Source organism: Canis lupus, chromosome 18, assembly GCF_003254725.2.
Source record: "Canis lupus dingo isolate Sandy chromosome 18, ASM325472v2, whole genome shotgun sequence".
Classification (NCBI taxonomy): Eukaryota; Metazoa; Chordata; class Mammalia; order Carnivora; family Canidae; genus Canis; species Canis lupus.
This window is the reverse complement of record NC_064260.1, coordinates 54382757-54508621: the sequence shown is the minus strand read 5'-3', so window position 1 is coordinate 54508621 and position 125865 is coordinate 54382757. Positions and strand designations below refer to the sequence as shown.

Below are 125865 nucleotides of genomic sequence, written 5' to 3'. Positions count from 1 at the left end.
CCAGGGGGCTTCCTCAGGGTCCTCTGAGCAAGTCGCTAGTCAGCTGCCAATTCACAGAGGGACCGCGCACTGCCCGCGGCCACCACCAGCGGCAGCATGAGCGTGGCCTGCCCACAGCGGTGCAGATACTCTGGAGGCCCCGAGGTGGCGACGCAGGCTCAGCGTTGTTCCCTACGGTGGGGGCCCCGCCACCCCCAAGTACCGGGCGCTAACATTTCCCATAAGCGCCTGTGCATCGGAGCCGCTGCGGGACAGGCACGGATGGCACAGGGTGGGGGGAATGCCATCCAGAACCCACATGGCACCCAGGTTCGGCAGGGTTCCCAGAGGTGGCCACAGGAAAGAGGCCTCCCTGCAGAGTGAACAGCAGGTGAGGGACCCCGAATGTGAGATCCGCTCTGGACACAGGGAGTTTGCTTTCAAGGTAGAAGGACCTTCCAAAGAGCAAACAGGGTCAGAGACCGCCACGGGCTTGTCCCAGGTCAGAGCAGGTGGGGCTCCAGGGAGTTGGACTGTGCATGATTTTTTTTGAATTTGAGCCCTACTGGCAAGCCCTATGCAAAGACTCTTCCACACAGCATCCCCTTTACCTTCCATCATCCCAGGAGGTCAAACTGCCGCTCAGAGAAGTTGAACTTCCCACAAGGTCACACAGCCAGAGTCCTGGCAGCGGTGGGACCCTCACCCCCATTTCCCTAACCAGAGAAGAGCAGATAGAAGCTGCATGGAGGGGGCCAGAGTGGGGCCCGGCGGTCCCAGGAAAGGACTGAGTAAGGCCTCTGGGACTTGTGCTCCTTCCAGATTCTGAAGAGAACCCAGCCCAGGAAACCCCTGACAAAGTGAGGGGCAGTCGGGCGGCTGATGGGGAGACTCCAGTTCCTTCTCTAGAGAGGCCTTCAGAGGAATCCTATAGCTCTGTGTTTCATTTTCTTTAAGCTGCTGAAACCACGCAAGCACCTGGTCCCAGCAGGTGTAGGAGAAACCCGGTGTCACCTCTTGTGGGCTGCTAAGCACAGTCCAGCTGCACCCCCACCAGCATGATGCTGGCAGGTGACCCTAGCAGGCCCCTCATCACAAAGCTGCGGAAGGAGGCCAGTGTAGGCCTGGGACAGACTGGCTTCCCCTCCTGTGCTCAGGGGACCTACGGACGTGACCCTCCACCTGGAGCCCTGGTCTGCTGGACCAGCAGCCCCTATACGGCTGTGCAGAGGAATAAAGTGAGGTGAGTCCAACATGACTGCCCAAGGGTGCTGGTGAGCGGGTAAAGAACAGGAAGGGAGGAACCAGGCCCACAGAGAGATCTGAGCCTAGGGCAGCTGCCAACTCCCCAACCCAGGGCACAGAGGGACCTCTGAAAGCCACCACTCACCCCCCACCCCATCTCCCAGCACCCTGATGGCCCACAGGCCTGAACTCCTCTCAGGAAGTCTGGGGCAGACTCCAGCTCCAAGGTTCTTGCAGATTCAGTACCCTACTCCATAATATATTTAGGTTTTTATATAAAAATAACAGTTTTCCCTAAATTTTTGCTCTAGGAAAACATGCCATGCTGTGTGGCTTTATGTACCATCCCCCTAGCCCTGTTCCTGTTTGGCCAAAAGCTATGGCCTTAGGGCTGCCAAGCAGACAGGTGAGGGTGAAGACAGCAGATCCAGAAGGGTGGGCAGGGCCCCTAGGCAAAGGAGAGGGGGGAGAGGGAGAGCAGAGGTGTCAAGCCTGCCTGGGCCAGCTTGGTGGCTGCTGAGGCCCTGGGTGCTGCCCTCACTGGTGGAGATAGGCTTCCAGCCAGACATCGCCAGACTTCTTCAGGGACCTAGGAGGCAGAAATGGGGTGGGTGTCTTGACTGCAAAATAGTAACCCCCTCCCCCAAGACAGTGAGTGTAGTGGACTTTCCCCATTCCTCTAGGTGTCCTTTCCCTCTGGGGCAGCAGCTGGGGTGGGAGTGGTGGGCAGAAGGGTAACCGGGAGGAGGGACACTCTCGTTATTAACTGGAATAGAGTTTAGACTTTGCATGGGGGCAGTCAGGGACACCAAGGCCAAGTCCTGACAGCAGTCAGCATGCACCTGTCCCTCTGTCACCGAGCTCTCTCCTCTGTCTTCTTCTGCTGGGCCCTGTGACCCTAGGACCCATTTGTAAGGCCTGGAGCCAGCCCACAAAGAGCCAGGTGACAGGCTGAGGATCCAGAAGCGTCAACAGCTCACAAGAACTCTGTGCCGAGTGTTCCAACAGGGGCTCAGAGCATGGGGCTGGGAAGGGCCATGCAGGAGAAGCAGCAGGGCTTCTAACACCAGTACGGGAAGGGCCTCCCCGTAAAGGGAACAGCATGTGGCAAAGCGCAGAGGTAGCAGAGAGAATCTGACCTCAGTTCCCCATGGCCAAGGTGAACTCTAGGGCCCCGGCCACCCCCACCATCCCTCACCTGCACAGCGGCAGGAACCCCTGCTCTGCTTCTTTCTGCTTCAAATTGAGCCCCGTCGGTGCATTCTCACTTAGGACATCTTTCCCAAATCCAATTAAGTCCTGCATGTCCCTCCTCCACTCACATCGGCACACGCTTGCCCCATGGCCTTTGCACTGCTGCTCCCCTGCCCCAGACAGTCTCTCCCCTCCCCCCCACCATGTCTCTCCATCACCAGTCCTCTCCCCTCCTCCGCTCACATGGCACCTTCTCAATACCACCTACCCTGCCACCCTATTAAAAATCACAAGTCCTGCCTAGCACTCCCATCCCTTTGCCTGCTCCCACATCTTCTCTTCCCACATTTTTTTGTAATTTGCTTATTTTAACTGCTTTCTGTTTCTCCTCCTAGGATGTTGGCTCCAGGAAGACAGGGACCTCAACCTGCTTTGCTCTTGGGCACAGCTGCATCTATAGCTCCCAGGCCAGGGCCCAGGCCCAGGAAGAGCACTGGGAAGGGAGGGAGTGAAGGAATGGGCTGAGGGCAGAAAGGTTGATTAAAAAGGCCTTGAATGCCAGCTCTTGGACAGGGACCCATGTGGGCTCAAAGAGCCAGGTGCCCAGGATGGGAGCTCTCATGAGCAGAGGGTCCTTACCCGATGATGTCCACCAAGGCAGTGAGGAAGGGCTTCACTTCGTAGTTGAGGCCATGCTTGGCGCACAGCGCCTTGACCAGCGGAGCCACCCTGCGGTAGTTGTGCCTTGGCATCGTGGGGAAGAGGCTGGTGGGGAGAGCGTGTGCTGGCACCTGAGGGGAGGGGGTGTTGGGGGAGCCCCCGCCCTCCCATCACCTCCCCGGCCTCCAGGGCCCACACTCACTGGTGCTCGATCTGGAAGTTGAGGTGCCCGCTGAACCAGTCAATGAAGAGTGAGGGCTCCACGTTGCAGGTGGCTGCCAGCTGCCGGGAATGGGTGGGGCACGGGTGAGAGAGGCGGCCAGGAGGCCCTGACCCCATGGCATCCCCTGAGCCTGCTAGCCCTACAGGGCCCCCAACCCCTCTAGCTGGGAGCCTGCCCAGCTGCACCCCTGCTGCTCACCTGCGAGCTGGCCCAGTCCCGGTGCTTCTCATGGCCGATCTCCTTGGGGATGTGGTTCATCTGTGTGATCCACACGAACCAGTGGCTCTCCAGGACCCTGTGAGGAGAGGTTCAGTCCCTGCCATGTCCAGCTCACCACCTGGACCAGACCTGGGCCTCAGCTTCCTCGTCCGTACCGTGGGAATGTGGTAACCTCTCCCCGACTGGTGTTTAAAGAAGCTGAGCAAAGCAGGGCCCATTGCCCAGCTGAGCCGAGAGCAGCCCTGCTCGGGAGGCTGGCTGCCCATGGGGCTGCCTGTACACCAAGCCACTTCCTCCAGACCCACTGTCCCTGGGATCCTGCCGCTAGTGTTCCTCAACAACCCAGGGAGGCAGCCCTGCCATCCCCATACCGCACATGGGAACACGGAGGCCCTGAGGATGGAGGGTCCTGGTCGGGGGCCCCCTGCTGCCTGTGTGTGACCCCTCCAACTCCCCACCATTCTGAATCTGGCCATACCTGACAGCAACAAACAGGAGCAGTGCCCCAGGAACACCGTAGAAGGGGACATAGCACAAGAAGAAGCGGGAATAGAAGCTGGTGGCCCACAGCAAGTCCTGCAGAGGACGGTAGAGGACAGAGGCCCCGAGGAGCCCGGAGGTGGAGCAGGGTCATTCACCCCTTCTGCCTGCTGCACCTCTCTGGGCCTCAGTTTTCTCCACTAGGTAAAGGGATGGGGTCCTTGCCCTGCCGGCCTCACGGGGCTGACTCTGGAGTGAAGGTGTCCTGGAGGAGTGTGCAAAGCGGGAGCCCCTCCCTGGGAGACAAATGCCTGGCAGATTTGGCCCAGAGGATCCCCACTCCCAGAGAGATCCCCCCAGCACACCCTGTGCACACTCACACATGTGCACCTGTTTGCATTCGTGGGCAGGGCCGTCCCCTTGGGCCCCACCATTGCCAGCATGGCGGTATTCCCTGGGAGACATGTGCAGGGCCCCCACTCACCGTCCACCGCATGCACACCAGCATGTATGCCAGATTTTCCACTTCAAAGTTCACCAGGGTGAGCAGTGGTGGGCCGACTGCAAGGGGGCACCAGAGAGCTCAGAAGCAGGGCTGGGGTGCCGAGCAGGAGAGGCCCAGGAAATTGGGGAGCCAGGCGCAGGTGTCCCAGGAATGCCTGTGGGACCCGGTGCCGGTCCCATCCAGTTGGGTGACCCCACATTACCCACAAGGCCTGGTCCGCAATCTTCCCTTAGTGTCTGAGCCTCCCCAGGCTGGCCCTCACCTGACCATCCCTGTGTTCCTTCTGCAGGCCGGAGCCAGCCTCACACGTCTCCACCCTTAAATCCTCACCTGAGCCATCCCAATGACTACCCCGGGTGCTCCAGGCCTTGGGACTGCTCTGATGGGAGTATAGGAAGGAATTCTGAAGACCCCCCCCCCGCCCACCCCGGCAGGGCTGAGGCTGTCTCTGGCCGTGGGAGAGTCAGCCCAGTCTGCCGAGTGGGGTGACCAGGGCAGGGGCTGGGAGAGGCACATAGGGACGCCATACTGAGGGAGGTAGGACAAGTTTGCCCCTACCCGGTGCTAGAAGTTGTCTAGGGTGGGCAGGCAGTACAGGCTCAGGCACGGTCTGGGGTCCAGCTGTGCCCCCACCTCCAGGAGGACAAACAGACACTCACTCAGGAAGAAGTACAGGTGCTGGTGGTTATAGGGTAAATATCTGCGCTTCTTCTTGCCGTACTGTGGAGACAGCCGGGGCTGAGGAGAGCAGCCCTCCGGGCCCTCTTCCTCCCAGCTAGGGTCAGGGGACTGGCTGGGGCCAAGGAGCCAAGGGGCAAAGGCAACCCCAAGTTCTGGCAATTGGGCCCATCATCTCCAGCAGGCTGGCAAGTGTGGAAGGGGCGCGCGCCCCTTGGGCAGGGACTCAGCCTGGAGTTAGAGTAGGGGGCGTTGTCAGGGCCCAGGCCTGGGCCACAGTGAGGGACTCAGTGGCCATGGTCCCCCTGGAGCTGTGGCCCAGCCAGGTAGGTCCCCCTGGAGCTTCAGGCCCAGCTGGGTAGAGTCCATGTTCTCCCCACACACCTCAACGGATGATTCCCCCAGGAGGAAGACGGGCGCCACGGTCACATCTGGGTCTTTGTGGAAGATGTTAGGCTTGGCGTGGTGCTGAAAATGGCGGAAGTTCCACCAGTGGGCAGAGAAGCCCTGTAGGGGATGCGAGGGGCTCTCAGGACAGGGACCAGGTGGGGTCAACGACTCCGCATCTGGACACTTGGGCAGACCCAACGAGACACCCCCAACTCAGCCCCTGGCTCCCCACTGCCCACACCACCCTCACCTTCAGCTGCCCCATCACAAACTGCTGGGCCACATGGTTCCACTGGGACTTCCTGAAGACCGAGGTATGGCCTAGGTCGTGCTGCAGACACCAACACTGGGCCTGTGGACAGAAGCAGGGACAGGAGCTGGCAGGAGGGAACCATGGGGGCCCCAGCCCTGGAGCCCCAGGGTGTCCTCTCAGCGCACGGGGCTCACCCACAGCTAATGCTGCATTTGAGGACCTTAACAGATAAGGAAACTGCGCCTTGGGAGGCCTAGGGGCTTGCAAGTGTGTCATGGAGCTCATTTAAAATGCAGCTGGACCAGGAGACCTGGGTGGTTCAGTCGGTTAAGCGACCTATTCTTGGTTTCAGCTCAGGTCATGATCTCAGGGTCCTGGGATCAAGCCCCGAGTCAGGCTCCCTGCTCAGCCAGGAACCTGCTTCTCCCTCTCCCTCTGCTCCTCCCCTGTTTTGCACTCATACTCTCTCTCTCACTCTTCCTCAAATAAATAAATAAAATCTTTTAAAAAATAAAATAAGGGACATCTGGGTGGCTCAGGGGTTGAGTGTCTGCCTCCAGCTCAGGGCGTGATCCTGGGGTCCTGGGATCAAAGTCCCACATCAGGTTCCCCACAGGAAACCTGCTTCTCCCTCTGCCTATATCTCTGCCTCTCTCTGTATCTCATGAATGAATAAAACCTTTAAAAAAATACAACATAATACAATACAATACAATGCAATACAATGCAACTTGACCTAGAGTTACATGCCTTATGGGGCCTTTGCTACTCATTCATTCATTCATTTATTCATTCATTCAGCAAATATGTCCAGAGTGTCCTCATTTGCCAGGCCCCGTGTCTACTGGACAGTTTAGGTGGTGGCAAAACAGTGCTGGAGTCACCTGCGAGGTGGCCAGGACAAGGGCAGCAAGGGTGCTGGGCACCCAGCCCGGGCCGAAGAGGTAGATGATAAGCCAGGCGAGCACCTCCATGGCCAGGATATGGCCCAGCAGGAGAGCGAAGAAGGCTGGCTTGGCCTCAAACAGCTCCATGTCCTCAGCTGCCTGGCGCAGGGCTCGGAAGTCCTTGACAAGCTGTGCCTGCCACGGTGGAACGGCTGGTCGGCTACAGGATCGAGGCCCCAGTGATCCCCCAGGAGCCCCTGACAGTGACCCATGCCTCAGCCAGTCCCTGTGCCAGGCCCCAGGGGTACGGTCAGAGGATGGAGGGGTGAGAATACCAGACATGGGTCTGAGCTGGGGAGCTGGCTGGTGGCAAAGGTTCATCCCGCAAAAGGTGTCGTGGTACATGAGAAGCAGAAAAGCCAGAGCGGGGACAACCCTTAGAGCCTCGTGTGTCAAAACCCTCCGCGTGGATGGGGAGACTGGGCCCAGCATTTGCCACAGCAAATGCTGGCCCAGCCAGCCCCGGGGGCCCTGGGCTCCCGCAGGTCTCCCTCCCTCCAGCTCTGCTTTGCCTACCCAGGAAGGGATGGCAAAGGGATGACCCAGCCCCGGGTCCCCTGGGGGTAATGGGGACAGAGTTGCTGCTGCCAATGTCCCCTCACCCCATCAGCCCTCCACTGGAGGCTTGGCCTCCACCCTGGAACCCCACTCACGTCCTGGGGTCCATCCTGGCTGGGCTCCTCTGGGGCCAGCTCTCCAATCAGCAGGGGCTGCAGGAACTTGCGTACAAAATTGAGGTCTTGATGGAAGGCGCGGAAGGCATCCTGAGGGAGAGCCAACGGTCAGGTGGGCAGGCGGGCGGCAGTAGCAGCACCCAGAGGCGGCACAGACGAGGCGGGAGGAGGCTCACGGAAGGGCAGGGCGCACGTGGGCGGAGACGCAGCTGCCTATTCAGGGATCACATCCGTCGGCCCCCGACGGGTCAGCCTTGCCCACTGGCCCAGCTGGGTCCTCCCTCGGCCTCGGGTGCCCTGCCTGGAGCCGCCTTGCCTGCCGGGCTCCAGCTGCCGTCCCCAGCACCGAAGGCCCCTTCTCCCAAAATCAGTCAAGGGCCACAGAAACTTGAGTTCTTGGGTTTGAGAGGACACTCACAAACAGTCAAACTCGTTTAATTTTAAAGGCAGAAGTGGAAAATATCACTTTTTTTAAAGCAAATTAAATATCGAACGTTCTCAGGATTCTCTGTAACAGCTGGGGGTGGGGGTGGGGTGCTAGGCCACAGGGGTTAGAGGGCCACAGACAAAGCGCCAGGGACGGGGACCAGTTGGGAAACTGCCCCGCAGCTTGGAAACGTGAACAAGCTTGACCTGTGCCCCCGGGTTCCCTCGGGCGTGCTGATCTCATCCTAGGGACACTGGCTTGTACTGTTCCCAGCTCTTCCCTGGGTCTTTATCCCTGAACTTCCAGAGGCTCTCTCTGAAGGGACGAGCCCTACCTAGCCACCCAGCTGCCTGAAGTACAGAAAGAAGCAGTGACTGGCGTGGGTGATGCTGTGCCCCGGGCCCGGGGAAGGGGCTGCCGGCTGCCAAAGGAAACAGCTTTGAAGAAGGCTGTGAGAGCAGGGGGGCTCCTATCACTCTCTTGCTAACGAGCCTTCCAGCTTCTGGTGGGCGTTCAGACAGCTGGGCCCCTACACCCGCTACTGGACATCCCGTGTGGTCCTGTGGGGAGGAAGCACTGCGAGCCCCTCTGGCCCCCAGAGTACCTTAGGCTCTGGAGAAGGAGACTTGGGGCCTTCCCTGAGCTCCTAAGAGGGGAGAGCACTGATCAGATCTCCCCTTCTCTGGGCGGACCCTGACTTGGGAGAGGAGGTGGAGGGAGGGCTGGCCCCATGGGGGGCAGGGAGCTGCCTGGCCCTGTCCTGGGGAGCTAGCAGGGCCGTGTGCTCTGGGGTGGCTGCCCCTACTCACTGTGACCTTGAGCAAGCCCGTCCTCCTGCTGGGACCAGGCAGCAGAGGGCAAGCCTCCAGCGCCTTGCTGGCTCTCCATGGACTCAGAGCATTAACTTTTTTTTCTTCTTAGTTTACCCTTTTAACCATTTTCAAGCAGACAGTTAAGTAGCACTAAGTGTACTGACACTTCTGGGCGACCACCACCACCATCCACCTCCACAACGTTTTCATCTCCGCCCCCGTGAAACACTTCCTCCCCCCAACTCCCTCGCAGCCCCCACTTTGCTGCCTCTATGCATTCAACTACTCTAGGGACCTCTAATAAAAGGAATCAAACATATTCATCCTTTGGTGACTAACTTGTCACTCGGCATCATGTCCTCAAGCTTCATCCGTGTGGTAGCAGGTGGCAAAATTTCCTTCCTTTCGAAGGCTGATGAGCACCGACTCTGATTCCATTTGGCTTCCTCTGAAATTCCCCTGGCAGCACATGAGGCCCCTGACGTGCGTACACGATTGCGACACCAGGATTTCCTCCCCCATCTTCCAGTCCTTCTTCTCCCCCATCCTCTGTGTGTTCTGGGGCCACCCTGGCACCCAGCAGACCCCCCAGATGCTCCAAGGCCATGCCCTTGAGCTGAGGAGCTGCAGGAGCAGCAGGAGCAGGCCAGCCGCCCGGACTCTTTCCCTGGGTCCTGATGCACCCAGGTCAGGCCTGGAGATGCACTGAGGGAGGGGGCCACTGAGGGACCTCCAGCCAGGTCTATCCCCTGGTGTGACAAGGGGAAGGGGGAGTCCCAGAAGGGCCCGTGAGACAATCCCAAAGCTCGAAGACAAGGCTCCTCTGGCTGATGGGAGGAGATGGGCAGGGCTGTGGCAGGGCCTTGGAAAGCAGGTGGGCACTGCTGGGTCTGTTCTTCTTAAGATTGTATTTATTTATTTGAGACCGAGAGAGAGAGAGAGAGAGAGAGAGAGAGCGAGCACAAGCTGGGAAGGGCAGAGGAGGAGGGAGAGAGAATGTGAAGCATCCTCCACACTGAGTGTGGAGCCCGACCCGGGGGTCAATGCCATGACCATAAGAGCATGACCTGAGCCCAAACCAAGAGTCAGATGCCCGACTGACTGAGCCATGCAGATGCCCCCAGCCTGTTCTTCTTATGCTCTCAGGACCAACAAGGTGGGTTGCTGGCCTCACACCCAAACCTAATGTACCAGGAGACAGCCTTTGCTGGAACACTTGCTGGGGCCATGTGACCAGATCCTCTCTGGGCCACTGTTTAAGAAGATCCAGAGAGGTTAAGCCACATTATAAAGGTCACACAGCTCCATTTGATGGAGATCGGATCAGAATCTAGTCTGACTGTAAAACTGCGCAGTGGGTGTCCCAGGCAGGGGGCAGGAGTGGGTGTGCAGGGTGGCCCTTGCCACGAAGCTGACCACCATCCCACACAGCCAAGGACCTGGCTGCTTGGAGACTGGACTGTGAGGAACAGGAAGGTGGTCCTGGCATTTCTTGGGCTGCTAGGGTTTCAGGGCCCTGCAGGAGACCCCACCCTTACCTACACCTGGCACACCTGGAAACATCCTATGATCCTCCCCCACCTAATATATCAAGGGTGGCACTCCAGGTCCCTCCTGAGGTCTTGGAACAGAGCTGGGGGAGACTGCTGGTATCCCTAAACATACGCTGTTGGTGGCAGCGACAGGCTGTGTCCACAGGGCTGTCCCGAATCTGGCAGAGCAGGGGCTGGACAGCAGGTGTGTATAAGTGGAAAAGAGCCAACCCTCCACAGCCCACAAGGAAGGGCTAAAAACCATTTTACTGGAACAAAGCCTCAGGGTGGTAGAGATACTGGCCCAAGTCGGAGTCTGTCATGGCAGAGCTGGGATTTAAACCCAAGTAAATCTGTGATGTCTATGTCCTTCCAGCCCTGCTTCGACCCCCAGAGTGGCTCCTGGCCTGCTCCACAGCCCCTCGTGAGCCCTGAGTAGCAGCCGGTTAAGGGGCAGGATTGGGGCGCTCTGCAGCCAGCTGGCTGGGGATGGAATCTGAGCCAAGCGGAGCCCCTCCATTCTGGATTTCCTCATCAGTATAGCAGAAATCACCGCTGCCCATCTCCTGGGGCTGCGGGGAGGACTGAGTCAGTGCGGGTAAAAGTGCACGTAGAAGGGGCTGGCATCCAGCTCTGGCAGAGCCCCCGCTGGCCTGACTCACCCTTCTCCTGAGTTCACTCACATACAGTGGCCTTGAAGGGTGGGGGGGCGGGGTGCAGGCTGCGGGTGTGAGGCAGGAGAGTGACCGGTCAAGCCCTGGCCAGCCTGAGGCTGGGGAACTGAGACACAGTGGGGAATGGGGACAACTTCTGGCCACTCCCCAAAGAACTGGGAGTGTTCCAGATCAGGAAGGGAATGGAGCAGGGTTGTTGGGGGCTCAGGCGGTCTGGGTCTGTCCGTGCTGCATAAGACTCTGTTGAGGAGGCAGCAGTGGGCTGTGACGACAGGAGGCAGAGAGGTAAGCTTCAGGAGCCACCCCAGGAATCCCTCCATCCCCACTTCTCCCAGGCCCTCATGCCCAGCACTCCTGCTCCTTCCCATCCCTTGCCTGCATTCCTCATCAGAGCCAGTGGGGAAGTGCTAGGCATGTCCCCATTTTATAGATGGGGACACGAGGACACAAAGGTCAAAGGACACACAGCTCTGCCCACAGCACATCCAAGTCCTGTGCAGACCAGCCGAGCCAGCACAAGGACAGACCCTGCTGGAAAGCTGCTCCTGGTGAACCTGAGGATGGGCTGGCAGCCACATTAGGGCTCCACTCAGGGCCCTTAGCTTCACAAATGTCAGTCCCCCCCAAGCAGCCAGGTGCTCTGACGCTGGGTCCTTTCTCTACTATCACTCTCCGGCTCACCCCACGAGCTCTGGCTCTTCCCTGCTGTTCCATGTGAAACCACAAGGCTTGGGCGCCCTCAGGAAGAAAAGCAGAGGGTTGCCAGGTGCCAGGTGCCGGGGTGATAGCATCCCTCCTCTGCACTGTGTTCCTGCCCAGCACTCTCCCAGGGCCGGAGCCTGCACAGCAACTACCCCGGGAAGGGGCCTGAGTGGGTGGGGAACCACCTATAGAGCCCAGGGAGGTCACACTCATGGGAAGTGCCACTAGGCAGCAGAGCTTTCCAGGCAGCCAGTGGTGGGTGGAAGCAGCGTGGGCTCCAGAGCCCTGCGGCCTGCGTTCCTGGCTGGGCCCTGTCTGAGGCCTCACCCTCCCTCCAGGGCCTCCGATCTGCCCCGCCTTCCCCCAACTCCTACCCAAACACAAACCCCACCCTCCAAGCCCAAGGGTGAAGGCCCTGCCTGCCCTCTGAAGGCCCCAAGAAGGTTCTTTCACATGACCCACATTCAGCCTGTCTCCTCATCTGCAAATGGGCTAGCACTCATACCTGCCTTCAATGGGTTATTGTGCCAAAGCTATCTCCTAATGCTCCTGCCTTCTGCCCTGGCTCTTCAGAGTGACCTCCCCTGGGAGACGGTGGGTCCCCACCATCTCTTCCCTTGGCCTCCTGCCTTCTCCTGGAGGGCTCTGCATTCCCCCCTATATTAGGGGTCCCTTTAAATGTATATCAGATTCCCCCGGCTTCCTTCCCAGCTCTGCCCTCCAAGATCCCCTTAGAATAAAACCAAAGTCCTGCTTCCAGGGACCCCTGGAAGGGACACAGAAGGGACACAGAAGCCCAGCAGGAGCCAGCTCCTGTCACCTCTGGACCTCACTGCTTGCCCCCTCCCCACTGTGTGCTCCAGCCATACTGACAGCCTTGCTGTCTCTTGAGTACCTTCCCACCTTGGAGCCTCTGTTCCAGCTCATCCCCCTCTCTGCCAAGGAATTTCATCCTTGCCATGTTTTGTTCACAGCTATGTCTTCAGAGGTTAGAACAGAGTTTGGTGGATAGGATATGCTCACTGAATACCTGCTGATGGGTTTAATGGTTCAGTAACTGAAGGATGGATGAATGGGGAAAAAAAAAAAAACAGTTAAGTCACAGGGCAGCGTGTGCTTAAGAGGATGGCCTATGGATTCAAATCTCTGGACCGGCCACTTAATTTCAAGTCACTTACCTCTTTGAGCCTCAGTTTTCCCATCTGTAAAGTGGGAAAATCACTTAATAGCACCTGCCTCATAGGAGTAACCTGAGGATTAAGAGAGCGTCCATAAATTCTTTGCTGCATTTGGAGCGTGGCACATAGTAGGCTCTCAGGGCCTAGTGCCCGTATGCTTTTGATCGGCAGCAGCCAGGCCTTGCCCCTCCCTGGCTGCCTTAGCTAGTCTCAAGCTGCCTCTGACTCTTAGGCAAACTTGGATCAGTGCCCAGAGCACTCTCCCCAGGGTACCCAGCATTGTATCCCAGGATCGCCACAGGCTGACTTCATGGCACAGGAACTCTGGGAATTTCCTGGCAGGAAGGCTTCTGTTGCCTGGACATGAGAACAGCTGATGGGTGGCTGGGGCTAGTGAGAGGTGGCCCGGGGAACACAGCCCTGGCATGACAGCTGCCCCACCCTACCTGCACTCCAGGGCATGGAATGGGGTACCTGGGGCCTAGACTCAACCACACACACAGCCCTGGGCTGGTCTGATCTGTCATCTGTGCTGTGGGCCCATCAGAGACAAAGGTTGGGGTCCCTCACCCCCCAACCACCTCATAGCCCATTTAGCCTGAACGGAACAGGTATTTCTGGCAACTCCACCCAGCCCAGTGTTTGGAGCCCTGAGGAAGCTAACATGGCCGTAATGCACGCAACTCCTGCCCATTACAGACATGGATAGACAAGGCCATCCAGCCAAGGGGGTGGCTACACCATGGCTGTTCCACTACACTGTGTGGTTTGCAGGGTGCACTCACGCTTCCCAACCAGCAACAGACACCAGCCAGGAACGAATACATGGCAGCCCTGGGGCCACAGAGCTGCGAAGGCACGGTCCTGCCTGTAGCCGGCCCGGCTGTCTGCACTTTGCAGATGAAGAAACTGAGGCGCAGGGGAGGAACACCTGTTCAAGGTCACTCAGAGTCTCAGGTGGCAGAGCCAGGACCCAGCCAGGGAGCAGACAGATTGCTTTCTGGAGATGGGCGAAAGACCTCACTGGCGACGAACCAGTGAGAAAACTGTCAGATGGAGGTGTCAGGGTCAAGAGCTAACTGTACGATGGGGTTCCCACGTCGGAGGCCCCCCCAGCAGTGGCCTGGGCACCGAGAAAGAACCACTGATTGAGAAATGCCTTGCGTCATCCTTCCTCTCTCCTGCATCCATCCCACCCTTCAGCCCCAAGGTTCAAGTTCAGTGAGGCTGGAGCACACACCCACAGGATCCTCGAGGAGTGGCCAGGGCCGTGGGATCTCATACCACCGCCACCCCCCCATGCCCCGGCAGAAACGCACACGCGGACGACCATGCACGCAAATGCGTACAGCGCTCACACACATATGGGCCCGTGCGTGGCCACGCAATTGGTGACCCACAGTCATCTTCAGCTCCGTGGCTCCTCTCAGGAGGCTTCTGAGTAAACTCTCAGCTTCTTAGGATGCAAGTGGGGAAGGGAAACCTTTCCCCTCAAAGAGTCCATGGAGCTTGCCCAACCCGGCAGCCCTGGTAAACAGGGACACTGGGCGTCATGGGGCAGGACACACTCTTCTTTCTGCTCCTTCAAGTTCTGCCAATTAGGGATTCGGCTCCTGGAGCCTTTAAGATTCCTAGTACCCAGCATGGCCAACCTAGAATTTTAGATCAGAGCATCACAGCCTCAACTCCTGGTCTCAGGACAGGGCACCGCTGGACTATGGTGAGAAAGGAGTCTCCCCCACCACAGCCCGCTCTAGCGCTGGACCACGGCCAGACAGTCCCAGCGGAGCAGGCCGTATCCCTTCTTGGCAAGACCTGCCTAGACATGGGCTGGGAAGGGGAAGCCAGGGTCCCCAAGGGCCAGCCTATTCCTGGGGTGGCTGTGCTTCCCGAGGAGGCCCACCCAGCCGGGCTCACAAAGTTCTCCCACGTGCGGCCGCCGGCTGCCAGCCCAGGAGAGGTGAGTCACGGCCCTCGGGGCGGTCGACGGCAGCTCTTGGGAAAGCCACGGCCCTCTGGGCCCTGCCCCAGCTCTGCTGCGCAGCCCACGGCCTCTGGTGGCACATCCTGGCCAGCCCCCAGGGGGACCCCGCCCGACCGCGGACGCTGGGCCGAAGGAACCTGGGGTGGGGGGCCCAGAACCGGAGGAGGGGCTCCAGGCCGCCCGGGCACGCCCACCTCGCCAGCCCCTCGCTCCGGCCCAGGCCGGCGCCCGCCCAGCCCCGCTGCAGGCCTGGTGCGCAGGTTCCCGGGCAGGGACGGGGCCTCCTCGCCCAGCGCCGGCCTGGCGCGTGCATCCCGGTCTGGGTCCTGCACCAGGAGGTCCGGGTCGGCGGAGGGCCGCGAGGATGCGCGGCCGGGAAGGGCTGCGGGTCTCCGCGCCCGGCCCGCCCGGCCCCGGCCCCGGCCCCGCCCGGCCCGGCGGCTCCTTACCGTGGCGTCCTCGGCGCCGTGGTGGCCAATGAGGCGGCTGCCCCCCGGGTGCCGCTGAGCCCAGCGGCTGATGTCGTAGACGCGCCGCTCGATGACCAGCCACTTGTCGCCCGGCAGGTTGTGCCGGCGGATCTGCTCCCAGCGCAGCGCGGGCAGCGGCGCCCCGGGCCGTGCGGGCCCCTCGCGGGGCTCCCCGACGCCGCCCATGGCGAGTGCGCGAGGCCCCGCGGAGACCCGGAGCGAGGCGCGGCCCCGCCCTGCCGCTGCAGCCGCCGAACAGCGCCCGCCCGAGCCGGCGCAGGGACTGGCCCCCGCCCGCGCCCGCGCCCCGCCCCGCCCGCGCCCGCGCCCCGCGCCCCGCCCGCCCGCGCGCGCCAATCCCCGCGCCGCGCCTCCGCCTCCATTGGCTGCGCCGCGCTCCGGGCCCGCGAGGGCGGCGTCCACGCGGACCCGCCCCGCCCCGCCCCGCCCCGCAGCGCGACGCGGCCGGCCCCGGGCTCCCCGCGGGCGCGGGCGGGGCGGGGCGGGGCGGGGGGACCTGCCTCGGGGCTCGGGGGCTTCCAGGCCAGCCCTGACCCCGCCAGTCCGCGCGCACGGAGACGCCTGCGCCTCCCCTGAACCGCTCCCCAGCAGTCGGCCCCCCGCGTCTACGCAGCGAGGCCTGCTGGGGGCGGGGGCCGGGGCGGCCGCTGGGGCGCAAGGGGCGCGGGGGCCCCGGAACTGGGAGCCGAGCGCGCTCCTTCGCTGGCTGCGCTGCGGGACCAGTACCTCCCCCAGTTTCCCTTAAATGAATTCAAGTCCTTTCGAGAGCGTAAGGTGCTCCCCAAACTACTTTTTGTGTGTTTTTGAGACGAAGACACCTGTTCCCGACAAGCGAAGCGTTGGCACTCAACATGGAATGAAATCAGGCCGAGGTTCGGCCGCCGCAGGGCAGCAGGTACCAAGCCTGAGCACTGCGGAATCACCTGGAAGCCTGTTCAGGCAGGACCCACCGTCGCGCTCACCCCCCCCCCCACCTCCCTCCAGGGTGGGATCCAGGAGAGCGGGTTTGGGGGCAGAGAATTAATTGCATTTGGAACAAGTTGGCAGAGCGGTGATGCTGATGTGCTGTTTCAGGGAATGCACTTTGAAAACACTAAGTTTATTTCTCAGATATGCTGACCTTTTATCTGGGTTTAGCAATTTATAGGAAATCGTTACGTCTGGGGCAGCAGGGCCAGGCCGCCAAGAAACGCTGAAGGGGCCTCTGGGTTCTCCTTGGTACCAGGAGACCTCTATTCAGTTGCCAAGACAACAATAAGGCCTTGCTGTCACCATGGCCCTGGGCTGCCTGAGCACTGTGTCCTTGAACCCCCTCCCTGAGTGTGTTGGGAGGCGGGGCTGGAGGTGGGCAGTGGTGGCAGGCAGAGGTGTGTGGCTGGTGGCTGAGGGTGGGAGGTGACTGCGGATACCCGGGCCACCACCATGTTCGCCTCTGAGAGCACAGAGATAAGAGGGGGCAGGCTCTTACAGGAACTGAACCTCCTACTGATCTGCCCCGTACACAAGGGGGGCAGCCCTCACTTCCGCGGCCCCGATATCCAGATGCTGACCTCTCACACCCTCCCTGGACCCTGACCTGGTCTCAGCCCCGTGCAAGGCAGCTGGGTGACTGGAATAGGTTAGAACCTCCACTTGCCCCAGCTGCTCCTGACAGATGAGGCAGATGAAAGCCTGCACAGGGTCCCCCAGGAGGTAAAGCAAGGGCAGGGCCTGGGGAGGTGCCACCCCTCCAGTCACTTGATCCCAGCAAGGAGGGAGAGGTGGTGAGCTCTCCTGGCCTGGCCGCCTGTAGTTGTGTTCCTCTAAGGCCTGAACTCCCTCCTTCTCAGAGCTGAACCAGCAGCTTCCCACAGGGTTTCTTTGCAGGCCTAGGGGCTTTCCATAGGGGACTTTACCACTCCACGCTTCAACCCAGTGGACCGTGCAACTCTCCTAAAATCAGGGGGTCTGGGAGAAGTTGAGACTCTGTTATCCCCATCCCTGCACCCTCCCTGTCAGGGCATCAGGCCTCTCAGACCACTTGAAAGGGAGAGGCTCCACTTGACATTCCTGAGCTGCCATTGGGCCAGCCAGGCATCGGGTTGAGGCAGGGGGAGGGGAGAACTAACCAGAAGGCAAGGGAGGGCAGGGCATCATGTGCTGGAGGTTTAAGGGGAGCCCCTCAAACCAGTGGCTGGCCCCTGGCCCAGCCCCTGCAGAGCTTCTCCTGGCCATGAGCTGGCTGGCACACAGGCCTCCTGTTGGACACGCTCAAGTCTCCACCCCCCCACCCCACCCCCACGGAACCACTAGCCACTGCCAAGGAGCCAAACAATACTTGTGCAGGCCAGCAGGGCTCAGACAAGAGGTGCAGCAGGAGGCCCGGGGTGTGTCTGGGGGGTGGGGTGGGGGGGACACGGGGAGCTCTATAGCCAACCAGAAAGAACAGTCACAGAATCTAGGCATGTGTTCCGCGGCAGCCAAAAAGTGGGCTGAAGTCAGAGCTGTGCAACTTGATTTTGACTTCAAGCTCACCACACACTGTGGGCTTGGTTATTAGGCCCTGGACATGACTTTTCTGTAAAGGGTGCCGTCTGAGGGGTCCTGGAGCCACAGAATTACAAGCAGCCACGCAAGTCTCTCCCTGAAGGCATCACTGTGGTACACAGGGCTCCTCCCGGTGCCCCCTAGTGAGAACCAGCTGCTTGGAAGTGGCCAATGAGCATTTGAAAAGATGCTCAATGCCACCAATTATGAGAGAAATGCACACTGAAACCACAATGAGGTATCACCTCACAGCCATTAGGATGGAAACTTTTTGTTTGGCTTTTAAACATTTTTTATTTAATTTCCAAGTAGTTAACATAGGGTTATATTAGTTTCAGGCATCCAATATGGTATTTCGTAGGATGGAAATTATTTAAAAACTGCCAACATAACAAGCTTTGGTGAGGATGTGGAGAAACCGGAACCCCTGTACCCTGTTGGTGGGATCATAAAATGGTGCCACTTCTATGGAAGACGGTGTGGAGGTTCCTCAGAAAATTGAAGATGGAACGACCACAGATCCTCTGGCGTTCCCACCTCTCGGTTAATACCCAAGGGACCTGAAAGCAAGGCCCCAAACAAATGACCGCACCCCTGTGTTCATCGCAGCATTGTTCACAGTAGCAGGTAGGTGGAAGCAACCCAAATGCCCAGCAAGGGATGGATGGACGGAGAAGGCAAATCGTATGTTCTTTTTACCACAATAAGTGAAGAAGGGGTGGGGAGCTGCTGCAGGGTCATGTGGTCGTCCTCCCAACTCACAGAGGAGCAAACTGAAGCCCAGAGAGGAGCCCGTGGCCCAGGTCCACAGTCCGGGCGGCATCAAATCAGGGCAGCTGTGGAAGGCTGGGAAACGTGACCCAGAAGGAGAACATGGAAGGCCGCTGTGCAGCTAGGCTCAGGCTCAATGGCCATTGTTGGAGCTAGCGTGTAAGATGTGGCCACATGTGCCAGGCGCACTTGAGAGGCCTGAGTTCTCTAGAAAATGCACTTACGGGAAAAACTCCTGTCTGGCTGATGGCTGACCCTCCTCTCCAAGAGCCATAGCCCTGAGCCTCTCCCTCCAGAAAGCCTCACCCCCAACCCCAGCAGCCTGAAGAGCGGGGGGTGGGGGCAGCTGAAACCAGATAAAAATGGGGGAAACAAACCTAATGAAGATCCCATTCTGCTACTGCCTGAGACTCTGAAAAACGGAGGGGACTCCTCTAGCACCGGGCACAGACAGGTGTTTAGTAAAAGGAGTCCTGGATGCTGGCTCTGGAGCTGGGCCCACACATTCCTATCCTGGGGGCACCCTTGTCTGTGTGACTTCTTGCAGCCTCAGGGGATTCCTCTGCAAAGTGGGATAATAGTAGCACCTCCCGGGATGGCTCTGGGGGTTACGTGCACTGGGTCCCTTAAAGGACATGGAGCCAGCCCTGGGGCCGATATTAGTGCTCAGATATTAGCCACTGCTGGGAGGTCCTGAGGCCAGACTGTGTGGCCCTGGGTCCCTCACAAGCACCCCACCCCAGTATCTCACTTATTTTCCCACCACGGCCCACTCGTCCTGACAGGAAATCCCCACCCCCTACCCCCAGGGGCAGGCACAGTGAGTCCGGGGTGTGGGACTCTCTACCAGGGCTCTGAACCCCGGCCTGGTTCTCTGAGGCCCTGGTGTGGCTTGTCCAGGGCCACAGGAGCTGGGGGCAGGGCTGGGCAGCTCCAGGCCCAGACCCTCATTGTCTTTCTCCCCCAGCAGACCCAGGACAGACTGAGAGTAAGAAAGAGGCAGGTAAGCAGACAAGGATGCCAGGATCACCCCAGGAAACACAGCTGCACCTGTCCTTCCCTGACACCCCTCATGCGCTTCCGGGCCCCACCCAAAGATGGCTGGGAGACACAACCTGCCACGTAGTGTCCCCCTCCCCCCCCACCCCCCCCCACCCCACCCCCCGCTTAGTTGCCCAGCTCCTGCACAAGCATCAGGGGCAGAGGAGCTGCCCCAAGGGGATGAGGGGATGTCTGTAACAGGGGACCTGCCCCGTGGGTATCTGAGGGGCCAGGAGGGGGAGGGGATTCAAGTCACAGATGAAGAGGGAGGAGGGGGAGAGGCAGTGTTGGGGAGGGAAAGACGGGGAATCTGCAAGGCAGGAGACCATGGGCTGAAAGGCTGGAGAGGGCAAGAGGGCTGGGCCGGGTGGCCTTGATGGACTCCCAGCTGGGTGGCCCTTAGGCCTCAGGCCAGTGGGGACCTCCTCGCCAGTCCCAGCACAGGCTGACCTAGAAGCTGCTATGCTCCCCTTCTCCCGGGACACCCCTGGGCCCGGACCCATACCCCTATGGGTGGAGGGGGGACCTGGAACCACAAGCTACCTCCCCAGGTCCACCTGGTGATTATTGGCTCTTGCTAGGAATCCATCTAGGAGCAGGCCTGGGAAAGCCAGAGTCCCCACATCCCTGCCCCTGCTGCCAGCAGACATCCCCAACCCATCCTGCCACTGTCCTGCACTCGCCAAGCAGCCTCAAGAATTTGCCTCTGAATTCCAACTCTTTGTTAAAGACAAGGGGACCAGAGGGGAGATGTGCTCAAGGTTTTCCCGAGACAGCGTGAGAGCCAGCCTCAGCACCAATGCTTTCCCCACAGCAGGCCACCCCGTGGCGGAGAGGAAGCCGGGCTCAGCCTTGATAACCCACAGCCCCACAGACGGCTGGGGACGACTCAAGTGGTACTCCCTCCAGCAATCCCTTCAGGATTTGGGCCTAATCCCAAGCACGAGGTCAGGCTAGGGAAGGATTTGGTTTCATTCCCTCAGATGCCCAAGCCTTGGCCCGAGCCCCGGGGTGCAGGAGTGAAGGCGCGTGGCTGCCCAGCCTCTACTAACAAAGCCTTCCTTTATTAAATAGAGATCGTGTTACATTCCATTCAAAGGAAATCAGCTGTGGTGAGGGATGTGTCCAGGTTGGACCTGAGTCCTAAATGGGCTGTGCGGGGTGAGGAGCGGGCCTGGGGCGTGCCCACCCTACCCCAGTCCTGTGTGCAGGGCAAGGCAGCCTCAACCCCCATTGTCTGAATGGCCACTCACAGCTGAACATAGACATGGGTGTCCTGAGGCCCTGAGTTTTACTTTGGGGGAAACCCATCCTAATCTTTCCAACGGTGGTGGGGGCAGAGCCTCCTGGGGCATGGGCTCAGGTGGGGGATGGGGTCAAGTGCAAGGATCAGTGCCTGATCCATCTGAAGAACAGTTTGGGGACGGTCCTCAAGCAGGTATAGGTTGGTGTGAGAGTCCCTGACAGCCCCATTTCCGACGGACACTGGACACAGCTGGGGGGGGGGGGCATTGAGGCAGTCCAACAGGGAGGCCACGGGGAATGGATGAGGGATGGCCACCAGGGGGTGCTGGTGCCCCAGGGCTCGGGAACTGAGGTGGGGGCGATACCCTGGAGGTCAGGCCACCCAGCGCGGTCCTCAGTGGTCCCCTTCTGAGGATGAGGCAGCAACAAAGCACCTGTGAGCAGCAGCTCCCAGGCCTGCAAAGGGGGTGCAGATACACATTTCCCTTCCCGAGGGCTGAGCCCGAGTACGGGCCCAAGCTCCTTGGTCTTCAGTGCTTCCCTGAAGGTCTCCCAGTGGCTGCAGGGCCACTGGTGAAGAGAGAAGGGTCAGTTCATGAGCTCCTGTCGTCTGTCCTGGGTTGAAGGTTTGGTACCAGCTCAGCAAGGCTTCTGTGGCCTGGCCATTTGTCCATCTGCTCAGCTTCTGGCTCAGGGCTGGCTCTGGGACCCTGTCTTCCTGTCTGTCTGTGCTTGGGGCAGGTGTTGGCTACGGATCAGAGCTCCCCTCCAGGCCTGGGCCATGCCCTACGCCTCCTGGGGGAAGAAGCCGAGCTTGGCCAGTGACATCTCCTTCCGCAGCCTCGTGATCTCCCAAAACATCGGCTCCACTGCAGGCAGACAGAAGGTGGATAGCTTAGTAATGGTGGACTCAGGCCGATGGCCTGGCGCCTCTCCCCTGGCTTCGGACAGGGCAGTTGGCAGGCACCCGGGGCTTCCCAGTCCCCCAGGACAGGTGACCTTGTGAATGGCTGGACCTCTCTGAGGCTCCACACCGAGGCCTTGCAAAACTGTGGAGTGCTGAGCACACTATGCACCCCCACACTGGTGGCCGAGGTGGCATCGCCCTACAGCCTAATACCAACATGCACAAGCACGTTGACACCCATCTGGCAGGCTACAAACGCCTTCCAACCCTGTCTCCCTGGGGTCTCAGAGACCCTAAGCCGTCAGCAGAGCCATGGGATGCGTCCAAGTTCCTCTCTGGGGCCTTGATCCCCCCAAGCCAGGAAAGAGAGGCTCTGACTCCAAAACTGAATCGGGAGAAGACTCAGCAGGAAACCAAGTTTGGGAAAGGAGTGGGATGCTGAGCCTTGCACAACAGGGGTAGAGGGGACAACAAGTAGATGGAGGGCCTGCTGGTCAAGGGTGAAGTGGGAGGTGGCAGCATGAAGAGCCCGCCCCCAGTGGGGAGATCCACAAGGGACACCGCATCGTGCAGGCTTCCAAGGCCAGGCCACTCATAGGGAGCAATCCCCACGGGCCCTGGGGTCTTGGAGACGTTTCTGGGTGGAGAAGGCAGTGGGACTGAGTCCTAGCAGAGTCCTCCCCAGCCCGCCCCAAGTTGACCCCACCGCCACGCCCTCCCGCTCCCTCCCAGGGGCCACCAGGGGGCGCTCACCTTCCTGCCGCACCAGGCCCTGCTGGATGTAGCGGATGTAAGTGAAGAAGTTGCACACTGCGGTGATCTGTGAGCAGAAGCCGGAGGCTGTGACCCGCGGCTCTCACGCTCAGGGTCCCCCCCAAGAGCCGGGGCAGATGGGAGACCAGAGTGGGAGACCTCACGTCGCATCAGAGCTAGATAATGCTCCCTGAGTTGAACGGGGCTGGGCTTTAAAATTTGATTATTGGGCGCCTGGCTGGTTCAGGTCATGATGCCAGGGTCCCAGGACAGAGCCTGCCTTGGGCTCCCTGCTCAGTGGGGGGGTCTGCTTCTCCTCCTGCTTGTGCCCCTCCCCCTGCTTGTGCTCTCTCTTTCTCTCTCCCTCAAATGAATAAAAAATCTTAAGAAAACAAAACAAAAAAAAGCTTTAAAATAATTTGATTAGTAAAAAAATAATAATAAAAATAATAATAATAATTTGATTACTGACAGTGCTGTTATTACCCCTCCCAATAAAAACAGTAGCAGCAACTAACATTTGATCCAGCACATGCACCCAGGGAGGCAGACACGCGTATCATTCCCATTTCACACATGAGGAAAACAGACTCCAGAAACAGAACTACCAGATGACGATTACCGGGGCCACAGAGATAGTTAAGTGGCTGAGCTGGAAAATGAAACCAGGCAGCCTGCCCTAGAGTCCCCGCTCATCCTGAGGGCCCTGCCTGCTCTGGGTGCCCAAGGCCCTGGCCTCCCTGGAACGCCAGGACAGGCAGGGGGATCAGAAGCTGCTCCCTGGGGCTGCCCTGGATCCCCAGGCCTGAAGCCCTCAACCTGGCCGGAGGCCCGCTCCATGCCAGGCCCTGTGCTGGGCACCATGGACCCCACATTGGCTCAGACGTGGGCCCTTCCATGAAGACTCTCCTATTGCAAAAAGGGTGCTGCTGGTACCTTGCCCAGGCCTCTTCCCACTGCTGAAGCCTGCCGGCCACTGGCGGCTCATCAGTATCCCTCTGTACCGCGTATTGGCGGGCACGCAGCATGTAAGAGGCCAGCTACCTTGTCTCAGCGTGGAACCCACCCTGGGCTCCAGAGCCCCCATGGAGCGGGTTGCAGCCAGACTCCAGCTGAGGCCACAGCCTCCTTTACCCACCCGACCCCCTATTCTGTTTCCCTCCCTCTTCCTAAGAATGGCATGAGATCTTCGTCTTCGGCTCAGCTTCTAGGGAACCCCATGTAAGACAGGGCAGAAGGCAGCTGGCAGCTGTGCCCACGACAGCACTGACTGAACATCAGCACTCTGGGGAGAGACTTCAAGTGTGTGGGAGCCCACGGGGTCCAGAGTTACAGCGAGGGGGCAACAGTCCTGGAGGCCCTCAACACATAGGAATCCTTGCCAGGAGAATGAAGTGGGTGCAGGGGCATTGGTGGCCCTGGCAAAAGCAGGGAAGCATGCGGGGGAGGTGCCCAAGTCAAGGGACTAACCCAGTGTGGCTCAGGAGGGGCTGCAGCGGGCTGGGGTGGGGGGCACAGGGTGGGGCAGGAGAAGCTTGTGTGCCAGGCTGTGGTGTTTCCCAAGGGCCCATGGGCCCCCATGAGAGGAAGCTGGTGAGCAAGCAGTGGCAGCGAGCAGTGGAGTTCTTTCCCCAGGGCTGTACTGTTCCCCGTGGGAAGCCTGCTTCTCCCTCTGCCTGTGTCTCTGCCCCTCTGTGTCTCTCATGAATAAATAAATAAAAATCTTAAAAAAAAAAAAGATTAGGTACGCCTGGGTGGCTCAGTGGTTGAGCATCTGCCTTTGGCCCAGGGAGTGATCCTGGAGTCCTGGGATGGAGTCCCATGTCGGGCTCCCTGCAAGGAGCCTGCTTCTCCCTCTGCCTGTGTCTCTGCCTCTCTCTCTGTCTCTCATGAATAAATAAAATCATGAAAAATAAAATATTTGAAAAAAATATTAAAAAGAAACCTCTTCTCCCTAAGGATGCCACGTTCCTTAGTCTCTTTAGGGTGGAGACTACATCCTAAAACTTCACACCATCCTCATCTCCCATCCCAGCTCTGCCCGGCAGAGACAAGCAGGCTTGGAAGAAACACAGTTCTAGATATAATTTTGCCAGGGACCGAATGGCGCGGTTCCTTCTGTTGAGCCCTGGTAGGGATCAGAGAGAGACCACTGGAAAGGGCTCGGGGCACAGAAGTGCGGGGCAGAGGCTGCAAGGGAAGGCAGACTGAGTTCAGAATGGGGACGCCCCAGGTCTAGGCCATACACACCCTCCTTTCTTTTTTTTTTTTTTTAAGATTTTATTTATTTATTCATGAGAGACATGGAGAGAGAGAGAGAGGCAGAGGGAGAAGCAGGTTCCATGTAGGGAGCCTGATGTGGGACTCGATCCTGGGACTCCGGGATCACAACCTGAGCTGAAGGCAGATGCCCAACCGCTGAGCCACCCAAGCATCCCTCACACCCTCCTTTCTAAGGCACAGACTCCCCACCTGCAAACAGGAGCTTGGCTCACTGCTGTGGGATGTGTCAGGACAACATTCCAGACGCCCTGCAGAAGCTGTCAGGACCATACAAGCTGCCCAACAATGGGGCCATCTGTCCCTTCAATGAGCACTCTCTAGTAGGTCAAGGATGGGAGATGGTTCCTCAAACAGGGCCCCATGCAGTGTCACCTTTGAACCAAGCTTCAGAATCTTCTAACACATTCTCTTTGGTTCTTCACAATCCTGTTCACAGTTTGTCAGGGGACAGAGGAACGGAGACCACCCCACCTTATCACCCCTCACCCCCCAGCTCAGTGAGGTCCACTGACCCCGCCTGTGCCACTTGGCAGGTGAGGGCGGACTCTGGGATTCCTGGAAGCCTTGTGGCACCCACCACTGGCTGTCAGGTTCGAGTAACACACATGCCCCAGAACCTTCCCAAAAGCCTGGGGCCAGAGCCTGAGCTGGGAGTCAGGAGCCTGGAACTTTAACCTGAATTATTATTTTTTTAAGATTTATTTATTTATTCATGAGAGACAGAGAGGGGGAAAGAAAGAGAGAGAGAGAGAGGCAGAGACACAGGCAGAGGGAGAAGCAGGCTCCATGCAGGGAGCCCGACGTGGGACTAGATCCCAGGTCTCCAGGATCACGCCCTGGGCTGAAGGCGGCGCTAAACCGCTGAGCCACCCGGGCTGCCCTAACCTGAATTCTAATGTCACTCCCACGATTAGGTTTCGGCAGGCCAACAGGGACTGAATCCTGCCAACAGCCGTGTGAGCTCAGAAGAGGACCACCGTCTCCCAAGGAAGGACGCGGCCAACCTGCTCCTTGACCGCAAGCCCATGAGGCCCTGAGCAGAAGAACCCACGAAACTAGGCTGACTTCTGCCCTGGGGAGACCACAGTTATAAATGGGGGTTGTTCTAAGCCACTCAGTTTATGGTAACTGGTTATGCACCAACTAACTAATTCACCAGGCTTGGCTACGTGGTCTGAGCCAGTCTCCAGATCTCTCTGAGCCCAGGCCCTACTCTGCAGATCAAGGTTGCGCTCTCAGGCCTAGGGCCCAGCGTCCCAGCCCCAGTTGCCCCTAAGAAGCCAGGTTAGGGTACGGGTACATCCAGTCTCCTTCTGGATGACTCACCCTGGCCCGGGAGGACGGCGAGATGTAGTAGTGGCTCTCAGAGTCCCCAAGCCGGATTCGGTGGCGACAGGCACGAGCCAGTCCGCTCAGGGCACAGGTGCTAGAAGAAAGCAGAGGGGGCCATGGAGGCTGGGGGCGGGGGGGCTTGCCTGCCCGGCTCATGCACCAAGCATGCACAGAGGGAGGGAGAGGCCAGCAGACTGAGGTGTGCAGTCGGGCATCCTCTCCCTCGACCCCAGCTTCCCCAGGACCCCAGGGCCAGGCCAAGGAGGGCCCTGGGACAGGCCTCTGACCTAAGCTAGATCCCACCCCTCAACCCCCTACCCTGCCCCTGGAGGGCAGGAGAGCTCCATCAACCCCATGCCAGGTATACCAAAGCTCCACTCTCTGCAGGCCCTCCAAACACACCCCCTACTTTACTGGGGCCCTTGGACTTCGTCACTCCTTCCCAACTGAACGAGTCCACTCTCTCCTCCACTTGGCTAGCAAGTCCTCAGGCAAGGTCATGCTAGCAGGGGCTTTTGCTTGAATCCCTTCGGATCCTCCAACCAGCTCTTTGCCTTGCCTCTCCCCTTCTCTGCACTACAGCCAGGGGCTCCTTCAAAAGCTCCCATCTAGCCCATCATCTTTCCCTGCCATTTTCCTACTGCCCAGGAAACCATTATGGAGACTCTGGAGCAGAGGAAGGTTAAGGAGGCTCCTGGCTGCAGGACTTATCAGTGCCTTGCTGTCTCCAGGTTCACTGGGACTCTGATTGGATTCAGCAGCCCTCTTTTCAGGAAACATCTATTGATGATTTTGTGAAATGCTGGCCTAATGGGTCAAACCCCAAACCCCATTCAAGGCCCTTGACACTCTGGCCCCAAACAGCCTCTGCAGCCTCAGCCCTATCTCCCCACCCACCCTACTGCTCTGCCCACAAATCCAGTGATGTTTCCATTAATACCCCGGCTTTTCAAACCTTCATTCATTTTTTTCCCTCTGCCTGAAAGGCCCTTGCCTACTTGGCAAACTCCGATCCATCCTTCAAAACCCAGCTCAAATGTTCCCCTCTGTGACAAGTCTCCCCAGTGGGGCATCCCTGGCAGGTCAAATCCTGGGCTGCCGAAGGAAAGTGCTCCCCATCTCTGCCCTTGCTCCACCCTGGCTATTTTGTTCTGCTGTGAGTCCTGCTCGATGGCAGCTGAATGGCAGGAAGGACAAGATGCCAGGGCTGTTTGGTTATTTATTAGCACAAGGGGAGCTGGCAGCTGACATCACTTACACATCAGTCAGAGCCCAGAACCCACTGTGGGAGAGAGATGCCTGTCAGGCCAGCCAAGAAGAGGGAGGCTCCAGTTCCCGGGCTCCCCGGAAGGCCTGAGGATCTATGACTAGAGGCAGGAATTTCTGCCAGAGATGCCTCCCCACCCTGCATGCCTCTGCAATCCTCCCCAGCCAGGCCTGTGCGCCCCCTCACCCACGGGGGACCCACACCAGGAAGCTCAGTCCTCAGCCACACTCCCTGCAAGATCAGGACCCCAGGAGGCAGGCCTGAGGTTCAGTCACCAGCCACACCCCCTGCAGGACCCACACCAGGACCCTAGGAGGCAGGCCTGAGGCTCAGTCCCCAGCTGGCAGAGCACCAGGCTAGGTGTGGCGGGCAGGAAAGGAGGAAGGACGCCAAGCTCACTTGGTGCTGCCACACTCGACTGCAGCCACCTTCACTGCAGGCAGTGTCTGCGAGGCCACGGGCTCGATGGTGAGCGTGTTGTCCTCCACGGCGGCCCGTACCAGTGCTGAGAGCTGCGGCAGAGCAGGGCAGCAGGTGGGTCAGTGAGGGGCTGGCCTCCGTGAGAGGCTGGGCCTGGGGCCAGCTGCCCTCTGCCTCACCTCCTGCATCGTGAAGTCCAGGCAGGGGCCCACGTCCTCCCGGTACACCCTCTCAAGGAAGGGGCAGGTCTTGTCCAGGGTGGGTGACTCCCTCCAGGCCTGGAACTCTGCGAATAGGGTTGTGTCCACCTGTGGGGGAGGGTGAGCCTGATGGGGCAGTCAGACGCCGGGTCGGGGGGCAGGGGGGCAGCATGGCAGGGATAGGCAGAACTGAACGAGGTGAGGGGCCAGGAGGGTTGCAGGGCAGGCCCCAGCCTGCCAGCGGGTCTGTCCCCAGTGGCTAAGCAGGGGGGCAGAGTTCCCAAGAAGAACTACTTCCTTCCCTCTGCACTGAAGGCCTCAGAACTCAAGCTTTCATATCTAGGTGTGCTTTTAGCTTCTCGGCTCTATGAGATTACAGACTTTGGTCCAGGGCCTCGTCCCTAACAACCTCTCTGCCTCCTGGAGGAGGAAAAGCTGAAGACCGGCCCTGCAGGTACCCCCCACACGCAGGTACCATGGCACACACAGGCCCACGCACATAGAAGGAACACACACGGGCTGCCTCCCTGGGGACAGATGACTAGCTGGTTGCCCTGGGGCATGTGCAGCGAGAATGAGGCTGGGCAGGGGCAGAGGGGCGGCCCCTCTCCAGAGCCATTACCTGTTGGGAAAAGGAGAGAGAGGTAGCAGAGGAGGGGGCCGTAGGTGGCTCCCCAGGCAGGAGCTGCCAGGCCGGCTCATAGGTGAGTTGAACAGCTTTGCTGGGGACCACGCAGAGGAGCAGGGAGAGGAAGGGGGGCAGCCCAGGCTGGGGGGAGGGGCAGACAAAGAGAGACAGACGGACAGATGCACAGAGACAGAACAGACAGTAGGGAGGAGATGTTAGTGTCCAGTTAGAAGCTGAGGACTCAGAAGTGGGGGAGAGGCCTAGCCCGCGCTTTCTCCCTGGAAGCCCCAGAGACACGGGGCAGCATGGAGATGGGGGCCGCCTTGCTTCACAGGAGCCTGGGTCCCCCTGCAGCCCTGGTGGGGTTCACTGGGTGCAGCCCTGAGCTGAGCAACCAGCACCCCGGTCTTGTGGGTCTGCATGGCCCCAGGAGGCGCTACTTATGTGAGGAAGCTGAGGCTCTGGCAGGTGCCTTTACTTGCCCAAAGACCTACGGCCAAGGACATCAGAGCCCACTGCCCGCCTGGACCAAGTACCCCATGTACCCAGCTCAGAGGCAGGGAGGGAGACAGCCCCAAAAGTCTGTGCTTGTCCAGGTACCACAGCCAGAGGCACTGAGGACCTTCAAATCCAGGGATGTCACAAGCTGGTCCTGGACCTCAGGGCTATGGGCATGCAGGGCCCAAGGAGCTTGTCCCCAGAGGCCCAGCAGTGGCCTCTTTAGCCTCAGAGAATATGTCTTCCTGAAGAACTCTCCCCATCCCCCTCACCTAGGCCAGGCCCCCAGGTCCCAGGCCAGTCTCGGGTGCACAGAGTACCACCTACTACTGGAGGGTTGTGGAGGGGTTACCAGGCCCTCATGGCACACAGGAGGGGTACACACGGTACATTCATAGGCTGAGGGCCAAACCTCCTATCACAAGAAACCTGCGCAGCCCTCCCAGACAGGGGACACAGAGACCCAGAGATGGCAGGCCAGGCTCCAGGTCACACAGCGAGGGGTCAGGACTCCCCACTGGGCCCCCCTGCCTGGCTGACACTGAGACCGTGTCTCCCTTTCCTGCCACCCCTCACCTCTTTGCCCTCCTTGTCCGGGGTGAGGGGATGTCCGGCAGTGGGGCACATGGCGGGGCAAAGGGCGCTGCTGGTGCTCTTATGTCGCAAGTGGCCCTTGCGGGGTCCAGCCTTGGTGGGGCTCAGCAGCTGTGGGTGCAGCTCGCGATTGGGAGAGGCTGGTGTGGATGTGAGGACCAGGGTCTTCAAGGCGGTCACCTCCGCCTGCAGCATGTCGATCTGGCCGGGATGAGATGGCTGTCAAGGCCTAATGCGGGCCTGGCTGCCAACCTCCAGCCACCCCAGCTCAGGATAACCTGTCCCAGCAGTGACTGGCATGTAACCCGGCCTGTCATCCTTGGAACAGCATGAGACCTCCGCTTTAGAGAGGGCAAGGGAGGCTCGGAGAGCGACTGTGGCCTGCCCGAGGTCACACAGTATGCCAGGGCTCTGTTGGAGGCACCTGTCCAGGAGGTGGCTGGGCCTCCCACCGAGGGGCCCAGGAGCCAGGAACTACCCAGCCCTCACATTTGACAGACGTGCAAACAGACTCCGAAAAGAGGAAGAACTTCCCTGCCCCGGCTCACGTGGCCAGACAAGGTTTTTGCTTTGTAAGGAGAGTAAGGCAGGCAGGAAAGAGACTGTAAGGACTACAGGATCCGCCCCGCCCTTGTAAGCCCCAGAAAGGTCTCTGTGCGCTGGAAATACTGCCCGAGTGCTGGGGAGTTGGATTTCAGCTGTAGCATCTCAGACCCCCGCTTCACTTTCCTAGGCCGCAGGGTCTGCCCATCCCCACTGCCCCACAACCCTGGGACACGCGGGGGTGCGAGGGTCCGATCAGGTAGCCAAAGCTGACTCGAGGGGGGCTCTGGCTGGGCCTGAGTGGTGGGGACCTCACCTTGCCCCGCGCCTCCTTCAGCTGCTTTTCTGACGCTGCCTGCTTCATGTTGGCTTCCCGCACCATTCTGTGGGCTTCCTGGGAAGCAGGGAGGCTCTGCGTGAGTGATGAGGGGCCAGCGCACCCCACAGACCTGCTCCCCAACCTGTCCCCCAGCCAGCAGGCCTGTACCTCAAACAGGCTGGCCGTCAGCTCCTCCAGCTCCTGTTCCAGCTGCTCCCGCACCTTGGACAGCCGCTCACACTCCTCGTCCTTCAGCTGCAGCTCCTGGGGGTTCGGGGAGAGTGGCTGTCAGCCCCCTGGGGCTCTAGGCCCCCTGACCAGGCTCCACCACGGGGTCCTCTTCCTTGGCCCTGGGCCCCAACCCCCTTCCTCTGTCGCCCTGCAGTTGACGACGCAGTTCCCACTTAGCTTGCGGCGTGATGTTGCAACCCCAGCTGCCTAGAAGGGGCTTTCGGAGAAGTCAAGACTCCTAAAAAATCCTCCAGAGTCACAAGCACTGGTTTCTCCTCTGTGCTCCCTCAGGCCCAGCCCCAGCGTCTGTGCAGGCAGGTGGCCCTGACGGGAGCCTCCAGGTAGGCCCCGAGCCCTACCACCCCCAGAGCCCCACCTTCTGGGCTTTGTGCAGCTCCTCCTTCAGGAACTCTGAGCCCTTCTCACGGATCTCCATGGAAGAGCTTCGCAGGCGCAACACGTCCAGCTGCGCAGCCGTGGGGCTGTCCTCACCTTGGGCCTCCTCCCCAGCAGGGCTCTCTGCCGGGCCTCCGGGGGACTCCCTGCAGCCCTTCCAGGAGACCGGGACGGTTTCAAGGGGCGGCGGGTGGCCCTCGTCTGGGTGGGGCTGGCTGTGAGGCAAAAAGCAGACACAGGCTGGGGTTCGGAGCCCCAGCGCTGAGCCCAGGACCGGCCCTGAGGACCACGCCTGCCACTGAGGCTGCCCTGGGCCCCTCTGTGAAACAGCAACCCTACCCGCGAGGCTGCCACTGGCTTGTCACCAGGGCGGGATGAGCCAACACAGGGTCTCCTTGGGGCAGGGACAGGACTCCTTCATCTGTGCCAACCCCCTCTAGGGCCGGGATCGGCACGCAGCCAGTGCTCAGTCTGTGTTGGTCCACAGATGACGAAATGCGTTGGCTCTCCATTTCTGCAAGGCGGGGGACCATTGCCACGGCTCCACCTCGAGGGTCACCAAGCGGATCTGACGTGCACAAAGCCCCGGCACAGGGGATCCCTGGGTGGCGCAGCGGTTTAGCGCCTGCCTTTGGCCCAGGGCGCGATCCTGGAGACCCGGGATCGAATCCCACATCAGGCTCCCGGGGCATGGAGCCTGCTTCTCCCTCTGCCTGTGTCTCTGCCTCTATCCATCTATCTATGTATCTATTTATCTATCATAAATAAATAAATAAAATAAAATAAAATAAATTAAAAAAAAAAAACCCCGGCACACACAAGGCTCATAAAGGAACTGCCTTCTAGGCTATTGTTAATGCAGATTTGATGCAAATCCTACCCCACTCAGGGTGGGCAGGAGGGGAGGGAGGACGCAGCCAGGGCCAGGAGATGGGGCAGGAAGATTCTGTCAAACAGCCCGGACGGGGCCCACTGCCTTCCTGTGCCCTGAACCTGGCGGGGCGCGGTCCTGGCCCTCCACGGGTGGCGCTCGCCGGTTGGCCTCATGACCTCAAACACCCCCCTCTGGGCCTCAGGACCCTCCGCTCCCTGAAGCGGGAGACCCTAGGGGTGGTGCCCCGGCCAGCAGCCTCTGTCCCCGCCTCCCCCCCCCACTGTCCATCCACACACCCCCACACCCACCCCCCCCTTTGCAACAGACCCTGCCGAGGGAGGGAGGCAGGAAGGGAGAGGGCTCAGCCAACAGTGGTTTGTGCCAAGACAGCACCTCTGGACTTGCTCACTCAGCAAAAGCTGGTGGCTCCTGAGCCAGCAGCTTTGGAGCCATTGTGGCTATGCGGAGGGTGAGGGTGAGGGTGAGGGGCTGGGTGGGGGGTGGGGGGGAGTGGAGGGGGCTCAGGGGGGGCCCATATAGTGGGAAGGAAAGACAAGGCCAAGGGGTCACGGGACTCAGGCTTTCTCAGGGAAAAGTGTGAAAAGCAAGACCAGAGAGCAGTCCCCCCTGTCACCAGGACCCTGAGACAGTCACCAAGCTGCCCCTAAGCCTCAGTCTCCCTCCCAGGGAACACAAAGGGACTGGGTGCCCAGGGACCCCAGCAATGAGTCCACTTCCAACCTTTCATGTAGCTCTGTCCCTACACCCAGCCCAGCCTGCTCTCTGCTCTGGAAAGGGCCCAGACTGTGGCCTCATGGTTCCTTGGCTGGGTCCTGACCGGCAGGGACCCAGGGCTCTGACAGATGACGTGGGGAAACACATCTATTTCTCCATCTACAGTGTCTATCCAGACAGGGATGCTTCCTAACACCTTCGTGTGTGTGTGGTGGGAGGGGGAGAGGGTCCTCCCTTGGCAAGTGGCTCCTGAGGCTCAAGGAGGGGCTGCGGCAGTGCTACAGTGGCCCTAGACTGGGGTCATCACCCAGTGGACTCACATTGTGCCAGGTGCCGCCTGGCTGCTCTGCTCATGTCCTTCATTTACAGCTCTTGATGTCATTCATGGGACTGTCCCCGTCCTACAGATGAGGGACAGAGTGTCTGAGAGGTGCAAAACTTGTCTAGGCAGCCAGGGCTTCGGTCTAGACCCAAAGCATCCCCCGCCTGGTAGGTGGGGGCTGAGGATGGAATCAGCGCATCTGTCTCCAGATCAAGAGTTGCTGGTCCCAGGCAGACTCGGGAGACTCTTCCTTGGCTGCAGCAGGGAAATCTGACCCAATTCTGGCCCGACTGACTTCTCAGCTTCTGCTCAGGCCCAGAAACTGCCTCCCAGGAGGGCGGGCCAGGCTGGGGGAGCTGTGGCTGAGAGCAGAGGCCAGAGGCAGACGAGGCCAGGTCCACACTGGGCTCTGAGCTGGGTACTTACACACCAGCCCTATGAATGGCACTACAGTTCTCTGAAGCTGCTTCCCACCTGTGGGATGGGAGTAAAAATCTGGAGGAGGAGCTCCTGTGTGGCTCAGATGGCTGAGAGTCTGCCTTGGGCTCAGGTCATGATCTCCAAGTCCTGGGATCCAGCACTGCATCACATCAGGCTCCCAGCTCAGCAGGGGACCAGGGCCGATCCCTCAGGTGAGAGAGGACAGATGGCCCTAGTTGCTCAGGTTTGATAGGGACAGCGGACTCCAACTCAGGAGCTGAATGCTTCAACAGGATGAGCCAGAAACGTGGGCCAAGGATAGGGGTAACCAGCAGGGACAGCATGGGACACAGGGCAGGATGCCAGGTTCTAGACACCCAGCCCTGGTGTCTTTTCCTCTGTGAGGACATCATCCCAGACATCACCCACGCCCCTGCCTAGGAGAAAAAGACCTCCAGTGCCTCCCACGAGGGCCACCAGTGTGGTCTGGGCCTCCCACTAGAGTGAAAGACACTAACTCTCCTGCTGGTCCCGAGGGTAGGGGCTGGGGTCATGGCTGGACTGTCCCCCATCATTTTCCCAACAGGCTCTCACTTCAGCCCACTTCTGGGAAAGATAGGGCCCAGTTTTGCAGCCAGAGACAACAGGCTCTGCCCCCATCCCCAGCATAAAAGCCCAACTTGAAAATCCTAATGGCAGAAAGCGTGGGTAGAGTAGGACCACCTGGCAGTCACCAACTGCTCAATGCCTGGGCTGGGGGTTCAGGAAAGATGGGCTTGCCCTGTACTGGGAGGGAAGTGGGAATCTGCAGGCCCTCACCTCGCACTTCTGGGCCATGAGGCAACTCAGAAATTTCAGAGGAACGAGGGACCCCAAGCCCCATAGGTCCAGCCAAGCCAGTATCCTCTGTCTTCACACACTTCAGCATCCTGGACCAGGGGCTGGAAAACCTCGAATGGGATGCCCGTGGTGCTGGGGAACTCACTCCTCAGACAAGCCTGGGCTTCCACTTAAGTGCTTCTGCACCACATCCCCTCCCTGCCCCTCAGGCCAGGCCCATGGCCCTCTGCTCGGACCTTCTCAGCCCCCACTTCCTACACAAACAGAGTCCAGAGTTCAGAATACGCTACAGGGAAGGCCTGTAGCAGGACCCAGGGCCACTGGGAGAGGTTAGGGGCAGGAGACTATAAGAGTCAAGGTCAGAGGAAAGTGGGAGCATCCAACATCCCCCACCTTGAAGCTGGCTCTGCTGCCTAGAGCCCACAGCAGTTTACACAGGAAAGGCCCCAGTGGGTCACTTCCCCAGGAAACACACAAGGGGGGGGCGGTGGATGCAGCAATGCTCACCCCCCAGTCCTGCCCTGGGAGGCCCAGCACACAAAAATGGCACAAATGAGAATGAGGACCCTGCAGATTCTATGGTCCCCAGTCACCCAACAACCCCCACTGGGCCAGGAGGGCCTGACCAGAGGCTACTAGGTCGGACCTACCTCTTCCCATATCCAGCCTGAGCTGCCTGCCATGAGGTCTTTCTGTCCCTCTGACCAGGGCCCAGGTCACTTCTTGGAATCAAAGATCCCTGTGCTAATGCGCACAATGGGTTCATTAAAGAAAAAGGAAGAATGGGAGCCTGGGGGGCTCAATGTTTGAGCGTCTACCTTTGGCTCAGGTCATGACCCCGGGCTTCTGGGATCAGGTCCCACATCGGGCTCCCTGCAGGGAGCCTGCTTCTCCCTCTGTCTGTGTCTCAGCCTCTCTCGGTGTCTCTCATGAATAAATAAATAAAATCTTTTAAAAAAATAAAGAAAAAGGAAGGAACTAGTTAGGGCAGCTCTGAAGCTGGGGGACAGAGAGGCTGGGAGGGCACCTAGGACCACTCACCCTCCGCCCGGGGCTGACAGGGTGGCTGAAGGTGAGCTGGTCTACAGGGCAGTGCCATGGCGCAGGGGTCCCGTTCAGACTCACACCCCTGCACCCACAGGCATTCCAGTAAGCCCCGAGAGTACTGAAGCTGACAGCCAAGTGATTTGTCCTGTCCAGGGGCCACAGGGCAGAGAGGGGCTAAGTCTTCAGCTCCAAACCCTCAAGTACTCCAGTGCCCCAACCTCATGATGCCACGGCAGGCAGATGCTCTCCCCAGCCCCGGTCTAGACAGTGAGGCACCTGATGTTCAGAGAGGTATGACGACCTGACCGGAACACACAGCAAAGAGTGGCAGGGTAGGAACAGAACCCAGAATCGCAGTTTTCTTGTATCATGTGACCTGTCACCCAGAGAAGGATCCAGATGGGAGGAAAAGGGGATGAATGGTGGTTTTGGAGAAGTGAGGCAGGATGCAGATGGGATTTGAGAAGTCTGAGATAGTGCCTGAGACAGTGGCGGTGGTGGTGGGGATGGCGGGTTCCATTCAAGGCTGCTGCATAAGCCAGGCAGGCCCCAGGCTAGGAAGGGGCATGCAGAGGGGACACTGAGGGGGGTATTGTGGCAGGACCAGGAGCTGGAGAGGGTGACGGGGTGGGGGGAGGTAACAAAACTACAGTAATTAACTAACATAATGAGATGGTGCCAATGTTGGGAATAGGAACTGGAAGGGAAGCTTTCAGGGAAAGGCAAAGGGGTGGCTGAGGCATCTGGGGAATGGCATGTCCTATAGGTGGTTGAGGGGAGGCACCCAGCCAGAGGGAGCAGCTGCAGTCTGAGCCTGCACCAGAAGAGGAATAACAGAGGAGCCTAGGGCCAGAGAGCCAGCCTGGAGCAGCCATCACCAGGGTTGGAAGGGAGGGTTCCAGTATGGGACAACAGTGTCATATATGCCACACACAGAAGCAGAGCAGGACCCCCAGGGGTTGGGAGGGGGTGGCGGCAGGTGCATCCAGACAACTCCAGCAAGGGGGACACAGTGTGCACCTTGCAGAACATGAAACAGGAGGGCAGAGGTCAGGAACAGCCTCAGGAGGGAAGGCAGGGAGGCTGGGACACCTGAAATCAGGTGGACCAGGCCAAGCCAGACTCTCCTCACCACAACCTCAGGGCTGCCAGCCCAGCATCTCCACAGGGAGCCAGCACAAGGCCTGGGAGGGTGGCGGCTCACTCTGTGCTGGTGCGGAGCAGGGCATCCAGGGCCTCACACCCACCTGCTCAGCCCTAGAAGAGTCTCACACCTCAAAAATCCAACACATACAGAGTGAGCACCTATGATATGCTAGGCACCCCATCACCCCCAATCTGCCGCATCTGCATGACTGCACAGATTCTAGCAGCAACATCACCGAGCTCCCTTCTGATCACATTCTAAATCTTTTTGCTCCCCCCTTCAAACCCCCCCCCCCCAGCGCTATTGGGCACAAATCCTGGGCAGACATGGGGAGAGTCTAGGATAGGCAGGATCCTAATGAGGGTCTGAGCTCCCCACCTGTACAGATTAAGGCGCAGCAGGAGATATATCTCCACCTGCTGAGGGGGCAAGGTAGGTAGTTAGATCAAGGAGGGTTTCCAGAAAGACACAGCTGGGAAAGGTGCACAACTGCTCCCCAGGCAGGTCCACCTTCTTGCCCCTGAAGCCCCCAGGCCATACTTGGGACAAAGTCTGAGCCAACAGACCCCTGTGACTTAGGCCCAACAGGCAGGAGCTCACAAATCCAAGCCCTTTAGGGTAATCACAACCCAGAGCAGTTAACTGACCTCCTCAAGATGACCCAGCCTGTCGGCAGCCTTGGAGTTCCCCAACATCCTGCCTGCTACAAAGACACAGTGCTCCATCTCTGGGAGGGTGGGGAATCTCATTTCATTCCTGAGCAGGCCATCAGAGCCTGGCCCTCCCTAGAGATTGGTACGATTAGTCCCATCCGTCAGACAGGGAAACTGAGACCAGGGGGCTTGCACCAGTGTCATGTGGCCACTTAGTGGCAAAACTCAATTTCTGGCCTTTGCTGATCAAGCCCCAAGTGCCCAGCACTGTCAGCTGCAGACACCCAAGGCTGCTCTCCCCTCTGCCTACCCGGAGGAGGCTTAGTACCCAAGACTATGGACACAGGAAACAATGGGGTGGGGAGCATCCCACTTTGGGGGGAGCTGCCTGTGGGTTCAGAATTCAGAGCTCCTGCTCAAGAAGTCCTGAGAAAAGAGGGCCCACCTGGGCTCCCACAGAGTCCTGCCACTGTCACTCACTCTAGGGGAGCAGCCCTGGGTCCAGTGCACCAGGACCCAGCCATTAACAGCACCATCCCTCACCTACAGATGAGGAAAGAGGCCCTAGAGACACTGATATAGCTCAGCCAGGGCCAATGACCCCTGATGCCAGATTTCTCATAGTCTAGAACGAAAGGTCCAGATATACACCTACCAGACTATCCTGAGCCTGTAGGGGCTGCAAGCCCAAGCAGCTCAGTTAGACTTACATGGACAAGTGTGACCCCAAGGAGGTCTTTTCTGGCTCTTGCTGGGGTCTAGATGAGCTCCTAGGACACTCGGCCCCCAGTGGATCCTGGCAGCTTGGCCTCTGATCCTTCAGTCCCTGCCTCCAATACCCGAGCGGGGGTCCATTAAAATGCAGTGCTCAAGGTAACCCCCAAACTCTACCTCTCACTCTCAGGTGTCCAGCTCCTCCTCCACCCCTCATGCTTTCCATCTGCGTTTATAAATCACCTACTAGGTGCTCTGTACCTGACTAGGCCCTGGAGGTCCAAACATATAGGCAAGAAGTGAGTTATAGGGCGCCTGGGTGGCTCAGTCAGTTAAGCGCCTGCCTTTGGCCCAGGTCATGATCCCAGGGACCTGGGATTGAGCCCCACAGGGAGCCTGCTTCTCCCTCTCCCTCTGCCCCTCCCCCCACTTGTGCTATCTCCTTATCTGTGTCTCTCAAATAAATCTTTTTTAAAAAACGAAATGAGTTATACTGAGGATCACGTAGGGGTCAGCTTGGCAGCCTGGTTTCTCCAGAAGGCTCTTGGGAATAGGACAGGGAGGTTGGACTGCGGTGGGGGGGGGGGGGTCTTCTCCAGGACCCCAAGTCTTTTTGACATTGTCCTTAAAGAGAGCATCTATCTACTGATGACTCCCAGTCCTGTCTGTCTGGCCCTGACCTGGGTACCTCCAGGGAGGGGCACTCTGGGCATGGGTCAGCCCCTGCCCCACACCCCACAACCCTCTCATTTCACCTAGAGACCCAGAGAAGTGAAGCCATACTCTCAAGATCACGTAGCAACTCAGTGACTGTTTTGCTTGGGTGCCTCCAGCACATGGAGTCAGAAGTTTCTTCCAGATGGCACTGCCCCTTAAGCACAGTTAGCCCCACGCAGGATTGTGCTAACCCCACCAGGTCCCACACAACCACTTTCTCCCTGAAGTCAGTCTTCTTGAGTGGGAGGGGGTGCGAGAGGGGGGTGTAGAACTTCTCCCAACAACACAGGCTCTGCTTCACCTTTCACCCTTTAAGGATCTCATGCCTCTCCACACCTCACCCCTGCTAGGAGCCCTTTCTCTCGGCACCCCCTGCTGGGGACAAAGCCCCACTACTCCCGAGCATCTCAGCCCATCTCAGCGAGGCTTTGCTAGGGGCCATGGAGTCATGTGGACCTCGCCTGCATCAGCCCCCCTCCAGACCTTCTCTCACTCCCCAGCTCTGGTTGGGAAATAGCCCTGTGCTGGGACCCCCTACTCACCCAGCTGACCCAGTAACTTGCAGGAATACCACGCACCCCACTCTGGCCACATCTTCCAGGACCCGGCCTTTCCAGGCCACTGGGGAAGAGGAAGTGCTTGCTGGAGTCCCGGAGAAGACCACCACCTTCTGCGTGCACAGGGCAGGGGACCCTCACCAGGTTGGCCGGGTACTGGGATGACCCCTGGGGGCCAATGAAACAGTCATGGGGACAGGGGCCGCTACGCTGGGACCCAGGGCTGTGCCCTCCTTCGGACTGCGGCCAAGTCCTGCCCCACGCCTCGGTGCCAGGCCGGAGCCAGGAGCCCCCGATGGAAGTTCAGCAGCTTTGCAGGGACCGCGACAGTGCGCTCCCTCTCCCGCCTGCACCGCTCTCAGGGGTTCCTCCGGCTCGCAGGTCCCCTCCTCCAGGTGCGCACCCGGACTTACTCCCCTGCCCCCCCGCCCCGCCCGGCTGCCTCTCACCTGCGCTGCGGATGCGCTGGGAGCCGGCGCGGTCACGCCAGGAGGGTCCCCCCCCCCGCCCCGGGGCGTCCTCCCACCTCCACCGCCGGTTGCCCGCGCGCGCCCGCCCCGAGGCCACGCAGCCCGAGCCGGGAGCGGAGCCGCGATCCTACCCGCTCCACATCCCGGCGCCGCCGCCCGTCAGCGCCCGCCCGCGGCCCCGGGCACCCAGTCCCCCGACCCGGCAGGTCACGTGGCCGAGGGGTGGCCCGAGGACACGTGCCCGGCCCCGCCCTCCGCCGGCCGCGCGCCCCGGGACGGGTGACGGCGGAGCAGGGGAGGAGCCCGCGGGCGGCGCGTCCTGCGGCCCCGCCCCGGAGTCGCCTGGGTCCCCTGCCGCCCCCGCACCCTTTCCCGCCTTTGCCCAGCATCTCCGGGGGGGGGGGGGGATGCACCCCGGGGTGCACCCCCACCACGCACAGCGCACAGCGGTCTGGTTTTAGGTCCTCTGCAAAACCTCTCCCTGCAGCCCAGACCACTCGTCTTCCGGTCCCTCCACCCCTCTGCCTCCGGCCCTGAGCCCGGACTGCGGGCCTCGTCTTCAGCCTGGGGCGGGATCCAAGGAGTTTAGCTCCTTTTACCTTCCGCCAGGGACCGTGGCTCGCACCCTCTGTGTCTAGAGAGGCCTAGGAGGCCAGGAGAAAGAAGGTGCGCCCCTTCCAGATGCTACCAGAACTCAGGACACGACTCTTCCAGGTCCACAGAGCTGGGACCCCAGGCTTGAATTTGTCAGGTCGTCACTGGGGACACGCATTTGTTTCATTCATCCTTTTTTTGTTGTTGTTGGTTCGGTCATCCATTCATCCGTCCCTCCGGAGCACAAACTATGGACCATCAAAAGCCTGGGGACCCAAAGGGAAACTGCACAGACACATGCCCTGTCATCCTGGGGTTCCAATGTGCTAAGGAGGTGGGGGTGGGAGACACTCGCAAGGGCTTCCACTTCCAGGGCCACCCTGGACACACTCTGCTAAGTGCACGTGTCTTTGTCAAAAATGTAAGATGGTCCTGCCTTCCTAGATGAGCATAGCCCATGCCAAGGTGTAGGACTTGGTGAGTGGAGGATAGGCTACATGGATTTCATGCTTTGCTAACTCACTCACTGCACAAGGTGCCAGCAACCTGAGCAGCCCACTGTGACATCCCTTCTGACTTACCAGAATCATTCTGCCCAGACCTCCAATGCCCTTCACTCCACAGGGCAATTGTTTCTCAGACTGTGGTTTCCCAAGGGCAGGGGCCATCTCAGTGCAGTGGGGCTCTCTACCTATCCCAGCCTAGTCCAGGGTCTGGCCCAAAGCAGATGTCATTGTGTTTGACTTGAATCCTATACCATCTAAGTCTTGAGCAACAGCTAGCTTCCTGGCCCTTGCTCTGTTCATTATTTAGGGGAAGGGGAGAAGAAAAGGAGCTCAGGACAGGGCCCTCACCCTCCAAGACTTCACAAGCCGGGGCAGGAGATAAGATTGGTCCAAGTCATGGTAACCCAGACTGGTGGGAGATAAGGCATGGAGGGGGTGTCAGCCCAGGCGAAAGCCCCAGAGGAAGAGTCCTTAGCAGGATAGGGGAGGGCCAGTGGGCTGTGGGAGGCCCTTAAGTGAGGCCTCCAAGGACAAATGTGGGGTCACCACTCTGGGAATGCTGTCATCCCAGTTACTACCTAAAAATATCACATCATCTATACATCCAGTGACCTTCAATTCCCAGGCCTCACTAGCTCCTCCCACAGCCCAGTGAGCTCTACTCAGCTGAGAAGGATGGGCTCAGAGAAGTTCAGGAACTCACCCCATGTCACACAGCCAGGGGCGGTGAGGCTGTGACCCCTCCTTACACTAATTTTCTAAATAGCCCAGAAACTAGAGAACTCACTTGAAGCTGCAGCAGTATGCTGTCAGGCAAAAAGGGAAGCTTCCTAGGGGCCTGGCCAACAGGTGGGGAGGGAGAAGTAAAAGGTCAAGGCCTCAAACCATGGTCCTACTCCACCCTCCCCATATTCCCCCTCCCCACCTGACAGCCTTGACCACAGAGCCTTGGCTGGAGGCAGATGAGGAACAGGAAACTGCCAGCCTGGATGACCCGGGCCCCAATTCTGACTTCAGTCTCTCCTCGGCAAACCGTATGACTCAGGGTATTTGTCTTGCCATCTCTCATCCTCAGACTCTGTGTCTGTACCACACCAAGTTAGACAACAGGGCCACTCCTCAACACTGACCTTGTAGGAGGCTCATCAAATTCCTCAGAGTTCTCTGTCCGTCCCCTGTCCCAAGCCTGGCTTCTTCCTCCCTCCTCCCCCAATGTCTCTCCAGAGTGGCAAGACTCCCCACCTGCCAACCCCTCCTCTGTGCCCCAGGTCACTGGCTCACCTGTCTGTGTCCCAGGGCTCCTCTTCCAAGTTACCCTCTGGTGCGGGGCCCAGAACCGATGGGGCGTAGCGGACAGCCCCTGAGCTCAGTGCCAGGAACACGGGGCATGATCCTCGGGCAGGGCACCTGCTGTGCTCCTTGGGGTCATCCATGCTGGGACCAGCCCAAGGGTCCCTCTGGAGACCGCCAGGCAGGCAGGTGGCAGAAGCCTTCTCCCCGACCCTGCGCAGAGCCTCACGCTAACCTTTGCTATCTCTGAGGAGCAGCAGTCTGGGAGAAAGGCCCCTCCCAGCAAGCCTCTATCTCCTGAAGCCCCATAATTATTAACTCCTATGGCTCAGCGGGCAGCAGAAGGTGCTGGGGCCCTTCTCCCTGGGTGCCCGGCCAGGGAAGGTGAGACTCCCTGAGGGGTTGTGGGAGCTTTCGTCCACATGCCCGAGACCCCCAGCTTCCACGAGGCCCGAAGGAGGAACTGCCTGTCCCCTGCCTGGCCAGGTTGGCCGGTTGGAAAGATCCAGCACAGACACTATCACTAGCTGGTTGTGTGGCTTTGGGCGAGCACCTCTGCCTGCTCCAGGCCCCATCCTTGGCCTCAATAACCCCTTAAAGCTTGTAACCACCAATAAAAAGGCACAATTCAGTGTAGCAGTTAAGAACACAGGCCCGGTGTCACATGGGCTGGATTCTACCCCACTCCAGACTATGAGCCTTCGGGCATGTCACTCTCTCTGTGACTCAGTTTCCCAACTATAATAAGGAAATCTCACCCTCTAAGGCACACCAGGCCAGCTGCCACTGCCCAGACATGCCCTACACCACGCCTTTCCTCACACAACGCCCTCTGCGCATGTCCTACCCCCTGCAGATAAATCTTTTTTGTTTATACCACCCCTTCGCCCAGGAAGCCTTCTCCCCTGAGGACTGTTTTCCCCCCATAGCACAGGGGTGAAGGCCTCAGGCACATATCCACCTGCGTCATGACGGAGTAGACCTATTTGACACCCCCACAAGAACTGAGTGACCCTGTGGGCGGAGGCTGGCCCACACTGACCTCCAAATCCTCAGCACCCCCTTATCTGGGACGCGGTCAGCATCAGTCCACCGGGATGGTTTGAACGTTCCACCCTGCTTCATTTGGCTTGAAAACTCATCCTAGCTCTGCTGGTCTATGGCTGTGTGACCTGAGGCAAGTCCCTTCACTTCCCTGGGACTCAGTTTCCTCATCTGTAAAAGGGGACCAACTGTCTTCAATGAAGTTGTACTGGGGAAGGATCTGCCACGCTTGACATGAGTGTTCTCTGGCTTTCTCCCTCCCTTTCCCTCTTCTTTCCTGTCAGCCTCCGACCTCCCGAGGGGGGAGAAGCTGCCAGTTCCTGCAGAGCAGTCACACCCCCGCCAGCCTTACCCTGCGGATAACAATATCTCCCACTCAGGCTCCGGGCTTCCAAGCTCTCAGCCTAATGCAAACCAGATGCTGGCCTTGCCTTTCCTGGCAGAGAATTTTTCATGGCCAGCTCCCACCCCCTTCCTGTTTTTGCTCCTCACTGATACCCTGCGAAATTCTCTTGCCATGCCCCCACCTTCCCCTGCAGGGCAACACCCCCCCCACCTGGAAACAATTGATGGAAAACAGGAAGTATGAAAGAGGGGAGGGTCGCCCCATCACCCCACGACCTGGCAGGAGGGGAAGGAGCTCAGCGCAGCTGCTCACAAAGCGAATGAAAGCTAGTTCCCCACTGCCAAGCACCAGTCCGCCCCTGGGGGGTGGAGTGGAGAGGAAACTGAGTCAGAGCTGTCCTGGGGAGTGTCTAGAAAAAAAAAAAAAAGCTACTTTCTGGACATTTAGGCAGAGCCAGAACTTCACCGGGAGCTAGTAGGGCTGTGGCAGCGGCTGTGACTTAAAAAAATCAGAACCAGAAGAGACCCAAGCCCCGTCCTCCCGGGGTCACCTGTGAGTCAGAGCCAAGAGACACTCAGGCCTGGGACTGCTTGCCAGTAAAAGCGGCTCGACGAAGTCACTGAAGTCACTTCCCGGGCTTGCTACCTCCTCGGCATTCCCGCCGCCCTTCCCCCACGGGCCAGGCGGTCACAGTCACGAGGATGCTCACAAGGCGCCGCCGCAGTACCTGGCCCGGCAGACCTGCATCCTCCCGCCAGGGGCCGTGCACTGGGGACCGCGGCCGGGGCGAGCCCAGGAGTGTGCCCGTTGGGGCCTGCCTTTACCAACTCAGCCCCTTGAACTCCTGCGGGGCCCTCTGCAGACTCCACAGCCCCCTGAAAGCAACAGCACAGGGGCTCCCTGGGGGCTGGGCTCTGGCCGCCCCTCCCTCTGCCAGCTGTGCAGAATGTTTGGACAACTGGATGGAATGTTTTGCAACTACAGCCCTCCCAGGATCCCTGAGCTCAGGTTTCAAGAGGGGAGGGAGAGGATGCTGGCTCCAGGGGGAGGGAAGGAGACCCAAGAGGTCAAAGGTGAGTCTGGAGCCCACCTCCCCACTCCCCACCGGACTCCCAGCCCACCCGGGGCCTGAGGGAGGCCACTGGCCACCCAGCCCCCAGTGTGGTGGAGAGATGGAGTCAGGCTCAGGCCCCTGGGAGAACAGGACAGAGGGAAGAGGCAGACAAATGGTGTCAGAGATCTGGGGAGGCCAACTTGGTGAAGTCAGGCTCTGTAGACAGTCTGGGCTCAGGGAGGGGCAGGGCCCAGGACAGCACTTTGAGAACGTCATTGAGATTGCTAAGATTCTGTAACAGAGATGGGTCCATCTCCTACCATCTCCGTTTCACAGATAGAACTCTTGGGGTCCAGAGGGAGTAGGAGATCACCCTCAGTGAAGCGGCATGATGGGTGCAGAGCTGGGCTAGAATCCAGGGCTGGCTCCAGATCCTAACCTCGCTTTGGCTGTTCCTACCCTCACCTCCAGCCCCAGGGACACATGCACCCCGGCCAGTGAATTACCATCCTTGCTCTTCCGCAGAAGACACAGACAAAATAACCTATGTAAGTTGAGTAGTCCATGTTCACAAAGAGAATGCACAAACGCTAAGCTCACTGCCAGCCTCTGAGAGCATTAACCTACTTGTGGGCAAGAGGTGGAGACCCCAAGAGCCAGGATTCTGGCACCATCTCTGACTCTAGGTCTAGAGCTCTCCCAGATTCCCCAACACAGCCGCTCAGGCCTCCCAGAGCCCCTTGACTAAAGTTGAGAAGACACATGAGTTCTAGAACCAACTATTTGGAAGAGAGTTGAAGCCTCAGTTTACCCACCTTAAAATTGGATTGTCTTTGCTCTACTTGACCCACCACTATATTGTGGCTGCTGAAGGCAAGGAGTGGAAGGTTCCAGTGGAGCCCTTGGGAGACTTAAATATTTCCTAGAAATAAAGCCCTTGGAGCTCATGTGAAGAAAGGAGGGAGGGGATTCCTTTGAGCCCAGAAGGTTGTAGGAGTCTCATCAAGGTGCCTGGGGGCCTGGGCTGGATTCCTTGAGGTGGAACCTGTTTGGCCATTCCCAGGTCCTGAGGAGGATATTTTACCCACCCAAGGTTTAGCCAGCCAAACCTTCAGAGTCAGATATGAACTAGAGGAGGGTGGGTCTGTCCCCACCCCACAGCTGGTGACTCCCTTCCAAAATGACGGGATGAGGCAGGAAATGGAGGAAGGATCTTTAAGTTTACTTGTTGTTTTTTTTTTTTTTTTTTTAGTAATCTGTACACCTATCATGGGGCTCAAACTCATAACCAGGACTGCATGCTCCTCTACTGAGCTAGCCAGGCACTCCTGTGCTAGGATCTCTACCTTTGATTCATTTAGTTCACTCTCAAACCACCTGATGTGATGGTTCTTCATTCCTTTCAGTTCCTATTTTAATGATGAAAGAATGAAGACTAGGAAAAGGGGAAGGGATTTGGCAACAGGGAACAAGTAAGGAATTAGGATTTTAATCCACACTGTCTGACCCCAAAAGCTCGTGTTATTATCCCTTCACCATTCACCCTCTCAAAGGGTAAGGTGAGGCTGTTTTTTTGTTTTTGTTTTTGTTTTTTAGAAAAGAGAGCTTGAAGACTAAGCAGGATTTAAATATATAGAATGGAGGATGGGCATTCTATGCCCAGGAACACGAGAAACAAACAAAGCAGGGACAGAGCAGGACACAGAAACAGAAGCAAATGCTTCGCTTTGGCTGGAGCTTAAGCTGATTTGGGGAACACTAGAGAAAAGACTGGACAGGCATGCTCGGGATGAATCATGAAGAGACTTAGTGGCCTAGTTAAAGAGTTTGGACTTTATTCCAAAGGCTCCAAGGAGACAGTTAAACATTTTTGAGCAGAAGGGTGACGTGATCAAAACCCTGCTAAGAGAAGATTAAATTGACAGCAGTGTGCATAGAAAATAGAAATGAACACTTATCAAATATCCAGAGAGGTAAAGGGTTTCTAAACTTAGATGCATTTGAAGAGACCTCAAAAGAAAAAATCAATAGATCTGTTGACATTAAAATTCAAAACTTCTCCATCATCCTCCTTCCACCAAAAAATAACCAAAATTAAAAGGCAAATAGCCTAGGGAAAATATCTCCAGCAAATGGCAAAGTGTTGACATCTTTAATATGTAAAGAATTCACAAAAATCAATGAGAAAAAAAAAAAAAACAGCGCAATAAACATGTTCGTGCCTTCATTCATTCGTTTATTTAAGCAACATGTAATGAGCACCTGGACCAGGTGCTGAGAAGATATTCATGGATAATATGAATTACCTGGGCTGCCCAGACATAATTTATTTTTAAAAAATACTTAGAGGGGATCCCTGGGTGGCTCAACGGTTTGGCTCTCCCTTCAGCCCAGGGCGTGATCCTGGAGTCCCGGGATCGAGTCCCACATCGGGTTCCCTGCATGGAGCCTGCTTCTCCCTCTGCCTGTATTCATTCCTCTATGTCTCTCATGAATAAATAAATAAAATCTTTAAAATAAATAAATAAATAAATAAATAATACTTAGAAATCTGAGAATAAAAGGGAATTTCGTTAAACTGATATAGTACCCACCAAAACCCCACAGCAAATGTCATTCTTAATGGTGAAATGCTAGAAACATTATTTTTTTTAAAGATTTATTTATTTATTTTATGATAGACATAGAGAGAGAGAGAGGCAGAGACACAGGAGGAGGGAGAAGCAGGCTCCATGCCGGGAGCCCGACGCAGGTCTCGATCCCGGGACTCCAGGATCACGCCCTGGGCCAAAGGCAGGCGCCAAACCATTGAGCCACCCAGGGATCCCTAGAAACATTATTTTGAAATCAGGACTAAGACAGCATGGCTGCTATCCTTGCTTCTATTCTACACTGTATTGATGATTGTAGCCAGTTCAGTAAGAATAGAAAAAGAAATTCAAGACATACAATTTGGAAAAGAAAAACCAAAACTGTTCTTTTTCACAGATGATTATCTACATTTTAAATCCAAAGGATTCCACAGATAAATTATTATAATAAGACAACTTGGCAAAAAGGTTGGCCATAATATCAATATAAAATTATTTGCAAAAAAAAATTATTTGCAGTTCTGTACACTGGTAAAAGTTAGCAAATTAGAATTTTTTAAAAATACATTATTTATTATAGCAATAAATGATAAGCACCTATAATAAATCTTTTTTTAAATTTTTTTTTTATTCATAAGAGAGAGAGAGAGGCAAAGACACAGGAGGAGGAAGAAGCAGGCTCCATGGTAGCCCGACGCGGGACTCGATTCCGGGACTCCACAGTCGTGCCCTGGGCCAAAGGCAGGCACTAAACCGCTGAGCCACCCAGGGATCCCCTAATAAATCTAATAAAATATGTGAAATATTTATTATAGAGAAAATTTTAATTTTGGGTATAAATTTAAAAATTATAATCACTATAGTATGTATATTATACAATTATTATATAATCTAGAATTATTATATAACCTAAATTATTTAAATAATAAAAATATCAAAATGATGCAAATTATAAAATTAGATATTTCACAAAAATGTCAATTTTCTCCAATTTGATCTATGGCTTCAATGCAATTACAATCAAAATTCTAATAGGGGGCAGCCTGGGTGGCTCAGCGGTTTAGTGCCGCCTTCAGCCCAGGGCCTGACCCTGAAGACCCGAGATCGAGCCCCACGTCTGGCTTCTCCCTCTGCCTGTGTCTCTGCCTCTCTCTTTCTCTCTCTCATGAATAAATAAATAAAATCTTTAAAAAAATTCTAATAGGGATTTTCTTAAATATGACGTTGCTTTTATTTTTTTAATTTAAATTCAATTAGGCAATCAATAGTACACACTTAGTTTCTGATATAGTGTTCAATAATTCATCAGTTGTATATAATACCTAGTGCTCAACACATCACATGCCCTCCTTAATGCCTACCACCCAATTACCCTATCCCTTCTATCCCTTCACCCACTCCCTTCCAGCAACCCTCAGTTTGTTTCCTATAGTCAAGAGTCTCTCATGGTTTTTCTCCCTCTCTGATGACTTCCCATTCAGGGTTCCCTCCCTTAACCTATTATCCTCTGCACTGTTTCTTATATTCCACATATGAGGGAAACCATATGACAAGTGTCTTTCTCTGGTTGACTTATTTCCCCCAGCATAACACCCTCCAGATTCATCCACATCAATGTAAATGGTAAGTATTCATCTTTTCTGATGGCTGAGTAATATTTCACTGTGTATATAGACCACATCTTTTTTATCCATTCATCAGTCAATGGACATCCAGGCTATTTCCACAGTTTGGCTATTGTGGACATAGTTATTATGAATATTGGGGTGCAGGTGTCCCGGCATTTCACTACATTTGTATCTTTGGGGTCAATACCAGTAGTACAATTGCTGGGCCATAGGGTAGCTATGTCTTTAACTTCTTTTTTTTTTTAAGATTTTATTTATTTATTCATGACAGACAGAGAGAGAGAGAGGCAGGGACACAGGCAGAGGGAGAAGCAGGCTCCACGCAGGGAGCCCGACGTGGGACTTGATTTCAGGTCTCCAGGATCGGCCCTGGCCTGAAGGCGGTGCTTAAGCCGCTGAGCCACTCGGGCTGCCCTATATCTTTAACTTCTTGAGGAACCTCCACACTGAGCCAGCTTGCATTCCCACCAACAGTGCAAGAGGGTTCCCCTTTCTCCACAATCCTGTCAACAGTTGTTGTTTCCTGTCTTGTTAATTTTAGCCATTCTGACTGGTGTGAGGTGGTAGCTCATTGTGGTTTTGATTTGTATTCCCCTGATGCCAGGTGCTGTAGAGCATATTTTCATGTGCCTGTTGGCCATGTGTAGGTCTTCTTTGGAGAAATGTCTGTTCATGTCTTCTGCCCATTTCTTGACTAGATTATTTGTTCTTTGGGTGTTGAGTTTGGTAAGTTCTTTATAGATCTTGGATATTTGCCCTTTATCTGATATGTCATTTACAAATATCTTCTCCCATTCTGTATACTGCCTTTTAGTTGTGACTGTCTCCTTTGCTGTGCAGGAACTTTTTATCTTGATGAAGTCCCAGTAGTTCATGTTTGCTTTTGTTTCCCTTGCCTTTGGAGATGTGTCTAGCAAGAAGTTGCTGTGGCCAAGGTTGAAGAGGTTGCTGCCTGCGTTCTCCTCCAGGATTTTGATGGTTTCCTTTCTCACATTTAGGTCTTTCATCCATTTTGAGTTTTAGTGTACAGTGTAAGAAAATGTCCAGTTTCATTCTTCTATGTGTGGCTGTCCAATTTTCCCAGCACCATTTATTGAAGAGACTGACATGCTGATTTTAAAATTTACATAGAGGGATGCCTGAGTGGTCCAGCGGTTGAGCATCTGCCTTCAGCTCAGGGAGTGATCCTGGAGTCCCAGGATCAAGTTCCACATCTGGTTCCCTGCATGGGGCCTGCTTCTCCCTCTGCCTGTGTCTCTCTCTCTGTGTATGTGTCTCATGAATAAATAAATAAAATCTTAAAAAAAATAAAATAAAATTCACATAGAAGAGTAAAAATATCTAAGACATCCATGAAGGGGAATGAGGCAGTTGCTTACTCCCCAGCTATCAGGACTAATAAAACTGTAGTAATAAAAACAGTATGATATTAGCTAAAGAATGAATCGAGGTAGATTGACAAAATCAAATAGAGAATCCAGAAAAAGACCCACACATAGCTGGAGCTCTGATATTCAGATACAGTCTTGCTGATCAGTGGGGAAAGGAAGGGACCATTTAATACCTGATCAAGCCTATGTGGATAAAATAATTGGAACCCTATCTCACACTATCAGAAAAATTTCTGTTGGTGGTATTAAAGAAGATATAGAAGATTATAATTTGAGAGACTACTTTGAAAAGTATGGCAAGATTGAAACCATAGAAGTTATGGAAGACAGGCAGAGTAGAAAAAAGAGAGGATTTAATTTTGTAACTTTTGATGATCATGATACAGTTGATAAAAATTGTTGTTCAGAAACACCACACTATTAATGGGTATAGTTGTGAAGTGAAAAAGGCCCTTTCTAAACAAGAAATGCAGTTTGTTGTATCACAAAGAGGTCATAGAGGTGGATCTGGTAACCTCATGGGTCATGGAGGAAACTTTGGAGGTGGTGGTAATTTTGGCCATGGTAGAAACTTTGGTGGAAGAGGAGGCTATGGTGGTGGCAGTGGTGGCAGCAGAGGTAGTTATGGAGAAGGTGATGGTGGATATAATGGATTTGGAGGTGGCCGTGCTAACTATGGTGGTGGTCCTGGTTAGAATAGTAGAGGAGGCTATAATGGTGGTGGACCAGGATATAGAAACCAAGGAAGCAGATATGGTAGTAGTGATGGAGGATATATGATGGTTACAATGGAGGAGGAAAATTTGGAAGTGGTACTATGGTGGTGGTGGAAACTATAATGATTTTGGAAATTATAGTGGACAACAGAAATCAGATTATGGACCAAATTGAAGGGGACAATTTGGTGAAAGAAGCTTGGGCAGTCCCTATGATGGTGGTTATGGATCTGATGGTGGAAGTGGTGGATATGGTAGTAGAAGATTCTAAAAAATTTTCAGAAGAAAAGAATTGAAATAGAATTCTACTTGCCTAAATGAGGAATGTCTTTCTTACCATCCTAAATATGAAGGTTTCTGGCTAGGTAAGGTTTGTAGCTCACAGTAAAGACCGATAACACCAAAAAAAAAAAAAAAAAGAAAGAAAGAAATCTGATAATACCAAGTGATGAACAAAAATGTGTATCCCCAGGAACTATAGTGTTGGTAAAAGTGTAAATTTGTAGCCACTTTGGTAAACAATTTGGCATTAGCTTGCAGAATCAAATATTTGCATATACTATGACCAAGCAATTCCACTTCTAGGTATATGTGCTAGAGCAAGTCTAGCACATTTGCACCAGGGAACATGTACAAAACTGTTCATAATAGAAATCCAGGGGCACCTGAGTGATTCAGTCGCTTAAATGCCTGCCTCCAGCTCCATCCTGGGATGGAGCCCCATGACAGAGGGGAGTCTGATTCTCCCTCTTCCTCCCCCTGCTCATGCGCTCTCTCTCTCTCTCTCTCTAAAAAATAGCAATCCAAATAATCCAAATGTCTAATGAGCAGGGATTGGATAAACGCATTGTTATTATTGAATTAGTTTCCTATGGAAACCGTATCAAATTACCATAAACTAGGAGTCTTAAAACAACAGAAATTTGTTTTCCCACCATTCTGGAGGCCAGAAGTCCAAAACAAGGACCTAAATGAAGATGTCAGTTGGTCCATGCTCCCTCTGGAGGCTCAAGGGGAGAGTTTGTTCCTTGCCTCTTCTGGTATCTGGTGGTAGCTGGTGTTCCTTGGCTTGTAGCCATACCACTTCTCCATTATCTTCACTTTGCCTTCTCCTCTTTTGTTTCTGACAAATCTCCCTCTAACTCCCTCTAATAAGGACACTTGTAATTGTATTTACAGCCCACTTGAAAATCCAGGATAATCTCCACATGTCAAGATACTTAACTTCTTTTTTTTTTAATATTTTATTTATTTATTCATGAGAATACACAGAGAGGAGAGAGAGAGGCAGAGACACAGGCAGAGGGAGAAGCAGGCTCCATGCAGGGAGCCTGACGTGGGACTCGATCCCAAGTCTCCAGGATCAGGCCCTGGGCTGTAGGCGTGCTAAACTGCTGAGCCACCAGGGCTGCCCTCAAGATACTTAATCACATTTGCAAAGACCCTGTTTTTATAAAAGGCAGGATTCACAGGATTTATAGAAGATCAGGGATTAGAATTTGATATGGGGGGACATTTTCTTTTTCAGTTTTCTACACTCGGCCATCAGTTTGTCACACTCAAAAAATACATTCACCCCATCCTGACATCTCCAGAAGTCTTAACCCATTATAATATGAACTCAAGCCCAAAATCTCACGTAAATATAATCAGCTCAAAACCCCATATCTCATCATCTAAACCAAGCATGATAAGACTGTGGATATGATCCTTGCTGGGGAAAAAATTCCTTCCATCTCCGGAACTGTAAAACTAGTAAGTTATGTGTTCCCCAAACGTAATGGTGGGATAGGCATAGGGTAACAGTTATAGATATTTCTACTCCAAAAGGGAGAGGATAGAAGAAAGAAAGGGATCGCTAGTCCCAATTTCAAAATCCAGCAGGACAAATTCCTCTACTTTTCAAGGTCTGGGACTAATCCTCTATTGCCCACAGTTCCAGCCTCTGCCTCTATAGTTCTGACTTCCAGGTCCAAGGCTCTGCCCTCTGGGCCTGAGGCTATTCCCTTTTGTCATGCTTCCATTTTCTTTTTTTTTTAATTATTTATTCATGAAAGACACATAGAGAGGCAGAGACACAGGCCAGGGAGAAGCAGGCTCCATGCAGGGAGCCTGATGTGAGACTCAGTTCCGGGACTCCAGGATCACACCCTGGGCCAAAGGCAGACACTCAACCACTGAGCCACCCAGGCATCCCACGCTTCCTTTTTCTTAACAGTAGGCACGTATCTGAAGTTGAGTTGTTTTATAAACCGATTTCTTGCCTCTAGAATTGTGGTAGTCCAACAGCTTTCCTTCATTCCATTCTGTCTCTGTCCCTTTCCATTCAAGATGGCACTGTTTCTGCTGAGAGATATAACTTTGGAAACCCTGTTAGGTCTCCTCTGTATGTCACATAGATTCACATCATTAAACAAGAGAGTCCTCCACAGATCTTTCCTGGATAATTCTATCTCTAGGGGATCCCTGGGTGGCGCAGCGGTTTGGCGCCTGCCTTTGGCCCAGGGCACGATCCTGGAGACCCGGGATCGAATCCCACGTCGGGCTCCCGGTGCATGGAGCCTGCTTCTCCCTCTGCCTGTGTCTCTGCCTCTCTCTCTCTCTGTGACTATCATGAATAAATAAATAAAATCTTTAAAAAAAAAAATTTAAAAAAAATTAAAAAAAAAAAATTCTATCCCTATTGCTGGCTTCTGCTGAGATGGTTGAGTGGATCCATGAGTCACACACCTAATATCCTCAACACCAGCAAAACGCTATTTCAACCACACCCATGGCCTTCTCTCCAGAGCACATTTTTCTAACATAAATCAGCTAATTTTAGTATATTTCACAATCTGGAGAGGCTGCAAATTTCCCCCATCATCATGTTGGTTCCTTTTGGTGTAACAGTTCTTTCCCTGGTATATCTTTCTCCTCTCCCATTTTATGATGATCAGCAAGAAGAAACCAGGGCACAACTTTAACATTTTGCTTGGAAATTACCTCAGCTAAAATCCAAGTTCATCATGTACAAGTACTTCTCTTGTGCTTCTCAAAATTCTTCTAGCATCTACCCTTTAACCAATTCCAAAGCCATATCCATATTTTAAGGTGTTTGTTACAGCAGCACATCATTCTTGGTTCCAAAATTTGTGTTAGTTTGCTATGGTAACTGTAACTAATTACTACAAACTAGATGGCTTTAAGCAACAGAAACTTATTTCATACCATTCTGGGTGCCCAAAGTCCAAAATTACTATCACGTGCCCAAACCAAGAAGTTAGTAGGGACGCCTGGGTGGCTCAGCGGTTGAGCATCTGCTTTTGGCTCAGGGCGTGATCCTGGAGTCCCAGATTGAGTCCCACATTGGGCTCCCTGCGTGGAGCCTGCTTCTCCCTCTGCCTATGTCTTTGCCTTTCTCTCTGTGTCTCTCATAAATAAATAAAATCTTAAAAAGAAGAAGGAGGAGGAGGAGGAGAAATAGTAGGTCCAGGATGCCTGAGTGGCTCAGTGGTTGAGCATCTGCCTTCAGCTCAGGGCGTGATCCTGGGGCCCCCGGGATCAAGTCCCACATCCAGCTCCCTGCATGGAGCCTGCTTCTCCCTCTGCCTATGTCTCTACCTCTCTCTGTGTGTGTCTCTCATGAATAAATAAAAAAAATCTTGGGATCCCTGGGTGGCGCAGCGGTTTGGCGCCTGCCTTTGGCCCAGGGCGCGATCCTGGAGACCCGGGATCGAATCCCACGTCAGGCTCCCGGTGCATGGAGCCTGCTTCTCCCTCTGCCTGTGTCTCTGCCTCTCTCTCTCTCTCCGTGTGACTATCATGAATAAATAAATTTAAAAAAATCTTAAAGAAGAAGAAGAAGAAGAAGAAGAACAAGAACAAGAAGAAGAAGAACAAGAAGAAGAAGTAGTAGTAGTAGTAGTAGTAGTAGTAGTAGTAGTAGTTGATAGGTCCAAGGCACCTGGGTGGATCAGTGGGTTAAGCATCTGCCTTCTGCTCAGGTCATGATCTCAGGGTCCTGGGATCAAGTCCCACATCACTGGGCATCCTGCTCAGTGGAGAATCTGCTTCTCTCTCTGTCCCTCCCTGTTGCTGTGCATGCTCCAGAATCACGGCATTCTCTGTCTCTCTCAAATAAATAAATACAATCTTAAAAAAAAAAAAAAAGATGTTCATAGGTCCAGGTTCCTTCTGGAGGCTCTAGGGCAGACTATATTCCTTGCTTCTTCCAGTTTGGGGCAGCTTATGGCAGCCTTAGCTTCACTATGATTTCTGCTTCCATTGTCACATTGTCTTTTCTTCTTCTGTCCATGTCAAATCTCCTTCTTCCTCCCTCTTATATGCAGGCATGTGATTGAATTTGGGGCCCACTCTGATAATCTAGGATAATATCCACATACCTCAAGATCCTTAACTTAATCGCAGCTACAAGTGTCACGTTTCCATATAAGGTAACATCTACAGGTTTCTAAGTTTCTAGGATTAGGATCTGATATCTTTGGGGGGCCATTTTTCGTCCTATCATAGTTACGTCCTTATGATGGAACATTAAACGGCAGTAACAATGAATATTTATATGCCATTCATTTCTCTCCCTACTCCAAGGTAAGCTCCATGAGGGCAGGGCCTTATTTCACTCATTGCTGTATACTCAGTCCCTGGAAAAGTGACCACCAGGTAAGTGGTACCCAATAAATATTTGCTGAATGAACTACTAAAATGGATATTTATCTGAAGAATAATACAGATAAATAAAACATTTTATGGTATAACATCAGGTGAAAAAAACAGCATACAATTTTTTTTAATATCAAATCATTGTGGGGATGCCTGAGTGGCTCAGTTGGTTAAGCATCTAACTCTTGATCTCAGCTCAGGTCTTGATCTTAGGATTGTGAATCAAGCCCCACTTAAAAAAATTTTTTTTAAATAAATGCAAAATTATCAAATAATTATTTTTACATGAAAAATACTATGCAAAAATATTGGGGATGTCAGTGAAAATGGAATAGGGAACTTCAAGAGTCCATCTTGTCACAAACACAGCTAATAAACTGGCAAAATTTTCAGAATCAGGGACGCCTGGGTGGCTCAGTGTTTGGATGTCTGCCTTTGGCCCAGGGTGTGATCCCAGGAACTGGGATCAAGTCCCACATTGGGCTCCTTGCAGGAAGCCTATTTCTCCCTCAGCCTATGTCTCTCCCTATGTGTGTGGGTGTCTCTCATGAATAAATAAATAAAATCTTAAAAAAAAAAAAAACCTGTCAGAATCAGCTTTATCAGAACTCTGGAAACAACTCAAAGTTTACATCAACCAAGTGAAACCACTGAATCTCAGTAAGAAAACTTCATTATAATTTCACTTATCGTCTCCATCCCCCAGTTCTGCAGCAGCCTTGAAGACAATGTTCATGGTATAAGTTTCTAGACAGACCTGCTACTGAAAGCATTGTGGTTGTTTGTTTTGACCTGCCTAATGGCCCTCTGAATGTCTAGCTCAAAGGGCTTGCCTTTATTTTGCCTAATTCAGAACTCTCACAGGGCTGATGTGGCTACCAAGGGGGCATTTGTTGAAAATACATAAAGGCAATTGTATTAGCTGCTACCATCTAGGACAAGGGACCACATTTGGAGAAAACAACAAATGAATAATAATTTTAAAAAAAAAACCCTTAGGAAGAAAAGCTGGGAAGTGAAATGGATTAGGGAAAATAACTTTGAAAATTTCCTACATACTCCTGGGAGTAGAGGTCCACATGCACGCTCAGGTCTGGGTACATGCTCAGAAAAGATCTGAGAAGGCCCTAAGATCTTATCTCTAGCTGGTGATCAGGCTCTGTGCAAGCAGGAAATGAGAGCTAAAGCAGAGTTGTAAATTGCCTAAGTGTTGAAGGAATTTCCCAACACACATACAGAGCGCATCTGTGAAGACTGGGAGGTTTTTGTTGTTGCTGTTCTAGGCATTTAAGGAAATCTCAGTCAAATGACTAGCAGAGCACTAAGCTAATGTAACAGAGACTTCAGTGGCCACATACTACAAAAAATGGGCTTTACAAAATTAGTTCCTGAAAAGTCACTAAACTAACAAACAATTCAACAACAGCAGCAACAAGTACTAGCATAGTAGGAAATCCTATTCCCAGAGTTGTTGCATTTTAATACTAAAAATGTCTAGTTTAGAAAAAAAATTATGATGCATGCAAAGGGAGCATGGCCTATATACATGGGGAGAAAACTGTCCTTGAGGGAGCACAGATATTGGATATTGGATATGGTAGACAAGGACTTAAAATCAACTATTTTTAGGGACACCTGGGTAGCTCAGTGGTTGAGTGTCTGCCTTCGGCCCAGGGCGTGATTCTGGAGTCCCGGGATCGAGTTCCACGTCAGGCTCCCTGCATGGAGCCTGCTTTTCCCTCTACCTGTGTCTCTGTCTCTGTCTCTGTCTCTGTCTCTCATGAATAAATAAATAAAATCTTAAAAAAATAAATCAACTATTTAAAATATACTCAGAGACCTAAAGGAAACCATGTGCAAAGAACTAAAGGAAAACATGATCTCACCAGACAGAGAGTGTCAATAAGAAGACAGAAGCTATAACACAGAAACAAAACTTCTGGATTTGAAGAGAATTAATTGAAATGAAAATTTCAGTAGAGCAGTTCAACAGCAGATCTGAGCAAGCAGAAGAAAGGGCCAGCATACTTGAAGGTAAGTCAATGAGCTTACCCCATCTGTGGAGCAGAAAGAATAAAAGGATGAAGGAAAATGAACAGAACCTAAAAGATGTGTAAGACACCATCATGCATACTAACATATGCATAGGAAGTCCAACAGGAGAGGTGGGAGAGAGATAAGGTAGAATATTTGGAGATATAATGGCTAAACACTTGGCACAAGACATAACCTACACATTCAGGAAGCTTAATTAACTTCAAGTAAGATAAACTCAAAGAGTGCTTGCTTCGGCAGCACACATACTAAGATAAATCAAAGAGATCCATGCCAAGACATAATCAAACTGCAAAAGGCCAAAAACAAAAAGAGAATCCTTAAAGCAGGAAAAGTGACTAATCATGTTCTAGACAACCTCACTATGATTAACAGCTGATTTCTCATCAGAAACCTTGGAGGCCAGAATGCAAGGGAATAATATATTGGAAAGTCTGAAAGGAAAAAACAAGGCAACCAGAAATTTTATATCTCACAAAACTATCCTTCAAGAGTTAAGGAAAAACCAAGACATTTCCAGATTAGTGAAAACTAAGACAGTTTGTCACTAGTAGACTGTCCTGACAAGAAATGTTAAAGAGAGTCCTTCAGGCTACTATGAAAGGGCATTAAATAAGTATCTCAAATCCACATGAAGAAATGAACATTGATAACAGGGATATAGGTAGATTAAAGTCAGTAATTATGTATTTTTAGAACATATTTTTTCTTATATGATTTATTTATTTTTTAAAGATTTTTGTTTATTCACAAAAGACACACAGAGAGAGGCATAGAGACATATGCAGAGGGAGAAGCAGGCTCCCTGCAGGGAGCCTGATGCAGGACTCGATCCCAGGACCCTGATCATGACCTGAGCCGAAGGCAGATGCTCAACCACTGAGTCATCCAGGTGCCCCTTTTATATGCTTTAAAGGACAACTACAATAATTATAAATCTGGGTCCTGGCGTCTTTTCAGGACCCAGGTGTCCTGAAAAGAGTAATAAAATTGATGCATTTTTAGTTAGAACAATAAAAATAGAGAGAGAGAAAGAGATAAAATTCTCAATTACTAAAATCAGGATGAAAGTAGGGCATCACTATCAACATTACCAGATACAAAAAGGATTATAAAAGAATATGATGAATAATTGTAAATCAACACACCAGATAACCTAGATGAAAAGAAAATTTCCTAGAAACACACAAATGACTAAGACTGACTCAAGAAGAAACAGAACATCTGCCTTCAGCTCAGGGTACGATCCTGGGTCCCAGGATCAAGTCCCACGTTAGGCTCTCTGCATGGAGCCTGCTTCTCCCTCTGCCTATGTCTCTGTCTCTGCCTCTCTGTCTCAGTGTCTCTCATGAATAAATAAATAAAATTCTTTTAAAAAAGAAAGAAAACAAAGCTGAATAGACCCATAAGAGATTAAATAAGCAGGATGCCTGGGTGGCTCAGTGGTTGAGTGACTGCTCTTGGCTCAGGATGTGATCCGGGTCTGGGGATGCAGTCCCGCATCGGGCTTCCTGTGAGGAGCCTGCTTCTCCCTCTGCTCCTCTCTCTGTATTTCTCATGAATAAATAGATAAAATCTTAAAAAAAAAAAAAAAAGAGAGAGAGAGAGAGAAAAATTAAATAAGTAAAAAAAAAAAAAAAATCCCAGTAAAGAAAAGGCTAGGACCAAATGGCTTCACTGGTAAATTCTCTCAAACATTTAAAGAATTAATACCAATCTTTCTCAAATTCTTCCAAAAAACGGGGGATCCCTGGGTGGCTCAGTGATTTAGCGCCTGCCTTTGGCCCAGGGCATGATCCTGCAGTCTCAGGATCGAGTCCCGCATCAGGCTCCCTGCATGGAGCCTGCTTCTCCCTCTGCCTGTGTCTCTGCCTCTCTTTTTCTCTCACTCATGAATAAATAAATAAAATCTTTAAGAAAAAAATTCTTCCAAAAAATAGAGTGTGCTTCCTAATTCACTCCATGATGCCAGGATTACCTTGATATTAAAGCCAGATGGAGACATCATAAGGAAAGAAATCTATAGAGCAATATTTATGAATATAGATGCAAACATTCTCAATGGATTACTGAGAAATTTGAATCCCACAACATATTAAAATGATCATACTGCATGGGCAAGTGGAATTTATCCCAAGAATGCAAAGGTGGTTCAACACATGAAAATTAACCAATGTGATATACAATATTAATGGAATGGAAGAAAAGAATCACATCACCATCCCAACTGATGCAGAAAAATAATTTTATAAAATTATCTATACCAACAACCTTATTGATGAGCCTTGGAAATATTGTGCTAAGTGAAATAAGCCAGTCAAAAAAAAGACAAACGCTGTATGACTCCACTTACATGAGATACTTAGAGTAGCCAAAATCATACAGACAAAAAAGTAGAATGATGATTACCAGGGACTGGAGGAGGTGAAGGTGGGAGTTATTGTTTAACATATACAGAGCTTCAGTCTTACAAGATGAAAGTGCTATGGAGATAGGAGGTGGTGATGGTTGTACATCATGAATACATTTAATACCACTGAACTGTACACTTAGCAGTGGTTAAATGTATGTTATGTATATTTTACCACAATAAAAAAAGTTGGGAAAAAGCCCACCTAACACTCTTGCATGATAAAAAACACTTATAAAAGTAGAACTAGAAGGAAACTTCCTTAGCTTGATAAGGGAGATATATGAAAATCCACAGCTGGGGCACCTGGGTGGCTCAGTAGGTTAAGCATCTGGCTTCAGCTCAGGTCATGATCTTGGGGTCCTGGGATCAAGTCCTGCATCAGGCTCCCTGCTCAGCAGGGTATTTTGCTTCTCTCTCTCCAGGGACACTCATTCTCTCTCTTGCTCACTCTCTCTCTCAAATAAAAATAAATAAAATCTGGGACGCCTGGATGGCTCACCAGTTGAGGGTCTAGCTTTGGCTCAGGGTGTGGTCCTGGATCCTGGGATTGAGTTCCACACCGGGCTCCCTGCATGGAGCCTGCTTCTCCCTCTGCCTGTGTCTCTGCCTCTCTCTGTGTGTCTCTCATGAGTAAATAAATAAATAAATCTTTAAAAATAAATAAATAAAATCTTAAAAAAAAAAAAAAGAAAATCCATAGTTAATATCAAACTCAATGGTGAAAGATTGAAAGCTTTACTCCTAAGATCAGAAACAATTAAATATATATATAAAGATCAGAAACAATATAAAGATATCTGGTCTTGCCTTTTTCTTTCTCTTTCTTTCTTTCTTTCTTTCTTTCTTTCTTTCTTTCTTTCTTTCTTCTTTCTTTCTTTCTTTCCTTCTTTCTAGATTATTTGTTTATTCATGAGAGACTCACACACAGAGAGAGGCAGAAACATAGGCAGAGGGAAAAGCAGGTTCCTCACAGGGAGCCCGATGCGGGATTAAATCCCAGACACCGGGATCACACTCTGAGCCAAAGGCAGATGCTCAACCACTGAGACACTCAGGCTTCTCTGGTCTTGCCACTTGTATTCAACATTTTACTGGAAGTTTTAGCCATAGCGGAAAGTAAATAAAAGGCATCCAGATTGGAAGGAAAGTAGTAAAAACTATATTTGTAGACGGTGAAATCATATATAGAAAATCCTAAAGAACCCACACAGAAACCATCATCACTAATAAATGAATTCAGCAAAGTTGCAAAATATAAGATCAATATGCAAAAATCAGTTGTATTTCTACACACTAGCAATGAATAATCTGAAAATGAAATTTAGAAAAGTAATCTCATTTACATTACCAAAAAAATAAAATATTTAGGAATAAAATTTAAAAAGGGTTATAAGACTTGTACCCTGAAAACTACAAAACATTGTTGAAAGAAATTAAAACAGGCCTGAGTAAATGAAAAGACACCTTGTGTTCATGGATTGTTAAGAACCAATATTGTAAAGAAAACAGAATGATCTACAGACTCAATGCAATTTCTATCAAAATTCCAACTGTCTTTTTTGCAGAAATGAGCAAGCTGATCCTCAAATTCATAGGGAATTGTAAGGGACCATATATAGTCAAAACAATCTGGAGGGCAGCCCCGGTGGCGCAGCGGTTTAGCGCCGCCTGCAGCCCAGGGCGTGATCCTGGAGACCCTGGATCGAGTTCCACGCCGGACTCCCTGCATGGAGCCTGCTTCTCCCTCTGCCTGTGTCTCTGTTTCTCTCTGTGTGTGTTTCTATGAATAAATAAATAAAATCTTAAAAAAAAAAAAAAACAATCTTGAAAGGGAAGAAAAAATTGGAGAACCCACACTTCCCAATTTCAAAACTTCTAAAAAGCTACACAACCAAAACAGTGGGGTACTGGCATAAGGATAGACATATAGAGTAATGGAATAAAATTGAGAGTCCAAAAATAAACCCATACATCCACTGTCAATTGATTTTCAACAAGAACACCAAAATCATTCAATGGGGAAGGAATAATCTTTTCAAATAATAGTGCCTGGAAAACTAAGTATCTGCATGCAAAAGAATGAAGTTGGACCTTTACCTCACACCACATACAAAAATTAACTCAAAATAGGTCAAAGACCCACATGTAGGACCTGGAGCTATAAACTGTAGAAAAATTAACAATAAATCTTTATGACCTTGGATTTGGTAATGATTTCTTAGACAAGACGCCAAAGAACAAACAACAAAAGAAAAAATAAACTGAATTTCACCAAAATTTCAAAAAAAACTTCAGTGCATCATAGGATATTCTCAAGAAGGTGAAAAAAATGACCTAAAGAATGAGAAAAAATATTTGTAAATCATATGTATCCTATAAGTATTGTCCAGAATATATAAACAAGTCTTATGGCTCAACAATAAGAATATAATCTAATTAAAATGGGCAAAAGGATTTGGATAAATATTTCTCCAATAAAGACATGCAAATAATCAACAGGCACACAAGAGGTTCAACAATCATTTATTGTTAGGGAAACGCAAACCACAATGAGATACCACTGCACACTCACTAGGATGGCTTTTTGCAGGACATAATAAGCATTGGTGAGGAGGTGGAAAAACTGAAATTCCTTCTTTTGCTGGTGGGAGTATAAAATTGTACAGCCACTGTGGAAAACAGGTAGTTCCTTGGAAAGTTAACCATTGAATGACCATATGACCCAGCCACTCCACTCCTAGGTATATACCCGAAAGTACCAAAGCCATGTGTAAAGAAAAACTTGCCCCGTATATACATAGTAGACAGAAAGAAAGAAAGAGAAAGAAAGAAAGAAAGAAAGAAAGAAAGAAAGAAAGAAAGAAAGAAAGAAAGAAAGAAAGAAAGAAAGAAAGAAAGAAAGAAAAAAGAAAGAAAGAAAAGAGAAAGAAAAGAGAAAGAAGAGAAGAGAAGAGAAGAAGAGAAGAGAAGAGAAGAGAAGAGAAGAGAAGAGAAGAGAAGAGAAAGGAAACAATCCAGATGTCCCAAAAAAAAAAAAAATCCAGATGTCCATCAACTGAGGAATGGGTAAACAAACTGTGGTCTATCCATACAATGGAATATTACTCAACCCAGAAAGGAATGAAGCACTGACACATGGGTGACCCTTGAAAATGTGACGCCAAGTGAAAGAAGCAGGATATAGAAGGACAACTATCATATGATTCTACTTATGTGAAATGACAAGAAAAGGCAAATCCAGGGAGATAGAAGAAGCAGATGGATAGTTATTAGCAGGGATGGGAGAAAGGGGTGAATAGGGAGACTCTGCATGATGGTACTGAGTTTCCATTCAGGTAACAAAAATGTTCTGGAATTAGTGGTGATGATTCAATGAAGTAAAAGTCACTGAATTGTACACTCAAAATGGTTAAAGTGGTGAATTTTATGGTATGTGAATTTTACCTCAATGTTTTTACAAAAAGACAGGAAGGAAATACATCAAAATGATAACCTTTGGCGATTTTGTTTTTGCACTGCTCTGCATTTTCCTGTCTGTCTACAATAAACATGTAGTATAGTAACAAACTGAAATCTCTCTAGTCATTGAGTAAAACAAGCCTCTCCAAGTCCCGAGTGCACACAGATCTCCCAGGGATCTGGTTAAAGTGCAGATTTGGATTGAGTGGTGTAGGGGGGAACCTGCGAATCTGCATTTCCAGCAAGCTCCCCCAGACCTCCCTTTGAGCAGCCAGGCTCTAAAAGTCCGCAGCCCTAGGGGGTGGACAGATGGAGCAAGCAGTTCCCAAAGCTGTGCTGCCGACATGGAAAAGACCGTGGCCTCTGGATGCCCTCCCGTCAGGGCCTGGGTTGGGTAGGACATATGTACACTAAAATAAGTATTCATTGTTTATCTGAAATTCAGATTTAACGGACTATCCTCTATTTTTTATTTGCTAACTCTGAAGCCCCAGAGTGGGGTAGGGTTGGAGCTGTGGTTGCCCAGGCGACCTGTTCCCAAGGCACTTCAAGGAAAGTAAGAGCAGTTTGCTAGGTGGTCTGGTTGACCTAATGGGCAGCCACCACCACGGCTCCACGGCTCACCCCAGGTGCCTTCCTCCCCTACTGCCCTTGGATCCATTTCACTTGCCTGGTCACCTCCTGGGGAAGGCTCCTGGAACGGGCTGGCTACCTGGTCCAACCGCACAGCGAGGAGTCCCCTCCAGGTCACCACTACAGGGCAGCCTTACCAACTGACCAACCCATGGCCAGTAACTATAGGAGGCAGTTTGCACAGTCACTACTGCAAGGAATTTGCACCAGGCTGACTTAGATTTGAGAGGAGGCATGGACGAGTAAGTAACTGTGTCTAGGCCTCGACACCCACCTGTTAACAGATGACATTCCCAAGTTCTGATGAGGATGAAATCCCATCTAAAAAGTTCTTAGCTTAGCGCACCGTCTGGCACCCAGTAAATGCTCGAGATATTGGGGAAACCATTATTTTTCTTCTCTTTCCCTCCCACAATGCCCAGCACAGTGCTGAGCACAGCTGACACCAATGTGTGCTCACAGAGCTAAATGGCAGGAACATTCTGGAACAGTGAAGAGTCACGTGCTCTGACCAACATAGGTGACCTCTTTACACCTTCCAGCTCTGATTCTAATTTTTTGTGACTTGAGGTTAAGTCCTTTCTTTCTCTATGCCTTGGTATCTTTGCAAAATGAGCAGCCTCTCATTAGCCCCAGTTCTGAGTTGGGATGGGGGTGGGTGGTGGTAGGGGGATTGTGGATGGGGTCTGTGCCTCACCTGGCTGGCCTCAGTGGGGTGGAGTCCATGGGGAGAGGGCGGCTTGGAGATTCCAGTGTTCTCCCTGAGGCTGCGGTGAATCCTCTGTTTCTAGTTGGGCCGGCTCTGGCTTATTCCATGCTGTTTCATTGTCATTGGCAGGACTGGGCTCGGTGAAGCTGGACCCAGTGTGTCCTGGTCCCTCCCAGTCCTTATTGTCTCTCTGCAGGAGCCAGAGCTCATGTGTTCATCCCTTGGGATGTTGGGTCTATCCAGCCTTTTAGGGATCAGGGCTGCTGGCCCCAGTATAAAGGTATTATCGTCTGTGTTGCTTCCAGGCCCCAGGCTGGCAGTGTCCCTCCTGCCCCTTGACCGGATATGCCAAGCCCCCTCCTTTACTCTCTTGATTTCTGCCCTGTTCTTTCTGTGATTGGCTGAAGAGGGGAGTGTGGGCTGGCAGTTTACCTTACATAGAGCCCGGAGGCAGCATCTGGGGCTGCTTGGCTCACCCAAAGGCCCCCTACCCACCGCCCCCAGTCAAGCTGGGTCCTCTTCTTCCTGCCCAGCTGAGGCAGGGTCTGGAAGGGCACAGTAGCAGGCCCTCTGTGATGCTCCTATTGCCATGGTGATCCTAGATGAGAAGGCCATAGCATTCTGTCTCTAGAACCTCCACACATCTTTCCAGTTCTGTTTTGCCTGCCCCCAGAGATGGCTCTTTGCTGGTGTCCTCAAGAGCACAGGCTCTGCTGCAGTCAACGTGTCTTCTGTACATCCCCTATCCTTTGGACCTCCCTCTGACCCCAACAGAAACCACTACCCTAACAGGTAAGCCTCCACCCCTCAGAAACTGACCTCCACCAGAGAGGTGATGGTGAGTCTCGGAAAAGCCTCAGGATTCAAAATGAGAAGACCCAGGCTTCAGTTCCAGCCAGGCCTTTTAGAGCTATGTGACCCTGGTTAAGACAGTGCCCTCCTCTGTAAAATGTAGATGACAATACCCAATTGAAGTGTCCCTCAGGAATGCCTCTGTGGCTTTCCTTCTACGTAATACCCTTCCCTCCTTCTCAGCTCAGGCCAACTCCTACCCATGCCTCAAGACCCAGCTCAGGGGATCCCTGGGTGGCGCAGCGGTTTAGTGCCTGCCTTTGGCCCAGGGCGCGATCCTGGAGACCCGGGATCGAATCCCACATTGGGCTCCTGGTGCATGGAGCCTGCTTCTCCCTCTGCATATCTCTCTGCCTCTCTCTCTCAATCTCTCTCTCTCTCTCTCTCTCTCTCTCTGTGACTATCATAAATAAATAAATTAAATAAATCTTAAAAAAAAAAAAAAAAAGACCCAGCTCAGATGCTCCCTTCTCTGTAAACGTTTCTCTGAGTTCTGTAGACTTGACACAGAATATTAAGACTGGCTACTTTGTGTTAAAGTTATTTGTTCCCTTCATTTTTATTTGACCGGGAATTTTGGGCGGCAAGAATAAGATTAGGCTTAGTTTGGCATCAGAAATGGTTTGTTGAATGACTGCTTTGTGGAAGAGAAATAGGAATAGCCTGACCTTGACTGGGTTGGACACCATCCCTGCAGGGGTCAATCCTGGGGCCCTTTGTCCAAGCATGGTGTGGGTCAGTCAGTGCCTGCCGTGGCCTTGCTGTGTGCCTGAGATGCACATGGCTGGCTGGGGACATTTTCATGGCCAAGACCCAGTGGAAGAGACCCTGGCTTATACCTGGGGTCTGTCTTAGCATTGGGGTGTGGCCAGGAGCAGCTTCCTATGGGGTGTCTCTGTGAATGCCCTGGGGTGTCTGGGAGGAGAAGGGGGATGGTACAGCACTGTCAGCTGGTTCTAGTGGGCCTTTTGGGATATTGAAAAATATCCGAGGAAAAGAGAGGAGGACTTCAGTTGCCACCGTGTCTCCCACTCCCTCTCTTGGCTCTACAGCTGCTGGTCAGGGTCAAGGAGATGAAGGAGACATCCAGCATCAGCTCCAGCGTCCCTACAGACTCACCAGCCAACAGGGCTTCCAGGGCCAGAGCCAGCTAGTCAAGGGTGCCCTCCGGTGGTCACCATAGGCGAGGCAGGAACCAGACCGGGCAAAAAGAGAGGTGTTTCATTCATTCCTTCAACGGACATGGAGTGAGCATCGGCGTGCCAGGCGTGTTTCAATTTTAATTAAAAACCTATTGATCGTTCTGCTAAGTAGAAAGCTGATATTTTTTGGCGGGGGAAAAGGGAATACAAGGTAGGGAATTGCCCCTTACAGCAGTGATTCTCAAACCATGCTGCCCTTGGCACCTTGAGAAAATATCAACGTCTGGGACCCTAGTAGGTCCAACCAAATCTGGGGGAATGGGGTAGGGGCATCAGCGGCAGGCAGCCAGGCATGAGAACTGCTGGTTTGGAGAGGTGACTAAATTGTTACCCAGCATTCTCATTGCTGAGGGAGGTGTTAATGTCCCATTTTCCGGATGAGGAGCCTGAGGCCCAAGTTAAGGACAGCAATGGGAAGGATGTTTCCCACAGCACAGGCAGCAGGGGGGTGGCAAATATTCCTACCAGGCTGCTCCTGATCTCTGAAGGGACCCCCTCTGGCATTATTTTTGCTGTGATTAGAAAAGTATCCAAGGCGTTGTTGTGAAATAATGTCCCCAGGACAGAGACTTATAAAGGCAAAAGTGGTGTCCACGGAAGTCACCTGCGATCTCACTGTTAACACTGAGGAGTATGTCAGGGAGAGGGAGGAAGGGGGATGGGGACGGGGACGGGGAAGGGAGGGAAGGAGTGGATTCATTTTCAGGCTGAAGGTCATATTGTAGATCAAGGCTTCAGAAAGTGCCATCTGAAAACCACTGGCAGCATAATCCCCGAGGTGCTCATTAGAGACGCAGCCTCCCCGTGCCCCTATCTCTCACCAGGTGGCAGAATCAGACTCTGGAGACGGACCCTGAGAAGCTGCACGTCTCCTACACGTTCCAGATCCTTCTCACAGCCATTCACTGAAGACCAATAGCCACTGCGGCTTCAAGCCTTCACAAGAGGAGCCCGTCCTAGACACCCATCGCTTCCAGTGGCTCAGGAGGGCCCTAGCGTATGGATTGATGAATTATTTGGAACCAGGTGCTGACGGGCGGCCCCTGGGGCCCGGGTCCATACCCCCGCCGGGCTGGGGCTGGAGGAAGCCGGCAGCACAACCAGCAGGGCTGCGGCGTCGACCCTCACCAGGCCCAGCCCCCACACAGCAGCCCCCTCCCCCGGCCCCTCCCCCACCTCCCATGGGACTCTGCCACCAATCACAGCCTGGACTATGACGTTACCGCCTGCCAACCCGAGCTCCTCAGCCGCAGAGGCCGGCCGCCGCCGCTCTTAGGTGATGAGGGCTGCAGCAATGCCATCCTTTCTGGAGGCAGGGACTCGGAGACCTGGGGATGAGCGGAGACCCTCCAGGGCCATCACACACGGGTCGCAGGGCCAGGACTAGAAGCCAGGACTTCAGTGTTCTTTCCACTGCCCTCACTGCCGCCAAAGCCCCATAGGGCCCCTCTCCGGGCAGCTCCTGGCACCAGAGATGAGGACCAGCATCCCCCCCCCTTCCCCAGCTCTCCCCGCAAGATCTTAGTGGTCAGGAACAGACCCTTCAATCTCTGTTATTTGAGGGCCCAGAGATGATGGCAGGATTGGGCCCATGGTGGAGGGAAGTTGCCCCAAATTCTAGCCCTGGTTCCAGCCCCTCCAAACACCCCCCTCGGCCCCAGCAGGAATTAGAGGGGCCCTGGCCAGGCCGTGCTGGCGGCTGCTACTGTGCAGATTATAAGGGGCCAGACAAGGCTCCTTTGTGGAGGCCTTGGCTTAGGCAGTCAAGTGACTGCTTAACAAAAGCGTGGGCAGGGCCAGCCCCTAAGTGTGGGCAGGGGTGCTGGCCACAGGACCCCCAAGAGTCCCATCCGTCCAGTGGCCAGAACTGCTGTGGTATCACCTGAGAAGACCAGAGCCCCTCCCGTGAGTAGGCTATCAGCCCAGGCAGGCTGCGCTGGGGCTTTGAGGGCCTGTGGGGTGGATGGCCATCCCTGCATTAGTGCGTGTGATGTGCGCAGCCGGGCAGTGTGTGTGCAGGTGTGGGGGCACTTGTGCGTGTGTGCAAACTCTCTGCAGTGCGAATGAGCTTGGTGTGCACTAGGCACAAAGACAGCCCAGCCACTGCGGCTCTGTCAGAGTGAGCAAGGAGGGGGTGGGTGTCCGTCATTGCTTCAAGAAGTTTTTATTGCACATCTCTCCTATGAGAACACAAGGAGGGAATAGGCAGTAAACAAGCAGGCATCCTGCAAAACATGATTTCAAGTATAATAAGATAAACACTATGTAGAGAAATCGACAAGATGAGGGGACAGAGAGTACCAGTGGCACTGGGATGCTATTTGCAGGGACAGTCGTTGGGAACATCCTTTCTGAGCAGATGACCTGAAGTGGAAATGAACCATACGGTTAGATTAGAAAGAGCATCCTCGGGACGCCTGGGTGACTCAGTGGTTGAGCGTCTGCCTTCAGCTCAGGTCATGATCCCGGAGTGGCAGGATCGAGTCCCACATTGGGCTCCCTGCATGGAGCCTGCTTCTCCCTCTGCCTATATCTCTGCCTCTCTCTCTGTATGTCTCTCATGAATAAATAAATAAATTCTGAAAGAAAGAGAGAGAGAGGGGATCCCTGGGTGGCGCAGTGGTTTGGCGCCTGCCTTTGGCCCAGGGTGCGATCCTGGAGACCCGGGATCGAATCCCACGTCAGGCTCCTGGTGCATGGAGCCTGCTTCTCCCTCTGCCTGTGTCTCTGCCTCTCTCTCTCTCTCTGTGACTATCATAAATAAATAAAGAAAAAAATATTTAAAAAAAAAGAAAGAGAGAGAGAGAGAGAGGAAGAAAGAAAGAAAGAAAGAAAGAAAGAAAGAAAGAAAGAAAGAAAGAAAGAAAGAAAGAAAGAAAGAATCTTCCAGGTAGAAGGATTGGCAAGTGGAAAGGCCCTGGGGTCACTGTTCAGTGAAAGTGATTTGAGCATCTCTACCAGCCAGACTCTGTTCTGGGCACTGTGGACAGGGCAGTGGACAAGACCGATCAGGCCCCTTACCAGTCTTGCTCCAAGATGGCTGAGGGTGCCTGGGGAGCTAATGAACAGGAGGGGCTCAGAACACTGCCTGGCTCAGAGGACTAAGCCTAGTGTGTGGACTTTGCTATTAGTTACTGCCTTTGTCATAACTTTAGGGCACAGACGTATCTGTCTCCTCTGCCAAGGCTGTGGGCAGCTCTGGGCTCACTTCATTGGCTTCCCATGTCCCACAGGCAGTAAGAGCCAAAAGGGCCTCTCAGGCTACCTCATCCCATTCCCAGTGTCCAGACAGGAAAGCCAAAGCCCAGAGCAGGGAAGAGTCCTGGCTAAGATCACTTATGAGGCCCAGACAAGCCTCGACCAAGGCCCCTGCTCCCTCCCAGCCCCCTATCAGTGTACCTCCCTGTCTGTCTACTAGGACCCAAGTGCACCTGCTGCAGCCCAGTGCCCGGCCATGACCGTCACCTACTCAAGCCAAGTGGCTAATGCCCGCCTAGGCTCCTTCTCCCGCCTGCTGCTGTGCTGGCGAGGCAGCATCTACAAGCTGCTCTATGGCGAGTTCCTCATCTTCCTGCTCAGCTACTATACTATTCGCTTCATTTACAGGTGCAGGGGGACAGGCTGGGGCCAGGGCCTGGGAGGGGTACAGCTGGGTCTTGGAACAAATAGCCAGCCATTCAGGGGGGCCGATGTACCAGAGACCTGTAAGGCTGATCTGAGCTCCTCCTGGCCAAGCCCTGGGAGCAGGGGGGGGGGGGTCGGAGGCGGGGTTTGGGGGTTGTGGCTGGGGAGGAGATCAAAGAAGGCAGCCTGGGAGACAGCTCAGTGCAGTCCAGAGTGTCTTTCCTCCAACCCAGGGAGAGGCGCTGGCACCAGGGCCTTACCTGGTCCCACTCCGCCATCCTGTTCTCCTGAGTTCCACACGAGCTCACAGGCCCAGGACATATTTTTTTGTCCCCCCAAAAAAGTGTTTACTTAAATAAAATAAAGGACGGATAAAAACCACAGAATATATGAAAGCATTTTGAATGGAAAAAGCCTTAATGACTGCAATGGATTGAACAACGATTAAATCCAGAAAGTTCTTGAATTCAAAATTACAATAGCAATAACAAAGCACATCAGTTTTCTTTAGTTGTTACTCAGGCACCAATATATTTTTTTTTCATTTTTTAGAGTTTTTAAGCTTATAGCAAAATTGAGCAGAACGTAGAGAGTTTCCATATACCGTCTCAAACACACACACACAGCTGCCCCCACTGTCAACATACCACAGCAAAGTGGCACATTTGTCATCAAAGATGAACCCGCATGGACACAGCATTATCACCCGAAGTCCATAGTTTACACTAGGGTCTACTCTTGGTGTTGTACATTCTATGGGTTTGGACAAATGTATAATGACGTGTATGTACCATTATACTATACAGAGTAGTGTCGCTACTCTAAAACCCTCCGGGCTCCACTTACTCATCTCTCCTTGCTATAAGTTTTTTTAAAGACCAAACACTCTTTGTTTGAACCTGCTTTCAAACTATTTTTTGGATGCTTTAAAGGGGTCAGTGGTGCCTGCAAGGAAGTCCTTCAGCAGGAGCTTCCTTCCTATCCCTCACAGAAAACCTCTTGCAGCCACAGAGCAGAGGCCCAGCTGGGGCTTGGGGCTGCTAGAGTGGGGCCTGGCTCAGGCCAGAGGAGGGGCCCTCGGGCGGGGCCAGTGAAAGAGACGGGGAAGTGGTGGGGTCGCAAAGAGGCAGCCACACTCCCGCCCTAGGCTGGCTGGGCCGCGTACCTGTGTCAGCCGTGTGCTCCCAGTGTCTACATCCGCCTCCCTCCCCGCCACCAGGATGGCCCTCACGGAGGAACAGCAGGTGATGTTTGAGAAACTGACTCTGTATTGCGACAGCTACATCCAGCTCATCCCCATTTCCTTCGTGCTGGGTGAGCCCCCACCCCCACCCCCCGCGTCCCGGGATCCCAGTGCTGCTGCCGGCTCCAGAAAGGTGGCCTCTCGGCAGTTCAGGGCTGCAGCCCGACGGAGGTCAGACGTCAGGAGGGACGCCCTGCTGTTAGCACTCAAGACTCCCGCTTCTGGGGGCGGCAGTGACAGTCCCTGGAGCGTCTGCGCAGGAGGGGAGACCGGGCAGCTCTCTGGGGTGGACAGGGGGCCCCTGGGAGCGAGAACTGGAGGATCCTGCACCTTCCCGCGGGTCTGCTGGTCCTCCCCTGGGGAGCGCCCTCCAGGAGGGCTGGGGCTGGGCGCGCTCCGGTCAAGGGAGATGGAGACGCGGAGCCCGCGCCCTCGCCCCTCGCCCCCTCCCCCCGTGCTTCTCTTGCCCAGGCTTCTACGTGACTCTGGTCGTGACCCGCTGGTGGAACCAGTACGAGAACCTGCCGTGGCCAGACCGCCTCATGAACCTGGTGTCGGGCTTGGTGGAGGGCAGGGACGAGCAGGGCCGGCTGCTGCGCCGCACGCTCATCCGCTACGCCAACCTGGGCAACGTGCTCATCCTGCGCAGCGTCAGCGCCGCCGTCTACAAGCGCTTCCCCAGCTCCCAGCACCTGGTGAAAGCAGGTGGGCGGGGCCGGGCAGGGGGCGAGGTCGGGAACTGCGCGCGGGACCGCGGCTTCAGACGGGCGAAGGACCCTGGAGGGGCGAGGGGACCGTGGGGACCGTGGGGACCGAGGGCCGGGGCGGGGCCTTCTTCCTCCCTTCGCCCCTTCTGGTTGTGCAGTGCTCAGTCCGCACATCTGTGACCTCCATCCCCGACCTTCCCTCACGTGGTCCTGATGAGTCAAACCTTCTCGCGTGCTCAGGCCAGGACAGCGCGTAGTGGCCAATCAGTAACTACTGAATGGCAAAGGAGCTCGGTGGTGCCAATGGACTGGGGCTGGAATCCCGGCCGCGCTGCCAACCCGCCGCTCTGCGGGCCCTCCCCATCCACTGCCTTCTTCACTCCATCCCGCAGGCTTTATGACCCCCGCGGAATGCAAGCACTTAGAAAAGCTGAGCTTGCCGCACAACACGTTCTGGGTGCCCTGGGTGTGGTTTGCCAACCTGTCAATGAAGGCGTGGATTGGAGGTCGAATCCGGGACCCTGTCCTGCTCCAGAGCCTGCTGGACGTGAGCTCACCTCACCACACAGATGGGGCTGGTGCAGAGTGGGGACGGTTGTGCTCTGGGTAGAACAGTTTCCTACAAAGAGCAGGCTTGAGAGTCTGCCTAGAACCTGCTTTGGGGTTGGAGGATTTTGACCAAGAGGATTCCACAACCCATGGTGGCCGGTCCCTTAAATTCCTCTCCTACTTCCTCTCTAAAGTGAGCCTCAGAGATACTGGTTCCTGGGTTGCTGTTTTCTTAAGATTTTATTTATTTGAGATAGAAAGCACAAGTGGGGGGGGGAGGGGTTAGAGCGAGAAGCAGGCTCTCTGCTAAGCAGGGAGCCCCATGCAGGCTCTATCCCAGGGCCCTGGGGTCATGACCTAAGCCAAGGGCAGAGCCTAACTAACTGAGCCACCCAGGCACCCTATCCTGATCCCTTTTTGATAGATGAGGAGGCTGAAGCACAGAGAGGTTAAGTGAGCTGCCCATGATCACAGAGCCAGACCCTGGTACCTTGGGAAGAGCTGGGGGTTGAGCCTGGGAGAGCAGATAGGTGGTGGTCAGAACCCCAACCCTCCCTCCTGCTCCCCAGGAGATGAACATCTTGCGTACTCAGTGTGGACACCTGTTTGCCTACGACTGGATCAGTATCCCGCTGGTGTACACGCAGGTGAGGACTAAGCCAGTGAAGCTGCCCCTTAGGGAAGCCGGGACTGGGAGGACACAGAAAACAGCCTGTGATGGGAAGGGCTCACTTGGGGACTAAGAGGCCCATCCCGGGAGTTAGGTCTGGACTTTGCAGATTCTCTCTAGTGACAACTTTGAAGAGTCCAGGCTCCTGCCTGGTTCAGCCCAGGGGAGAGAGTATAATTATCCCCATTTTAAAGAGATCACAGGGCAGCCCTGGTGGCTCAGTGGTTTAATGCTGCTTTCAGCCCAGGGCGTGATCCAGGAGACCCAGGATCAAGTCCCACCTCGGGCTCCCTGCATGGAGCCTGCTTCTCCCTCTGCCTGTGTCTGTGCTTCTCTCTCTGTGTGTGTTTCTCATGAATAAATAAATAAAATTTTAAGAAAATAAAGAGATCACAGAGGGCCAAAGTCACAGGACTGTGCAAATCAGAGCAAGGGCTCATCCTCGCAGCCTAGGGAGCTTCCTGACCCCAGATTGCCAGCCAGTCCATTTCTGCTGCCACCTCCTTTCCTCCCAGGTGGTGACCGTGGCTGTATACAGCTTCTTCCTGGCTTGCCTGGTTGGGCGGCAGTTCCTGAACCCAGCCAAGGCCTACCCTGGCCACGAGCTGGACCTTGTTGTACCTGTCTTCACATTTCTGCAGTTCTTCTTCTATGCTGGCTGGCTGAAGGTAAGATTCTCTGCAACCAGACTGGCTGTAGTCATGGCTTTAGAAGGGTCATGGCTGACCAGGAAGGGAGGATCTCAGGGCCCCCACCATGACCCTCTTGTGTACTCCTTCCCCGTGTCTTTACATTTGAAGAAACTGAGACCCAGAGAGGAGTGGGACCAGCTTGAGGCTGGTGTCTGATCCCAACGTTGCACCACAGTCCTCGAATTTAGCAGGCTGGGCAGATACAGGGAAAGTTCAATTGTCAAACCATTTGATGCCCCCTCAAGAGAATGTTCCCCAAATATTTGTCCAGAAAAAGGGAAATGCATGGATTGAGAATGTCTGTGGCAGGCCCTGCTGGTGAGGCAATTCCTCTCTGTGCCCTAGGCTCTGATCCCAAATTTGTCCCCTTTGCTTAGTAAAACCAAAGTCCTGATGTTAACTGCCCCAGCCCCCACCCTTTCAAGGCAGATTAGCACCACCTCTCCTCACTCAAGATATCCATCTGTGATGGGGGTGAGGGGCGGGGTGCCTCATCCCCACCCCAAGTGGTGTTTCCAAGTATTACTCCCACTACATCCAGGGCTCTTCCTAACAGAACTTCTGAATAACACAGTTTTCTCTCCATCTCTTTATCTTTCCTGTTTCTCACCCACTCTCCCTTTTTTCTTTTTTTTTTTTGGTAGTGGTGCTGGGAGGTTGGTATTTTTTGGCAGGTGATGGTAGGTTGCCTCCTCCCTCTATCCCTCCTGTCCATGTATGGAGCATGTGTGCACGTGTGCAGTCCCTCCCTATCCACACCCTCGTCCCAGCAGTCATCTTCAGCCGCTGCAGATAAAACCAGGTCACACCATTTTTCTGCTCAAAATCCCCTAGTGGTTTATAGGATGTCCCTTGAATGCTTAGTACAGTCCATCACTACTGTGGAGATTTGTCAGGGGACTTCAGAGGTTAGCACTAGGACTCTGCCTGCCTGGGCCACCCTTTAATTGAACACAGCCTCCCACGTATAAACTCTGTGGCTTTGAAAATAATGAATATATGAATGTTGGAAGACTTGAATGAGTAAATGAATGAATGCATAGATTATGGAACTCCAGGGAAGATACAGTGAGGGGAGGTACCGGTGGTGACTCTGCCACGTGATAGACTGAAGAACAGCTCTGGGTGTTCAGGGAGCAGCTGGCTCAGAGAGGGGCTCAGGCTCAGTGTCCTGAGAGAAGGGGACTGTGTGCAGGTGCCTATGAGCGTGGGTGGCTGGAGGCCTTATATTCTGGCTTTGGAGATGGTGGTCAGGCAGGAGGGGCATGATGGGGTGGGATGTGTAATGAGCAAGAACAGAAGTTTAAGGGCAAGGAGCAAGACCGCAGGGAATCTACCTGAGGACTTCCAAAGCCTTACCTCTCCCCAAGGTGGCAGAACAGCTCATCAACCCATTTGGAGAGGATGATGATGACTTTGAGACCAACTGGATTGTCGACAGGAGTTTGCAGGTACTTGGGGAGAGACGGAGCCTGTCCTGTGGGCCTTCCCTGAATTGGACCCAGGGAGGGGACCCCACAGTTCCATAGGGAGGCCTTATAGTGAATTGCCCCCCACCTCCTGGCCCACTCTTCACTCACAGGATTCTCACCCCAACTTAATAAGGCTGCAGATAAGCATTAGTCTCTCCATTTTACAAGTAGGGAAACTGAGGCCCAGAGAGAGGGAAGTGACCTCTCCAAGTCATCTAGCAAGGTTACAGTCCTGCTTGGGCTGACTTTTCTGTTGGACTTCTCCTTCTGTGCCTGGCAACCAGGTGTCCCTGTTGGCTGTGGACGAGATGCACCAGGACCTGCCCCCGATGGAGCGGGATATGTACTGGAATGAACCAGAACCACAACCCCCCTACACGGCTGCTTCTGCCCAGTATCGTCGAGCCTCCTTTTTAGGCTCCACTTTCAACATCAAGTGAGCAGTGCCAAGGAACCACTTTGTTTAGTAGAAAAGCCCAAGGGCAAGGACTTAGGAAAGCACTAGTTAACATGTATCAGATGCATGCTGAGGGTGGGGAGCTCCACTAGGCTCTTTATATAAACTGTATTTTTCTTCCCAATAATCCTGATTTGGTTATCTCCAGTTTTCAGATGATTATGTCCAAGTTCAGAGAGGTTAAGAAGGTTGCTCAGCCCAAGGTCACACAGTTAGCAAGCCGCACCTGTGGATGTATGCCTGCTTCTGTCTCCACCCCCTTAATCCTTACCTTGTACTGCTTAATAACTCTTAAAGCTATAATGGCTTTTAGGTAACTCAGGCCTAAGTCCCCCAAGTCTAGAATTGGAAACTGGGACTTACCCAAGGGCTGACAGTTATCAGTGATGCAGTTGAAATGTCGGACGCTGGTTCCTGACTCTGGTCCAGAACTACGCTTTCTGATAAGCCAGGGTGTTTAAATGGGGAGTGAAAGGGGGTGGAGGGTGTCCCTGGCTGGGGAAGAGGCAAGCCTGTGCCAGCAAGAGACTGATTCATCACAGGTACCTTCTGGGTAGACTCTGTGCTAGAGTTCAGGCCTCAGGTCACCCACAGGGGCCAAACTTTCCTGCACATGATTCCCATTTCCCTGATTTGGTCTGTTTCCCTTGTGAGCTGCAGCTGGGCCATCCCAAACAACCCCCTCTCCCAGGAGGACAGCAGAGAGGACTTTGGAGAGTCCTCTGCATGTCAGGGTCCATATCATCCAGGTTTTCTTCCACAGTATTAAGCACTGTTATCCTTTAGAAACCAAATATCCTGCCTGTTAAGCCATAATTCAAATTAGCTAGAGTCCCGAGTGGGTGTGAGGAAGGTTCGAAAAAGTGATCAAATGAAGGATGGAGGCTTGCTTAGGTCAGAAACATTTCTGGAAGTTGCTTCTGAATTCCATATGATCTGTGCTCTAGCAGCTGAAGGTTGGGTGGGGAACAGAGGATAATGATAAATAGACCTCATCTCCAAGGAACACACCATTTTTAGTGAGGGAGCTCAAACCCAAGGCCCAAACTCTGGACACAAGGTACAAGGTACTGAATGCCTAGGAGAGAGACAGAACATAGAACAGAGACCATCTGTGGCTTGGGAGGTGGCCTCCAGCTGGACCCTTAAAGCATGGGGAGAATATGGACGCAGTCAAGGGCAGGCCACATTCTGGGACAATGGGCTTTCTCCTGCAGAGCGAAAGGCTTTGGGCTCCCAAGAAACCACACTTCTTTGTGGGTGCTTGGAACCACAAACCCCTGGCTGACCCAGAGTCACTCCTGGGCCTCCTCTGACCCGGGGACCAGTAGTTCAGATCACTTGAAGGGAGAGGTGGTAAAGGAAGATGGAGATAAGAGAAAGCCCATAAGTGCCAGTCCAGGGAGTTCAGTAAACATGGGCAAGAGGGAACCACAGAACCTCAAGGTGAGCTGGGTCCAGAAGGAGTAAGAGGTCAGTGCAGGGCAGGATGGGTCAGGACAGAGAGGAGTCCAGGCATTGTGAGAACACTGTGTGTCCTTGGCTTTGGGCCAAAAGGAGGGAAAAGATAGGGTACAAGAGAAGTCAAGTCCTGCTTTGGTCCTTTGTCCCCTACTCAAGTAACCCCCCCTGCTTCTTTCCAGTCTGCATAAGGAAGACATGGAGGAGGAAGAGGAAGGCACTCACGCTGGCATCATTGGCCGCTTTCTAGGGCTGCAGTCCCACGACCACCAACCCCCCAGGACAAACTCAAAGACCAAACTACTATGGCCCAAGAAAGAAGGCTTTCTCCAAGACGGCCAGCCCAAGAAACTCGGGGGTGCCAGGCAGACCTCTAGGGACAAGGAAGACAGCAAGGCCTGGGAGATTAAGGAGGAGGGTGCTTTTGAGACTGCTGCATTTTATGGGAGGTCAGGCTACCACAGTGCCCCACAGACGCCCCTCAGCCACACACCTATGGTCTTCCCATCTGGACAGTCAGCACCCTCAAGCCTACGCAGAGTCTCAGGGATAGACGGCGCTGTCAAAGACCAAAGCCTACAGCCTGGGATAAAGACCAGTTCTGAAGCACTCCCAGAGAATGTTGGGTTCTCATTAGAGAACCCAGAATCGGGTCACGTGAAGAGGAAAACTGTCGAGTTTAACCTGACAGACATGTCGGGGACCCCTGAACATCATCTCAGAGACTCAGATTTGAGCCAGTCAACTAGCAACTTACACACTATACTCAAGGGCCACGGAGATCCCTATTGGGCCTTGGAAAACAGGTCTGTCCTTTACCTTAACCAGGATCACTTCACTGCCCCCCCCCCCCCAAACACACACCTGGGTGAGAAGCCCCATCACCTTCCCTTGCTGTGATTCTACCCTCCTTCCACCTTCCTGGGAGCCGATTTTCCTGTGGTTCCATCTCTGCCAGAGGATGCTGGATTTACACCCAATACTGGCTTGCGGCACATACCTAGCCACCTCAGCAAGGGCACCGGGAAGTTTGAGAACTTTGCTCATTTCACCAGAGCCTGACATCACTGGCTAGGTATGTTCTTCTCTACTGAGAAGAATGAGGCTAGGAGGCCACTAGGCCGGGGTTAGATGGTCAGAGGTTATCCCTGGACCCAGCTTGCTTTGTGTAGCAGACATAGAACCATGAGGCAGAACTAGGGACTCTGGGCTGTAGCCCAAGAACTACATTCACTGCCCAGGCTTAGCTCAGAGATGGCTTGTGAACACTTCCCCATAACCTCTCCAAGGTCCCCAAGTATGTCTTTAAAGTGTTAAACCCTTGGGAACTGGCAGATGGTTAAGGTGAGGGCATCCAAGTCCCTTGGGGTGTATCTTCACTTTTGGTGGGGGGAACTCAAGACTTCTGAATTTGAAATAGCTCTTCATGCCTTCTTGGGGGCAACCCGCAGCTGTCACAAAACCATCAGCTGTTCCCGTATGTTCTGGGTTTCACTCAATTAGACACACCCTACCCCAATTGTGTGAACTTAACTTCTTGTTTTCTAGATTCCCAAGCAGTCACTTCTGTGGTCAAAACACATACTTCATGAAAAACTTCTAAAAGGGTCATAATCGGTCTTAGATCTAGCTAGATAGAAACTCCTACAAATTACTGCGGCTTATCTAGGAAGGGCTAATTAATGTAGTTGTTAGCATGGAGGGATGGGCTCCGCAGTCGGCTGACACTATTTTTTTTATATTTTGGGATTCCAACCTTTGCCCTAACTCCCAACTATTTTAGTACTGAAATGATGATCTTCCATGTTCATGTTGTAAACTTTCTCAAATTCTCTCTAGGGATGAAGCACATTCTTAGCCTGTTTCCCAAGGGAGACGCTTCATCGGCCTGGTCCTACCTGCACGTACACCAGCGGTACACTGGTCTAGTCACAGCCATACAGCCGTCCACACTGAAGAGTATGTTCGTAGGACAGCCTGAATTAAATGGTTAGCTTAGTGGAAAACAAAGTCCATAGTGTCAGGTCTACTTAAGCCCTTAAGATACTTTTTGTACATAAAAATTGTAAAAAGCTGGAATCAACCACTGGAAACATGTAATTCAAAACCTTCAATTCAGAATCAGGAGTCCTTAAGTCCTGTCTGAATTCAGCACACCCAGCCTCAATTATCATTTCCTAACTAAGGACTTTAATAAAACACAAATCCCTCCCTAGGCATGTCATTTTGGTTACTGTGACTGAACTACAACACCTCAGCAGATTTCACAAAGATGACCTACTAAATACATTTCTAGCCCATCCCAAGAACTCAAGAAACAACAGCTGGGTACCAAATTACTTTATTTGAAGGAATGATACAAACGAAAGAAGTAGATGTTTCGGTACAACTTATAGAAAAGGTAAAGGTAACCCCAACATGCATGCACTGCCTCGGTGACCAGGGAAGTCACCCTGCGGCTATGGGAAGACAGCCTAAGGCTTAGCTCTCATTATCACTGTTTCCCAGGGTGTGCTTGTCAAAGAGATACTCTGCCATGCCAGATTCGGGAGCCCCCATCTTGCGCAGGTTGGTTACATGGTCACCCAATTCTTTGATGGATTTCACCTGCTCGTTCAGGTAATGAGTCTCAATGAAGTCACACAACTAGAAGACAGAATGGGGAAGAATGTTAACGGTACACTTTCCCAACCCCTAAAGAGGGAAATGACTCCCTCCATTCTCTCCCAGACTGCCAACACTCACGTGGGGGTCATTTTTATCAGTGGCCAGTTTGTGCAGTTCCAGTAGTGACTGATTCACGCTCTTTTCCAAGTGTAATGCACACTCCATTGCATTCAGCCCATTCTCCCAATCGTCACGGTCTGGTTTCTGAACGAGAGGAGAGGAGGTCAGGTCAATGCACGTACAGCCTCTACCTATTATTGCCCAAGTCAGCAAACACCTAACATGCAATCGTTGTGCTTTGGCAAGAGGGACATCCCAGTTTCTCCCACAATGGTTTCCAACTTAACAGCCTTGTGCCCATTACCGTTCACCTCCTTCAACTTAGAAGATAGGCTTAAAAAAACACAGAAGCCAAAAGTACTTCATTTTATAAGAGCAACTGCTAGCTTGAGGGATTTCTGACACCCAAGGACTTGCCGGATAGATGAGACACAGGATCTAAGATGTTTTGTTCACCTTAATATCCTGAAGGAAGATTCGACCACCTCGTTGGTTCTGCAGCTTCATCAGTTTCTCAGCATGTTCCCTCTCCTCATGAGATTGGTGGAGAAAATATTTGGCAAAGTTCTTCAAAGCCACATCATCGCGATCAAAGTAATAAGACTGAAAAGAGAACACGAACATGTTCTGTTAGGAATTGCCAAGCCTAGCCTTTCTTCCTCAAAGTCCAGCAAGAAAGGAGTCTGCACTGAAGACCGCGGACAGGCTGTGCTCTTGGACAGAACACAACACTAGTCTGTACTCTAAAACACAAAAATGAAACGCAGTCCTGGACATTTAAAGTTTACTGCAAGGAACCTTTAGAATATCATAGGGAATTGCCCCCAGCAGATAAATTCTTAAAGCCCTATATGAGAGCAAACTTCTTCTGGCCAGTGTCGCATTTGATTGGAGAGGGTGTGGGAGTATTTACCCTGTACTCCCTAACTCCCTGATTAAACCCATGTTAAAACATGAGCTTGCCAGCTTACAGCATACTGACGGATCTCTAAGATTAACCCATTAGGCAAGGTGACAACTGCTGGCAACGCTAAGCTGTACAAAGAAACTGCCAGCAGAAAACAAAAAACTTGATTCCGTTTTTAGACACTCGCTGAATCCAGGTGTTCCTGAAATGGAATGGGCAGTCGCGGAAATCCAGGCCTATTTTCAAATTCATCTGGAACAGGTCTATTCTTAGATAATTTGCACAATCGTAAGGCAATCCTTTTTCTTTTTTTTTTTTCTTTTGCAATCCTAAGGAAAACGCCCACCACACCGCCTAAAACCAGGATTTTGGAAAATGGATTCCATCGATCAGCACGGAAAGTTTCCTTGCCCAGTAACTGTTGGTGTAGTTTATTCTAAAACCAAGGGTTCAGCCACAAAAGGATAAAGTACTAAATGCCCGGGCAAGAGGACGGATGACTAAGACAACCGTGTGCGCAAAAGGGGAGATTTCCCTGCTTCAAGTGGGACTGGGCGATAAGCAGAACAGAGCGGGTAGCGATGGCTGCTCCACAGTGGTCGGCCCCCGGGAGATAAGCCACTGAGCACCAACCCCCGCCCCCAACGGTTGCTATTCGACACCATTACCCAGCAGGCTCCGCCAGTCGCAGGGAGGACGGGGGCTGGACCACTTCGCCCCCGTCACCCAAGCAAAAGGACAGCCTCGGGGCCACGTGATCGACACGGAGAACAGGATGGAAACGCACACCCCGCTTTCCTAACTGCAGGATTGTGCCGGTTGCAGCTGCCGCAAGTCGGGGATTCCTTGAAACCAGGCTCTCTCTAAATACGAAGCGGCGCGCAGAGGCGGCCCTTGACTAAGAGGGAGCCCTCCCAGGGGGCCGTCAGAAAGGCCGAGCCGGCCAGAGTTTCTGCGCACGTCCTGAGAGGCCTCGAGCAGCGTCCATTTTCCAGCAGGGCGAGCAGGGGCGGGAGGGCCCAAGCGTCAGCCACACCCCCGCCCCGCCCCGCCGCCCGGAGCCCGGAGCCCGGAGCCGAGCGGCGCTCACCATGGACAAGTAGACGTAAGACGCGTAGAGCTCCAGGTTGATCTGGCGGTTGATGGCGGCCTCGGAGTCCTGGTGGTAGTTCTGGCGCACCTGCGAGGGGGACGCGGTCGTCATGGCGGAGGCTGAGGAGGCGGCGGCGGCGGCGGCTGCGCGGCGCTGGGGCGGCGGCGGCGGAGGCCTCGGGGCGGTCCGAGAGCGCTGCGTGGAGGTGGCCGAGGGCTGGCTCTGAGCGGCGGGCCCGGGGAGGGGAGACGAGCGCCGGGTTCCGTCCAAGCACTGTTGAAGCAGGAAGCCGCGGCGACTCTCGGCGGAGACTGGCGCAGACCGCCGTGGCCCCGCTCTTATAGCGGGATCGGGCGTCACGCCCACTCCGGCCAATCAAGACGCCCGCCCGCGCGCGGAGCCCCGCCTCTTCCGGCGGGCGCGCGACCCCGCCCTGGGGGCGGTGGGGGAGGGGCGGCCCCGCGCGGGCTGAGGCGGCGGGCGTGTGGCCGCGCGCGGGGCGGGGCGGGTGTCCTCGGCGTCCCGGCTCCCGCGACGGGGGGGGCGGGGAAGAAGTGCGGTCGGGGTCGGGCGCGGAGCCCTGGCGCCCGGGGCTGGGAGCCGCCGGCACGTGTCCCCTGAGCCGTCCGGGCGGGCTCCCCGAGACATCCTGCCCCGGGGGCAGGTTAAAAGTCCGGGCGGCAGGGCAGCAGTTACCACACCCGGGGGGATCTCCTCGGGCGTCACCTGGAAAGTGGCAGTGGGAGCCCTAGGAGGTTGCGTCAGTTAGAGGTGGGGCGGGAGGGGCTCGCTCTCCCTTCCTCAGGGTCCGGCCGGGAGCGACACGCGGACGGGCTGGGGTCCCGGGGGCCGTCCCCGACCCTCACCAACATGGCTCCCGGTGCAGCTTCCCCGACAGAGGCTGGGCGGGCCGTGGTTCCCGGGGAGATGCGGTGAGCGGGCGCCTTCGGGGGGGAGCCGTGAGGGACGAGCCCCCGGGGCTTCTGAGAAGATCCGGGGACGGGTTAGAAAAGGGAGGAGAAGCCACTGGGGATCTGGAGACGGAGCCATCTTGGAACGGCTGCCTTGGCGCACCCGGGTCAGGCCACAGCCGGCTCAAGCTGAGGAGATCTCCCGGGGAGCCACCTCCTGGGGCTGCCCCTGCGGAGCGGCCGGTGGGCACAGTGTCCACGGGACCGGGCAGGGCAGGGCAGGGCCGCCGAGTCCCTTCCTTCCAGGCGCCCGCCCTGTCGGCCGGCTTCCAGCTCCACTGTTCGCCACCAGGTCCTTCCGCACGGCTGGGAGACCTCGCCGAGGCCCTTTGGACGCTCACAAACATGAAACCTTAAGCTGAACTTCGCAACCTCAACAAAAAGAAGGCAGGCTCTAAAATGTTAAAATTCGTTGCTGACGGAATTCTGGTGATTTCTTTCTTGGGTCTGTACTGTTTTCGTTTCGGAATGAACATTTTACCTTCAGGAAAAAAAAATTTTTTTTTAGGTCTAAAACTACAAAAATAAAATAAAATAAGCAGAAGCCTGTGGGAGAGTGTAGACGAGGAGTGCCTTATCCAGTCTGGGATAGAAGGCCAGGGAAGGCTTCCCTAGGAAAGTGACAGTTGAGCTAAGTCTGAAGAAAAAGCTAGAAGGAAGGTAGAGTGGAAGAGGGAGATACGGAAGGGAATTCCAAGTGGAGAGAACAGCACACGCAAAGGTGTAAAGATGTGGAAATGTATGGCCTGTCCATGGTACCTCAAGAAAATGTGTTGGCCTTGGAAAGCTGCAAGGGTGCTACACGGGCAAGGTCAGGAAAGGGTGGCTCAGAAGTTTAGTGCTACCTTGAGCCCAGGGTGTGATCCTGGAGACCCTGGATCGAGTCCCACGTCGGGCTCCCTGCATGGAGCCTGCTTCTCCCTCTGCCTGGGTCTCGGCCTCTCTCTCTCTCTGTCTGCCTCTCATGAATAAATAAATAAAATAAATAAAATCTTTTTTTTAAAAAAAGGAAGGGTTGTGTGCCATATAAAGGGTTACATTTTATCCTGGGCAATCTGGAGACACTAAGGGATTTCTAACCAGGGAGATACCACATTTCGTTTTATTTTTAGATATCTTGTACTACTAGGGAAGAGTACAGCAAAGTCATCAGATGCAGAGCTCTTTCTATAGAGCCATAAACGCCAGTTAGAAAATGTAATAAAAGAAAAAATATTTTTAATTTACACTGGCAAAGAAAAGCTTAAAGTACCTAGGAATAAGGTTAATAAGAAATCTATGAAGAGAATTATAAATGTTTGCTGCTAGACAGAAAAGACGTGCATAAAGGAAGAAATGCCATGTTTCTAGACAGTCAACCTCAGTTTTGTAAAGATGTCTGCTGGCCCCAAAGACACCTATACATTCAATGCAATTTCTAGAAAACTCCATGGTATTTTTTGGAACTTGACAAAATGATCCTAAATTTTATTTGGAACAATGCATGTGTAGAATAGCTGATAGGCATCTGGGAGAAAAACGGTTATGAGGGTAGATTTACCTTCTCTGATATTAAAAAACTCATACAGGAAGTGTTAACAGTCCTACCCACAAACTTATGGGAACTTGCTAGATGCTAAAGTGACATTTTGAATTTGGGGAGAAAGAGTGAGTTCAACAAATGATGTTGAAACAATTGATAGTCATGTGAATGAAAATGACTCACTGTATTTCAAAACATGTTCCAGACAGATCCAAGCCTTTAAAAAACAAAAACAAAACACCTATGAAATTACTAGTAGAATACATGGAAGACTACCTTTTAGAATTCTGGGGTAGGTAGGGAGTGTTCTTTTGAGTTTGTCCAAAGCCATAAACGGGCAGATGGCAGATTTGACTACTTAAAAAAATGAAGAGTTGGATAGCTCAGAGGTTTGGCAACATGGAGGGTGGACGAGAGACTCTGGGCCACGGAGGAGCCTGAGTGCACTGGGCCACCGTGGACAATGGTGGAGGACAACCAAATATGGGATTGTGCCAAAGGAAAAGGCCAGAGTCTTCAGAAGAGAAAGACTCTGCCAAATAAGAGAAAATCAATGACACCTCAGTTCCTGAAAGAACTCCAAATCGTAACAAGTTTGCAAAACCAAATGTTACTGGACTACCTTGGTGATTAGGTGCACTTGATTACATAGGAAAGAGGAGAGTTTGGAACAGAATTGGCCTATTGGCAAGAGGAAAATAGAGATTCCAAAATGTCTGGGACTTGTGATATTGAAGTTAGAACTATTTGTCTTTTTCAACTAGTATAAAATAAAATCGAGAAATACTTTGAGTAACAAAGGCTGATTCAGGTGAATGCTCTGGACTGTGACCAATCAAGGATACGGCTATCACACAGTTTGTGAAGATGAATTAAAAGTGTTCCTAGTAAGTCCTTTCAGTTGGACAAAGCACTCGGCAAAAGAACGGAGGGTATGGTCCTACAAAAACTTGGTAAGCCCAAAACACATTCTAATTATGCTGGAAGAAGAAAAAGAACTAGAAGAAAATTTGTGGGTATAACTATAGGAATATGGAGCAGACTGGAATCAAGTAGGTTAAAGAAATCTACAAAATTGTTCTTTTCTTCGTAAAAATGAGTGATTTAATTTTTTAAAAACGAATTACGGGCAGCCCGGTGGCTCAGCGGCTTAGCGCTGCCGCTGCCTTCAGCCCAGGGCCTGATCCTGGAAACCCGGGATCGAGTCCCATGTTGGGGCTCCCTGCATGGAGCCTGCTTCTCCCTCTGCCTGTGTCTCTGCCTCTCTTTCTCTCGTGAATGAATAAATAAAATCTTTAAAAAAAATACAAATGATAGATTGAGTTTGTATTTGTAGCTTGGAAAGTAGCAAAGATGCGTAACTATCCTATATAATATTTATTTGTACAGATAATTATATATTATATACACGTAGGTCACTCTTTGATTGTCTTTCCTGCTATCAGATACTGTAAGCTCCCGGAGGGCAGGTGTGTTTCTGTTTCTTCATCTTGCACTCCCAACATTTTGCAAGATGCTGGTTACTAGGTGCTGAGGATTTGTTGAACCAACACATGGCTGCAGGATTGAATGTGGAGGATGGATTACAGTCAGGCAAGAGGGCAGGGTACTGATTGGGAGGCAGCAGCCCTGGTTCTCAGCAGAGGAAACAGCAAGCTGATACTGAGATATGGAGGAGACACAATAGACAGGATGAGGTGGCAGGTTAGGTAAATGAGATTTGGGAGGTGGGCAAGAAAGTTCCCGGTTTTCTGGCCTGGAAGCTGGATGGCTGCTGCCATTCACTGAGAATGAAATGCAGGTTAGAGGACAGGCAAGCTTGCTTTTGGGCTGGATGTGCAGAGTGTCAGGGCCTCTAGGACATCCAGGTGGACAGAGCCCACAGCAAATTGGACCCACGGGAAGGCAGTTGGTCTGTTGCTCAAAGTAGGTTTCATGAATCAGTATCGGCTCTGTGCTGGGATAAAAACATAGGCAGTTGCAGTGACCCTCGTGGCAACACGGAGGGACGGCTGTGGCTAAAGTTGACCGTTGCGGGAGGCTGGCTGGGAAAAATGAAAGAGAAATCTTGTGCTGGGATGAGTGTGTGTGTGTGTGTGTGTGTGTGTGTGTGTGTCTGTTTGCTTGGGCTAGTCCCCGCATTCTGGGACTCCTGGGTGTTAGAACTGCCATTTCCAAGCTTCTAGGTTCTTCCAAAGCTGTTACCCGCTCTTTGGACCTTTGCTGGTCAGGATTTGGCCTCCCTCCCCTCCAACCCTAGCTCCTGGTGACTTTGAGGAGGTGGGGAGTTTGGCTGGCCTCCCAGGACATTTACCTCCTGGGGCTGGGAGCAGGGGGAGGGACAGCAAGCCAGAGAGGAACCAAGCTAGGTTTTTTTTTTTTTTCCTGGAGGACACTGGCACTTTCCAGAGCTTGAGGGGGAAGAGGCGGGGTTGTGGTAGACAGCTGCTGCCCCACCATGACTCAGCACTCTCCTGGTCTGGAGGTTTTGAGCTTTGACTCCAAAAGTGCTTTGTCACTGAGGGGAGGGAAAGACTGGAAGTCTTGGAGGGCTGTGGCTTCGCTATAAGGAGCGAGTGGGCGAGCACCCCCTTTTCCTACTGTGGCCGGCTGCCTAGGCTCGACTTAGAGCAAGGGGGTCTGGATCACCCCAACAGGCCTCAGACCACATTTCTGCTGGGAGGGGGCAAGGGGTCCTCACTTCTCTTACCTGTTTCTCCCTCAGGGCCTTTCTGCCTCAGTGAGTTCTTTCTGTCCCTTCTAGGGATTAACCTAGGGTTACAATTAAGGATTCCACAGCTGGGAAATCATAGACACTTGTAATGCTAAGGCTTGGAAACGACTTGAAAGTTTCCACATCACCATGTTTACAAATTAAAGAGGTGAGAGGCCCATAGAAAGCCAGTCTTGCCCCAGGCCATAGTCACTGGGAGGAACACAGACTGGAAGTACCTAACCAGCCCGGGGTAGAATACAGCATGGTCATTAAAAACAACAGTAAATTGGTTGTTGGAATGTGTATATAAAATAACGTTACATGAAAAAGCAGAGCCCGGATAAGTTCCTGCAAAACTGATGGAGATGAAGATAAATCCCAGGGCTGGAAACTTCGATGAGGTCTGGGAGAGACTGTGTTGATGTTTCAACTGAATAGAGGGTGTTTTAAGTGTCTGGAATTTGCCCTGGGGCTCGGGAAAGTGAAGTGTGTAGGAAGTTAGAGTTCAGAAATGTCTCAACTGGAAAAAAAGGACACCTAAGGAGATTCAGGAACATTCCTGGATGATGCAGCCATGTTTCAGAGAGCTTGTCCTTAAGCTACATTTTAAAAACCCCGAGGCAATGTAGACTCAAAGTCTAGAGACTCAGCAACCCCCTTTCCCAGACCATTAAGGTCAAGAGTCAGGTCCTGAGATGTTGAGGATGATTGGGAGTGGAAGGCACCCCCTTGTCTAAGGGAGAGCCCAGCACACCACTCCTTTCCCTCACCACTCTTATCTCTCCAGCCCCGCCTGTTGTTTGCTTGTTTACCTTCCCACTGGACTTTGAGCTCCACATTACACCTCCTCCCCAGACCCCAGCACAGCCCAGAGCCCTTCCCAGCTCTAGCAGCTTGCAGCCCTGGAGCTCTCTCTGGAATCATCGTGCCTCGTTGGGAGCTGGCCTCTGCCTGTGGCCTGGAGGCCCCTGGGTCCAAATGACCCCCAGTATCTGCCCGCATTCTAGATACTTTGAAAAGGTCACCTGGCCTTTCTTAACTTCACTGCCTGTATTTATTTACAGTCTCTGGAACCAGCCCCTCCCCCCACCCCACCCCCCATGCTACCCTGGCTGTCCCTCTCCCCCTTTCGGGTGCCCTCATCGCCACAATTCGTGTTGCGCCTCATGACCTGGTGCCCAGCCACACGGCATGCCCATGTTACCTAGTCTCGGCCCAGCCTGCAGAGTAGGGGAAGTTGCTCGCTTTGTTAGGGGCCAAGTAGCCGTAGCCGGGGCACCTCCTCGTGGAGATGGACTCTTGTAGCCGCCTTGGCCTTTCTCTTTGATTGATTAATTGATTGATTTACTTATTTATTTATTCATGAGAGACACAAGGAGAGCCAGGCAGAGGGAGAAGCAGGCTCCCTGCGGGGAACCTGGTGTGGGACTCAATCCCGGGACTCCAGGATCACGACCTGAGCCAAGGGCAGACGCTCAACCACTGAGCCACCCAGGTGCCCTGGCCTGGGCCTTTCATAGCATCCACACTTCGCCTTCCCCTGGAGGAGGCTTTCTCCTAGTGACAATTGAGGAGTTGAGGCCCCAGTCAGGGGTGTGGGAGGGCTGCTCCCAGCAGCCAAGGCTCCTTATTTCCTGCCTGGGATCCCACCTGTGGCCTCCCTGCCCTTCCCAGCTTTGTGAAAGGCTGAGGGAAGTACTTCACTCTTTCCCTTACCTCCCCAAGGGTTCTCCACTGTCCTAGGGATAAAAGTGTGACTCTTCTACCTGAAACGAATATAACATTATGCGTCAACTACACTTCAATTAAAAAAAACACGTGACTCTTCTGTGGGACCCGAGGTACTGCCCACTGCCTGGCACACTCCTCTGGGACGTCGTCTCCAGCCTTTCCCCATGGCCCAACAGCAGTGCCCTCACACCTGGAGGACTTGACAGCAGGTCCTTTTGCCCAGATGGCCCTCCCTGACCTTTCTGCCTGAAAAACAACCCAGCATCCAGAAGCCAACTCACATATCCTCTGAGAAGCTTCCCTCACTTCCCCTGCAGAACTGTGCCCTCCAGCGCCCTGAAAGTTTCTCCAGGAGCACACCTCACCTGCTGGGGCCCTGCCTCCTGCACTGAAAGGGGAGCTCCTGCCCTGTTCCTCTCCCTTGCCCACCTCGGTACCCAGCAAAGTGCCAGGCTCCCAGACTACCGAGAACTGTGTGCTGGATTTCATTTCAGATCTTGGCTCTCACTCTCCTTCCCTGCTCTTAAGGGATAGGCTTCCCCCAGCCCTTGTCTCACAGATGAGCTTTTACCATCTTAACATCAGTAAGACTAGCTCTTTCTACCTTGCTCATGGGGGATGCAGATGAGTCTCTCTGGGGTTTGAAGCTTATTACGCAGCAGAGACCTGAGGATACTATAAGGCAGTGGGAGCTATGACCAGCTGGGCCAAGGGGTTAGTGACGCCATGGTCCCAGGCTCTCTGCTCTGAAGACTGGTCCCTTTGTCTTCAACCGTGGCCGCGGAGTGGGAGGTCACAAGGGGCCCAGGTAGACACGTCGAAGGATTGTTGGTCCTCTCTACCTAGAAAATGTGCATGTGCTTCCTGGAAATGGGACTAGAGCATTCTTGGAGTTCTTATCCTGTGAATATAACACACCAGAGAGTTTATAGAAACTAAGTGGACACCTTATTGCAGCTGAAACCTACACCACCTCTGAGGAGGAGGCAGGGCAGGTAGCCAGGTTGTAAGCAGAGGAGCACACTACAGGTCAGAGAGGTTCAGTGACTGCCTTACCAAAGGTAGCGAGCGCAGCTTGTAAGAGACTGGGCTGGGACCGGAACCCAGAGTCTAACCGTGCGGCAGTTGTCCAAATCTGGGCCCTGATGCATCCACTCCAATTCTGAAAATCAGCCCGTGACCTTTAGTCACAAGGCAGAGAGGAAAAAGATCCATGAGATTACAGGTGTCTGAGGGCTGAGATATCTTTGTAGGGGGAGAATAGATCCTGCTGGCCAAAGTCCCAGGCAAAGGTGAGGCAGCACCCACCTGTGACCAGTGTGAAGGTATCCATGCTGGCAGTTGGCACTTTTAAGGAGTTCCTATGATTTCACCAGCAGCAAACAGGTGATTTTCAAAATCAACAATTTGATTTTATTAATACCTGGAGTCTGTTTGCTTGGTGGACTTTGTGGATCCTTTCTTTCTTTCTTCTTTCTTTCTTTCTTTCTTTCTTTCTTTCTTTCTTTCTTCCTTCCTTCCTTCCTTCTTCCTTCTTCCTTCCTTTCTTTTCTTTCTTTCTTTCTTTCTTTCTTTCTTTCTTTCTTTCTTTCTTTCTTTCTTTCTTTCTTTCTTCCTTCCTTCCTTCCTTCCTTCCTTTCTTTCTTTCTTTCTTTCTTTCTTTCTTTCTTTCTTTCTTTCTTTCTTTCTTTCTTTCTTTCTTTCCTTTCTTCTTTCTTTTCTCTCTTTTTGAAGTAGATAATACGCCTAGAGTCCAACACACAGCCTGAACTCACAACCCTGAGATCAAGACCTGAGCCAAGATCAGGAGTCAGACACTCAATGGACTGAGCCACCCAGGCACCCTGGGAGCTTGTGGTTCTTTAGGAGGCATTAGTAGAGATCATGGGGCAAGGCTCAGGCAGTGAACTTGGTCTTAAATTATCTTCTGAGCTTGGTGCTAGTGGCTGCCAGGCATAGGAGATGGCCGGGTAGCCTGGAGCACCTTGGCTATTCAGTGGTGTCCCTGAACGTGGCAGCTGGGTTCAGACCCACTCCTGAGACCTGAGGCTACCTCTAGAACATACTATTATTTATAGGGACCAAGGCTCTCTATGGGTCTGGAGGCCTCTGCTTGGCCATTGGTGGACACACCAGGATTGGGACTTGTGGGAAATGCCTCCTCCAAGGCTCGAAACCCCTCATTCTGATGTGGGATCTGAGCATCATGCTAACATTCCCAAAAGAGCCTCTGGGTTCCTGGAGCTGAAGCTGACCACTCATTAGGGCACATAAGATGCCCCCCTTCCCAGCTGGGGTAATCCTACCTACTTAGCAGGGCCCCGAGCCCACCCTTAGCTTTCTCAGTGGAGGACTAGCCCTTCTAGCAGAGCTTGCGGTCTAGGGCAGATGCTTAGAAGAAGAAGTCAAACCCATGGGAGCCTTCCCAAGGGAAGGGAACTCACCTGCCCTTTCCTTCCCCAGCTCTTTGGTTCTAGCTGCACAGATAATATAAAAATACCCTTCCAAACATCCCTGCCCTTTCACAATTCTTCAGAATAATTGGATGGAATTAAGTATCTTTTTTCCTAATTGCTTACCTGTCTAGATGTTCTTTCCGTATTGTGGGTATGTAGGTGGTGGCATGGGCAGGAATGCAGATTCTCTACTTTTCTCGGGAATTGGTTATTTTTCCAATATTCACACCTACTTGCCAACATTCACCCCCCTTCTGGCTAGACTAGCTCCAGATTCTCCTCTGGGGAGCCATTTCCTTCCCTCCAGGCCCTGCCATGTGCTGTGATTAGAATGGCCTCTCTCCCCAGATTCAGGAGTAGACCTGTTTCCTGTCACTTGCAGTATATTTTCCAATCAATATGCCTCTAACATCATCTAAGTGGCAACAGATTCCCTCGTGAGTTACAGACTTCAAGCCAGGCATGTGATCTGATACTTTTATTCAGTCACTCAATTAACAAAGCATGGTTCACAACTTGTCAGGATGCATCCAAGTGCCTGATATTTCTAACAAGGAGTCAGCAGAAGGAAATGAGGGTCGGAATCGAACCTATTAGGGAAACTGTCAAGAGGCCATCCAAGATCCTCACTATGTACCTGGCTTTCCCATCTTTCTGAGAAATACCTTCAGGGCAGCCGCATCCATGTGCCAGACACAGTGAGTTGCCTGACAGGTGGCAGGGAAGGATGGGGCTGCATGAGGTCTCATTCCCTCCTCTTGTCCCTCCTGCCGGTCCATTGGCACTGTGTCCTGTGTGGGCCCCACCCCTGTCCCTTTACTTAAGTCTCTCCTCCCAAAACTGTCCCCTTTGATATGCCAAAGACCTACCCTTCCCCCAAACTCCAATCCAAGTCCTGCCTCTGCCAGGAGTCTTCCAGGTTGGAGCTAATCTCTTTCCCCCTCTAATGGTGGTCCCTTCAGCCTTTACTGAGTGACAGTGGGTGCTTGTGTGTCATAGCACCATCATTCCTCCACAGCCACGGGGAGATCATTGGCTCTGTGGACATTTGAACCTCGTTGTCATCTCTATTCCTAATACGCAGGCCCAGGCCCTGGCCCAGGACAGGGCCAACTGCACCGTGTATGGGTGGCAGAACTGAGCTGTGGAAAGGAGGAATCCTTGCTCCAGAAGGAAGGGTCCTTCCTTCCAGGAGACATGGTTCTCTGCACTTAACTAAGGGTGAGGAAGGGCTGCTCCTCCAGCTTCTTCCTAGGAGCCCTGAATGGGAGCCTCATGAATCAGAATTGGTCTCTGGATGGGCACCGGGTGGCTCCGTTGGGTGAACAACTGCCTTTGGCTCAGGTTGTGATCCTGGGGTCCTCGGATAGAGCCCTGTGTTGAGCTCCCTGCTCAGCAGGGGGTCTGCTCCTCTCTCTCCTTTTGCCCATCCCCTTGCTTGTGTTTTCTCTCTCTCAAATAAATAAATATGTATAAAAGAATTGGTCTCCGGAATTTGCCTTAATCTGGCTTAACCTAGTCACCACTTCAGGCCTGGACTCCTGCATTCCAAGGGAATGGGGTCCTCAGGCTCAAGCTATAAGTGGGTTATACTCAGTCCCTCTTCTTAAAAAAGAATCCAATAATGATAGAAATTAATGCTTAATAATAAAAGCTAATGCTTTTTGAGCCTTTACTAAATATATGCCAAACATGCCACTTGACAGATGAGGAAACCGAGGCACAGTACTACATAACTTGCCGAAGGATACCCACTGTTTGAATTCAGAACCCACACTCCTAACCATCCCTCACCCCACCCACTGCCCAGATCATTCAGCTTTTTGCTCCAGCTCCTCCTTGGCCCCTTACTCCACTCTGTTCACCCAGGACCCATCATGAGGCAGCCCATATAGGGGTTTAGTAAACGCTTATGGAACCAGTGAAAGGAAGCAGGGAATTCCGTTTACCAGGGTATCCCCAGGAAGGAGAGGAACAACAAACATGCTGAAAGCCCAGCTTCCAGGACATTCTGTCACTGCCACATCCAGGGAGGGGGATGTTTCAGGTCCCAGATTTATTTATTTATTTATTTATTTATTTATTTATTTATTCATTCATTCATTCATTCATTCATTCATTTTTATGATTTTACATATTTACTCACGAGAGACACACAGAGAGAGGCAGAGACACAGGAAGAGGGAGAAGCAGGCTCCCTGCAGGGATCCTGTTGCAGGACTCCATCCCAGGACCCCGGGATCAGGACCTGAGCCAAAGGTAGATGCTCAACGTTGAGCCACCCAGATGTCCTCTGGTCCCAGATTTCTGACTGACTCTCGTCCCTGTTCATGTAAGATTGGAGGGCACGAGTGCAGTTGCCTCTTGGCCAGACCTCGTGAGAGTACTCCAGGGAAAATCCTCCACGGATGGCAGTGGCTTCTGAGGTTGTGCCCCAAGCAGATGGATGAGAGAGCTGGGATGTTTGCATCAGTCAGAATGACTTTGATTTCAAGCAACAAAGCCCTACCCACATTAGCTTAGCAACGAAGGAAATTTATTGGCTCATGTAGCTGAGACATCACGAAATGAACTTCAGGGCACCTGGGTGGCTCAGTCGGTGAAGCAGCTGCCTTCGACTCAGGTTATGATCCCAGGGTCCTGGGATGGAGCCCCATGACAATGGGCTTCCTGCTCAGTGGGGACTCTGCTTCTCCCTCTCCCTCTACCCCTGTCCACTGCTCATTCTCTCTCTCTCTCAAATAAATGAATAAATAAATAATCTTAAGAAAGAAATATGTACTTCACGCATGGTTTCATCAGGGCTCTGGCTCCATTTTTCTCCAATCACTTTCCTATCTGCTCCCATCCTCATAGAGCTTTATCCATAGGCTGCCTCCCAGTAGCATGGAGGGTTGCAGGCCTCCTTCTGGGAGGAATGCTAGACACCACTCCACCCCCACTCACAATTTTTGTCTGAAAAGGCTCACTTGACATAGTACTGCCTCTCCGAATGTCTGATCCTAAATGGCTGCTTCAGCAAACCAAGATGATGGAGTCGATGAGTATTTCTAAGTGGCATTTGGGCCCCAGAGCTCACTGGAGACCAGAAGAATTTCTGCCAAATGCTCTCTGGTCTGACTTGCTGGTATCTTGATTTTACCAAGTAATAAAGTTATCTCAGTGGCAGGACAGTGGAACTGGGGCACCCAGGCCTGTGCCCTTCAGCTTTCAGTGCTGTATGTGGGTCTGTTGAAGACCCGTGAGGGGCCCAGCACTCCGATTTTGGAGGCTCCACTGCACATCTGGCAAACATGAAAGTATGCCTACATCCCATATTCAACAAAATTGAAAAACAATTTTAAGAGAATTGAGCTCAGTTGCATTTGAGTAGGTGACAATATTATAATTTGTAAACATTTGCTTTTATTGACTTGGCTGTTGCATTTTCTTTTTTTTTTTTTTTTTTTTTTGAGATTATTTATTTACTCATGAGAGACACACACACACACACACACAGAGGCAGGCAGAGACACAGGCAGAGGGAGAAGCAGGATCCATGCAGGGAGCCCGACGTGGGACTCGATCCCGATCCCGGTCCCCAGGATCACGCCCCAGGCGAAGGCGGCGCTAAACCTCTAGGCCACTGGGGCTGCCCAAGCTGTTTTCTTAGTTTAGAAGCAAACACATTTTCTTGGGCCTTTGCAAAGCTCCCAGGTAGGAGGCTGTGGCCTGTTGTGTATAATGGAGGATCGGCCTGATTGAAGATTTGTGCGCAAGTGACCTTGGGCAAGCTGCCAACCTCTCTTGGCCTCTGTGAGGTCAATTGTCCATTGACAATAAGGATGTTTGCATTTTTTTCCCTGTTACTGCCCTGAGAGCTGCCCTTCCAGCTGGAGGAGCAGAGGGGGTAAACTGAGTGTCACTGGAAAGTCAAGTAAACCCAATTCCTTTGGGATCCGTTCGACACTTGCCAAAATATAGAGAATAATCTAGTGAATTTCCATGTACCCATTGCTCAGTTCCAACAATTAGCCCATAGTGCATGATTACCCCTTATTCCCTCTATATGTCCACCACCTACGCTCCCTTTGACCCAGACATTATATTATTATATTTCTTAATATTCCAGTATATGTCTCTAAGAAGAAATGGTTCCACTTTTGAAACACAAACTACAGAAAACACAAATTTCTTAATGTCATCAACTTTCCAGTCTGCACATTTCCCTACTGTCTGTCCTACATACACCTTTAAAAAAAAAAAAAAAAACTAATTTGCAGGGTGCCTGGGTGGCTCAGTCAGTTAAGCGTCTGTCTAGGTCTCAACTCAGGTCTCAATCTCAGGGTTGTGAGTTCAAGCCCTATATTGGCCTGCATATTGGGCTCTATGCTGGGCATCAATCCTATTAAAAGAAAAAAAAAGTAAAAAAATCTAACTTGTTTATTCCAATCAGGATCCAAACAAGATTTATGACTGGTTAATAGGTTTCCTCAGACTCTTTTAATTGCTTTCTCCCCGTTCTTTAGCTTTCTCCCCATTCCCCTTCCCCATCTCCTCCGTAGTCTGCATCTCACTGATGGTATCTTTGTGGTATTATTTAACATGTTCCTTTGTCCCCTACATTTCCTGTAAATTGGAAGTTAAATCTAGAAGCTTAATCAGATGTTTTTAGATATATCTTTTGGCAAAATCACTTTATAGGTGGTCTTGTGTTCTTCCATCAGGAGGCACATAATGTCTATTTTCCTGCTTATTATTAGTAGTTGTTAATTTATTCATTTTTTAGGGTTTGCAAAATGATGATATTCAAATCTATCATTCCTTATTTGGTTATTATGTGGACTGTCTCTATAGAGAGCAACTTCCCCTTCATTATTTGGCTACCCCGGGGTATAGTTCTTAAGGAAAAGACAGAATAAATGCTTGGTTCTCTCCCTCCTGCCCTTTATTTACTAGTTTTGTTTTTTTGTTTGTTTTGTTTTTTTAATTTTATTTATTTATTCATGAGAGACACAGATTGAGAGATGCAGAGACACAGGCAGAGGGAGAAGCAGGCTCCATGCAGGGAGCCCGACGTGGGACTTGATCCCGGAACTCCAGGATCATGCCCTGGGCTGAAGGCGGCGCTAAACTGCTGAACCACCAGGGCTGCCCTATTTACTAGTTTTGTAAATAATAAGTTAGCTCTCTAGTATTCACCAAAGGTGATCAATGAGTCTTTATATTTTAGAAGTATTTTTAATTTAAAAATTTAAATAAAAACTTTTTTAATTTAAAAAAAAATTTTTTTTTGGTGGGCTCCATGCCCAGTGTAGAGCCCAATGCAGGGCTTGACCTCACAACCCTGAGATCAAGACCTGAGCTGAGATCAAAAGTCAGATGCTTAACCAACTGAGCCACTCAGGTGGCCCAATTTTTTTGTTAAGTAATCTGTACATTCAAGGTGGAACTTGAACTCACGACCTCAAGATCAAGAGTTGCTAGCTCCACCAACTAAGCCAGAGAGGTGCCCCTCAATGAGTCTTTTTAAAAAATCATTATGAACTTGTAGATTTAAATGTGCTTGACAGGATGCCTGGTTGGCTTAATGGTTAAGCATCTGCCTTTGGCTCTGGGCGTGATCCTGAGGTCCAGGATCGAGCTCTGCATCAGGTTCCTTGCAGGGAGCCTGCTTCTCCCTCTGCCTGTGTCTCTGCCTCTCTCTCTGTGTCTCTCATGAATGCATAAATACAATATTTTTAAAAAAATAAATGTATTTGCCGTATTTCAATGAACTGCAATTATTATGCATATTGACTTTCAAATGGTCTCAATTTGGGTGCAGGGGCAGCCTGTCCCTCTTACCCTTGAACCCCTTGGACAGCCTCTGTTTCAGAAGTTTTTGATACATTTGCTGTTTTCAGGTGTGATGAGTTGATCCAAATTCAAGCTCACGCTGTACTTTCACTCAGTCAGTTCCCAGTTTTGCAAACAGTCTTTTCTCCAAGGGGCCCTGGTTCCTTTAATTTGAACATGATAGTTAGGGGCCACCACCTGGGTACTGGAAGTGCTCATGGTTTCTAATACTTCTAGGCGCCTTTTCAGAGATTAGAGACAGGATTTTTTTTTTTTTTTTTAATTTTAAGAAAAGATCTGAGTTTGTGGCAAATGTGTGGCTCGTTGGCTGGGCACCTGACTCTTGATTTCAGCTCAGGTCATGATCTCAGGGTCATGAGATAGAGCCCCACACTCAGCTCAGAGCCTGCTTAAAATTCTCTCTCTCCCTCTCCCTCTGTCCCCCCCACTCACACACATTCTTTCTCTAAAAAAAAAAGAAAAGAAAAGATGTCGGCCTGGAGCATAAAACCCTGAGATCATGACCTGAGCCAAAATCAAGAGTTGGATGTTCAACTAAGCCACCCAGGTGCTTTTTGTTTTTTTGTGCCTGTCTTACTTCATTTAGTATGTCTTCACGATTTATTCATATTACAGACTTTCCTTCCTTTTTAAGACTGAATAGTATTCTGTCATGTGTAAAGACCACATTTTGCATATCCATTCATCCATGGACGAATGGACATGGATTGCTCCCACATTTAAACTATTGTGAAAAAAAAAAACTATTGTGAATAATGCTGCTATAAACATGGGCGTACAGATTATCTTTTGAGACCCTGCTTTCGATTCTATTTGGTATATACTCAGAAGGGGAATTGCTGGATCAAATGAAATTCTATTGTGAATCTTTTGAAGAAACTCCCTCATTTTTTTTATGGCTACAAAGCACTCCATTATGTGAATGTACTATTGTTTATTCAGCCAGGCCTTACTGACACACGTTTGCTTTTTTCCAAGCATTGGTTATTAAAAACAGAGCTGCAATAAAGAGCCTTATCCTTCCATCTTTTTTATTCTTTGCAGTTTATCTTTAGGATAGATTCCTAGAAGTGGGATTGTGGGATCAAAGGACACAAGCATGCAATCTATTAGGTATCAACAAATTCCTTTCCATAGGGACAGTATCATTTTGCACTCCCAACAGCAAAGTGTGAGAATGTTTGTTTTCTCATAGCCTGGACAAAAGAGTATTTGTTATATTTTGGATTTTAGCCAAACTTATCAGCAAGAAATAGTTCCTTGTAGCAATTTGCGTTTCTTCAACTATAAGTGAGGTTGAGCATCTTTAGTACATTTTTTCTCACAGGTTGTTGGTCTTTTAATTTATGCTAGCAGCTCTTTATATATTAAGAATGCTAATACTGGGGATCCCTGGGTGGCTCAGCGGTTTAGCGCCTGCTGTCGGCACAGGGCGAGATCCCGGAGTCCCAGGATCGAGTCCCACATCGGGCTCCCTGCATGGAGCCTGCTTCTCCCTCTGCCTGTGTCTCTGCCTCTCTCTCTCTCTGTCTCTCATGAATAAATAAATAAAATCTTAAAAAAAAAAAAAGAATGCTAATGCTTTGTGATGTAAGTTGTGAATCTTTTTTTTACCCTTCTGCCATTTCTCTATTTAATTTTACTTATTTATATATTTTAAACTTATTTAATTTGCCTTACAAAACTTCAATTCCTTGTAGCTTACTAATCTTTCCTTTTATTGCCTCTGAGTGTCGGGTCAGAATTAAGAAAGCTTTTCCCACTCCCAAGTTATAGAAGAACTGCCCCCTATTTTCCTTTAGTACTTGGGTAGTTTCATTTTTACACTTAAATATCCAATCCCTTTGGAATGTACCCTAGAATATGAGAGGGATGCCTCCAATTGTTCCAGATTCCACAGGAGTCTCCAGTTACCTGAACATTGTTAAATCATAATCATTCTTCCCCCACAATTTGTGATGCCGCCTTAATCATACACCAGCTCTCCATAGGCAACAGGGGCTATTTCTGGATTTTGTATTGTTTTCCAGAGAAACCACTCCATCTCACTCACCATTACTCAGGACACCCCCACCCTACCCGCCCACCAAGGCAATACCTGAGGGTCCCACCTGACAGCAAAGCCCTTTGCTTCAGACTCAGAGGTCAAATTCTGGAGGCAAGTGCTTTTAACAGAGGGTCTGTGGGCGCCAGATGCATACTAACCCATACTCTGCTGATGTTGTTTCTGGAGAATCACCTTCAGAGAGGGGGGCTCTCTGGCAGCAGGGGGCCCCTGTTCAGTCTCTGGGGAAGGGGTGAGTGGGCCTCAAACAATTGGATGTTTACAATCAGTGCTGGGGGCAGGGCAGAATCAAATGCCCAGTTAATGGCAGCCCTTAAAGGGTGTCTTTTTCTCAGACAGACAAAGCAACCACTTACCCCCAACTCATCAATATCCACTTAGCTTCTACTTCAGAGCAAATACCTTGCTCTATGCTATGGAGGAAGAGAGTTGATACACTGTTCCTGCTTCTTTGAGGGGGGGTAGAAGCAGAAGCTCAAAGAGCTTTATAAATGCATGGAAAAGAGGCTGAGGCCTTGTTTTCTATCAGCATCAACACATCGGCTTCAGTGAATGGATGTCTCTGGTCAAAACTCTACTAGCTAGAAATATGAGCTCTGGGAGGAGGAGAAGCTCAGAGAGTGGAATGGCTGGGACAAACTTAATGATATGGTGAGCTATCAGTCTTTAAATATACAAGTGAAATAATAAAAAATGCGTTCTATAAGACAGGCTTGAAGTTTAAAGGGGAACAGATCACTTCTAGCTTGGGGGCTCTAGGGACAATTTGTTGAATTGATTTTGCTATGAAGCAGAAGTAAATATCGATGAGCGGGTGGGGGTGATAAAGCAATTCAACTTGCAAATCCATCTGCAAATCAATTTTTGGTTTTCAAGGACCTGGTCAGCCTCCAGCGCATGCTATGAATATGGAAGGATCCTTTGGACGGGTTGCAGCTCTTACTTCCCCCCAGCACCTAGAAGGTAGACCCTGAAGGCCCAGAGCAGGGTTGGGCCACAGGAAGTGGAGGGCCTGTCTTACTTGCCCCTCTGGAGGGACTCCTGTATGATGTCAGAACTGCTCTACTCACCTGACAGCATCACTGTCACGATGGACACTGTAGAAGTTGACTTATAGTTGAGTACCCCACAATATTATTATTGTTCGTGTGGCCTGGATTTTGCAACTACTGCCACTCCCCCAAAAGCCATTCACAGCTTAGCAGCTCTGACCCCACCCCTCCCTTAGTACTCTGAGGTGACCTTGACACCCCAGTCTCATAGAATCAGACATTGTTTAAGAGTTAAAGGGACCCTAGGAGGTGTGGTGTCCCTCTTGGTGTTGGCAATGTTGGTTTGGGTGAAGAACAGTGGCAGGTGCGGATCCCCTACTCCGTTAGGACATCCACTCCTGGGAGGCCAGGGATCCTTAGGGAGCTCGTCTTGCCTCACAGCTGTGTGTGGAGGGAGGAGTTGCCTGGGTTGTCTGGTTCTGGTCCAGCTTGCCCCAAGCATGGGCCTTGTCCACATCCGGGACTGGCTCTTCTGGACTGCAGGAGAGCTGGAGGCTCAGCATGGGTGGGATGGGGTACTCAACACCTTAGCCCCTTTCTCTGCTTGCTGGGTTGTTGCAGAATTAAGCTGCTAGTTCTTCTTCTTCTTCTTCTTCTTCTTCTTCTTCTTCTTCTTCTTCTTCTTCTTCTTTCTTCTTTTTAAATATTTTATTTATATTATTCATGAGAGAGGCAAGAGACATTAAGCGAGAGGAAGAAACAGTTTCCCTGCGGGGAGCCCTATGAGGGACTCGGTCCCAGGACCCTGGGATCATGACCTGAGCCAAAGGCAGACGCTCAACCACTGAGCCACCCAGGTGCCCTTAAGCTGCTCCTTCCTAAGGTGAAGTGACCTCTGCTCATTCCTCAACCCCTGGGGAGTTACACCCATGTCCTCTAGTGCCCCCCACCACTATAACACCTGTCCACCCCACTCTGTCCATCATCTTTAGACTGACCACCCACTTCCTTTGCCTTTGTCTCACCTGGCATGCTTTACTCCCACCGCCTCTCTGTCCTGGTCCCCTCCCCAGCCTCACTCTTCTGTCTGCCACTCTGGCAGAAGACAGAGGGATAGTCATCTCCCTCGTGTGAGGTCTGGGTCTTTCTGTTGCCCACAGCAGCTGGTGGAGAACGGCTTTTGAAGGATCCTAGATAAAAATTAGCTAGAATCTCCTCAAAAAGATGAAACCAAGTAGATGTCATCCTATGACTTGGGAGGGGGCTAAAAGCTCTTCCCTCCCGCTCCACATAATCATGGTGGTTACTTTCTTTTTTTTTTTTTTTTAAGATTTTATTTATTTATTCATGAGAGACACACAGAGAGAGAGACAGGCAGAGACACAGGCAGAGGGAGCAGCAGGCTCCACGTAGGGAGCTTGATGTGGGACTCAATCCTAGGACCCCAGGATCAGGCCCTGGGCTGAAGGCAGGCGCCAAACCGCTGAGCCACCCAGGGATCCCCTTGTGGTTACTTTCATAGAGCAAACCAGATACAGTCCTGGTGTCTGGAGTTCATTGGGTGTGTAAGCTGGAGGAATGGTAGATAGGGTGACACTGAGGCTCAAAGTTACTAAACTCGTCTAACCTATCACTGAGACCCTCGGGCATCTTTCTGACCAGGTAAGTAAAATGGACCGTGGTGAGCCTTACCAGCACCCAGGCAGCTCGGAGGCTGGAGGAAGGAACTGGCTTCGGGGCTGAGCTGAGCCATCAGGTGAGGATGTCTTGGGGAGAAGGCCTTGGGGAGCGTGCTGGGAGGCTAGCCAGTACCTCCCCTGGCTCCACAGCTCCTAGAAGAGACGGCGGTCCCTAGCCCATGTTGCCAAAGGGACTGTTATGGCTTATAAGTTTCCAAGGCATCTGTCTCCAGAGAAGTAAGTTGGAGCACGAGCACGTGCACACAGACAGGAAGTTTTGTCACCCCTAGCCTGGCATGTGAGGGTCAGCAGTCTGTAGCAGGGCTCCATGAGGCCCTAAAAAGAGAACTCAAGGCTGTCCTCTTGTCCTTCTGAAAGCTTTGGGTGAAATGTTGAAAACTTAGCTTACGGTCTGGAAGAGGAAAAGCTACCCCAGCAAGAGCTCTGCCCTGTCAGGACAGCCCTGAGGTGAATGTGTATAGACTTTCATGCAGATATGTAAGATTTCTTGCTTCCATCGATCCCTGGGAGGAGTCAGATGGAAGGAAAAACAACCCCAGGAGACCCCCAGAGACCTCCCTGGATCTCCCACTTGTGTACATACTGGACTTGTGTACATACTGTTCCCTCTGCCTGGATGCCTTTGCCCTAGATCTTTGCTGGCCTGGCCTGTGGATGCTGACGGCTCAGCTCAAGGGTCAGCTACTACATGCCTTCCCTGACCCCTATCCCAAGGGACCCACCCTCCTAGAACTTGGTCTCTCTCTATGCTACTACTGCTTTTTCTTTATAGCTTTTAATATTATTTCTGTTAAATATCCTTACTTCTAGGGGCACCTGGGTGGCTTGGTGGCTGAATGTCTGCCTTCGGCTTGGGTGGTGATCCCAGAATCCCTAGATCAAGTCCTGCTTCTCCCTCTGCCTGTGTCTCTGCCTCTCTCTCTCTGTGTGTGTGTGTCTCTCATGAATAAATTCGTAAAAAAAAAAAAAAATCCTTACTTCTCCAGCCCCCACTAACGGGGGCGTGAGCTCTCTGAGAGCCAGGCTGCTCCATGGTGATCACTGCCATATCCCGGTGCCCGGAACAGTGCCTGGAATGGTGCCTGGCACCCAGTGGATGTTCAATCTGTAGCTGCAGAAGTGGTGGTGGGTGGTACTTGGGTTGATAGAGAAAGGAAGAAGGTGGCTTGGAGAGAGATGTAGAAATGCGGGGAGGAGATGCCTTTTGCTTTCCATCAGCTTTCTTCTTTGTGTGTCTCCTGAGGGGCTGATCATGTGAAGAAAGAGGCATCCCATGGGCCCCCATCCCTTTGAGTGCCCTTACCAGCAAGGTGACTGGAGTCAGGCCAAGAGACTGTCCCCCAACAGAGGTGTTTCTGGGGCAGCAGGATCCATACCCATCACTGCTCTCTGTCTAAACCAAAACATACCTAGCCCCATGAGCAAATCCATTGCAAATTTTTCTCTGTGTGCCGCTAGAACCAGGAGCCCCATGCTGGAAAGCAATGGAGGTGGGACCCTTTGACTTGCCGAAGTTTACAAGCAAAGTGTCACAGGTGGGAGTGGGCTGAAGGAAGCAGCTCTCCTTCTGTGTAGTCTGTGCACAAGCTCCAAGCTCTTCTGGCAAGAGCAAGGTCCCCTTAACTCTGCCTTGGGCTGGCCCCACTTGCTAGTTGGCTTGAGTTCCCTGGAGGCAGACTCTGAGCTGGGGGTTTCTGTGAACAGGGCACATGGATGGAGAGCTCTCAGGATGATAACTCGGAAGAGAGGGGAAGTAGGACAGGGCAAGTGAAGAAGCCAAGCACGGCTGCTGCTTTCAGCTCAGGTCTGACAGCAGCTTGATCCCCTGGGAGTTCTGGTGCCACAGAGCCGTTCCACCCTGACACAAGGGGAAGGGCCACACTGTCCTTGCTGCAGGTCCACCCCACCCCAGCGGGGTGTGACGACGAGGTGGCTCCTGTCCACAGCAGCAATTCTCTGGAGCAGGGTACAGCTGTGGGCCAGCAGCGAACAACATTCACAGGTGGGATTAGAACCCATGATATCACTCAAATTTCCCTGTGGCCAAGTGCAGGTGATACTGCGTGTCTTCTAACACGCTTGCCTGATGTCAGTGTTTTTGTGTTTTCATGTGTTAGCCTTCCTGGTGGGTCCCGGGTCCGAAAGCTCTAACTCTGTCATCTTGCTGATGTTGACCCGCTGCTCTGAAAACCCATGAACCGAAACCCCCTGGGGACGGACACCCGCATGTGGCAGCAGCCCCAGAGATCAAGTGCACAGGGCTTCCAGGGGAAGTGAAAGCTGGAGTACCCCTGGGGCCCCCAAAACCCCCCAGGCCAGCTGGCCGCAGCCCACCCCCGCGAGCCTCTTTGCCCTGAGCCAAAGCTCACAAGCCCCATGCTGGACAGCAGAACTTAACCACTTATTAGGGCTGCTGCCACCGTGTGTCCCCTCCGGGCCTGAGAGGCATGGAAAGGCCCAGCCACACACACTGCACTTACGGAGCAAAGAGGGTGAGCCTCTCTCCTCCTCTCCCTCCCTCCTCTCTGCCTTCCTGTCTTTCTCTAATGTGTCATGGCCTTAGAACCCAGCTTTGGGGTCCCCAGGAATGGACAGGACAGACAGAAGGCAAAAAAGACGTTTCTAGGACAAGTCGGAGGCAGGCATCCCTCCTGTTCTCTGACAGTACTGAGGAAGGAGGTGCCTTTAGACAATAAGCCCGAACAAGAGTCAGGGCAGCAGCTGGGCTGTGCCTCTAAACCAATCTGGAGGAAGAAAATAGTGCAAAGAAAGATGCTATTCAGGCTGCAAACAGCCACTCTCTCCTGCTCAATCTCTCCCTTGCCCTCTGAAAGTTTTCTTCCTACTCACGGGCTCTAGCCTGTTCTGTCCTGTGACTGGTAAGTGGAAGGAACAGTAGAATGGGCTGCCTGACTCTGGCTGCAGACGGCAGGTCCTGGAGCGCAGGGAGATCCAGGCTCAGTGTTGCTCCCCAGACACCAGCTGTCAGCCCCTTGGTGTCTTTCATTTGCTACCACTGAGGGGACCAGATTTTTCTCTCCCTGAAACCATACAGGTGGATTCAATCCCTTTTCTTTCAGGAGGGCTTGCTTATGGGAGGCTAATAGAAAGGGCAGCTGACACAAAGTCTGGGGGCCACCAGCTTCCCTAGGGAGAGTGACTTCTAGGCTAAGTCCTTGTAGCACCTATTTGTGTCTATCTAGTGTAGACAGTTGGTTGAGGTGAAAGGCAAGGAAGCAGTTCCCAGGATGTGTCTACTCCTGGATGATAAAGGGAAGGAGCCATTGATACACAGCACCTTGGATGAATCATGAAGGCCTAATATTGAGTGAAAACAGCCAGTCTCCAAAGGTTATATACTATCAGATTCCATGGATATGATATGCTTTTTTTTTAGAGATGGGGAAGGGGTAGAGGGTGAGGGAGAGAGAGAATCTGAAGCAGGCTTCATGCCTGGTGCGGACCCTGACTCAGGGCTCAATCTCATGACTCTGAAATCAAGCCCTGAGCCAAAATCAAGAGTCAGATGCTTAATTGACTGGGGCACCCAGGTGCCCTTCTAGGACAAAGCTGTAGGAAGAGAGAACCGGCTAGTGGTTGGCAGGGGTCATGAGTAGGGAAGGGAAAGGCAGAGCAGGAGGGAGTTTTTTGGGGGGAGGAGGAATAATGGAATTGTCATGCATTCTGATGATGGGAACAGTTACATGAATCTGTACATGTGCTAAAATTCAAATTGTACATCCAGAGAAAACGTCAATTTTATTGTAATAACATTTTCTTTTTAAATAAGAACTTAAAGAGTTTTAATGATGATAATAATGCCTGTCATTTGCTTCCTACGGACCCAACTCTGCTAAGGGCAGAATCGCTACCATTTCATTTATTCCTTTCAAGCACATTTGGCACTCAGATGATACAACTTGTTGATGGTCACGTAGTAAATGACAGAGCAGAAACTTGATGTCGGTCTGACTCAGAGGCCTGAGATCTCACTGATGTGGGAAACAGAGGCAGGAGAAAAATTACTGAATTTCCTTACTGCTTGCAGCCCAGTGACACACAGGTCCTCGAGGCAAGCAGAGTGACATTCTTCTGGGGGCTCAACAACCTGGATGTTGACGCTTTGCTAAAGGCAAAAGGCAATCTTAGCTGGACCCCCAAGATCCTGTAAGTCTACTTTAACATATAAAAATTCCTTTGTGGGGGTGCCTGGGTGGCTCAGTGGTTGAGCATCTGCCTTTGGCTCAGAGTGTGATACAGGGGTTCTGGGATCAAGTCCTGCATCAGGCTCCCAACAGGGAGCTTGCTTCACCCTCTGCCTATGTCTCTGCCTCTCTCTCTGTGTCTCTCATGAATAAATAAATAAAATATTTTTTAAAAAAGACTGTGGGGATGCCTGGGTGGCTCAGCAGTTAAGCATCTGCCTTTGGCTCAGAGCATGATCCTGGAGTCCCGGGATCTGGTCCCGCATTGGGCTCCCTGCATGGAGCCTGCTTCTTCCTCTGCCTGTCTCTGCCTCACGCCCTCTCTCTCTCTCTCTCTCTCTGTGTGTCTTCATGAATAAATAAATAAAACCTTAAAAAAAAAAAAAAAAAAAAAGACTGTCAGGGGAGGCCCACGTGGGCAACTCTGTAGGACTCCTCTCACCCCTGATAGCTTCTTCCGTATATCCTGGCTTAACAAAACTCTCTTGTTCTACTCACTCTCCTTTGTTCACAAGATTCATTGACTTTGTGAGACAAGAACCTTGCTCTTCTGCTTCATGACCACTGTGACTTTTTTTAGGGGGCAGAAGTAGGAAATGATCACTGGGAGTCAACTGGGTGTGGAGAGGGTACTCGTGAGAACCAGGTTCTCTTCTAATGGAGAGAAACTGTCAGGGTGGTGGGGGAGGGTTGGCCCCTGTTACAGAAGGGGCCACAGAGTTGCATTTGTGTCCATCTGCTTAAGATAGCTCTTAAAGAATGCCACCCCATTTTGCCCAGGGTTCCTCTGGCAAATGGAAAATCATGGCTGGACTGGTTACAGCCTTCTGCCCAGGGCCAAGGGTGTCAAAAATCGAGATTGGGAGGGAAGATTCTTTTGTTTTTTCCTATTCACATGTCCCATAAATTGACTTCTTTTCCTGTTTTGTTAAAGAATCTTTCATCTGTTGGACGGTGCAGGAGAGGAAGGGACAACTCATAGCCTGCCTGCAGACCACTGAAGTTGTCCCACAGAAGTCGACTGACCTACTGAGCCCTCCACGCTGCAGGGTGAGCAAGAGTGACTCAGCACAGACTGGACTCACTCGGAGCATTACAGTAAAAGGAAATGCCAGAAGCAGAAGCCCGACGTTGGGAGTGAAGCAGTCCATTTTTGAGCAACCTAAAGATGTCAGCGAGTCTCCGGCCAGCCGAGCATTAAGTTCTAGGAACAGCATGTGGGAACTGAGCCTGAGAGGGGTGGGGTGGGGTATGGTGGGGTCAGAGCTTGCAGGAATGCGGATCTGACTTTATCCTAAGGGCAGTGGGCAGGCAGGGCTGGGTGGTGGGTGGAGATGGTGACATGTAGATGAATTCTTTGAGACAGGCAGACAGCATGGGTTATATCCAGGTTATATCCAGGTGTGAGATAAGTGGCCTGGAGTTTTCCAATGGATAGGTGCAGAAGGTATTTAGGGGGGATTGACAGGCCTTGGAGGTGAACCAGGTGGGGGGCAGGAAGGGAGAATTCACAGGGGTCCGACTCCATAAAGATGCTTTTCCTTGAGATGGGGACACAGGAAGAGGTGGGGCTCTGAGCAGGAGTTTGCTTGTGGAAACATTCTATTTTAGGTGTAGCTGGGACATAGGAATGGAGATGTCCCATTGGTGGTTCATGTGGACATTCTGGAACTCAGGCAGAGCTGCCTGGCCGTGCAGGCGTGGGTCCCCGGCATGTTGAATGGATCTAAGAAGGCTTGGAAGCGCACAACCTGACTGGGAAGAGCGGGGAGGAGAGAAAAAAGGACTAAGGCAGAACCCAGGGCCCCACATCTAAATCCAGTCATTCATACACCACCCTCACTATCTGTATTTGCCATTTCAGTACATCCCTTCTATTGTCTTCTATTAAATAGAAAGTTCTTGGGCATCTGGTGGCTCAGTTGGTTGAGCATCTGTCTTCTGCTCAGGTCATGATTCCAGGGTCCTGGGATCCAGGCTTCTCCCTCTCCCCACTGCTTGTGCTCTCTCTCAAATAAATAAATCAAATCTAGAAAAAAAAAAAAAAAAAGAAAGTTCCTTAAGTTCTCTCATGTTCAACGTAATGGGTTTATTTCAAAGGAAAGTGTACATAGTAGGTGAAAAATCAACATTGTAGCCATGAATAGTGTTGATGATAAACATAAATACCATGGAAACAAAGCAATGCTACATAATTCAAGCTGGATAAAGGAAAGATGAAAAAGTTCATCCAGTGTTCAAGACATAGCCACCCCCAACAGAGATTTGATTTCCCCAAAGAAGCCAGCATTGGGAATTGGAAAGGAAATAATTTTCATGGTGGCACCTGATATCAGGTCTCTTGGCACCAGCAGGAGCCACCCCATTTATTTCAGACTGGCACCCTCAGTCTTTTTCTGTAAAGGACCAGAGTCAATATTTTAGACCTCAAAGGCCACTTGTATCCCTGCTGCACATCCTCTCCCCTTCCCCACCTTTTCTTGCAATCCTTTAAAACGATTCTTAGCACAGGTTGGATCTAACAGGCCCAGGGCTGGGTGTCGCCCACTGACTGTGGTTTGCCATCCCCCTACTTAAAGGATGGAGAGAAAGGCAGACCCCAAAAGAGACAGGGTGCCACAAGGGTTTATGGTGCCACAGGGGGTTCCTAGACACTCAACCCCTGACCATGAATCAGCATCCCTGCCCCAGCCACATATGGCCCTTCTCTGCCTCTGTGTTTAGACTCCCACACAGGGTAACTCCTATCTCCCCATGAGTTTTGTGGGAGATTTGGCCATATCTCCTTGGCTGATGGTTGCACAGGATCAGAGACTTTCAGAACCCATTGTTCAGGAGCCACCTTGGGGCTGGGTCAACATTTCCTCACCAATAGCTCCCTCAGTACCCTGCAGGTCCCTCTTCTGACCTGATGCCTTCAGGGCCTCACTGCTCCCTCCCTCACTGAAGATAAGCCACACTGAATTCACCTCTGTTGTACTCGAATCACTGTGGCTGCCAGTAACTCCTTCCCTACCTCAAGTCAAGAGACAGAGTTCAATGACCCCTCCCCCACCTTGGGTTTGAGTGGTTTTTCCTTCCACCTGAAGGAAAGGTGGAAGTCCTGCAGGTTCTCATGGAAATGATCTTTGGACATTTCTTTAGGGTGAAGCCAGCTGCCTTGAAAGAAGTTTGACAATCCTAAGACCACTATGTTGTAAAGTCACCAGAGCTAGTCAACTGGAGAGAACCCGCAGAAAGAGAGATGCTTGGCATCCCAACTGTCCCAGCCCAGGAGCCAGACATTTAAGTAGAAAAACCTGCAGATGGGCTCCAGCCCTGACTGCAACCTCAAGAGGTCCCAGTAAGGGCTGCCCCACTGAGCCCTGTTGACTCCTAGACAATGAGAGATAGTAATAAATTATCCTTTTTAAGCCACTACATTTTGGGGTGAGTTTTTTGTTTTGTTTTGTTTGGGGTTTTTTTCCAGTGGATTAAGAATAGCCTCAACCGATTGATTCATTATTTATTTGCTCAATTGTTTTAAAATTTTAAAAAGATTATATATATACATATTTAAATTGTATTTAAATTCAGTTAATTGCCATATAATGTATTATAGATTTCAGAGGTAGAGATCAGTGACTCATCAGTCTTATATAACACCCAGTGCTCACTACATCACTTGCCCTCCTTAATGCCCATTACCCAGTTACCCCTTCCCTCCACCCATGGCTCCATGCAGGGAGAGTTACCCTCTCCCCTCCAGCGACCCTCAGTTTGTTTCCTGTGATTAAGAGTCTCTTAGGGTTTGTCTTCCTCTCTGATTTCATCTTATTTTATTTTTTCTTCTCTTCCCCTATGATCCTGTTTGGTTTCTTAAATCCTATATATGAGTGAGATCATACAATAATTATCTTTCTTTGCATTTATTTTGCTTAGTATAATATCCTCTATTTCTAACCACATCACTGCAAATGGCAAGATTTCTTTTTTTCTTTTTTTTTCTGATGGCTGAGTAATATTCCAGTGCCTATATATACACCACATCTTTATCCTTTCATCTATGGATGAACATCTGGGCTTTTCCCATGGTTTGGCTTCTGGAAATTGCTGCTATGAACATTGGGGTGCAGTTGTCCCTTCGGATCACTACGCTTGTATCTTTGGGGTAAATATCCATTGGGGTGGTTTTTTACGGGGCAATACAATTGTGGAATACCACCTGAAAGTGAGGTCTCATCCAGGAAGTTTTCTATCACACTAAGCCACAAGATTTAAACTCTTCTCCAGTCCAGATCAGGGAATTTTCCTCAGCTTTGCAAGTCAATCTCTGGGCCCCTCACCAGAAAATCTCATAAATTTTGCATCCACATTTAGTTGCTCTGTCTTGAGCAACTTGAGCTGGTCAGTTGTGGCAGGTACTTTTGGTTGGCCGACTCAGAGTCATCCAAAACCTTTCTTCCTCTCTTGTTCTCATTTAAAAGCCCAGGATTAAAAAAAAAGCCCAGGATAGCCAAACACACCTTTTCTGGCTTTGCTGTAAAAGGCTTTATAATCCCTTTGGTTAATGATGTGAAGAAAGTTTAGTGGTTGGGTTCCTGAAAACAGTCTTTGCTTGCTAATAAGGAAGAAACTCTGCCTGGTATCACCCCTATTTCCTGCCTCTGAGCATGGTGTAAAAATGTGATGTATGGGGCTGCTGCAACCATTTTGACACCATGAGGAGAAAGTTTAGAGAACCAGAAAGACCAGATCCCTGTCATATTATATGGGAAAAATAAACAACATCTTTAAGATATTATTGATCAGGGTTTATCATTATTATTTTTATTATTTGTGGCTGAATACATTTCTAACTGTAGTATCAATCATGCCCACTTTAGAGACAAAAGGCCTCATTTTTCCCTATAAAGAGGGTCTCCTTTTCCCATCCTCCACGATGAGCCAAATTTTGGTCTCCAATAGCCAGAGATTCAGGTGGAGGGAGGAGGAACATCTCTTTACCTCCTTGAGCTAGGGATGGGTGGGGAAGGTTCTGGCAGTGAAGTCTTGGGGGACAGTTGATGTGTATGTACTCTCTCTGCTATAGAGCCTAAGGACCTTCCCTAGCTTTAGCTCTGAGTCCTGGATATTTGAGGAATCAAAGATGCCAGCCCTGAACTGAGCACCCGGGAGGTCCCCCTATTACTGGTGGTGGGCAGAGGCAGGGGCAGGAGCAGGCCATGGACATAGCCATTAGAGTGGATCAAATAGGAATTGGGCTGCAGTCTCCGTTCTGCCACTAACTGTGTGTCCCTGTATCTCACCCAACTCCTTGAGGGCAAGTGCTCTGAGCCTTCATCCATGAATAAGACACTGTGTTCACAGGGAACCAGCTCTCCCCAGGTCCCTGGTCTCTGAGCCTCTTCTCAGAAACATAAGTAATCCTGGGCAGTGGGGGCCCACACTGAGCAGGAAGCAATACCATTCTGGGAGCCTTCATCTTAACAGGTCCTTGGAAACAGGAACCTGAGACCCTGGAGGGCTGAGAGCAGCTCAAAGTCACAAGGTTTCCCTAGCGCAGGGTGCAGTGGGAGCAGGGAGGCAGGAGGGAGGCAAAGATGAGTTAGGGGAAATCCCACCTGAGCAATGCAGAATAAGGAAAGGATCCGAGTTCTTAAGATCACTGATCTGCTCTCAGCTCCCTCTGGCTTGCTTCCTGCTACTGGGACAGAGAAGTGGGTGGGTGTCAGGGTACATGGTAGTATGGGGGATCCCAGAAACCTGAGAGTCTTAGCCTCTGGAAAGTTTGGTTTTTCTCCCTATTTCCCTGGGAGGTTGAGCTGCTGGGAAGTTCCCGGCACACGCTGTGCCTCCTGCTTTCCTGGAACCTTCTGTAGAGCCAGCCAAAAAAGGGTTCTGCCAACAGGCCCCTGGAGCTACAAATCCTCTCCTCCCTGTGCCCAGGGAACACTGTTCTACCTCTCCCCTGGGGGAATGCCCTCAATTATAATAATAGCAAAAGTATGATTGCGGCTATGGGAACGCTTTTCCAGCTTCACGCAATTTTTGCATATCTTATCTCATTCAGCTCTCTGTACAAATCTGACAAGTGTTTGGTTGGCTTTACAGATTAGGAAACAGGAGCAAAGAGGCTGAGTAGTAGTCTCCGAGGAGTCACCATACCAGCAAGAAGTGACACGACCAGAATTCCCACCCAGGCTTATTGACCGTACCCCCTACTTCAGGCTGTCTTCCCCACCACCTGGAGCACACAGGGCCCCATGGGATTTAGTCCCCACTGGCTCTCACCTCCTTCTAATGCTTTAGCCATGTCACATCCCCCAGACTGCCATCTGCAAGAGCTGTTGCCTCAGCCTGGAAAGTCCTTGTCCTCCTCCCCAGCCCTATACACGCACACATTCTTCCCTATTTTTCTTGGGTAATTCCTGTTGGGGTCTTATGCCTCAGTTCCTTTCTGTGGGCTTGCATCTTAGGTGAGGATTAAGTTCCAAAGCTGGGGGCAGGGTGAAAATCTACACTGAAAGCCATCATACCAGTCCTCCAGGAGCCTTCCCAGCCAGTGCTCCCTCCAGCATTGCAACCAATTGCCCTCTCTCTGTTGAGCATCAGGCAAGGGGGTTCCTTGTATTTAGGAGCCATGTTATACATGGGAGTCACCTCTTGTATGGTGGCACGTTCTCCCTGAGTAAAGGGGGGGCTGATCTATAACCCCCATCTTACCCCCATGCTGGCCCAGATGCTCTCCGAGTGGAATGGTGGTCTGCGCTGGAGGCGTGGGGCCAGGGAAGCTTCCTGCAGCTGATTCTCATAGTCACATCATACGTGCAGGCAACTCTTTGGATTTCACTGATTTGAGCTCACCAGAAAGACAGTAAAAATAGGAAGCTGCGAATGCAGAGGCTAATGCCAAATTTAAGAAAATGCTTAAATTCTCTTGAAGAGAGGAGATGTTTGGGGAGTGCTGGAGCTTCTACTGAATCTGCAATATTTTATTACTTAAAAAAGTAAGAGCTACATGTGGTATAAAGTTGAGTTAGTGGTAGGTATACCAATCTCTGTCACATTATTGCCTATTCTTTCCTGTAAGCTTGAAATATGCCATAGTTAAAACTATTTGCCATGTTTGTCCTTCGGTGGGGCATTGCGATAGGTGAATAATGACCTCCTCAAAGACGTTCAGATCCTTACCCCAGGACCTGTGAATATGTTACCTGACACAGCAAAATGACCTTGCAGATATGATTAAGTTGAGGATTTTGAGACAGAGGATTATCTGGGTGGGTCTGAAGTAATTACAACGGTCATTATAAGAGAGGGTCAGTTGCAGGAGACCCAGAGTCAGGAGATAGAAGCATAAATTGGAGCGATGTGTTTACAAGTCGAGGAACGTGGGCAGCCCCTACAAACTAGAAAAGTCAAGGAGCTGATTCTCCCTGAGAGTCTCCTGAAGGAACGTGGCCCAGTTGACACCTTTCTAGCTCCTGTAGGACTCATTTTTTACTTGACCTCCAGAACTGTAAGATAATAAACTTGTCTTGTTTGAAGCCACTAAGTTTACGGCAATGTGTCAAACAATGTGCATGTGGATGGTCAACAATTATACCAATTGGTGGTGTTGCAATTTCTCAAAGTGAGGATAAGAGGGCCAGGGGAGGCACCCCTCGACCCAGGATGGCACAGCTGGGATTCCTAACTCCCGAGTCCCCAGCCCTATGCTTGCCTGCTTGCTTTCTATTATATATGTATTTTAATAATTAGCAATGAAGGAATTTACATTTTGGCAATCTGAGTTACACAGGAATGTGTAACTAAAGTTACAAAAGAAATTAAGTTGAGGATGTTTTGCAACTTTTTCTTTTTTAAAACTTAAATTCAATTAATTAACATAAAATGTATTATTTGTTTCAGAGGTAGAGGTCAGTGATTTATCAGTCTTATATAATGCCAAGTGCTCATGACATCACATGCCCTCCTTAATGTCCACCACCCAGTTACCCCATCTCCCCACCTGCCTCCTCTCCAGAGACCCTCAGTTTGTTTCTTATGATTAAGTCTCTTATAGTGTGTCTTGTTTTATTTTTTCTGATTTCATCTTGTTTTATTTTTTCCTCCCTTCCCCTATGATCCTCTGTTTTGTTTCTTAAATTCCACATATGAGTGAGATCATATGGTAGTTGTCTTTCTCTGATTGGCTTATTTTGCTTTAATTAGCAAAATATCCTCTGGCTCCATCCATATTGTTGCAAGTGGCAAGATTTCATTTTTTTGATGGCTGAGTATATTTCATTGTATTTATCTACTACATCTTTTTTTTTTAAGATTTTATTTATTTATTCATGAGAGACACAGAGAGGCAGAGACACAGGAAGAGGGAGAAGCAGGCTCCTTGCAGGAACCCCGATGTGGGACTCGATCCCCAGACCCAGGATCACACCCTGAGCGGAAGGCAGATGCTCAACCGCTGAGCCACCCAGGCATCCCCCACTACATCTTTTTTATCCATTCATCTGCCGATAGACATCTGGGCTCTTTCCATGGTTTGGCTATTGTGGACATTGCTACTATAAACATTGGGATGCAGGTGCCCCTTCAGATCAATACATATGTATCTTTGGGGTAAATTCTCAACAGTGCAATTGCTGGGTCATTGGGTAGCTTTATTTTTTATGAGGAACCCTCATACTCTTCCAGAGTAACTGCACCAGCTTGAATTCTCACCAACAGTGTAAGAGGGATCCCCTTTCTCCGCATCCTCATCAACATCTGTCATTTCCTGACTTGTTCATTTTAGCCACTTTGACTGGTATAAGGTGGTATCTCATTGTGGTTTTGATTTGTATTTCCCTGATGCGGAGTGATGCAGAGCATTTTTTCACATGTCTGTTGGTTATTTGTATGTCTTCTTTGGAGAAATGTCTGTTCATGTCTTCTGCCCCTTTCTTGATAGATTATTTATTCTTTGTGTGTTGAGTTTGGTAAATTCTTTATAGATCTTGGATACCAGGCCTTTATCTGATGTGTCATTTGCAAATATCTTCTCCCATTCTGTTAGTTGTCTTGGTTTTGTCAACTGCTTCCTTTGCTGTGCAGAAGCTTTTTATCTTGACGAATTCCCATAGTTCATTTTTGCCTTTGTTTCCCTTGCCTTTGGAGATGTGTCTAGTAAGAAGTTGCTGTGGCTGAGGTCATAGAGGTGCTGCCTGTGTTCTCCTCGAGGATTTTGATGGATCCTGTCTCACATTTAGGTCTCTCATCTATTTTGAGTCTATTTTTGTGTATGGTGTGAGGAAATGGTCCAGTTTCATTCTTCTGCATGCAGCTGTCCAATTTTCCCAAAACCATTTGTCGAAGAGACTGTCTTTTTTCCAGTGTATGTTCTTGCCTGTTTTGTTGAAGATTGGTTGACCATAGAGTTGAGCGCCCATTTCTGGGTTCTCTATTCTGTTCCATTGATCTATATGTCTGTTTTTGTGCCAGTACCACACTGTCTTGATGACCACAGCTTTGGAATAGAGCTTGAAGTCTGGAATTGTGATGCCACCACTTTAGCTCTATGTTTTTGCTAGAGTCTAGTCCACTCTAACTTCAGCAGGAGAACAAAGATGCAAATGCTTTGTGGAACCAAGAGCCCTGACCTGCTTGGCCAACATCAACATTCTATCATAGCCTCAAATACCCAGTTCCTCCTAAGGTCCTGTTGCCAAGATACAAAATACCCCTGGTCCAAGGTTTAACTGCCTAGGCCTTTTTTTTCTGGATCTTGCAAATAAAAAGACTGATTTTCCAGCAGGCGGGCACCCAAGTGTTTCTAATCCCTCACCCCATCCTCTAGACTTTCTTGTTCTTCTGCTGTCCTAGAGGTCACTGGGCATGTGACTTCTGACCTCCAAGCCAATTCAACAATTCTTTATGAGCAGAGTCTACAATGGTGCTGAGTTCTGAGAGAGGGGAGGGATGGGATCCTTTTGAAGATGTCCTGCCCCACTCATCTTAGGTGCTTACAGTCTCGTAGGGGAAACTGTGACACATACCTGGATGGTGGCAGAACAAAGCACATGTGACTAGCAGGAGGGAAGGCTCTAAGATCCCATACTTACTTATTCACCTAAATGTTAAGGCTTCAAACTCATTTCCCATCCGCCCATCTAGACTCTCAACTCTGAAAATGCGGTCCTTTGTCCTGAAGGGGCAAAGAATCTTATTAGAGAGACAAACCACAGAAAAATTAAAAATTTACTAGCAATGCCCAGTAGTATTTGTAAGGACGTGAGTGCTCTCATATGTCAGGATAGCTTTGGGGACTCAGAGAGAAGACAGTGGTGAAGGCTCCTCAGGGCAGGTGGGACTCCAGTTGAGTCCTGAAGACCCTCAGAGCTTGTGGTGGCAGAAGCATGGAGGCATTCTCAGCCCTAGGGGATATAGTGGGAGATTTGAAGGGAAAAGAACAGAATGAGTAAAAGTGTGAAGGTGCTGACAGCAAAAGGTGTTCCCAGTTATGAGTGGGTCAGGAGCGGCTGGCATTAGCTGCTGGGGAGGTTGGGTTTTATGGGGAAGGAGGAATAATCTATGTTCATTAAATTAAACCCATGATAGACCTGAGTGCACCTTTAGACTGGTGGAGGCCCATCATGCCTCCCTAGTATTGTTCAACCTTCCCTGGTGAGTCTGCCAGGGAAGAACTCAGGTATGCCAAGAGCTTTGGCAGGGCAGGTGGCCTGAGCAAACAGGATTAGGAGGAAATCTCTGAGAGGGAGGGACGGTTTTATAATTCATCATGCTCAAAGACTTGGGGGCGGGGTAATGTGTTGAAGTGATAAGGATTAACTGGAAGAATTCAATAAAGGAGGTTATTCCCAGGAATAATGAAAGAGACACTGACAAGGATTCATGGCAGTCACCTTCCTTGGAGAAAGGAAATCAATCAGAACGTCGGCAGGAAACAGCCAGAATATTTTGTTGCTCACATTCACGTCTGACCAAAGGGCAATGGAGAGCCCCTGGTGTGCAACCAGAGGGGGTCCTCCAGGCAATCGGTAGGAAGAAGGTAAAGCAGGGGGGCTGCCCCACAGTGGTTGAGCCTGTGTAGAGGATGATGGACGCAGGAGCCAGTGGGGACCAGGAGGGAAGCAAGTGACATGGCATTGCACTGAGCCAGCATTAATCCAGGCTTAAGATGAAATGTTAGAGAAAAAACAAGGGCGAAGAAAGGACCTATGAATCCGATGCCATTCAGACTCGGGAGAGGAAGGCATAGAGAGAAGAGTTGAAAGCGGCAGGCCAGCGAGGTCGGGAGCCGGGAGGATAATGTGCAGTGACCAAGATGGGGTAAAAACAAGATGACCATGCAGAAAGCAAAGTTCTGAGAACAATAGGTCATGGGAAAGAAGAACAAAGACCCCAGTGCTCATGTTGTAGTCCCGAGAATTCCGTTACACAAAAAGGCCTAAGAGCATCTGCCAAACGCAGTGACAAATGCCCGGCTGTCCGGCTGGGCTGGGAAACTGGGTTCTGTGGAAAGTGTGGACGTACAGTGAGCCCTCATGACAGAATGGGACGTGCAGGGTCTTGCACTCCAGCAGGGATGCGCAACACCCTTGGCCGTGAGGATGACTGTAAGTTCTCATCCAGGCCATCCAGGGCGCTGGAATGTCCTATGGCAGCGTTGCTCTGACGACACTCAAAATACAAGTCAGGGTCTATCTCAGTTGCCAGTGTTTTATAGCTTCTGATAGTGCTCCGTGTTCTGGATGGGGAAGAGTAGGGTACCTTACAAGGGACAATATGACACAGTGGTTGAAGGGCAGGCTCTATGCTTCATAGCCCTGCTTTGTTCCTTTCTAGTGGTAAAAACATTGGCCTTGATTTATGATGTGCAGAAGGTATAGAATGATAATACCCACCTGACAGGGTTGTTGTGCATAATGAACGAGTGCACACGTGTTAAGTGCTTGGAATGGTGTGACATGTCAGTCATTAGGGTTTATTAGAATTTGCAAGCCCAAAATATTGGGACAGGAAGTAGAAGGAGGCCCTAAATTGAGGGAGGAGAAGTTACTTTTAGGTTGCATATGTGGATTACACATTGGGGGGTCAGAGAGATGGAAGGGGTTTCCTATTGAGGGTCTGGGTGGGACCCTTCCTAGGTTCACTGGCATTTCGTACTGAACTAAGTCTAAGATGCAGCCAAGGGCCTCACCCATTGACCGAGTAATCAATAATGCTTGCCCTGGCTGAGTTGTGTGCTGGGTCATGGGCTTTATTGCTCTCCACCCTGGAGATCCTTCACAGGGTCCAGCTTTTTGATAACAAGAAACAAGATCAGAAATTTGGGTTCTGCCACTTGCTAGCATTTTGACCTCTGTCTTGGGTTTCCTCCTCTACCTCAGAGAGCTGTCGTTGAAGTCCAATGAGCAAAGTAAGCAGAGGCAAGCAAAACCGAGTCCCTGCTGAGCACTGTTTACAAAGCTAGCATGCAGATTAGATTAGAGCCCTAACTGAAATTTAAATTATAAAATTAATAAAGTCTATCCGTAAGATAATGTACTTACGGTGAGGAAGGACTTATTTTCAAAACTTCAAAAGCATAATCACAAGACTCAAAGTTAATGTGATCCCTCTAAATAAAGGATTTCTGGAGAACAAAAGACCCAACAGTCAAAGATAACGAACAGATAACAGATTGGGAACGGAGGGCACAATCTCTAAAGCCAAAAGAAGACTGGTGTCTAGAATAAACAGGACCTCCTGCTCAACCACAAGGCAGAGAGAACCCAATAGAAAAATAGGCAGAGTATAAGGGGTAATTTTCAGGATAAGAAACTAAAGATCTAAACAAACATGTGGAGAGGAGTTTACTGGGTACAGTATAAGTACAAATTAAACCAATGAGATATCACTTTCCACCTATTTGGCAAAAATTTACAAGCTGAGTGACACCACCTGTGTTAGGGATGTGGCGCTATAAGCTCTGTATATAATGGGTGGTGAGGTGTGTGTGGGGGGGTGTAGCTGTTCTGCAGAACAATCTGCCATACTTAGCCAGACAATCTATATGTATGCCACACAACCAACAACCAGTAATCCACTCCTGGGAGTGTGTGTGTGTGTGTGTGTGTGTCCCCTGAACCCCCTTATGCAGGGGACATATGCATAAAATGCTCATCATAGCAGAGGAGTCTGGTGGGGACAGGGAACTGGGCACAATCCAGGCCCCTTCAGAGCGGGCATGGACGGGTTAAGGCCTCGTGGCAGCATTCTATTGAACATCACACAACCATGAGAAGAGGGTAGATACAACAGCAATGCAGGTGGGTGACACTAACACAGTGCCAGAAGAAAGCCTGCATGCATCCTTATTTACAGAAACAGCCAACAGAAATATAAAATTTTTAAAAAGATTTTATTTATTCATGAGAGACACAGAGAAAGAGAAGCAGAGACATAAGCAGAGAGAAGCAGGCTCCATGCACGGAGCCCGATGTGGGACTTGATCCCGGGACTCCAGGATCATACCCTGGGCTGAAGGCAGATGCTTAACTGCTGAGCCACCCAGGCATTCCAGAAATATCAATTAAAATACATGCATAGGGAACAAAAAACTGAAATTGCAACAGGGACAAACAGGAAATATGTCAGGATGGTTGTTTGTGGGGAAAAGGAGAATGAGGATTGCACTAAGAGGAAGTAGCTGTATAAAAAAGGATTTAGCACAGAAACTGGCATGCAATAAGCACTCCCCCAGTATTATTACTGATTAACCAGAAAGAATAGCAACGAGATTTATAAGTTGAAGTATTATGCCACACACCCTAAGTGTGTACAGTGCAGTATGTTGACTGTAACTTTATAATAAAACTGGAAGGAAGACAAAGAAAAGTCCAGACAGTGAATGCTACTCCTCAAGTGCACATTTTGATAAGTTCCAGGAGCAGACAGTGTTGGATTAAAATTTAAAACTTCAAAAAAATAAAAAATAAATAAAATTTCAGGACCCCTGAGTGGCTCAGTGGTTGAGGGTCTGCCTTAGGCTGGGGGCATGATCGCTGGTGCAGGGATTGAGTCCCTCATCAGGTTCCCTGTGAGGAGCCTACTTCTCCCTCTACCCTGTGTCTCGGCCTCTCTCTCTCTCTGTGTGTCTTAGGAATAAATAAATTAAATCTTAAAAAATAAAATAAAATTTAAAACTTCAAAAAATAAATAAATAAAATGTTAAACTTCTGCTCTGAAAAAGATAATATCAAAAGAATTAGAAGACACAAGCCACAGACTCAGAGAAAATATTTGCAAAAGACACACCTGATAAGGACTGTTGTCCAAAATATACAAAGAACTCTTAAAACTCAAACATAAGAAAACAAAAAACCTGGTAACCTGGTATTTTTAAAGATCATTTATTGGGGCACCTGGGAGGCTTAGTGGTTGAGCGTCTGTCTGCCTTCGGCTCAGGGCGTGATCCTGGAGTCCCAGGATCAAGTCCCAAATCAAGCTACTCGCAGGGATCCTGCTTCTCCCTCTGCCTGTGTCTCTGCCTCTCTGTGTGTCTCTCATGAATAAATAAATAAAACCTTAAAACAATCTCCCCCCCCAAAAAAAAATAAAGATCATTTATTTATTTGAGAGAGAGAGCAGAACAAGTGAGAACATGAGTAGGGAGAAAGGGAAAGGGAGAAGAAGGCTCTTCACTGAGCAGGGAGCTCAATGTGAGACTTGATCCCAGGACTCCGGGATTATGACCTGAGCTGAAGGCAGATGCTTAACTGATTGAGCCACCCAGGCGCCCCCAAACAACCTGGTTTTTAAAATATTCTATGCTCATGGATTGGCAGAATTAATATTGTGAAAATGTCAACGTTACCCAGGGCAATTTACACATTTAATGCAGTCCCTATCAAAATACTATGGACTTTCTTCAGAGAGTTAGAACAAATTATTTTAAGATTTGTGTGGAATCAGAAAAGACCCCGAATAGCCAGGGGAATTTTAAAAAAGAAAACCAGAGCTGGGGGCATCACAATGCCAGATTTCAGGTTGTACTACAAAGCTGTGGTCATCAAGACAGGGTGGAACTGGCACAAAAACAGACACATAGATCAAGGGAACAGAATAGAGAACCCAGAAGTGGACCCTGAACTTTATGGTCAACTAATATTCGATAAAGGAGGAAAGAATATCCACTGGAAGAAACACAGTCTCTTCAATAAATGGTGCTGGGAAAATTGGACATCCACATGCAGAAGAATGAAACTAGACCACTCTCTTGCACCAGACACAAAGATACACTCAAAATGGATGAAAGATCTAAATGTGAGACAAGATTCCATCAAAATCCTAGAGGAGAACACAGGCAACACCCTTTTTGAACTCAGCCACAGTAACTTCTTGCAAGATACATCCACGAAGGGAAGAGACACAAAAGCAAAAATGAACTATTGGGACTTCATCCAGATAAGAAGCTTTTGCACAGCAAAGGATACAGTCAACAAAACGAAAAGACAACCTACAGAATGGGAGAAGATATTTGCAAAAGACGTATCAGATAAAGGGCTAGAATCCAAGATCTATAAAGAACTTCTTAAACTCAACAGCAAAGAAACAAACAATCCAATCATGAAATGGGCAAAAGACATGAAGAGAAATCTCACAGAGAAAGACTTAGACATGGCCAACAAGCACATGAGAAATGCTCTGCATCACTGGGCATCAGGGAAATACAAATCAAAACCACAATGAGATCCCACCTCACCCCAGTGAGAATGGGGAAGATTAACAAGGCAGGAAACCACAAATGTTGGAGAGGATGTGGAGAAAGGGGAACCCTCTTACACTGTTGGTGGGAATGTGACCTGGTGCAGCCACTCTGGAAAACTGTGTGGAGGTTCCTCAAAGAGTTAAAAATAGACCTGCCCTACGACCCAGCAATTGCACTGCTGGGGATTTACCCCAAAGATACAGATGCAATGAAACGCCGGGACACCTGCACCCCGATGTTTATAGCAGCAATGGCCACGATAGCCAAACTGTGGAAGGAGCCTCGGTGTCCAACGAAAGATGAATGGATCAAGAAGATGTGGTCTATGTATACAATGGAATATTCCTCAGCCATTAGAAACGACAAATACCCACCATTTGCTTCAACATGGATGGAACTGGAGGGTATTATGCTGAGTGAAGTAAGTCAGTCGGAGAAGGACAAACATTATATGTTTTCATTCATTTGGGGAATATAAATAATAGTGAAAGGGAATAGAAGGGAAGGGAGAAGAAATGGGTAGGAAATATCAGAAAGGGAGACAGAACATAAAGACTCCTAACTCTGGGAAACGAACTAGGGGTGGTGGAAGGGGAGGAGGGCAGGGGGTGGGGGTGAATGGGTGACGGGCACTGAGGGGGGCACTTGACGGGATGAGCACTGGGTGTTATTCTGTATGTTGGGAAATTGAACACCAATAAAAAATAAATTTATTATTAAAAAAAAATAAGCCAAAGGGGGCAGCCGGGGTGGCTCAGCGGTTTAGTGCCTGCCTTTGGCTCAGGGCATGATCCTGGAGTCCCAGGATGGAGTCCCACATCAGGCTCTCTGCATGGAGCCTGCTTCTTCCTCTGCCTGTGTCTCTCTCTCTCTCTCTCTTTTTTTTTTTTTTTGCCTGTGTCTCTGCCTCTCTCTCTCTCTCTCTCTCTCATGAATAAATAAATAAAAATCTTTAAAAAAAAGTAAAATAAGCCAAAGGCATTAGAGACACCTTACCAAAGAAGGTATACAGATGGCAAACAAGTGGATGAAAAGAGGCTCTACATGGTGTCATTGGGAAGCGCAAATAAAAACGATGGTGAAATACCACTACACACCTATTAGAATGGTCAAAATCTGGAACACTGGCAACGCTGAATGCTCTTGAGAATGTGGAGCAACAAAAACTCTTCTTTATTGCCAGGGGGAATGCAAAATGGTACTGCCACTTTGGAAGACATTTTGGAGGTTTCTTACACAGCCTAATGTGCTCTTACCATATGATCCCGCGATATGCTCCTTGGCATTTCCCCAAGGGAGCCAAAAACATGTTCACAAAAAACCTGCGCATGATGTTTCTAGCACTCTGATTCATCATTTCCCAAACTTGGAAGCAGTCCAGATGTCCTTTGGTAGGTGAATGAGTAAATAAACTTTAGGGTCCATCCAGACAATGGAATATTGTTCGGCGCTATCTGGCCATGAAAGATGTGGAAGAAATTTAAATACATAGTACTAAGTGGGGGCGCCTGGGTGGCTCAGCAGCTGAGCATCTTGCCTTTGGCCCAGGGCGTGATCCTGGGTCTGGGCATCAAGCTCCCCTGCCTGTGTCTCTGCTTCTCTCTCTGTGTCTCTCATGATTAAATAAATAAAATCTTAAACAACAACAACAACAACAACAACAACACATAGTACTAAGTGGAAGAAGTCAATCTGAAAAGGCTGCAAATTGTATGATTCAAGTATGTGACATTCTAGAAAAGGCAAAACTGTGGAGACAGTAAAAGGATCAGTGGTTGCCAGACATTGAGGAGGGGGCATTCGTTGGCAGAGTACGGAGGATTCCTAGGGCAGTGAAGGCACTCTGCATGGTATTCTAGTGGTGGATACATGTACCTTTTTTTTTTTTTAAGATTTTATTTATTCATTCATGAGAGACACAGACACAGGCAGAGACACAGACAAAGGGAGAAGTGGGTTCCTCACAGGGGGCCCAATGCGGGACTCTATCCTCTGACCCAGGATCATGCTTTGAGCCAAGGCAGACGCTCAACTGCTGAGCCACCCAGGCGTCCCCATGGATACATGTCCTTATATGTTTGTTCAAACCCATAGAATGTAGGACATCAAGAGTGAACCCTACAATAAACTGTGGGCGTTGGATGATCATGATATGTCAATTTAGATTCCTCCTTGGTTTAAAAAAAAAAGTACTGTTCTGGTGAGTGATGTTGATAATGGGGAAGTCTATGCATGGGGGCTGGGGCAGAGTGTGTATGGGAAATCTCTGAACTTTCCTATCAATCTTGTAAAACTTAAAATTGCTCTTAAAAAGAAAGAGAAAAAAAGAGGCAGAGTCCACGTCTGTCTTGCCTCAGCCACTTTTCAGGAGCCTGGAACGGTATCTGGCAATGAATATGTTTTGAATGACTGAACAAAAGCTGGTTAGTGTTGGAGTTGCTCAGCAGAACGCTTAAGTCGTGTACACAACCCAGATGAACATTCTGGTCCTGTCCTCAAATTGCTGAGTTAGAATTAACCACATTTTGTGTTCCTACATCTTGCCTACAGAGATCTCAAGGCCCAGACATGTCAGCCGGCTGTCCCTACAATGCCATCTCCCTTGAGTGAGAACCCAAGGCTCTTACTGTTAACTCTGGTGGCTTCCATACCTTTCCGTGAACTCTGGTGGAGGAGCTGCCCCGCCAGGGTTTGTTGATCCAGGAAGCGGTAGAAAGAATTCGGTAAGCTAAGGGAAGTGAGTCAGCCTCTGGCCGCCACACACAGATCCAAACAGAAGGGACAGCAGACTTCAGGGCATGAAGAAACACATCTGACAACTTTGTTATTACATCAAAAACGCTGGAGTCAGCAGATGCGCGCAGGATGTGACAGGATCTGTTTTGACCACACCCCTCAGCAGTTACAGGACAAGCCAAAGGGGAAAGCCCAGACAACCATGACTGGCAGAAAAGTGGCCATTTGGGCAACTGTCTTATATTTTACAAAACCATGCCTTCAACAGGTAAGGCAGGGCCTTCATGTCACTGTGTGTGCACAGACCACACTGCTCCCCGAAAACGGCTCCTGACCACAAAAATAGAATACCACCTGGTCCGTGACCCTCCTGCATGAAACCATCACCTCTGGTAGCTGGGCTTCCTTAGCAACTTTTAACGAACTTCTGCTGATGTTCCCGTATTGCTCATGGAGGCCATGGGCTTCCTAGGTGAACTTCGGGCCAGTGGTGTCAAACATTGGTTGCCCATTAGAATTACTCAGAGAGCTTTTAAATATCCCAGCACCCAAGCTGCCCCCACACCAGAACTTTTGTAAAGATTTATTAAATAAAATGTGAAGAACTATTCCATCAGTGAAGTCCAGTGCCAGGGCTTCTGGCCTGTAAGTGAGAATCATCTGCCCAAGGCACAGCCTGCTGGGCCTCCCTCTATGGGTTTCAGGGGAAAGTGCCTTTGCTGAGGGCATAAGTGGGACCTAAGGGCTTTCAACGAG

General features: G+C 51.3%; 5 protein-coding genes and 2 long non-coding RNA genes across 31 annotated transcripts in view; 4 read left to right on the top strand and 3 right to left on the bottom strand.

The window, feature by feature from the left end:
* Nucleotides 1-1482: 1482 nt before the first annotated feature.
* Nucleotides 1483-15508, bottom strand: FADS3 (fatty acid desaturase 3). 4 transcript variants are annotated; one of them, XM_025446193.3, is made up of 12 exons: nt 15206-15504; nt 7427-7537; nt 6711-6908; nt 5824-5925; nt 5568-5690; nt 5165-5225; nt 4485-4561; nt 3999-4096; nt 3500-3596; nt 3281-3360; nt 3058-3183; nt 1483-1813 (listed from the first exon to the last, which is right to left on the bottom strand). In XM_025446193.3, exons 1-12 carry the CDS (start codon nt 15410-15412, stop codon nt 1762-1764), a joined length of 1332 nt encoding a protein of 443 aa, XP_025301978.3. In that variant the 5' UTR covers nt 15413-15504; the 3' UTR covers nt 1483-1761. The 4 variants fall into 4 exon arrangements, with proteins under 4 accessions (XP_025301978.3, XP_048952487.1, XP_048952488.1 ...); XM_049096530.1 differs by lacking the exon at nt 15206-15504 and adding an exon at nt 14122-14151; XM_049096531.1 differs by lacking the exon at nt 6711-6908 and having other exon boundaries at nt 15206-15505.
* A 5122-nt stretch (nt 15509-20630) lies between these two features.
* RAB3IL1 (RAB3A interacting protein like 1) lies at nt 20631-65348 on the bottom strand. Of its 19 annotated transcripts, XM_025446448.3 has the most exons (13): nt 39829-39928; nt 39213-39395; nt 33131-33211; nt 31182-31416; nt 30743-30838; nt 30572-30649; nt 29695-29913; nt 28615-28761; nt 27972-28100; nt 27772-27884; nt 26100-26199; nt 22491-22557; nt 20631-21699 (listed from the first exon to the last, which is right to left on the bottom strand). In XM_025446448.3, the coding sequence occupies exons 3-13, from the start codon at nt 33190-33192 to the stop codon at nt 21617-21619; spliced, it is 1329 nt and encodes a 442-aa protein (XP_025302233.3). In that variant the 5' UTR covers nt 33193-33211; nt 39213-39395; nt 39829-39928; the 3' UTR covers nt 20631-21616. The 19 variants fall into 19 exon arrangements, with proteins under 19 accessions (XP_025302233.3, XP_025302234.3, XP_025302241.3 ...); XM_025446449.3 differs by lacking the exons at nt 39213-39395; nt 39829-39928 and adding an exon at nt 64777-65348; XM_025446456.3 differs by lacking the exon at nt 33131-33211 and having other exon boundaries at nt 31298-31416; nt 39829-39930.
* Nucleotides 65349-65386: 38 nt separating this feature from the next.
* Nucleotides 65387-79932, top strand: BEST1 (bestrophin 1). 4 transcript variants are annotated; one of them, XM_035701782.2, is made up of 13 exons: nt 65387-65580; nt 66693-66887; nt 67667-68118; nt 70261-70448; nt 71686-71780; nt 72181-72414; nt 72809-72963; nt 73535-73612; nt 74151-74303; nt 75698-75778; nt 76084-76235; nt 77900-78523; nt 79557-79932. In XM_035701782.2, exons 4-13 carry the CDS (start codon nt 70297-70299, stop codon nt 79573-79575), a joined length of 1743 nt encoding a protein of 580 aa, XP_035557675.1. In that variant the 5' UTR covers nt 65387-65580; nt 66693-66887; nt 67667-68118; nt 70261-70296; the 3' UTR covers nt 79576-79932. The 4 variants fall into 4 exon arrangements, with proteins under 4 accessions (XP_035557675.1, XP_048952479.1, XP_048952480.1 ...); XM_049096522.1 differs by having other exon boundaries at nt 65389-65580; nt 67667-67868; XM_049096523.1 differs by lacking the exons at nt 65387-65580; nt 66693-66887; nt 67667-68118 and adding an exon at nt 68125-68747.
* Nucleotides 79933-80042: 110 nt separating this feature from the next.
* Nucleotides 80043-82819, bottom strand: FTH1 (ferritin heavy chain 1; the record flags this gene model as incomplete). The annotated part of the gene is made up of 4 exons (XM_025445853.3): nt 80043-80363; nt 80463-80588; nt 80901-81047; nt 82442-82819. Coding segments are annotated over 4 exons (816 nt in total), but the record flags the coding sequence as incomplete, so codon positions are not given.
* Nucleotides 82820-82953: 134 nt separating this feature from the next.
* LOC118351380 (uncharacterized) lies at nt 82954-83978 on the top strand. Its single transcript, XR_004806762.2, has 2 exons — nt 82954-83376; nt 83708-83978. It is a non-coding gene; the product is annotated as an uncharacterized LOC118351380 (long non-coding RNA).
* Nucleotides 83979-105873: 21895 nt separating this feature from the next.
* Nucleotides 105874-108549, top strand: LOC112659524 (uncharacterized). The gene is made up of 2 exons (XR_004806760.2): nt 105874-106602; nt 107575-108549. It is a non-coding gene; the product is annotated as an uncharacterized LOC112659524 (long non-coding RNA).
* A 16815-nt stretch (nt 108550-125364) lies between these two features.
* The window catches only part of LOC112659260 (tubulin alpha chain-like), a 1976-nt gene continuing 1475 nt past the window's right edge, over nt 125365-125865 (top strand). The window contains 1 exon segment of the mRNA XM_049096306.1: nt 125365-125377. Within this exon segment, the coding sequence (XP_048952263.1) occupies nt 125365-125377 (13 nt within the window).

Bases quoted from the DNA above. Each gene is read 5' to 3' on its own strand.
- FADS3 (XM_025446193.3), bottom strand. From the start codon at position 15,412: ATGGGCGGCGTCGGGGAGCCCCGCGAGGGGCCCGCACGGCCCGGGGCG. The intron at 5,691-5,823 runs GTGAGGGTGGTG...CATCCCCTACAG, and splicing joins TTGTGATGGGGCAGCTGAAG to GGCTTCTCTGCCCACTGGTG. The intron at 1,814-3,057 runs GTAAGGACCCTC...TCTGCCTCCTAG, and splicing joins GCCTTGGTGGACATCATCGG to GTCCCTGAAGAAGTCTGGCG.
- RAB3IL1 (XM_025446446.3), bottom strand. From the start codon at position 31,893: ATGCCCCGGGAGCCTGATGTGGGATTCGATCCCGGGTCTCCAGGATCG. The intron at 30,839-31,181 runs GTGGGGCTCTGG...CCGAACCCCCAG, and splicing joins AGCTGCACAAAGCCCAGAAG to GAGCTGCAGCTGAAGGACGA. The intron at 28,762-29,694 runs GTGAGGGGTGGC...CCCTCCCCCCAG, and splicing joins CGGACAAGGAGGGCAAAGAG to CCTGGGCTGCCCCCCTTCCT.
- BEST1 (XM_035701782.2), top strand. From the start codon at position 70,297: ATGACCGTCACCTACTCAAGCCAAGTGGCTAATGCCCGCCTAGGCTCC. The intron at 74,304-75,697 runs GTAAGATTCTCT...CCTCTCCCCAAG, and splicing joins TCTATGCTGGCTGGCTGAAG to GTGGCAGAACAGCTCATCAA. The intron at 75,779-76,083 runs GTACTTGGGGAG...CCTGGCAACCAG, and splicing joins TTGTCGACAGGAGTTTGCAG to GTGTCCCTGTTGGCTGTGGA.